Raw genomic sequence first — 144,179 nt, forward strand, 5'->3', positions numbered from 1 at the left:
AAAGCAATGCTTGCAATCTGAAATTCACTGAATCAATACAGCACTGAACAGTTAGCACAAAAAATATCATAGCCAGTGTGGCATCCCCACTCTGGGCCAGTAATCAAAGAGCCAGAATCTTCACCACTGCCACTGGAGAGGGAAGTTGACTTGGAATGCAAATGGATACACTCAGTATTTCCAGATGCAGAACTTTCTGCATCAAGCACAATTTCCCTTAAGAGCACACAAGGAACACCCACAGCCCTGGGTCTGAATTTCTCTATATCTGTCTCCCTCCAGATCCTCAGTAAGACTCCCCACTGGTACAGCTGTAGGGTTAGGTCCTCAGCCAAGTGTCCATGCCAAGTTCTCCAGCACCCTTGCTGTGAAACCAGTGCTTTGTGTTATTGATCCAAATAACTGACACACACACTCTTTGCGATTTAATTTTCACACACACACACACACACACACACACACACACACACACACACACACACACACACACACCAGGGAAAGGCTGGCATAGATTACCTGCTCTACCAAATTTGCTCAATCTATAAGGTAGATTCACTGTCACCAGTCAGTTAGTATAAGGCTCTTAAAAGGGTACCCAATTATATAGAGTGGAGTTAATATTAATACAAATGGTATTATTGACCAAACAGCAAGGCTTTCAGGAGTGGCCAGAGTTATCACCAAATAAATATATGCAAATACTCTCAAAACTTAAATATTTTCTAAAAAGGGCCAGCTGTATATTCCTGACTAATTTAAAAGAATTACTGTTCCCTAGTTATGTTACTTACTACCACAAGGCAAGATTATGTGGGCGAGGGTCTTTCTAGTCAGGTTTCCAAGAATAGACTGCCAAGTCTGACTGATAATATCTAAATATTATTTCAGAGTTGATTACATAATGATATCACATTTGGTCATCTGACTTCTGGTTCCCATGCTATCACCAACACTAGAAGCTGACAGGATTTTAACACCTATTTGTTATCATACACACAGATTGATCAGCTCTCCTGGAAATCATAAAACCATAAAACCATTTCACTCTTCCTACAGGAGCTACCACCTATTCTCTAACACAGACACTGGGTCTCTGGCTCCATTCAAAACTGTGGGATAACATCTTTATGGCTTAACCAATAAAGTAATTTAATTTCAAGAATATTTGCAAAGTCAGATAGATTAAGATTAACCTCTCCACTTTCAGTACATGCTGTTACAATGTATACATTTAAACAGTTACAATAATGCATGTACATCTCTTTTCCTTCCAGTAGGGTACACTGTTAATACATTTTAACACAAGCAAACCTCACAAATACATTTTCAGCACAAGCATCTGTACAAATCAGTTTGATATACAAATGACATATAATTATTTACAACATTCCAACTAGCTGTGCTGGCACATGTTACACATCATCTGTCCAACTTCTCCTGGCATGGCTGGCAGTACCTCCTATTGTCACAGTCAGTTAACCCCCCATTCACACACACGCACACACACACACACACACACACACACACACACACACACACACACACACACACACACACACACACACACACACACACATGGAAAACTACAAGAGTTTAAAATTTGAAGGGCAACATCTCACAATAAAGTAGTAATTACGCTTATTGTTTTGCACACTTTTGTAGCTGTAGTTCTCAAGGCAGTTCCTTTTCGCTGACGACTGCATATTTTACTGCTTAGCTGTTTTCTTTCTGCTTTACCTTGTTCATTGTATTTCCATGGCTGTGCATCACTACCTAGTGTTCTGACTGTGTGTTGCTCAGTACAGGTTACTCATGCCAGTTGTACTCTGCAGACAGTACAGTTTTTCACTAACATGTTCATTCCTTCACTCATTGTGCTTTCACTTGTAGAATATTAATCTTCTCGCATTTGCTCAGTCAGGGAAAAACCTTAAAAGCAAGCATTATTATGAGGGCTTCCCCAGCTAATTACTTTACAGTGGCTGTTCCTGCAGTAGAGATAAAATCTAACACTGTCTTTTGCTCAAATAAAATTACTGGCATGCTCGTGGGGGTAGACACCTGTTATCAGGACCCTGTTGTGAAAATCTGCATGTAAATGCTAACACCAGACAAAAAAGACCTATTTGTAACTTTATGCAAGCCTTGTATTTCAGACAGGATTAATCCAGGCCTTCTATCACCTCATCAGTATAATTACATTGCAATTGAGTTTCTTGTTACAGTTTTGACATGCTGCCTCAATTGTACAGTGGAATGATTAATTATCTGGATTATGACAGCGAATAGAAAACGTATCACTGTATCAGGACATCGCATGCACTTCTTGATTTCTCTTTGTTCGTAAGCTTCTAGGGTTAAGCAGTCAAGTTTCTTTTTCCTGTAACTAATAGAGGCATTTATATGACAGAGATAGGATTGCTCCTCTAGCATAGGTGAGGCCAAGATATTGTCCCTTGTCTTTGAGCCTTTTTTTGTCGGCTGTGTGTGGCAGTCATACATGTCATAATGGAGGCACTGTCATTAGATATTCAGTGATCAACAATAGGAGTGAACACTTCAAAAGTAAGCAAAAAAAAAGGCTTTGCGCTGTAAGAGGGACTTTCCCTTTATCTGTCCTTCTACAGCTCTGTCATTACAAACATAAATGCTCACGCGATATTCAGATCAGAAAGAAAGTTGTGGGATCTTCTGACTTCTTTCTCCAGATCAAGCTCTTAAAAACCTGCACCCTTAAAATAAATCTATTTTCAACTTCTGCTGTCAATAGCTCATTTACTGCTAGCAAGTCAAATAAGAAACAGTTGATGCTAACTCATTAGAGTAAGTACTAGTTTCTCAATACATCTTCCTCAGCTACTGCTGTCTTATACACGGTACTCTAAAATTCTATGGCAAGTATTAGTTTCTGCAAGTGTACTGCTTTTGTGCTTCCATATTGTTTTAAAAATTCAATGTCTGAGAAAAGTCTATGGAATAAAGGCATTCAATAGTAATGTTTGGTTTGAGTAGTAGATGGTTGTGTATATGAATCTAAGAGATATTTTTGCTTTCTTAGAGAATGCTTGATACAACTGTGAATTAAAGATTTTATAACGTTACTGGAAGACTTCAATGCACACATGGGGAATGAAGCAGAAAACAGGAGGCACTGATTTTTTTATCTAAATTGGATTTAAGAAGTTTTATTAAACTTCTATGCTATTCATACACTGTCCACAAAGAGTACATTGTTTGAACACAGGGACATCCATGGGTTGTATTTGATTGGGCACATGAGCCATAAGTGATTTTGTAATTGTATTGTGTTATCAGCACAAACACACACACACACACACACACACACGCGCGCGCACACACGCATGCATGCACACACACACACACACACACACACACACACACATATATATATATATATATATATATATATAGATATAGATATATATATATAGATAGATATAGATATAGATATATAGATATAGATATACACACACACACACACACACACACACACACACACACACACACACACACACACACAAGGAAAAATTCAAGAGTTTGGAATTAGAAGGGCAACAACTTACAGTGACACAAAAGTAATGAAGGTTTTTGCTTTACACACTCTTGTAGCTACTGTTCTTTAGCTATAATTTGAGTTCAAGAGAGGTGCTGTCAGCTGATCACCACTTGATGTTCAGCTGGATCACATGATGGAGTCTTCAGTTGAACTAACACAGGAAACTGAAATGTAGTGAAGGTATCCTGTGAGCACATAGAATATGCTTCAGTGCTTAATGAGGTCAACTGTTGTCTCTACATGTGCTTCTCCCACATACTGTGGGAAGCCATGGACATGGAATTTTAGTGTACCATGTATAAAACAGCAGTAGTTAAGGAAGATGTAAGGAGCTGTGGTCAAAAGATGTCTAAGTTTATTACAGTAACCCTACTGCCTACCAGTGATCCTAGCAGAGAGGAGAACTTGTATTAAAAAAAGAGGAATTCCATGCAGTGCTTGGAGTTGGAATATGGAGGTGTGGTTTTGAAGTTCTTTTGCATGGGGCATGCAGAAGGGATGGTCCATTACAAAAAGTATTGTTTTTGTTGTTTCCATTGGTGATGATTGAGATTCCAAAATTTGGCATTTTTTGGCAATAGTTCAGAAGTTAGTATTTTGACTATTGAGTTTTTGAAGGGAAGTCTTGTGGTCATAAGTAGTTTTTTTTCTAAATGTGTAGTGTATTACCTTACTTCATTGTATAGTGCATTCAGAAGGGATTGCCCACTATAAAAAGTATTGTTTTTGTTGTTTCCATTGGTGGTGATTTGGAATTTTTTGGCAACAATTCAGAACAATGAATGGGATACTCGAATTGTCTGGCAGATAACAAGACACAAGGAAGCCAGCAGCTATAGAACTTGACAAAATGAAAACCTATATATGAAAGGAATTTAGAGAAGCCATACATAAATTATTTTAATGGTATTGTAAACTGGTAATGGTATTGTGACTTTACAATACCAGGAAATCAGGAGGCGGGATCTTCAAAGAGATGTAATGACAGTTGCAGTAACCAGCGTGGTAATGGTGGATTTACATCACAGGATTTGGATTTGGGAACGTTTGATCCAAAACAAACACCAGAACTATTAAATACAGGAGAAACAGCCTCAACGAGTGGTGCTGGTGATGGACGGAGTAGAGAAGGTTCATTTGGAAATAGAGGTGACTGTGATTCTAATAATGGTTTGTTAATTAATACAGCACAAGCCACTGTGAATCTAGAGACTTGGCTTAATAAGAGCATAACATTTGATAAATCTGTGTGGTTAAAAGCGGATGTTTATGCAGACAATTATGCCAATAATTTACTCAAATTGAATGATTTGTTATATAAATTTAAAGTATTAAATGTGGACAATGCATATCTTAAAAGATTGTTTAAATAAAAAAATTGTACCAAAAGAGCTTAGAGTTTACAGGTACTCGAACAATGTAGAGGAAGGTTCGGACTTTCATAAAGAACTGCTTGATATATTTGATAATTGTGGTTTTAATATTTTACGTGCCATTATAAAACAAAATGATAAGACAATGGCAATTATGAATGAAATAATTAACAGAATAAATAATTGCTTACTGAATGACATTGTTTACTGTGGAGGCGGAAAAAAGGAAGTATTTTGATTTGAGAAACCAAATTGATGACAAAATTAACATTATTATTAATAGAAAAAAGAGAAAACTGGAGAGAGATTTATCTGAATATGAACAAAGTACAAATTACCCTAAACCAAGGAGCTACATTGAATTTTCTAATACTGAAGTTGGTTACCTAGACTGACAAGGTTGAGAAACAATGAAGAGGGAGTGAACACTGAATACTACTATTATGGGAATTAAGGAGATGAGGCACATAATGATAGAGAAGATGGCCCATGTGATGTCAATGACCCTTTAGGTTATCCCCCCCTTCGAAGATCCGAAAGATTGAGGAACAAGACAACATACCCTCACTGGAATCGGAGGGGATGGAACAACAGAGGGGGACATCAGAGGTACTGATGTTGGCTAATTTATTAGATGAGGGTCCAGATGAGGTTCTAGATGTAGGAAACAAAGAAATTGGAGATATAGATTCCACAGGTTATATGCTAAGGCATAACGGGTACACTATTTTCAACTATAGTAATTTGGATAGTAGAGGAGAATATTTCAATTTGTTTGAAAAAGGTTTTAAAGTTGTACCCAGAAGGAAGTGTGACATTAGTAAATTGCTTATAGACCTTAAAATGTTTACTAGAAAGAAAAACATGGAATTGATATTTAAGCAAAACAAAACTGTAGAAGGGAATTTAAGGAAAAAGAGTACTTAGAATCCTCCACTACACCCCCAGTTAAAAATTTTGAAAGTCTAGTTCAGAATAAACTCAGGAAAAGGATTTCTAACAATAAAACTTGGTCAAATTTACCAAAAGAAGAAAGTCTTATTTTGAATACACTTAGAGAAAATAAGTTCATTAGGGTAATGAAACCAGACAAGGGGGGAGGTACAGTCATTATGGATTCTATAATTTATGAAAGCAAAATGATGAAACTCCTTCAGGATGAAATTAATTATTCCAAAGTATCAATCAATGAGATAAACATTGCTTATAAGAAAATATTTATTGGTTTAAACGATTTGTTATTGGAAGGAGTAATACATGTGGAAACATTTTTTTGTATAATAAAGAGCCAAGAGTTCCTAGTATTTTTGGCATTCCTAAGACCCATAAAAAACATAGCAGACCCCCCCCCCCCAATGAGACAGATTGTGGCAGCTAGTCAATCAGCCACTGCACCAGTAGCCAAATATTTGGAGGTAAAATTAAAAAATGTCTCCCTAAATTCCCAAAATATACTTAAAGATTCATGGGATTTCCTTAGGAAAGTAAATAATGAGTTATTTTTCTGACAAACTTGATGTTTGTAACCATAGATGTAGTTGACTTGTTCACTTCCATTCCTCATTGTGAAGGCTTGGAATTTTTGGAAAATGACTTACGAAGTGTTGAAAATGAAATGATAAATATATATACTTGATAATTACATTAATGGAAATGGTACTCAAATACAATTTTCTTTATTTTGAAGGTGAGTTCTTCCATCAGGAAAAAGGTGTAGCAATGAGAGCAATGTGCGCACCAACTTACGTTAACTTGGTTCTCTCATGGTGGGAACAAAAATACATTTTCCACTCTATATATAAAGATTACTGAGTCCTATATATTCGGGTTTTGGATGACATATGTATCTTTTGGACAGGGTGGAGGATAAGCTCAATGAATTTGTGAATTACATATCTTCAACTACTATTTTTTTTAAATTTACTTACAATTATGGACACAAATCCATTGAATATCTTGATGTAAAGATTATAAAGGATAAAAAAAAGTTTAAATCAGATGTTTTTAGGAAAGATACATATTGTAATTCAGTTTTACACTTTCAAAGTGCACATCCCTTTGCTCAGAAGAAGAGCATTGTTAAAGGCCAACTTGTCAGGGGCAGTAGGATGACCTCAGAAGATGATGAGTTTTTAAAATAAACTCACCTACTAAAAAATATGTTTTTAGAAAGGGGTTACCCCATTTATATGATTGAAGAAGTAACTAAGGAAGTGATTTTGCACAGAAGGGACAGATTTGTTCCTATTTTAGGAACAGAAGACATTAATGCACAAAGTGAGGTGAAGAGCAGTAAAAACAATAGTTAGGAAAATGTATTTGTTCTTGATTACAGTGGTGACACAAATGTTATTATAGAATCATTGAAAGAAGAATGGGACAGATTCAGTAGTTTATCTGATTTGAATCTCCAGTTTTCCATACCATTAAGGTTTGTTTTCAGAAAAGGGAAATGTATAAAAAGTATATTGGAAAACAATAACTACACTAAAAGAAATAACAAAAAAGTTGGAACTTTTAAATGCGGATCTTGCCCACAATGCCCCTACATTCTTAACAGGCCTGAGGTATATGTCTCTAGTCATAATAGATGTATTGCCTCTAAGGTATACTCCAGTTGTGAAGGAGTAGTTTACCTTGTGACCTATGAAAAATGTGAAGGTTTTTATGTGGGGAATTCAGAGAGATGTTTAAGGAGAAGAATTTATGAACATCTATATGACATTAAAAAAAGGAATAATAAAAATGCTTTATTTAAACATACAGAGAAATGTAAGCAACTTTCAAGTTTTTTTGTACTAGATGCGGTTCAAAGAGATGCCAGAGGGAGACCATGGGAGACACAATTAGAATACCAGGAAGTATATTGGCAGTTGATTTTAGAAGCCAATTGATGGCCCGGGTTTAATGACATGGTGTATCTGGCACCAGTCTTGAAATTACGAGCTGCTAAACTGTAAGCTTTTACATGTCTTATCATACAAAATCATTAAAAGTTTTAATATAAGTATAGTGTCTTGATGTGTAGGTATCTTATATATTTTATATAACTTTTTACATATTTTTATCTATTTACCATCTTTTAGTTTTACTATAACATACATTAGCTTTATAATCCAAGAGGATGCATTTTCTACTTAGACTAGTAGCACACTACTTTATGTATACACACACATTTATTTATACATGTTTATATGTGTCTTAAATCAGAATTTAGAGTTAAGGAATTCTTAAACTATTTGTTTTAATGACTTAGATCAAATGTACATGAAATATGTGTTTTAAAATCCTTTAGCATTTTAGTTCAGTTTTAGTATGTGTATTTGCAAACCATATATATTTGTATCAAGTGGTTCTGGGGTAGCACTTTAAACTAATTGTTTTACAATTGATGTTCAACTATTGGTTGGTATTAAATAATTATTGAGGATGGGCTGTGTTATATATTGCTGAGTTTGTAAGCTTGTTATTATTCTGAGGAAGTTATGGATGAAAACGTACTGTGTATTGATGTGTCAGCGTTAATTTTGAGTGTCTGCTGTGTCTAAATAAACTCTGTTCGGGTAAAACGGCTATCCGGGTGCTTATTTTTTATTTTTTATTTTAAATGTGTAGTGTATATTACCTTACTTCATTGTATAGTGCATTCAGAAGGGATTGCCCACTACAAAAAGTATTGTTTGTGTTGTTTCCATTGGTGATGATTTGGCATTTTTTGGCAACAATTCAGAACAATGAATGGGACACTCGATTTGTCTGGCAGATACCAAGACACAAGGAAGACAGCAGCTATAGAACTTGACAAAATCAAAACCAATATATGAGAGGAATTTAGGGAAGCCATACAGAAATTAATTTTAATAGCCTCAAATAGGTTCTGACAAACCATCTGGTGGCAAGGTGTTGGGGAGGGCTACATTGCTCAAGTGGTCTGCTCTCAATTAACATCATCAGGTGCCACTGCTGAGATTTGATTGATTTCTGTTAAAGATGTCACTGTGATAATTAAAGAGTTCTTTGGTGGCAAGGTGGTATGAGTGTATGATATATGGCTGGACATGCTGAATGTGCTGAATATAGTACAAGTCTCGTAGTTAACAGTCTGTTCAGTATTGCAAGAGAAATGGGGATAGTACCTCTTGATTGGCAAACTGGGCTGGTGGTCTCAGGAAGATGTATTCCAGTTATGGTCCTCAGGTCTTCTAGGCAGACCAAGACCAGCAGGCTGGAAAGGTGACTTCATCTAGTAGCTGAGCTCTAACTCAATGCAAACCGTGCAGATTCCACTATAGGAGTTTGCCAGTATGGCTTATGCATGTTTTATTGGACTTGGCCAAGGCATGTGATCTGTGTCCCAGTATTCATGTAGGAGGTGATATCAGGTCCGCTGACATGTGTGATTTAGTAATTGTGTTTGCACAACAAGAGTTGCACCCACATTCTTACTGTTAAGCTATATCCATTAATGGTGTGTATATTACTCAATAATAGTGCATCTTATCTTTCCTTCTATTTGTGATTTTCAGAGACAGGATATTCGTGGACAAGATTTCAGGGAACTTGACATCTACTGACTGTGATCTGTGGCATGCACTGGAGCAGATCCCTGCTGAGTGGGATTTACAAGGGATGAAAGTGGGATAAAAATCATGCATGTCCAAATCAGAGGCCATAATTCCCTTCCAAAAATGAGTGGATTACAGAGAAGGGACACTATCAGTGATCCTCTCCCTGCCTAAATTCCCTGCTGTTGGTACTGTTCACAGCCTCACAGCCTGCCTTGGCAGGGTCATTTATAGATTGCCATAATGATGCCCCCTGTCACATGGCATCAGCATCTATATCACTGGGAGGTCCCCCCTGTGCTTCTACCTGTGCATGGTTTTCCCCTCACATACACAAAGAGAAGTGCCATCATTGAATTTGTTAGAAGTCACATTACTTTTTGGACTGAGTGATCAAGTCTGAAGGTCAGTACATTATATATTTCATTGGAACTTAATTTTAGAACACATTGCTTCATTTTTAATTCTCAGTACTATCAACAGGTCAAAGGAGTTGCAGTGGAGCTACTATTGCCCCTTCTCTTGCTGATTTGGTCTTAGGGTATTGGTGCTACCCATAATTTCTTTATTTAACAAAGTATTATTCTATAAAGATTTGTGAATATGTTTTCTTTTACCTTTTTGTGGAAGGGAACTGAATTAGACCATTTTTATTTATTGAACAACTGAATATAAGAGTAAATTGTTTTTGAAGTTTACTATGAGCAAAAAAGGATTGACAGTTAAGTTTTTGGATATGACTATACCATTTAGATGAACAGAAAAGAGAAGTGTTTTGATTGCACAGTTTATATGAAAAGCACTTGTAATAGTTCTCTCTATTTTAGCAATTATCATTGCCTCTATATCAAGAAAAGCATTCATACTCAGTTGCTCAATTTTCTCTTCCAGGAAAACCTTCTAACACCAACACAACATGGATTTTGGCCAAGCTATAGTACTGCAGCAGCACTCTTATTATTTGCTCATACAGTAGCTGAGGCCAGAGATAGCAACCAACTTGTATCTTGTCTTTTCCTTGACCTTTCAAAAGCCTTTGACACTGTCTCTCACCCTATTATTTTATCTAAACTTACTAACCTCAATTTCTCTGCTCCCTCCCTTAACTGGTTTTCTAGCTATCTCTCCAATAGGCAACAATCTGTCAGATGGCTCACCTCCTGCTCCCCCTCTGTTCCCATCACATCTGGAGTACCCCAGGGTTCCATCCTGGGCCCCCTCCTGTTCAATATTTTTACCAATGATCTCCACACAGCTTGCAAACAATCCTCCCTTATTCAATATGCTGATGACTCCACACTCATCACCATTTTCAACAATATCTCAGACCTCCATGCTCATACCCAAGACTCCTTTTTATCTATAGAAGTGTCTGTCTGATAATCAGCTCATCTTAAACCCCCAAAAAAACAAAGTCCTGCTTCTTCTCTCTCATTTTTTCCCTAATAATAAATCATCCTTTGCCATCACATCCTCAGACAAGACCACCATTAAACCTGAATCCCACACTAAGCTCTTGGGTACCATCATAGACGATGAACTAAAATTTAACTTGCCTATCCTTCAAAGTATTAAAAAAAAACACCAAAAACTGGGACTACTCTATGGAAGCAGAAAATTCCTTACTTTAAATGCTAGAATCTCCCTGGCACATGCTCTCCTCCTTACCTCCCTCCTCCATGCGGCCCCAATCCTAACTAACATACAGACTACAACTTATCTAAACTCCAACAAACATACCACAACATAGCTACATTTGCCACCAGCTCTCCATACAACTCCCACCACTGCCTTGCACTCATCTCTCTTCAATGGCTGGTATTCCCCCAACTGCTCCTACTATCATGATTTCAAATCACACACACTCTACTACCCCAACAATCCACCTGCCCATCCCTCTCCTCCCTTGTATCCTCTTAGACCTCCACTCGTCCTCTCAGCACATTCAACCAGCAACTCCTAGATATTTAGCAACCTAACAAAAATGTTGGTAAACTGCTATATAAATGTACTGTAGCCCAAATCTGGAATAAACTCCCTTTACATATAAGATCCATTCCCTACCCAAAACACTTCAAAAAGGAACTTAGACTTCACCCATTTAGCACCAAGTCTTACCCCTGTCAGGACCCTACCTAACCCCCGCTACACTAATGTATTATCCCTCTTACTACATACACCTCTCATGCCACCATATCTTAGTTTTGTCTCTCTTTACACACACTCTCACTAAATGAATTACACTCATTAGCTTGAGCTCTACATCACATGCATATATTATGTATATTTTTTTTGCTCTACTTTAAATTCCCTGCCCTATATTAGCATTATATCATTTTAAAACAACATCTATGTATTATAAAAAGTTATATTGCTGTATGATCTATATACAACCCACAGTTTTATTCTTGTTGTACTAAAAAAATGTTTATGCTTCACTACTCTAATGCATTGCAGGAAATGTTATGCTTCTCTTCTGTAATGTATTGTAGCTTATGTACTGTAAATGTGCTTATGTATTGTAATTGTTTCTGGACTGGAGCTTTTCTCCTTGGGTCTCCACTGAAAATGGGCTCCTGGCTCAGTTGGACCAACCCGGTTAACAAATGTCAAATAAATAAATAAATAAAAATATTCCTAGGGGATAAATTATATGTATTTTGGGTTGGTCACCAATGTTGTAGAATTTGGGGAAGAACTAGATTTTAATGTGGATTTGTTTATAGAATGAGACTACAAACGGGGCCATCTATTGTTCTTAACTCAAGGACTTAACACCTGTAAAGATATTAAATTCCCTTCTATCTTACTAAAAGATGTAATTAAAAATCATTTTCTACATCTCCATGCGACAGGTCCTTTTCTTCAGAGATGTCTGTTGACAGTTATTATAAGGAACCTTATAGAAGACAATTGGAAATTCTTCAGGGGGAATACCACTGTTAACATAATTGGTAATTGACCCAGGTTTGTTTACAAAATAAAAAAGCATTTGAAAAACGTGTTACATATGGACAATCCTATCATTATCCTCCCTTTAACTCGTAAGGAGAGTGGCATCTATAAATGTGATAGCAGTGGCATGTTTAGGTTCACTTGTGAGGGTCCTTTTAATTTTTTACTCCATCTAAACAGGACCCTTGTTGTCAAAGGATGATACACTTGCAGCCCCTAGGAGTCATGCATATTGTATTGTGTTCTGGTCATCCTGTACATTATGTAGGTATGACTACTAGGAATTTATATAAAAGAATAGAAGAACATGACTATGCTATGAAAAACAAAAATGTTAACAATGCTCTATACAAACATACTTTAGGATGCTTATCATATTGGTTGAATTTCTCCAACTCTTTGGGGTTTCTAATACCTTGATGGGATTGGACCGCATTCCTAAATCAAAGTATGATTAAAGTTCATGAAATTAGTATTGTTTCAGTCTTTGATGTTAGCCAAAAGTACTCTTTGCAGTAACCACTATGTGCCCAAAACTGACTCCTTCTGCAATTCATACAGAGTTACATGTATCAGTAGCATAGCTAAATATGACTGTTTTTTTTAAGAGGCCCACTCCTCCTACTACTATTGGAACTGTCTGGGTATCCTTCTTTCACATTGCCCTTGTTTCTGCCTACAAATCCTGGTATTTTATGACTTTGTGTGTGTGTCTCTCTCTCTCTGTACATAAGATACCACTATCACTGGGTGTAGCAATTTCAGTGATCAATGCTACTTTTGTCTTCTTTTCATGGACTACTATGTCTGTTTTTCTCACATCTATTTTTGAACTGTGGGGTAATGATTGATCCCATGTGATATAAACTTCATCATTCTCTATAATGTTTTGTGGCTTATGTTTCAAGTGCTTCTAAACTACATCACTTTTGTAATGTTTGCACAATCTCCAATGCCACAGTTTTGTCACATTATTATACCTTTCAGTATACAGGACCTCTGCCATTAGTCCATCACACCCAACACCAAGATGTGCTACTGTTTCCAGCTCTGTTTTATAGAACCTGCATTTGTCTGTTTCCCCACGTGTTCAATGGATCTTGTAACCCAACATGTGCATAGTCTACTAACCTGGGCCGCTAATATTAACCTTTTATCTTTTTCTTTAAATTTACCGATCCTTAACCATTCCTGCATCAGACCCTGATTGGCAAGAGGTTATTCCTGGAGTTTTCTGTACTTGCAACTATATTTATACCTTTTCCACATTTATTGCCTTCTCATCTGATCCTTCTCCTTATATTTTTTCTTTTTTTTTTTTTCTGGAACATTCACTTCCTGCCTGTTTTTGTCTACTTCTGGTATGATTTCCATTCCCACTTGACACTGATATGCATCTGCTAAAGTAAACAGGGAAATCATCTTATAATTTTCTCCTCATGTTTTAAAACTTTCACTCTGTTTGGATATGGTAAAGTCAGCAGATGCTGGTGAAAACTGGTGCAATATCAATACAAAATGAAGATACAATGGATGAACAATCTTATAACAACATCCCATTGTATATCATTAAATTTGATGATTGTTCCAAAGATATAGAACACATTATAAAGAGAAATTGGGATTTCTTTGTCAATGACATAATTGGGAGACAAATATTTTTTGGAATAATAAAATTTGTATATAAAAAGAGTCCTTCCTTTAAAAATATATTAGAAAACAAAAGAAATACTGGACAATATACAAGTGCAAGGAAAGGAAATTTTAGATGTGGAACATGTAGGACATGTAGTTATATTCATGAAACAGGTACTAATATTATGATTAATGAATGCAATATAAAAATACATGGACATTATAATTGTCAAACAATTAATATAGTATACATAGCCTTGTGTCAACAGTGTAAGGCATTTTACGTGGGAAAAACGAAAAGAAAATTTAGAGAACGAATTAAAGAACATTTATTGGACATTCAGCATCAGAAAAACAGTAATGCTTTAGCAAGACACATTATGGAATATAAAGATCATACTTTTAAATGTATGGTTGTAACTCAAATTAAACAAGATTTACAAGGAAGGACAACCATATATCACTTGGATATGGAAGAATTAAAATGGCAAATTTTACTTAATTCATGTATACCTCCGGGTATAAATGAATATATGACTATTATGCCAGTATTAAAATTAAATAGAATATATAATGCATGATATATCACAACTATATACAATGTATTATATTTACAACTTATACAATTAAAATGAAATAACAAGATCAAATTATTGGAATCAATTATGAACATATATATATTATGAAATTAAAAATCAACAGGTTGCATTTTTTATACATATAATAATATTTATACATTAATTGTATTAAACTAGATACAAGCACATCAAATATTCCATTGTAATATAGTTAAGTCTATTGCTTATAATTATATATACTAGTAGCATACATATACATATATATTTCTATCATAAATTTTATAATAGAATTCATGGTACATAAGTTATCCATACAGGAACATTTAACAACATTAAAGTTCCAATAAGTATATTCATATGGTATACATATAGAACAATATTATCATATATAGGATAATATATCATTCACATGAATTTTTGGTAATTTGGTAGAACAAGTATATATATATATAATTCATAAATTGATCATTTGGATATTTTGGAAAGTTAATTTTAAGTATATAATTGTATACATTAATTTGTTAAAGTGCATAAGAGATAGTAATGTATTAATATGTGTTGTATTTAAATGACAAAGTTTTAAACAATGCCATTTCCCTTTTAAGAATGTATGGCGGGAAATTAGGTTAATAATTGCATGATTATTGAATAATCAGTATTGTATAAAAAAGTGAAGTAGAATGATAGACTGTATTCTGAGGAAGTTCGTAAGGACGAAACCTAGGTCAAACAATAAAGCAGTGTTCGTGAAAAAGGTGGTTACAGAGTCTTTCCTGAGGTTTTTTGGAGTTGGTCAGTATCTGGAAGTTTGGTTTGGTATCTGTTTGATATCTGTTTCATCTCCTTATTGGCATCGGCCTCACTTTGCTTTTTACATAAAGTCAGCAGATGCATATACAGTCCTATGATTGCAGATCTATACATGTAATCAATTTAGAGGAGGCCCATACTGTCTTCAGAATGAGGAATATACACAATTTTGGTATAAGCTGATTTTTATATATCATTTGATGAACGAGAAGTATTTTTCTTGTTTTCCTGTCCAACTGATCCAGTACCTTTTGGGGTCAATCACCACAAAACTGTAAGTTACAACAGGCAAAGGACAATGGTTTATAGCTTGGACTTTGTTCCCAGATGTCAAGGCTGTTTTTAGTATTAATTTTAGTCTTCTAAAATATTCCTTAATGAGTTTTGCTTGCATTTGTTCTTGTTTTCTTGTCAGTCCTTTATCAGTTCAAAATATTTAAACACTCCCTGCTACTTACGTTCTTTTATATCACATACTTGTCCCAAACTAATATTTTCTTGGTGCTGTAGCTCTCCTGCTTTAAATGCTGCTTTAGCACATTTATCAAGACCAAATGACATTCTTATATCATCTGAGAAAGTGTTGACCAATTGCAGTTGTACTTTCAGCTCCTCATCTGATGTACTATACAGCTTTAAATCATCCACAAAAAGAAGATGAGAAGTCTTTACACCTTTTTGTTGTCTGTGAGCCAAACTGTAACTATGACCTGATCTTTTAAGTAGACATTGTTTCATGGTCACCTTAATTGACGTTGAAAACTACCTTACCAAAGCCCACCTTATCCTCAATCCAAAGAAAACTTAGCTTATGATTATAACCAGTTCTAACAAAAAAACTAACAGTCAATTCACTATCTATTCCACAAATGCTACTCCAATTGCTCCAGTGGCACAGGCTAAGCTACTGGGAATAACCATAGACTCCCACCTAAAATTTGATAGTCATCTCAACTTAACTATTAAAAACCTACATGCCAAACTGGGATCACTCTACCATATCAAACCATTTCTTAACAACAACACCAGATCAGCCATTGCTCACTCCCAACTTCTATCCTCCCTACTCTAATGCATCTTCCATTCTGACTAATCTCAACAAAACTGAACTAAGCAAAATGTAAGCCTGCTATAACAGAATTGCCCGCTTTGCTGCAAATTGCTCATATAGAACTCATCACTGTACTGCTTTGAGACAGCTCCACTGGCTTGAACTGCCCAACCTCCTAACCTACAATCAGCTCTGCCTCTGTCATTCTATTTATTACCTCCCCAATAAGTGTCCTGCCCTCAAAAACCTAGTACAACATCACTCAACCAAAAGGCCTCTTAGATCATCAAGCAAACTACTACTAGAAGTCACCAACAGCTACAATAGCTTTGGAGATGCACTATATAGTAGTTCAGTGGCTAACAAATGGAACTATGTCCCTACTAGCATTCAAAACACATCATCCAAAGCCTCCTTTAAAGACCTCATCAGGCAACATCTCAAGCAAAGTTGGCAGTGCCATGATTGCTCCCCAGGCTAGTGAAAGTGGATAACATATACATACTAAATCTAGAGCACTTGATAATAGTTTTCAATCTTACTCACAAACACTAGCTAATCTACAATGTATGTACTATACCTGTGTACTATGTATGTATTCTACTTATGTTCCAAATTTCAGCTGTACACCACAAATCTATTAATTACATTTATTTTTAAAATTAATATTTTTTTGTTTGTTCTCTCCACTGTAACTGTTTATGTGCTGCATACCACTGTAAAAACATGTCTCTTGTAATTTGTGTGCATACTGATCATGTCTAAATAACTAAATGTGTCTGTAATTTTTCTTTGAGGAGATTTTCTCCCCGGGCCTCGGCTGAAAAAGGGCCTTTTCGGCTCAGTCAGACACCTCTGGTTAACAAATGTAAAATAAATAAAATAAATAAATAAATAAATATAATTGATCAGTGCAGGGAGTATCTTACACATCTGTAAGCACTCCTTTATCCATGAATTTGGGATGCTGTCAAATGCTTTTTTGTAATCTGTCCATGCCATACTTAGCTTCTTCCCTTTTAACAATTCTCCACAGTGACTTTATCTAACAACAAATGATCCTTTGTTCCATAAGACATTCTTTCATTACCCTTTTGTTCTATTGCTATGACTGAGTTTTTTTCTAAATTACTATAAATTCTGTTGGCATCAATTCCAGTATATATTTATACATCATCAGAAGGCAAGTTATTGGTCTATAGTTTTTAGGACAGCAGCTTGCAGGTTCACTTTTAAGGAGGAGTATTGTTTTTCCCTGTTGTTAACCATGTTTATGTCTATTCATGATGTGCATATAAGTTGTTCTTACTCAGGACAAAAGGTTAATATAAATAGGATCTATATTAGATAAGCGAACGTGTGAAAGTTCGACTATCATATCGTCGACACCATATGTCTGAACTTTCAAAAGTTTGAATATCTAATAAAAAAATAAATAAACTACTCAAAACACCTACCTGAATGCTCTAAGGAGGGGGGCCAGCCCCCCTGCACCCCCCACACCCCCCTCTCTTTAAATATACCAACTCCAGGGTCACACTACAGTGCAGAAATGGGAAATCTCCCCATTCCATGTTGTACGGAGATCTCCGTTACAATGTTCGAACATTCAAAAATCCCATCATATGGTGTTGACCATATGAGACTCAGAATTTTGAATGGTCAAACATTCAATATAGACCCTTATGAATATATTAATACTTTTAGCCAAAAGTCAGGTACTGCATCTGGACCTGGGGCTTACCAATTAAGAGTTTTTCTTAATTTTGTTTCAATTTCTCTGACTGTTACCTCATCCCATTTCATATCCTGTATAGTTGAACTTCTTGCTGTTTTTCTTTAATTTCTTATATCCATTCAGTATTTTTATTGTCCCACTGGGTCTTCGTAGATACGTTTCCAAAATGTGTCTAATTCTTTTTTTTTTTTTGGTGGTGTTTCTATTCCTTTTGCTTTATTTCCCAGTTCTCTATAAAACTTTTTTGGATCATCAATGAACTGGTTATTTTGACTTTTCCTTTATATTTATCTGCTTATCTTCTAAGTTTTTCTGCATGTGCTGGTGTCTTCAGTTTATTATTTGCAATATTATACAGCAGATACTTGTCTGTTCTGATACAGTGCATTGCTTTTATCAGCTCTGTCTTTCTAAGTATTTTTTATCTATCCCCTCTTCTATACTGTTCTAACAGTGACACTTCTTGTCTTAACTGCTTCATCGTTTTGTCTATTTAATGTTTCCATGATAACTTTTGATTTCTTCCATTCCTTTCCCTTATTGTTCTGTATTTTTGCGATAACACTTTGCCTGTTGTTAATTTAGCAGCACAGTAATATATTAATTCTATTATATTGTATGAATTTTAGTTAACAGTCCTGATTACTGTGTTCATCTGTTTTAACACACTTCTAACATTTCTGGTTTTATAGACTTTCTGTCATCTATTTCTTTCATCAGTTTTAAGAGGTCTATCCAAGTAGCTGGCCTTAGGCACCAGCAAACTCTGCGGTCGCTGGGGTCCCCCTGTTCTTGAGGGGGCCCCCAACCACAGTAAAATATCGTATTTTGATATTTTGTAACATGTTTGTCAAACTAACAAAAAGTAGTACAGCAATGTTGTATACTTAATACATCAGGTTGTTAATAACTCTTATTTATATCGCCTTTAAAATTCAAAGATATCTCTGGTTATAGTAACAATGTTTTATCAATTAATAGGTTTCACAATCCCATTAAATATTTGAGCACTGACATAGTGCCTCTGGCTTAGTTAAATCCTGCTTGGTGGACATCCTCTCCACTAAAACCAATAATATAGCCAACCTTAGATACGTACAATACCTGTGGCTGCAAAGGGGGCCCCTTAATCATCCTTGACTGTGTGGGGGCCCACAAAAGCAGCTTATGGATAGGAAAAATTAGGAAAAATGTATTGATTTCCTGATTAAGCTCTTTAACCTGAACATGGTTATGGTATGACCATGCTAGGATAAAGCTGATAATGAACATAAGCAAAGTAAGCAGTAGAGAGGTCAGCAGGCTGGAATGACTGATTTGAGTGCAAACCTTGTATTTTAAGAAGAGTTGATGCTTCTGATCTTCAAGGATTTTTTTTTATTTATTTTATTTCAGGGAGTTTTATAAACACTGGTACAACACCAGATACTACAATACTCAACTTCTTTGCAGAAGAATTCAGCACAATTCCAAAAGTAATAGCAGAATAAAGGCTCAAAATCAAGAACACATTTTAAATATTACTCTAATTTACTTTAAAAAGTTAGTAGAATAACACCTTTTGCATCAACATGCATTTGTTTTGGACAATAAGATGTATAAACCTCTGATGCCTGGAATTATTGACTGTCTGTATTCCTGAACGATTCATTAGGAAATCAAACATTTTATGAAGGACTTAGTAAAATTATGAGCAAAATCAGGGATGGTTTGTGACATCAGAGACAGTGACAGGTATGCATTACTCTTCACTGAGGTAAATTAAAGTGACTTACAGCTGCTGCTGTTTGACGACTGCTAAACAGCACTCACTGATATGGTGTGGCAGTACCAGTGTGGTGTACAACATATTGCTGTTTGCTGAAATAAATGCAAAACTAGTATTGCTATGTTGTGTGTGTATTTCTAAAAATATCACTGATTTTTATCTGGGCATACACCTAATAATGCCAGGACACATACATTATTCTTCTGGGTATCAGTGAAAACTGTAGCTAACAAGTAATTATATTTCAAAAGTAATGCATAAAATATATGACAGAACATTCAGACATGTCCATCTTCAAGGAGTCTGGTGGCCCTCACTCCCCAGACTGTATAAATTGATACAGGGGGCTCCCTTAATCATCCTTGACTGTGTGAGGGCCCCACAAAAGATGTTGCTGGTTGAGGAAAAACTGAGAAAAAAATAATAATTTTCTGATTACAGTCTTTAATCTGAACAGGGCTGACTCTGTTAGGATAAAGCTGATAATTGCCTCTGCTATCACCTGCACCCATTCCAAAACCAACCCTGCTCAGATGTGTGTGTACAGAAAGCTGCAGTAGGTTATGGGGGAGGTCACTTCTTTAATTTTCTTTACAGTCTAACCATAGAGGTGTACCTATGAAGTCATTACAGGTTTTTGTTTGGGCTGAGGACAGTGTGGTCATTGTTTCTCTCCAGATCCCCAATAAGACTCCCCACTGGCACAGCTATAGACTGGGGTCCTTAGCCAGAGTCCCATGCCAAGTCCTTCTAGCACTCTCTCTGTCCAATGAGTGCTTCATGTCCCTGTCCAATAGCTGACACACACAAACACACACACACACACACACACACACACACACACACACACACACACACACACTTTGAGATATGATTTATATACAACCACACAGACACTCCTGGGGAAGGCTGGCACAGGTCCACTAGCTATGCCTCTTCTGTCCAGGCTATAAGGTAGTAATCACTGCCACCAGGACCCTTACTTATCAGCTACTAAAAAGGCCCTTATCAAAGGGTGTCCAATTATTACTGTGAAATATTATTATCCAATTAGTAAGTGTGGCCAGAACATTTTAAGGCTTATTGGAGTGGCTTGGCCAGTATCACTATATACATGCAATGTACTCTAGAACTTAACTTATCTCTACACAAAATAGCCACAGTTGAAAGGTTTAAATATATTTAATAATAAATAATAAAGAACACAACACAATACTTCTTATTACACAGTGCTAGTCAAGAGTTCAGAGATCACAGGAAAATGCTTAAAATAATACAGTAGAATAGTTCTGACATCAATACAGAAAACAACTAGACTAATCTTCCTATATCCTAGCTATTTCTAAGAGAGACACTAAAGTCTAAGATCCTACTTACACACAGAGCACAGGCAGAGTGCTGGTGAGTTGGATTTTCTCAAGACAAATGCAAAATGCTCTCTCTGCCTGTCTATGAGAAAGTCCTTGAAATTGATAATACATCTTTCTGACTTCTTTTAGATTACATCATTCTTAGCAAGTCTCTGGTTTCTCAGGCTAACAGAAACTCTACATTTACATTTCTTAGTAAGCTTGCACCTGGTCAGGAAACACTGCAATAAACAACATTCTGCATGTAAATTCTAGCAATTAACTCTGGTCTAAAAACAATAGGAAGAATTCCTTCATCCAAACATCTCGGCTCTGAGTTTTGAGATCAAACAATTATACAATGCTTGACTTATCTGCTTTCCTCCAGCAGAGTGCAATATGATTACATTTGTGAAGTCCAACATCCAATACAATTTTCTTATTTAAGAGAACAAGCCTGTGGATTATATTAATATTTACAAATGACAGAATTATCAACAAAATTCTAGGCTGGCAGCCTTCACATATCTTCATAGGCACAGGTTATGTCTTGCTTGAAAGAAAAGTACTGAAAATCTTTTCTTATTCATGTTTTTGTTTAGGACACCACTGGATTAAAAGGTTGGGAAAATGTTTTAAAATGCATCCCAGAACACCTATAACCCTATGGCTTCTTGGGATCTGGTTTATCTGAGTTGTTTCCTAAATGGTTATTACTGTGTTGTCTTGGTCAGGAAAGGTGTGCTGAAAGGATGCAAAGAAAACTTAAGCTGAACAGCAACACTGAATTTCTTTCCTTAATCATAATTTTTGTTCAGGCCATCATTGGATGAAAAGATTATGTAAAACAGAAAACAAAAAAATAAAATACACTTTAGAGCCTATAGACAGCATTTCACCTAAGTCCAGACCTATAAATAGATTTGCTATTATGTTTCATTGTTGTAGTTAAAATACGACTAACTGTGACTGTCCTTCTGTGGGATGGGTGAGCAAAGTGTGGCACATAGGCTTGTTGTACTGTAAGAGCATTGTAGCTACAGGTCAGTCTGTACATATGACTCCTAAACATTTGCGGCATAAACAAAAAGGCTGCTTTTTTGTGGGGGGGGGGGCAGTGGCAGGGTGATATTTTGACAGAAGTGCCTATGGGGGCCCCCAAACTTGACATTTGCTGGCGGTCTCCAAAATGCTAACACCGGCCCTGTCTACCCATCTCTATTAGATCAAACAACTGTTTCTTTAGATCTTATAACCTAAGGCTACATTCTTTTTCCTCTCTCTCTTTCCTGGGGGCATGCTACAGAAAGTTTCAGAACATCTTCCTGTGACATATTCTCTTCAGCTGTATCCTGTGTTGTCCATTGCTCTTTCACATGGGAACTCACTGGCCTATCACTCCACAACAGTGACTGCTTCAGAGTTGATACTGTTTCCTGCTCCTTCCCTAAATGTGCAACTCGTAGTGAACTTTTGTACTGGTTTTCTGCTGAAGGCTGCAGAGCATCTTCATGTGACAAGTGATAAGATATTTCCTGTTCCACCTGTTTCTCCTTACTTTGGGGACTCATTGTTCCATCATGTTGTGACATAACCTGTGTTAGACTTTCTACACTAAATCCTTCACTTTGCTGGTATTCCATAACTTCAGCTTCTATTTGTTTAATGACTACTTTACTAATCTTCTGTTCTGTCTTCTCCCTTTGTGGTCTTCCTTTTTGTACTGTGAAATTGTTCACATCTGGGTGCCTTTGCCTGTATTTCTATTCAAATATCTTTGAAGGTGCTCTTTTTATTTTGATTACTTTGGCTTTCTCCTTTGCATAAATATTACACCATATCTGGTCTCTTTTTCTTTCCCATGTCTATGTCTATTTTTTATACTTTTCAAAAATTTTAGGTTTTGTTCTTTATATTTTTGGACTTCTTCAATCACTTCTTTTTCCAAATGGCTCAAAGTTTCCTGGTCTATTCAATGTTTTTCATGGATCTGTCGTATTAATGACCACAAATTTGCATTTGAAGCTTTTGATGGGTTTTTTTTGCAAGTATTTTTTTTTCTTTTCATCAATCTCTGTCTTAATCTTTTTGAATATCTTCTATCTGGAAATTCTGGGCTTCTTGCATAATAGCAACAATATATAATTACTTCCTTAACCTCAACAGTTTACTCTGTCATCTTTATTTTCTTTTTGGCCTGTCACTTTCCTGTAAAAGGTGGGGCATTTCCCCAAAAGCCAGGCCTAACAACACTGTGGAAATATTTCTGTGTCTTGAGGATTCTACACTGTCATTTTTTCCCAATGCTAGCACCAGTGTGCATATCAGGATCAGGTACTTTTTTATTCTGGGACTTGTGCACCCAGCTGTCTTTTTTATTTTGGAATCTACTTCTACCCATGATATATGGTATATAAAAATACAACCTATATATATTATTGTCATCTTGGTGAGATTTTGTAAAAACAGGGTCCACCTCATGAAGGTAATCACCAAGACTTGAGGACTAACTCATTTCCAGCAATACTACTCTCCTTTACTTGTTTACAGTATGAAAAGTCCCATTTTTATGCATTGGACCAAGAACCAGTGGATTTCAGTGGAGGGGGAGGATGATTTGAAAAATAAACCCTGAAATAAGAGAAACATTGGCCAATTTAAATGCAGATTACCATCCTAGACTAAATACATTCATAGATATTAAATGTTTTGTTAAAGCCAGGAGGTTAAAAAGGAAACAATTGCAGACAGATACGTATTTATTTAATGTAAATTGATTATTTTTATATGTCATGCGATTATTGATGATGTGTTTTAATTTGTAATTTAAATTCTTTTACATAAAGTAGTAGTAGAAGCATGTTTTAATAAAAAAGATAAAAGCACTAAAATGTATGTATGTCGTGTTTGCTGTCATTTATTGCAGCTAGTGTTTTTTTGCTGGTTGTTTTTTACTCCTGGTCTTCATTTGGTTGATATTTCACAAAACTCTTTTTGACACTAAGAGGGTTGTGTTGCTTTTGGGAATCTGGAATTTCTTTTTAATGTATTTATTTATTTAATTAATTAACATTTGTTTACTGGGAAAGTCTGACTGGGACAGTACCCATTTTCAGTGGAGGCCCTGGGAGAAGCACTCCAGACTTTTACATTCAGATACAAATCTTCTGGCTTAACACTTATGTTTTGAAAGCAGACTTTTACAAACAACATAGTTTTGTATGCTCCTTGCAACTTATTTTAGCATCTTCCATTTTTCATTATTATATTTGATTCATATTGTGACAGCATTCCACTGGACCAGTAATCATGGAGCCTCAATCCTCCCCACTGACAACAGCGGGGAAATGTTCACTGGGAGGGTAACAAATACACATAGAGTATTTCCAGATGCAGCTCTCTGCATCAAGTGCAATTTCCCTTAAGAGCACACAGAGACCACAGTCAGTCCAGGGCTGGTTTATCCCTCTTCCTCCAGATCCCCACTGGCACAGCTATAATGTTGAGATCTCAGCTGAGTGACCGAGCCAAGACCTCCAGCACCCTCTCTGTCCAACCAGTGCTTCGTGTCCCTGCCCAAGTAGCTGACACACACATTCTTTGAGGTTTGATTTACACACACACACACACACACACACACACACACACACATACACACACCTGGGAAAGGCTGGCACAGGTTTACTAGCTATGTCCCCTTCTGCCCAGACTATAAGGTAGTTTTCACTGCCAATAGCCACTCCTTATCAGCTACTTTAGGGCCCTTAACAAATGGTGTCCAATCCTACTGTGTAATATTAATATTAATATTAATACAAATGGTATTTTAACCAACATCAAGGCTATTAGGAGTGGTCCACACAGTTTGATCAAATAAATATGTAAGTACTCCCAAAACCTAAACATCTCTACACACAATGAAAGGTATAAATATATTTAATAGTAAATCATGAACAAGACAATGCTAAATATATAGGCACAGTGACATCAGAGTCCAAAATCATAGGTTCATAGGTAGGTACTAGTCTATCGACCATGGGGCCTATACAAGCCCAGTCAAAAAGGTACCCTGGCTTTTGCCACCCAAGAAAATTATTTTCCTGTGCCACTGTCAAGCAGAGCCAAAGAGGTGATCCCGGGGTGAATTTCCTATTTCCCATGCAGTCATCAAGATTTTTCTTGAAGAGTGTTAATGAGGAGCTTTGTTTGATGTAAATAGGTAGTTTATTCCAGAGTGTGGGAAGTCTCTGGGACAGGAATCTATCCCTCCGGCATGTTCTGTTTATTGTGGTGACAAGGTTTAGGTCCCTAGAGCATGTAGCTCGGAGGGATTGGGATTTCTTTAAGTGGAGCATGTCCAACAACTCTGGGTTTGACATAGCTTTGTATGTTAGGCAGAGATCACCTCTGAGTAGGCGATATGCGACGGAGTAAAGCTGGAGTTTTTTTAGACGGTCTGTGTAGGGCATCTGTTTGAGGCCGGTAATCCTCTTTGTGAGGTATTTCTGTGGCCTTTCCAGTTGTTGTAGATGTTTTGTGAGGTACATACCAAAAGGGGCATTGTACTCTATAATGGGTCTAATGAGTGATGAGTAGAGGGGAACAATGACCTCTTTTGTTCTGGATGAGAAACCTTTTGTGATGAGGTGTGCCACGTAGAAGGATTTCCTGACTACTGTGGTGATGTGATTATCAAAGGAGAGACTACTTTCCACCTGTGTCGCAAGGTCTCTTATCACACTTTTGGTGTTAGGTATACTACCGCCTATGTTGTAGTTCATGGGTACAGAGTTTTTACCAAAGGGAATGACAATGCACTTTTTGGCATTGAGCTTGAGGCCATGGCTTTGACACCAGGCATCTGTCTCAGTGAGGCCCGTTTGTAGGATGTCCACATTGTTAGGAGTTTCGATTATGGCTCCTAGTTTGCAGTCCTCTGCGAGCTTTGTTAGCCAAAGTCCTTCTGTGTTAGCCTGTACTTCAGAGAAGTAGATACCAAACAGGAGAGGACCCAGGACTGAACCCTGTGGTACTCCACTTGTCACTGGTCTGAAGTCGGATTTGGAGTCTGCTACTTTCACAGTGTGGGTTCTGTCAGTGAGCCAGTTGGCAACCCATCTTGTGACATAGGGATTTATACCAAGTTTAGTGAGTTTATCTGTAATTCCAGAGTGGGGGATGGTGTCAAAAGCCTTTGCAAGATCTAGATAGGCTGTGTGAACCACCTTACCCTTGTCTACGGCTTTGGTGACTGCTTCAAAGAAGTCTATCAGGTTTAGGAGACATGATTTGCCTTTTACAAACCTGAACTGGGTGGGATCCAGAGTTTGGAGATTACCAATGTCTTTGTTTATAAGTTCCATGATGATACGTTCCATGGCCTTGCAGACCAGGCTCATCAGGCTAATGGGGCGGAAGTCCCCAGGGTCCGTGGTGGCTCCCCCCTTGTGGAGTGGGATAACCGTTGCTGTGTGCCATTCAGCAGGCAGAAAGCCTAAGGTGAGGCTATGACTGAACATTGTACTCAGGCGGGGTGCCAGTTCATTCTGTAGTTCGTGTAGAACGCAGCCTGGGATGTTGTCTGGTCCCATGGATGCTGTGTCCTTGGCTTTGGAGAATGTGGTTTTTACCTGTGCAGCCGTGATTACAGGAACTTTGCATTCTTCCGGTATAGAGATGGGGTCTTTAGGGGGTAAGAGCAGGGTAAAGTTAGCACTGAACCTATCTGCCAGGATTTTGGCAATATCAGTTGGATCTGTATATTTAGTGTCATTGTGCTGTAACTCAAAGCAGATCTGAGTGTTGCCACTGAGATTCTTGACATAGCTATAGAGTGCTTTGTGGTTGTCTTTAGAATCAGTGGCGATTTTGTTTTTGTAACTAGCTTTGGAGGATTTTATCAGGGATCGCAGCTTCTCACTGAGGCTCCTCCACTTGTGGGATTTTACTCTCTTTTGCAAGAGTTTCTTCCTTCTGTTGTACAGTTTGTTTATGGCAGGGGACCACCAGATTGGCTTCCTTTTTTTGGAGGATAGTGTCTTGGTTCTGTTTGGGATAGCACGATCCATGCACTCATGTAAGTGCTTATAAAGTGCAATTGTGTAGGATTCAGTAGTCGTAATTGTATTGTCCATCTGCATGGGTGTCATGAAGTTCACCACTTCTGTCTTAAGAAGCATGAAGTTGGCTTTAGAGAAATGTTTTACCATGGTTTCCTTAATGGGGGATGGAGGCAGGATGTGGATATCTAGGGTAATTAGCTTGTGGTCGGATCGGACCAATGAAGCGTTAACTTCAGGTATGGAACACCAGTCACTCATATTGGTAATGACTAGATCTAGGATACTGTTGCCCCTAGTGGGGGTGTGGATAAGTTGAACCAGGGCATTGGAGTTTATGAATTCTAGAAAGCGTTGAGCAAAGGAGTTGGTACATGAGTAGTTTTCCCAGTTAATGGTGGGGTAGTTGAAATCGCCATTATTAGGGTGTTTGGTTGAACCCTAATATTTTCCAGTACATCAAGAAAAGAGGAGTAGGAATCCTGGGGCATGGTGGGTGATCTGTAGCAAGCTACAATTTGGATTGCAGTTTTGCCCAGAGTTAGTTGCACTTGGATAACCTTGGCTGCATTATGCTGACCAACTAGCCTGGAGGTGTGGATATCCTTAATGAATATGGACACACCTCCGCCTTTGGTGTTCCGGTCCAGGTTACATGGCTGAAAAGTGTGGTATGAGTTATAGCCTGGTAGTGCAGGGGTGCTCTCTGGAGCCTTGAACCAGGTCTCAGTCACTGCACAGATATCAATGTTCTCCATTTTAAGGAGTGCCTCGAGTGAGTGCATTTTGAGATTTAGACTTCTAGCATTGAGTAGCATCACCCTCAGTTTTTGCTTGCCTGTTCCTGTTATGGTGGTGAATTTGTCATTTGAACCTTGCCTAAAAAAGGCACTATACGGGCGAAAAGAACCTTAGCCAATATCCGGAATCCCAGGGGTGACATGTGCAGGCCATCTCTGGCAAAGCATCGTGGTCTGTCGACCACGTCATCCCAGGCAGACAGATACTGGATCCTTTTAGAATGGCACCAGAAGCTTAGCCAATTGTTGAAGTCAATCATTTTGTCCTTGTACTTCAGCATCATTCTGGGTGATGGCAGAATGCTACTCAGGGCTAGGGTCATACCTGCCTGGGCTACTAGATCGGAGAGCTCTTCCATGTCTCTTTTCATGTAGTCCAGGGAGGTATGTCTCAGGTCGTTCACACCAACATGGACAATGACAAAATCACATTTGTACTTGTTGTGGAGTGACCTGAGTGCGTGGGTTATGTGGCGGATCCTGGCACCCGACAGATGGCTGACAGTAACCTTCTTCTTGTTTAGCCTGGTGAGTGGGACATCAGTGTGCCTGACTATAGAGTCACCTATGACTAGTGTGTTGGGTACGTTGTTTTGCCTTATTGGCTGTGGTTGAGTGGCACACTGAGTCTGCGGGCTATGTGTCATTTGGGGTGTGTTGAGGGGGTGGAGATTACTTACATTTCTGCTGTTGCTTGAGCAGATTATTATTGAGAGCCTCCATGAATGTTTTTGTGTTTCTATGTGTGGATTTTGGTGGTGTAGATTTAGTGAGACTATGTGATGAGTGTGGTGTGGTGCAAGTGTTTACCTTCTCCTCTTGACTGTCAAGTTCAGTCTTGATTGGAGAGAGCTTTACCTCCAGTTTGGCTAGATAAGTGCATCTCTCACAGGTTGTAGTGTTGGGTGGTAGAAGGAGAGGGTTGTCTGTGTACATGAGGCAATTTCTACATTGCCCCAAGATGCCCAGATTCATCAGATAGACAGGAGAGAACACTGGGAGCTGACCCTTGGACATGCCTGAATAAACCACAGGATATATTTAAAATAACATTGCAGTACAGGCTCACACAAATAAAGAAAAACATCTAAACTATACTTTGCTATATTCCTGACTATATCTAAGAGAATTATACTATTCCCTAGAAACCTACTTCATTAGAGCAAGGCAGATGATGTGGTAAATGGGTCTTCTTGTTGCTGTCAGGTCCAAGACATAATGCAGAATGCTTTGTTTCACTAAGAGACTTCTCAAATTAATATCTAAAATATTACTGCTGGGATAGATTGCAGAATTACATCATTTCTGGTCATCTGACTTCTAATTCCCTGGCCAAAACACCCATTGCTAGACGCTGGTAGCATTTACCATCTACATGTAAAAATATACAGACAAGAGCTTTTACTCAGATATTTGGCAGATGCTAGAAGTCATAAAACAATTGCATTCCTTCATGCTTCAAAAGTAGCAATTAGTTCACTCCAAGGACAAAACAGAAAGCTTTCCTGTACAGACCTTATGTCTCTAGCTGCTTTGAAAACTTGATAGATAGCCTCTTTATTGCTTAGACTATAAAGTAATTTAATTTCAGATATTTTTGTAAAGTTTGCTGAACTGAGGTTAACACTCCAGTTTTCTCTGTTAAGCATACATATTTGAATAGTTACAATAGTGCAGGTATATTTTGTTCTCTTCCAGTAGGGCACACTGTGGTTACATTTTAAACACAGCACTCTACAAATAGCTTTTCAACACACACGTCTGTATAAGCAGTTTGATATACATATGACATACAGTTCTAATACATTTGTAACACAAGCATTGTGTATTAATCATTTCGATATTCACCAACAACATATAATTATTTAGAAAATTCCACCTAGCTGTGTTGGCAGTATTTCCTTTCATCACACTTATCTCCCTACCTTTTTACATAGTTTGCCTTTAGTTCACGTTTTAATTTCTGTGATGCATAATTGTATAAGCTGTTAGCAATATTATGTATGCTTTTGCATTATTTATTTATGATTTACACACATTGTTCAGTAAATTAAAATCTTGGTTGCCTTAATTCATTAGGTTTTATCATCTGACAAATCTCTAGGCTTTACAATTTTTGTAGTGCACTTAATTGTTCATTCTGAAGAATTTCTACATAAGGAATTGAAGTTGTAAAAATAGCATCCATTGTTTGCTGATAACATTTTAAGAAGAAAGTTACCTGTGTATCCTATATCTTCTGAAAAAAAAAGAGCCACGGATTTGGATGAAATATTGCCCTTTTAGATATTTTCCACACATAATATAACTGATACAGGTTTTAGAGGGATGTATCAATACAGTAGTAATATATGTGTTTTAAGTTTAAGATGTAAAGAAGTATCAGTTAATAATAAGATTTTTTAAAGATCAAACAGCTTTTTACATGATAAGGCAAGATGGTAGTATATCGAGTTTAGTGTAATTGTGTTGTGGTATATTAAACAGACCAAACAGATGGTTAAATGTCAGATGCAGGAACACATATGAGAAATAAGAAAAGAATTCCAAGTCCATAAGCAGAACATGTCAAGGCATGTCATAAAGGAAAATGGATGGCTTTAGATTTGTTAAGTTAAGTAGTACAAATTTACCAAGAGGTTGAAATAAGGTAGTATCTTTGAATACTTTAGAAGCATGTTTGATTTTGAAATACAATACATTATGCCTAGGGGTTTGAATGTTGAAATACCTTGGCATGCTCTTTTGTAATAATGAGAATATAATTAAAGACACTTGAGTGAACTTTGGTGCTGTTGTGTCTTTATATTTCTGGATGGTTGATTGAATTAATTGGATTTTTGGATTAATAAAAGGATATTTTAAATACAGTTGCCTACCTTTTGTAGCTAGTTTGTTCCCCTCTAAAGACTATCAGCCAAAGTTATGGGAGGAATAATATTTTTCTGTACGGTAATTTACTGTTTTTATAAACTTTGTGTACAAAGTCATATTTCATTTGACACGTGAGAGTTATTCTATCTGTATACCTCTTGCCTTAGTAAATACTAATCTGGAGAAGTCATACTTCCTCTATGATATGGTTATTCGGTATTTGCAGGTTACTTTGTGTTTTATATGATAGGCAATTGCTGCTAAGACAGACTATTTCAAGTTACTGTTTTTATAGAAAAAACAATAGATAATTTCATCATTCAGCCTTCTCAATAAAAAGCAAAGCAAATGTATGCAGCTGATTTGCTTCTTCAAATCTATAAAACCATAGTGCTAATGTATAATGGCTATATACTATACCAAGTTTCTGTAAAAGGTATAGAAATGACCACAGTTCCACTAAATATTACTAATTTCAGAACAGTTTAAAGTCTTACTAAACACATTCAAACTACAGAATAGTCACAGTGTAAATAAATACTTGTAAGAGTGAGTTATCTGTGACGTGTACTACCTCCATGGTCTCTAAGGTACAGCCATTACCACCTATCTGGTAAGAGTGAGTTATCTGTGACGTGTACTAAATCTACGGTCTCTGAGGTACAGCCCTTACTACCTGTCTGGTAAGAGTAAGTTATCTGTGATGTATACTACCTCCATGGTCTCTAAGGTACAGCCATTACCACCTATCTGGTAAGAGTGCGTTATCTGTGACATGTACTAAATCTACGGTCTCTGATGTGCAGCTGTTACCACCTGTGTGGTAAGAGTGAGTTATCTGTAATGTGTACTACCTCCACAGTCTGTGAGGTACAGCCATTACCACCTGTCTGGAATGAGTGAGTTATCTGTGATGTGTACTACCTCCATGGTCTCTGAGGTACAGCCCTTACTACCTGTATGGTAAGACTGAGTTATCTGTGACATGTACTACCTCCATGGTCTCTGTGGTACAGCCATTACCACCTGTCTGGTAAGAGTGAGTTATGTGTGACATGTATTACCTCCATGGTCTCTGAGGTACAGCCATTACCACCTGTCTGGTAAGAATGAGTTATCTGTGATGTGAACTACCTTCATGGTCTCTGAGGTACAGCCCTTACTACCTGTCTGTTAAGAGTAAGTTATCTGTGATGTATACTACCTCCATGGTCCTTGAGGTACAGGCATTACCACCTGTCTGGTAAGATTGAGTTATCTGTGATGTGAACTACCTTCATGGTCTCTGAGTTACAGCCCTTACTACCTGTATGGTAAGACTGAGTTATCTGCGACATGTACTACCTCCATGGTCTCCGCGGTACAGCCATTACCACCTGTCTGGTAAGAGTGAGTTATGTGTGACATGTATTACCTCCACGGTCTCTGAGGTACAGCCATTACCACCTGTCTGGTAAGAATGAGTTATCTGTGATGTGAACTACCTTCATGGTCTCTGAGTTACAGCCCTTACTACCTGTCAGGTAAGAGTGAGTTATCTCTGATGTGTACTACTGCCATGATCTCTGAGGTACAGCTCTTACCACCTGTCTGGTATGAGTGAGTTAGCTGTGATGTGTACTCCTTCCATGATCTTTGAGGTACAGCCCTTACCACCTCTCTGCTATATGGGTTTGCATTTAGCAGCAGAGCCCACAGATCTTCTGAAAGTAACTTAGATGAGCATGGATACTCTTCATACAGCCTCTGGGATTCTGGGATGCAGTCAATCTATCAACAGCTGTTTCTTCAACTGCCAACAGATAGGTTGCATTGTGCTGAAACACCTTTCAGCAACAGTGTTGTTTTCCCTTTCTCAACTATTGTGTTATCTCAGCACAGGCATATATATATTTGTTTGGGGGGGCAAAAATGTGTTTGTGAATTGCAGAAAGTTGTTTCAGCATAATTTTTCAATCTATCAGCGAACAAAGAAACAGCTGTGACTATATCAACATGAATTCTGAAATTCCACCCAGAAACCACCCTGGTCAGAACTCATACTTCTGACAGTGAGACCAATAGGTGAACCCTATTTCTCTCACAGGGAGGTTTGAGTTATACTTTATCCAGAAGTTCCTTCTCCTTGTGGCTACCGCATTAGACCTGTACTTTTTCTGACTGATCCAGCTGGAAGTTATGCTTCAGGAATCTTATAGTTCTCTCTTCTTAAAATCCTTTGTTTGGGAATCATGAAATGTCCCACACTGTGCTCAGACACTGTGTCTCACAGGGCAGGCCAGGACCAGACATTCTGACAGATGCTATTTTGTTAGCATCATTTTATTATTTTTTTTCTGGCATGTAGGCCTCTAAGTCTAAGGGAATGGATATTTTCCAGGGTGCCTTAGAGGTGCTCTGCTGTGTGTGTGTGTGTGTGTGTGTGTGTGTGTGTGTGTGTGTGTGTGTGTGTGTGTGTGTGTGTCTTTGTGTGTGTATTTGTAGGTAGCATGCTTTTTTACAGTCAGTCAATCAGTGTGAGTGGTAAGAGAATACTGTTACGACAATTCTGTGAATGACTATGGTTTGTTCACTGCCAAAAGAAAAGTTATTCCACTGTGCCTTGTTCATTACTCATCACTCAAAGGGCTACTTTACAGTAAACAGCTGGTGATGGTAGAGGCATATCAGGGCTGCTGTCTCTGGCCAGTTGAAGACTAGTGCACAGTAGCCTTACCATTGCCTGTGGAGATGGACTGGATGCCACTGTTTCCCCATACATTGTTAGTTTTTGGTAACATTCAGATTGATGCCCTCCATTTAAATTTGTCACATACTAACATATATTGTGCAAATTGTTTGAATTAAACTGGTGGGCAATTTGTGGAATATGAGCTTCTGTTTGCTGTGTATTTGTTGCTGCTGTAGGCCTATGGCTTTTGCATATCAATGCCTTGTACTGGGATTTACAGTCAGAAAAAGAGAGTAGTAAAGTGGATTGGTTCAAATAAACCATGAACATTTGTTTGTTCAGGTGTACATGCTTGTAGTCCAAACAGAGGTAAATAAGTGTAGGTTTACTCTATTTGTTTATGTCTTTATTTGTCTGTTTGTTCATTTATTTCTTCATTTTACTTAGCCCCAGTTAGTCATAGGCCATCAGGATGAGAACTGTGTTTTTTTTGTTAAAAGATTTTATTGATTTTACCATTATAATAATAATAAACAAATACATAAATCCATATTGATGAACCAATAACAATAAACTATTTACAATATTTACATTTGGCCTGAATAAATTAGAAAATAGAAATAAAAAATCAATCTGTGGGAATGTTTGAAAATGAATAAGAAATATATTTCTTTCTTTCCATAACAACTAAGACTCATCTGAGCTCATTTTATAGTGTCTATCAAAGATAGAATATTCTTCCAGGAATTGTTACTCCATACTTTTGGTGCAGTTCTCAGTTCCTTGACCTTGATTTCCATCAAAGCAGTTTCTTTCAGTAGAGACAAGAATTCATCAAATGTTGGTTCAAAGGAAGATTTCCATTTTCTTGTAATACATTTCCTTGACACAGCTAATAAAGTTCTGTTCTGTCATTAACATTTAATAGAATTAACAATTTTAATACAAATGAATCTGAAAATAAAGCTTGAAGGAACTTGCTTATTTCTTCCCAATATTTTTTGAGTTTAGTGCAATCATAAAACATATGAATCCAATTTGCCTCACATTTATGTAAACATCTCCAACATATAACTTCTTTGCCAGAATTAAATGAGTCTAATTTATCTGGATTAAGAAACGATCTATGCAGAAACTTCCACATGTAAATCTTCTAAAATTGTGAAATGGAGGTTAATTTTATGGAGTACAATAATTTATTTTTACTTTCCAATGATATATTTACTGCGGTGGTGGTGCTGCTGCGGTAGCATTGTCGCCTCACAGCAAGACATTGTCCCGTTCGATTCTCAGCTAAAGCATCTTCTGTGTGGAGACATGCGTGAATGGGCGTACCTTCGTTGAAGGTTGTACGTCAGGGCTGGCAACTCGGTACGTAAAAATCTGCTGCCAATCATTAGTGGACCGGAGTTCCACTGTGGAATTCTTCAAATTTCATATAAATTGTATTCCATTTCACTATATAAGATTTTAAAGACTTTATGATCTTTTCATAATTTATAGCTAATGTTTTTTCTAAGCTTTCAGATAGAGTAATTCCCAAGTAATTTATGGTGGAGAATTGAGTACCTTTTATATGATCAGCATTTGACAATAGAAGATTGTTTTTATTCAAAATCACATGATTAGATTTAGATTTATTAAAGTGAAGACCTGAAAATGAATAGAATTTCAATTAATCTACTTAATTCTTTTAAAGAGTCAATTGAAGCAGATAGGGTAAGAAGAACATCATCTGCGAATAACATAATCTTGGAATTAAATTGACCATAAATATCTATGCCTGTTATTTTTGAATTGGTACGGACTGAGGAAGCAAATAATTCCATAGCTGTTGCAAATAAAATAGAGGACATTGGACAACCCTGTTTAGTTCCCTTGGTTATTGCTATAGCTTCTGAGGTGAATGGTCCAAGTTTAACATATGCAAGATTATCTTTATATATTTTTTTTATCAATGCAATAAAGGTAATGGGAAATTCACAGAGTTCCAATGTTTTAAATAGATAGTCCCAGTTCAGTGTATCAAAGGCTTTTTCAATATCCAGCAAAACCATGAGAGCTTCTTGCTTATCTCTGTTTAGAAAGTCTATAAGAGTTAGGATTCTTTGGATATTATCAAAAGTACATCTATTATTTATAAAACCTGTTTGATCTGCATTTATGACATAAGATAGGGATTTTTTAATTCTATCGACAAAAATGGACATAAAAATTTTATAATCATTATTAAGAATTGAGATAGGCCTATAAGAATTGCATTGTTCGGGATTTTCATTTTCTTTTATTATTAGAGTGATTAGTGAATATTTCCATGAAGGAGGAATTGTATTCTGAGTTTGTATTTCAACTAGATTTTATGGAAAATTGATGTTACTGAAGTTGGAAAATTTTTATATAGTTCATTTATTATACCATCGATTCCTGGGGATTTATTACATTTGCTTTCCTTAATTTTGTCTATAACTTCCTTGTAAGAGATTTGTTTTTGAATGTCAATTTTTAGCTTTTCTGATATTTTCATCATATTAGGAACATTTTTTCCAAAATTAGAAAAGTTTATATGTATGTTTTCTATTGTGTAATGTTTAGTATAGTGAAGTTTAAAAGCATCTAAAATATCACTTTTATCTGATACTTTTTCATTCTTTCTTCCCTCATGGGAAATAGTTATGATATTATTCTCTCTAGTTTGCCTTTTAACTCTCATTGCTAGATTATGCATATGTTTGGATGAAGAAGCATATGAATTTAGTTTTTTTTTTTTTCTAATGCTAGGTTAGTCCTATGATTTAGAATTTCATTGTACTTTTTGTTTAAATCTTCAATTTCCTTTTTGTTATTAGATATACTTGTTGACTCCTTATTGTTGATTTTTGATATTTGTTCTTGTATGCTGTGCAATTCAGATTCCCATTCTTTTGATTTGTTTTTGAACCAGGTCAGAATTTTACCATATATATAAGCTTTTATTGAGTCCCAAGTTATAGTAATATTCATTTCATCTGAGTAGTTAGTGTCTAGGAAAAATTGCAATTCAGAGTCCATCCAAGGTTTAAAGTCTTTTAATTTTGTAATATAGGCCGGAATCCTTGTCATGTATGTTAAAATCTTGTAATCTGTTTGTAACTTAAGAATAAGTGAATTATGATCTGATAAGGGAAAAGGGTTATAGAGAAGTTGATTATTTTCATATACAATTCTTGAGATATAAAGATTTTATCTGTTCTAGTTTGGGTTTTAAATCTATGATCGTGATGAAAAAATAATAGAGAGTTAGAGTCTTTGTATTTATATGCATCAATTAGATTTAGATTGCCTACCCAATTTTTAAGTAATTTTGCTATAGAAGTCAGATGAAGAATTCTTTGATTTGTAGTCTCAGAATTGTCTAAAATACAATTAAAGTCTCCACTTAATATTAAATATCCCTTATATACTCTATTAGTGAGATCTATATTTTTTAACTGTTGCTGCTGTTATTCCAGGAAACCAGTAAAAAATTACTAGAGTCCAAATTCTGTTATTATATTTTATTATTATTATAGTTATAAGTCCTTCTTTGTCCTAATAGTTATAAATGATTTGGGATAAAGTAATATTTTTCTTCCAGAGTATTAAAACTCCTCTGTTTTTTCTTTTGTATGAAGAATGAGATAAAATTGTATATTAATTTGGGTTCCATACAAAAAAATCATTTGTTTTAAAATGAGACTCTTGCAAAAAAAAATAGCTGTGCTTTGTTAAATATCTCAGTAGATTTGTTCTTTTCCTATGATTATTTAAACCATTGATATTTAGATAAAGTATTGTCAATTCCATATTGTTAGAATGTGTTCGAAGTTTACTAGTAGTTGAAACATAATCAGTTTTCTCTTACAAACCTGAAACTGAAAAATTTTGAAATCTAAACTATGTATTCACGTTTATATCACATTATCGAAAGATGAAAATAGCGAACGCTATTTCATCGGCCCCAAAACATCTAAACATGAAAATATCAAACATTTAGAAAACACATACACACAACACAAGCACATCAAACAAACAGCAACCACACGCATACACTTAAATTCCTACATCTAACGCTACACTAAACTAAATATACACTACTATCTACCCACTTACCTTAACCCAAACCCTAACCCTAAGGTCTGTCAGTATAGCACACTCACCTAACCTGCGCCCTAACCCTAACTCACTTAACCCGCCCCTTACCCTAACCTACAAACAATCGCACACTTACCTGAACCCAACCTGTAACTTTCCACCACAGTGCTAAGAATAGCGAAGCCACAGAAACGGCCAAAAAATTTATTTCCCGAGGAAATAATTAGCTGTTCTACAGCTTCGCTATTCTTAGCATTCACTGAATAGTGTTCGATATCAGAGCATTCGAAGTTTTAATACTTCGATGTTCTGATATAGACCCATGTATTCTAGTCAAATTGATTTTTTTTAATGAAGAATAAACATTAAATCCATATTCAGGCCAAGTAAAGAAATGAAAGAAAAATACGAAGTCAGAATTACATAACCAAGTAATCAAATATTTCAAAACATCCCATAAAAAATATGGAGTGATATACACTCCTAATCTGATAGACAAGATTTGTTTTATCAGATTATATCCCATACCTAACCACAAAATGAAACAAAGAAAGTACGCTTCTTTTGGGCTCCAAGTATTGTGACTGGCGATATAGATTTAAGCAATAGTATTAGTGTAAATGACTGTCAAAATAGTTATTAAATGTAATTAGGATTAACTGCAAACACAATATAAGTGTTTGTTATAAGTCATAATCAATAACGTTTATTTGAAGAAGTAAAATTAGACCAAGACTGTAAGAAACTAGAAAGTTAGTGTCATATAATAGTAGAAATTTACTACCAGAAAAAAACATCCTAGAAACGCATATTACAATTAAAGAAGGTCAAGAATACATCACTGTTATGTCAGACAATAGAATATTAGGAGTATCAGTTAGTATACCGAGTCAACTGATGAAATGATAAAGTATTGTCTATAAATTCATTGCCTTGTAACAATGTGACAGCATACAAATATTGAATACAAAGTTTATGAAATATAAGGATTTTATGAACAAATGTTAATGAACATTTCAAAGTAACAAATAAGCATTTAAATACCACTGAAACAATAGTCTTTAGAAAACAGTTTACAACCAAGAAAAATACTTTGAATAATAAAAAACAGTAGTGTAAAATAGTCATAAGCAAAACATGTATCTACAGTAATTAGCAATAGAAGTAATAAAGCCCTTAGGCCAGTCAATTTACAAGTTGTTGCACCCCAAAACTAATTCGCTTCTGTCCACCAATTAATAAAATGTGTTTTGAGATATAAATCATTCGGAGGAATTAACTGCTATTATTTTATAGACAAATATAATGCAGGGAAAATACAATTAAAGTAAACTGATTAGGAAATCTTAATAAATGTCATGGTTAATGTCTGGAATATGAAACCTTTAATATTGTAGCTGTTCATAATGAGATTTCCCAATAAAAGTTTCCAACCTGAGCTCTCCTTAGAAAAATAGGAAGAGTAATTCAAAACCAATTAAAATAGGTGATGGAGTAGACTTTTACATAGAATCAGTTTATGCTGAGTCAAATATAGAAAATATGATCTAAAACACGCTGTGAATAAAGTAAATAATTAAAGCATCATTTCCCTTTGATATACAGTTTTAATACACTGCATTTAAATAACAAACTTTCAAAAGGAGAATACCATAACATGTTGCAAACTGCCATAAATGTTATGTTAGTAAATCAAAACAATATTTTCCCAAGCAATAAGAGCAAAGAATCTAATGAGAGAGGGATACCCGAGTGTATCAATAGCATATTATATTAAAAACACAAAAAGATATTCTTTGAGTAAATTCCCTCAGAGAAAGAAATTTTTTTCTAAAATACAAAAAGTAGTTGTAAATACCAAATAAAATATTTGCCTGATCCCCCCATTTGTGCTATAAATAAATGAGACATTCCATTGCAGCTGTTAATGGCTATACTCAGTAAATAACCCAGTTAACTAAATCAACAGATTACAAATAAAAAGTCAGCATTTGTTCTTGTATGCGTATTAGCAACAATCCTGGTATCAGATAAACTTTAAGATTTAGTGTAATGGAAGGTATATACCTAGAACTACAGTACCCTATAGCAAACAAGATTAAATAGATATATGATGGACTTACATGCAAGTAAAATGCTTAGCTCTTCATTCTGGTTTATAGAAGAACTGAAAGTGGTATCCCGGTTACTGTAAAGATTTAGACAACAACACAGGATATGTTGGTCAGGTATTAGCTTAAAAGAGAGTGAATGAGCTGTCTATTCAACTGTAAATGCAAAAATAACTATTACTATGACTCAGCCCTTTAATATTATCGAAAACGTTTAAATGTTGTTTTGCTAAAGTTTACTGAATCCCGCGGTGGTACAGCGGTAGCATTGTTACCTCACAGCAAGAGGTTCTCCTGTTCAATTCTCGGCTTGGCTTGGGAGTGCCTTCTGTGTGGAGTCTGCATATCCTCCCCGCAGTTGGGTAGCGTTCAAAAGACATGCATGCGTAAATGGGCGTGCCTTCGTTGAAGGTTGGGCGTCGAGCTGGCACTTCAGCATTTCGTAAAAATCTACTGCCAATCATTAGCAGTCCAGAGTTCCGCTGTGGCGACCCCTTACTGGAAAAAAGCCGAAATACAAACAACAACAACTGAATCCAAAGAAAGAGTAACAAAAGTGAATATACCTTTAAGATGACATAATGGGATGTGGAAATGTTAAAATGTTTCAAAACATTACTTCTGCAGGCACGTTATGCAGCAGAACAGTGCAAACTAATTAATGAGCTTTACAAAGGAGAGTGTTTATTCAGAAAGATGTGAACCCCAAGGAAACTTCCCAGAAATATAAGGAACCAAGAAAAGAGCTATTACAGGTCAGTGTATAAATTAGCAAAGATACATAGATTTTGCTTCCGTGCACGACTAGAAACTAAAAACGTGATTGAAGTGTGCGAGCTGAAATTAGTGCCGTAAGCATATTCATCAGGGCAGAGTTAAAAGCTGGTAATAAGTAAGGGAATGAGCCACAGAAAGAGCCCAACAGTATCATCCTAATGTGAGTCATCACACTGAAATGTCCCAGAATGCAAAACAAAAAGAGCTCCCTCCATATCCCACTCCACTGAACATGCAAACCTGCACCACCAAGCAAAAACACCACATCCTGGACCAAAGACCCATATGACACAGAGAACCATGGACACGATACCACAGCATGCCTGGCAACTCAACAGAAAGTACAGTTGTGTACACTTACCATAAATGTAGATGTTCGAGTGTATTCACTGTTGCAGCCATCACATTTGGGTTATCTGCTTGCAATAGCCCTCAGTCAGCCTGATTATCAAAGTCTTGGGTCCTGCGTCGGTTGCTGTCTTATCTTCCTTGACATCAGGTAGTCAGGGGTATAAAGCATGCAGCTGATGCCATTACATCAGTTTTTCTTGCCCCAGATGTCAGGTGCCCCCCCTAATGGGTAGTAATTAAAAAAAAAAATATATATATATATATATATATATATATATATATATATATATATATATATGTATATGTGTGTGTGTGTGTGTGTGTGTGTGTGTGTGTGTGTGTGTGTGTATACAAGATTACACCTCCAATAAAAAAGCAAATACACCAAAAAGCTTTTAAGCATAGTAAAGGTATAGCCAAAAGAAGTCAGGGGCCTGGAGGGAGGGTAACCAGGACTGCAACAGTGAATACACTCGAACATCTACATTAATGGTAAGTGTGCACAACTATGCTATGTTCTTAGTGTTTCACTGTTGCAGTCATCACATTTGGGTAGATTCCCAAAGCTAAGGATGGGATGAGGCATTTAGATAGCATTAGGACCAGCTATAAGGCCCTGCAAGACTGCAGTGGCAAAGCCCACTCTGGAGTTAGAGAAAATTGATAAATGGTAATACTTAGTGAAAGTATGTACAGAACTCCAGGTAGCAGCTTCTAGGATGTCCCTGGTAGGTACACCTCTGAGAAAGGCTGTAGAGGTAGATGCAGCCCTGGTTGAATGGAGTATAATCCCCTGTGGGATAGGTTTTTCATGGTGCTTATAGCAGAAATGAATGCAATGGCCTATCCATTTAGAGATGGTTTGCTTTGAAATAGCCTTCCCCTCTGCCCCTGCAGCAAATGCCACCAGCAGTTGTTCAGATTTCCTTTGAGGTTTAGTCCTGTCCAAGTAAAAGCTAAGTTGTCTGTGCACATCTAAGGAGTGCTTGATCCTTTCCTCTTTGTTCTGTGGATTAGAAAAGAAGGTTGGCAAATGAATGGACTGGTTAAGAGCCACACTGGATACCACCTTGGGCATGAAGGAGGGATTGGTCCTGAGGGATACCCTGTCCGCATGAAAGATGATGAAAGGCTCCACTGCCATAAGGGCCTGTAGTTCAGATACCCTTCTTGCTGAAGTAATTGCTAAAAGGAAGGCTGTTTTCCAAGAAAGAAAATTTAACTCCACACTTGCAGCTGGCTCAAAAGGAGGAACAGTGAGTTTTTCCAATACAAAGTTAAGGTCCCAGGCTAGAGATGGGGCTCTTCTGGGTGGTCTTAAGTTCCTGACCCCTCAGAGGAACTGCTTGAGCAGTGGATGAGAGAAGAGGGGTGGTTTTGTATTGTAATGAGCTGAAATGACTGAAGCGTGAATTTTGATGGAGGAAAAAGAAAGGCCCTTATGAAGCATCTCAGTTAAATATTGAAGAATCTGAGGTAAATTGCTGTGCCCATCCCTTGAGCTTGGTTCCAGGCACAGAATCTTTTCCATTTCTCAGCATAAGATTTTCTAGTACTAGGCCTCCTTGCCTCCAAAATGACATCCAACACTTGTTTACTGAGGGATGGCAATAGAGAGATTAGGAAATTAGCCAGACTGCCAGGGTCAGGGTTTGAAGCTGAGGGTGCAGAATCGGGCTCTCCTGCTGAGACAGCAGGGTAGGGGTCTGAGGCAGATACCATGGAGCCAGCAGTTACAAACTGAGCAAGAGGGGGTGCCAGTGTTGGCGCGGCCAGTCTGGTGCAATCAGTATCGTTCTTGGTTTGCCCTGTTTGACCTTTAGTAGTACTTTGGAGAGGAGAAGCAGAGGAGGAAAGGCATAAACTGATAGATTTTTCCAGCTTTAGGACAGAGCATCCACTTTCCAAGCTTGTTTGTGGGGAGTCCTTGTACAGAATTTGTCCAATTGGTAGTTCTGGGAGGAGGCAAACAGGTCTATATCTGGGCTCCCCCATTTGTTTATCAACATGTTGAAAATATTTGGTTCCAGTTTCCACTCATTTGGGTCCATGAGAGTTCTGCTTAGTCTGTCTGCCAGTGTATTTAGTTTTCCTGGCAGGAATTGAGTCTGTAGATGCACTTGGTCGCATCCCAATCAGGGAATCTTGCAGAAGATACCTATGCTTCAAAGCAGGCTACATGCACTATCCACAGAGCCATGGCTAGTCTGCAGAGGGGGTAAGAATGGGTACCCCCCCCCTGCTCATTTATGTACCACATAACAGTGGTGTTGTCTGTCCTTACCATTAATTGTCCTGGAAGAATGTGGTCCTTGAAGGCTGTCAGAGCATTCTGTACAGCTAACATTTCTTTTTATTGATATGCAGATGCATTTGACTTGGGTTCCATCTGCCCTGAATGCACTTCCCTGCTAGGTGAGCCCCCCATGGATAGTCTGATGTGTCTGTTGTTAGGGTTTGGGTGGCAGGGGGTAGACTGAATGGTAGTCCCTTGTTTAGGTGGCAGACCTCTGCCCACCAAAGGAACTCTAACTGTAGGCAAGGTATTGCTTCTAGATCCTGGGAATTCTGACACCATAGGCTTTTTAAATACCATTGTAGTTTCATCATATGCAGTCTTGCATATGAAATTAGTAGAATGAAGGAGGCCATGAGCCCCAAGGCTTGCAGAATTTGCCTTGCAGACAGCAGGGTTTTTGTGGCCATTAGTTTGAAGTAAGTTGTCAAATGGATTTGTTTCTCTGGTGTGAGGAAAGCCATCTGTGTTCAAGCTTGCTCCCAGGGATATAACTTGTTGACAGGGTACCAGATGTGATTTTTTTTTTCATTTATGGTGAACCCCAGACAAGTTAGCACCTTTTGTACAAATGCCAGATGATTCAAAAGTATGTCCTGGCTTTCTGCCTGAATTAGACAATCATCCAGGTATGGGTATATTTGAATATTTCTTTGCCTGCAAAATGCAAGGACTGGAGCTAGGCACTTTGTGAATACCCTGGGCACAGTAGATATACCAAAGGGCAGTGCAGAGAACTGATAGTGCATGTAGCCTGCCTTGAAGCATAGGTATCTTCTGCAAGATTCCCTGATTGGGATGTGCAGGTATGCTTCTTTTAAATCCAGTGTTGCCAACGAGGCATCTTTGCTTAGCATAGGAAGTAAATGGTGAAGAGTTAGCATCTTGAATTTTGGAATCACCAAAAAGGTGTTTAATATGGACAGGTCCAGGATAGGATGCCAAGAGTTGTCTTTTCTGGATACCAGGAAAAGCCTTGAGTAGAAACCTTGTCCCTTTTCCTCTTCTGGTACAGTTTGAATAGCCTTTATGCTTAAGAGAGAGAGTACTTGCTTTTGAGCCTCTGCCCACTGTTTGAGGGTAGATCTGGCCAGCCGTTTGGGGCTGGTAATGTGTGGGTGTGAAATCTGTATCCTTGGGAAACAATATTTAAAACCCATTTGTCCTGGGTAATGAGCTCCCAGTTATTTGCTTGCAGAGCAATCTTTCCCCCTAAAGTAGCAGTCAGCTGAGAAGTGCTTGGAAGTTTTAAAGTTAAGTCATTGAGACAGTTTACCATAAGGGAGAGTCTTACTACTCCCTGATTTGGAAGTGGGAGCCCCCCCAGTGCTTAGTCCTGTGCGTACCCTGGGACTGAAGCCTGGGTGCTCTGCTGGTTCTGGGTTTGGACTGAGAAGGCCTGGAAGAGGCAGGAAAAGACCAATTCTTAGAGGGCCAATGCCTATTAAATTTTAGAGGTTGTACTTGTAGGAAATCTTTAACAGTTTGCATAGATTTAGCTTTTTCCGACATCTTTTTAAGAACTTCTGCTTTGTTGCCAAACAGGCGGTCCTGATTTAAGGGAGCATCCAGCAATTTAGCTTTAACATGATCTGGCAAAGATTGCTCCTTAAGCCAAGCATGCCTTCTAAGTACAGACCCAGTGACAGCAGCCTTGCAAGATGCCTCTAATGAATCAAAACCACATTGCAAAGTATGCTTTCCAATCTGTCCAGCAGAATGCATTAAATCCTGTAAATCCTTATTTTCAGCACAATCAGGAATCAACATCATTTTCTGTTTAAGCAATCCAGTGATATGCTGTTGATAACTTTAACACATGAAACTGGCAGTTTAGGACCCTAATGGCCAAGGTTGCAGAAGTGTATACTTTCTTACCCCATCTATCCAGCACCCTGGAGTCTCTATCAGAGTGGGTAGGATTTTTGGCAGTAGTAGCCTTGATGCCCTTGGGTCCTTGTGAAATGGTCTCTGGATCCGCAGTAGGATTTTTAAAAAGGAAATTGTGACAGTCAGGAACCCTGTAATATCTATCAGGTTTTCTGGGAGCAGGAGGTAAAAAGTCAGGGGCCAAGCTATATTCAGAAAAGACATCATCAACAATGTCTAGTACATGAGAGATAGATAAAGGCCTGTGCTGGGGCAGGAGTAAGAAATCCCTAAGCCTCTTTTTAGAATCAGAGTAATCCTGGCTTTCCCAGCGAAAGTGCTCCCTAAGAGTATGCAGGGTTTCACCAAAAGAGAAACCCTCTGGGGGGGTGGGAGCAGAGGGAATAGAGTCCTCTGCATCAGAATCCTCATAGGTGGATAAGGGTAAATCCTGGTCATCAGAGGAAACAGAAATTTCAGAATCCTGGTCAAAAGTATCATAAGCAAATTCAGTCCTAGGTCTTTTAGAGGGGGAAGGTTGGCTTCCCCTGATTAAAGTAATAAGGTCTTCAGCCATTCTTATCATCTGTTTTTTAGGCATAGAGGCCTGACCATACGGTCTGGGCATTGGTTTTCTAGGCATAGTTCAAGTTTGAGGCCTTAAAGAAGAAGATGGTGTCGGTTTAATATGCAAGTCAGTAGGCCTGAATACACCCTCAGAAGCCAGTGCCTGCACAGCGGCTCCGGACCCATCCATGGTAGAGACATCCGCAGGATCCACAGTTGAAGCATTTCACAGCATACCGGACTCCGAATGGGTCTCAATAGAGGCCTGCGAATCTGAAGTAGTGGGTATCAGGGGTTGTGAAAGCACCTCACTGAGTACTGGTGAACTGGTGACTGGCTTAGGAGAAGCGTCGTCGGCAGCTTTGGACCTAGGCAGCCTGTCTCTGTCTTTATCTTTGCGTTTTTTCAGAATATCGGTAGTCGGATGGCTTACCGAAGACATATCTGGATAATTGAACTGAGTACCAAAATATTTAGAAGCGTAACTATACCAACAATGAATAGTTTGTTGATTAAATAAGGCACAAAATGGACAGCGAGGTACGTCGTGGTCAGGGCCTAGGCAAAGAATACAGTATGAATGAAAATCTTTGTGAGGCATTTGCTTTCCACAAGAAATACAATTATTTACTTTTACTGACATCGGTTTAGAGCAAGAAAAAGTTTCCCCAATGGAGTACTTAGCTTTAGTTGAAGACTTTGGTTCTGCAACTCGAAAATGAAAATTTCAGGAGTCGGCCGACTGGCACTTGCGAACTGCTTCTGCTTCGGGCACTGCACGGCAAGAAAGACTGATGTAATGGCGTCGGCTGCATGCTTTATACACCTGACTACTTGACGTCATGGAAGATGAGTCAGCAACTGGCGCAGGACCCAAGACTTTGATAATCAGGCCAAATGAGAGCTACTGCAAGCAGATAACCCAAATGTGATGACTGCAACAGTGAAACACGAAGAAAATCAAGGAACACATAAGTGAAGCCACACCAAATCTCTGTAGTTAACAAAGCATCTGCCACTAGGTACTGGAGCTGATCAATCAAACAACCCAGCAACATGAGAATCTGTTGTAGCCCCCAGACCTGAATAAACACCCAACATCAACATGATACAACCACTCCAATCTGGGAAATGCAATTAAAAAGGAAAGAGCTAAAGTCAATAATGCATCTTACTACTACGAGACCAAGTAGTGTGGAGAGAAGAGACTTTATCTCTGCTAACATTAACATACACTAAAAGGAGCTTGCGCCTACTCCGTTAAACTAAAATTGTCAATATGAAGCTTCTAAAAATAAAAATAAAGAAAAAAGGCACCATTTCCTTAATACATACGCTAGTGAGATAAAACCCAAAGAAGGTGTGATAAATCAATGGCAGAGAGCAGTTTTTAAGAAAACACATAACTAATATTACCTAAGCAATCTATTATGTTATTATGTTTTCAAAAGCTCCACTGTCTTAAGCTGATGATAAAAAGGGCAATGCTCTAGTAAAATGTCACAAGTCTACTAAATATAAGATGCTAGACTGATGCTACTGTTGATTTGAAAATAAAATGCTAGCAGTACGTTTGTTTTTAACCAAACAAAGAAGAAACACTAAATAAAGTAATGCAGTTAAAAACAGAGAAGTAAAATGTACATATTGTTGTTTGTTTGATGTCTAAGTTATAATCTTGTAGATTCTTTGAGAGTGTTAATGGAAATTAAGTTTTTAAGATCAGTTTTTTGTTTCTTCTTCTTCACATCAGTCCAAACATTCTTTTCAGAAGATCTTTTCAAGGATGTGGATGCAGACCATTCCATTTCATCTGGTATTTTAATTATGTTGTACTCTTAATAAAAGAAGATGCTTCCTCAAAGTTATTGAAAGTTCTCATGTCATTTGCATAAAAGATCCTGATCTTGACAGGGTAGACGAGTTGTGTTTTTATTTTATTTTAAGGAATTTTGCAAGTGGCCGAGTTTTCTTCCTCATTTCAAGGACTCTGGAGGAGCTGTCATTGTCAAATCTTATCTGAGACTGTTTGTAAGTTAAGGGACTTTTCCTCCAAGCTGATTTAAGTATAAGTTCTTTGTCCAGAAAAAATAGAAATTGAATTACTATAGATCTTGGAGGAGCAGTTGGTGAGGAAGGAAGAGGTTTGCCTATAGCTCCGTGTACCCTTTCTATTCTACTGGATAAACTCTCTTTTAGATCTAAAATTTCAGGTAGTCAGGAGTTTAAAAACTTGATGATCCACCAACAAACTGTAAACAGTTCCAAACTCAAAAAAAAAGAAAAGCGAATGCAGTACTAGATCGCACAACTATTTTTATTGTTAAAAACAAATAAACGCTTTCGTCCCAAGCTTAGTGTATAGTTCCTATACACTAAGCTCGGGACAAAAGCGCTTATTTGTTTTTAACAATAAAAATAGTTGTGCGACCTGGTACTGCATTCGAAAAACTTGATGATGTCCTCACCTTCAGATTTCTCTGGAAGTCCAAAGATCCTCATACTTGTTCTCCTTTCTCTGTTCTCCAGATTGTTTTCTTCCTCTTTAAGTATCCCATCAATGTCACATAAATAAGTTTCAATGTCAGTTATTTTAGATTGTTGTTGATGTAATATTTCCTTCAGAACATTGGTTTGTTTTTGGCATTTATCTTTAAGGTTATCTAAATTGTCTTTAAAATTATCCATCTTCAAAGAAAGCTCCTGTAGAGTGGATGACATCAGTTGAATTTCCTTTTTCAATGAAGTTTCAGAATGGGAGTTCTTTGAGCTGCTCATATCCACACTGTTGTTGTGATCTCCAGGTAATTTTGACAGGAAAATATTAATGGAATTTCCTCAAATTTTAAGTTACAGATAGAATAATACTTTCTTAATAAAGTTTTGTTGTTTTAGCTTAATAAAATTAAATATTTTCCTGTATTTTAATATTGTTTTGTCGAACTCCAAAAAGATGCTGCTATCAGTTAGCCATCTAGGCTCCACCCAAGAACTGTAGTTTTTGATGTACATATGTTGTCTACTATCCAGTGAATACAAGACAAGAGAACTTTAACATGCAGGCTTGAGCAGGAAGGAGTTCAAAATCCATGTGGCAAATGAAATTGGTTCCAGAAGAATCTGGTCAGAGTCATAACTGCTACAGTTGTGGAAACAGACCAAATAAAGCACCATTTGGATGATTTCATGCTACACCTACAGCTAAGGACAAAGAAGCTGAAGGAAACAAAGAAATGTATTAAGACCGTAAGTGTGAATAAATTGCTGAGACAGGGATGATGGGAAGAAATGCCCAGAGAAAGAGGCTTCAAAGGAGAATCCACAGTAAACTGAATTGTCAAAGTGAGAGGAAAAAGTGGGTGCACAGAATTATTTATTTAGTATATGAAGGATATTATTTTGAATGCCTTCAACTTTTTTGAAGTATTTTAACAGATATATAACCAACACCATGTATAACAAAGAGAATGAACTGAGTTACAAATTCATTTACAGGAAAAACACTGAATACTATTAATAATGTAAGTGGTGAGACTTGTTGAATTATATAGAAGATAAAATGTTATCCAAATGATTAATTTGTAAAACATTCATAAAGTTTCAAGAAGTCACTAAAAACCAGGTGGTAAAGTCTTGCAGGGCTTCACAATCTCCCTTAGTCAGTCTATATTTTGTGACTAAAAATGGATCACTCATGGAAAATCTATGAGGATTGGAGTGTTAAAATGTCATCCACTGAATGATAGCAGAAGAGTTGGAGAATAATGTTGAAAATGTCTGAAAGAATAAATGATTACTGCAGTACAGTAAGATGTGCAGAATCAATCAGAGAAACGTGCTACCAAAAGGTTAATCTGAGTAAATATTGACAAAGTGATGAGTGTTAGAAGAAATTATTTTTAGCTTGTGACATTTAACAGAAATGGTGACTGCAGAGTCAGACCCCCCCCCCCCAGACATTTTGGTGTCACATTATTTGTCTCTCTCCCAATTACTGTTCAAAACTGTCAACGTGCACACATTTTTCTTATTTACTTTTTAAATGAAGACTGCTGCATGGATTTAATTTAAACTTTTAATTTATTTATCCTCTGTTGACAAGGTAAGCCTCACTAGGCTAGTAACCTCTTTTCAGGGGAGACCCTTCATGGTATTTATACCAATAGGGGAAATTTGGCTAGAGCACTGCCAAACTTCCTCCTCCTTTTATTGCTAGCTCAAGTGGCTGTAAAAGAAAAACCTACCCTCGATACTGGCAGATGGTGTCTCAGTTTAACATTTCATCTGATGAACAACACACTCAGGAGTGCACCACCCAATGTATACTTCATTGCAGTGTAAGGAATCCATCTACATGGTCTGGGAGTAGAACCCACAACTTCTGCACCAAAGACATTACTAAGATTGTTTTTGAATTTTATAGCACAAACACTAATGGCCATTTGCTAAACAAAACAGTTGCATGTTGAAAACAGACTCAGCATGAGCAGCAGTAAACTCTTCCCTTGAAACTCATATTAATTGAAAATGCACCCTGCTGCCAGTGGTAGATTAAGTGTATCTTGGTCCCTGGGATGTTTTCAAACCATGGCCCCAACATACATTTTTAGGACCATATCTTCCTAATTTAATGTATTTCTTTTTAACTACAGCACTGAATTTTAGAGTACACTTTAAATTTGCAGTTTTGAATACTTATTTTCCATGTATATTTCATGTTCAATGTATAAACCAACAAATGACAAAAATACCCATTTCAGAAAATTTAAATCAACTCTAATGACTACCTGTAACAAAGAGGTCTGATAGCTAGTACAGAGGATTAAGCTCATGTCTGCGAAGTCAAGGTATAGATTTTGAACCTAAGCACATTAATTTAAATAAACTACCATCCCTGCCAGGGCATTACACACACACACACACACACACACACACACACACACACACACACACACACACACACACAGACACTCACACACAGACACACAGACACACACACATGCGCAGACGTGCACACACATACACTCACACAGAGAGACACACACACACACACACACACACACACACACACATACACTCACATAGACACACACACAAACACAAAGACACACAGACACATACACACATGCACGCACGCACACACATACACACATGCACACACACACGCACACAGACACACACACACACACACACACACACACACACACACACACACACACACACACACACACACACACACATGCAGTTTCCTTGGTTTGAGTTATTCATGCTGCTGTACAACACAAGTCCTGACATGCACATACACTTCACTTAGGTCGAGTTATTCATGTTGCTGAGTAACCCACGTTCTGATATTCAATAAGGTTCTTAGTGGACAAGACAGTTGTTGTTGTGTCTTTCGGCTTTTCCCGGTTAGGGGTCGCCACAGCGGAACTCCGGTCCGCTAATGATTGGTAGTTGATTTTTACGTGCCGAGTTACCAGCCCTGACGCACAACCTTCAACGAAGGTATGCCCATTCACACATGTCTCCACGCAGAAGACGCTCTATCTGAGAATCGAACTGGACAGCGTCTTTCTGTGAGGTGACAATGCTACCGCAGCACCACCACCACGGGTAGTGGACAAGACAGTACATTTTGGATAATTAAATCTCATGCATTGCTCTGTGTATGTGCACTTTGTTGTCATTGGCAGGAAATGCTTAGACATACACAACACTTTGAGAATAAGATGCACAGAGAAAGACAGTAATGTGCATAGAGAAAAAAAAAAGAGTAAAGCATGCATGCTGAATTTTTTTTTCTCATTTGAATTAATGTTGTGGCCTGTCTGCCTTCTCCAGCCAGCGGGCCCTAGTCAGCTGCCTATGTTGCCTAGTGCTGGATCTGGCTCTGAATTACTGCATATATAGTATATGTACATACAGATGAATTTGAAGATATTGAATCTTTGAATGCTCAGGAAATTGCCATAACACCACGTAAGGAGTAGGCTGGTGAAGTTTTGGACAAGGTGATAGACACTGCTGAGGAGATGGAACTTGTGGAACAGCAGTTGGTTTTCTTTAATGATAAAACCCATCAGAAAAATCTGAGAGTGATACCAGTGTTGGAAGAAAAGAAATTGATGGCCTTGAAGGAGTTTAGTTAAATAAGAGAAAGTGCATTGGGTAAGTTTTATGAAGATTTTACTAAGTATTAAGAAGGTCATTCATTTAAAATTGACCTAAAATTAAAGGAAATATGGGCAATCCAGAGTTACTTTGGTTCAGACTGTGACATGGTATGAAAAAGAACAAGTTTTATAGCATGTATGGCAACTGGGAAAACAATTACTATTTTAAATTTCTATTGATCTGCGTTTGTAGAACATGACTGTTCAAAGGCTTCATTTCAGCAACAAATGCAGTTTGTTGAGCTTATCCAGAAGTGCAAAAGGTGAAAAGTGAAATATACACTGACATTTTCTGCTGAGCTGGAGGTCTTTTTCAGTGATGGAATGTTAGCATTTATGAATAGTGGGAGGTAATGATCAGGCTAAGAGACTTACTTTGGTATTTGACCGACAAATCTGAAGAGATGATTACATAAGTATTTTTAATCAAGGAGATTTTGTGAGCAGTCCAAATACAAAGTCAAAGAAAACAGATTACTGTGGTTCACCTACATGTGCAGAAAATCAGAAGACAATCTGGTGAAAAACTGGGACAGACAGGAAGAAGGCCCAAGGGGCATAGTCAGCTGTAAATTCACACAGACTGCGAGAGAACACTCCAGAGCATATCTAAACAATCCCATCTTGGCTTGTAATTTATTGATCTTTACTGTTAAAAATAAGTGTGACTGCAAAGGATAGTGAGCAGAAGTTTCAAGCATAATGTAAAAGAATTACAGCTTTTGTCTAATTTTCAAAAATCATATGGTGAGAAAAACAACTTTAATGTACTTTAGTATTTAGCTGTATAATGCTTGCGTGATTTTTCTCATAGAAGTTGGTTTAAATTCCTTTTGAATTCCGTGGTTATTGATATTAATAATTCTTTTCTTTTATAATGTTTTATTCATTTGAAGCTGAATATGGATTCCTTAAATGAGTATGCTAGTCATGATTTGCTAAAGCAGAAACACCTGATAACACTGGTGATCTGTGTTCCTCATGCCAAATGTTGAGGATTTGCTTACCATTATTAGAAGTAAATCTTATCAATGATAATGATTGCACTTGTCCAATTGGCACAGCTTGGAGAACTGTTGTTTCATATATTAATAACTGGACTTGTGAGATAGCTAATGTTAGGCAAAAAAGCAAATAGAACACATTCAGGAAATGATGTGCCTATTGCCTATAAAGATCATTCAACCCCTATAAAAAAAGATGGTGCCCCTGACAACTTCAGTATTCTGGGTGGAAGTAATCACCAATCTAAGGATTCAGGGTGTTTAGAAGGAAACAAAAAAATAAAAGAAAGGAAGAAGTTCACAACAAATAACAAGGAAGATAAAGAAACTGATAAAATGTCAGTAAAGGGAATACGTACTAAAAAGGAAACCGCTTTGTTAAGTAACACACAGATTACAGGAAATAATAATATTTTTCTTTCAGAAAACCTTCATTCTACAGAAAAAGGCATAATTTTTCCAAAAGAAATAGTAAAAAAAATGGGCAAGAGGCAGGTGAAAAGGAAGAAATGAAAACTGAACATGGAAGGATTGAAGAACATTACTGTAAGAAAAAAGAAAGACAAATGTTGACAACATGGCTCAAGCTGTGGATGTACAAAGCCAGCTGGATGATAATTGTATGTCTGCAAATGTAATACACAATGAAAACAGTGGGATTAATAAGACTAATGGTGATGATCATTCCTTTTTTAACAAATGATAGAGCAGATATTATTGTATTAGAAGTTGAAGATTCTTCAGATCTGGTCAGAAAATATATTCTTGTAATTAGAGATTTACTTATTAGAGGAACTGATACTTACATTTGCATAGAAAATAAAGAACATTGAATAGTGTTATGCTTGCCAGGAGCAAAACTAGAAGATGTGAGACAAGCCTTGGAGTGTCTTAATGTAAGGAAATACAGATCTGTTTTCATTCATGTTGGTACAAATTATGTCATCTGCAAGGACTCTCTGACTGTAGTAGGGAACCTACAGCCTTCTTACATAACATAGCTTGAACAGGTGTTAGGACATATTTTTCATAAATCACATATAGAAAGGACAGTCAAGTCAACGTGAATGAAAAGATTTTTTGGGGGTAAATACCTACATGGAAAAAATGTCCGATTTAAAAAAATGCAAATGTGTAGAGCATCCAAGCCTAGTTTTGGGCACACATGTATTCAAACAGGCTGGCATGCATTTTTGCAGTAGATATTCTACATTATTTGACAAACACTAGGCAGAATTTTTGTCAGGTCGAAAATTTAACAGTTCACAGATAGCAACATATGATGCATCTCTGATGGTTGTTAATGTTAAGAGCATTAATAATATATTTTTTTTATTGGAAAATTTGCTACATTCCTACAAGATTGATGTTGTTATTGTTTGTGAAAATGGTTAAAGAACAGTGACTGCAAAACCAGTTCTGTCACAGTATAAATGTTTTTACTGTAACAGACATTCCAGCAAAAAATCAGGTGGAGGTGTTATGACAGGGATTAAAGATTGTTATGAGACCTGTGATTATTACATGTTCAGTAACTGTGACAATAAAGACAACTCTGCAACATATAACAAATGCTGGAGTATATAGATCACCAAGTCAAGTGCAGATGACCTAGAAGAGTGTATACATTTCTTGCATAAAACACAGGAGGGAAGAATAATATTAGTTGGGGACTTAAATTTACCAGAAACAGACTGGAATAATATCAATTCAACAATATTAGTAAGGAAATTATTCATAACATATATTCAGGAACAATAATTGCTTCAGATTGCAAAAAAACCTACCAAGGGATAGAACATACTAGATATTGTTTGTGTTCCTAAATAAATTACTGCTACTTCAAGTCAAGTTTTACCACCATTGATGTGCAGTGATCATGGGGTTGTAAATGTTATTTTTTTGCTAGATAGTTATGCCAAACTGAAATCTAAACCAATGCACAGAGGATTAATTACATATTATATGGAAGCAAAACAGTCACTATGTAAAGCTAACTGGAATGATGTGTTCAGCAGAAAAACTGCAGATGGAATATAGAAAGTTTTGAAAGATATTTTTTTTTAGTGCAAAAAATAAAAAAAAAGTTTAACATCAGGATCTAGGCACACAACATCAGGCAGATATATTTCCATAAGAACAAGATACCTGATTAAGATGAGACAAGAACTATAAGAAATGGAAGAAAGGTCAAACTACAACTTTGAAAACTGAAATAAACAAGCTGGACAAATAAATTAAGCACAGTGTGGGACAAGATAAAAAAAATTTGAAGAAAATTTATATAAAGATATTGGGCATAATAGGAAATCTTTTTATAGATACATAAGATCTGGAAGGAGTAAAGCCTTATACATTGATAAACTGTGTATAGATTTAAAATGTATTCCCAGACACAACAGATTATATATATAGTTACAAAATATTATGCAAAACAGCTTGGCTCCACAAAGGGGGTGATAAGTTGGCCTAGTGACATCCAGGTAACCCCAGATACTGGAATCAAACTAGATTATATTGAAAAAGAACTATGCTAACTGGATCCAAATAAAGCACAGGGAGGGGATGGAATTAGTAATAATGACTTGAGAACATTTCAATAAGAACTGACAGTATCATTATATCAATTATCTACTAGGTCATGTAAATATAGGAAGATTCCTCAAGACTGGAGATGTGCACTTATTAAACTTGTCTTAGGGTTTGGGTGGCAGGGGGTAGAGTGAATGGTAGTCCCTTGTTTAGGTGGCAGGCCTCTGCCCATCAAAGGAACTCTAACTGTAGGCAAGGTATGATAGGAATCATTGCTTCTAGATCCTGGGAATTCTGACACCATAGGCTTTTTAAATACCATTGTAGTTTCATCATATGCAGTCTTGCATATGAAATTAGTAGAATGAAGGAGGCCATGAACCTCAAGGCTTGCAGAATTTGCCTTGCAGACAGCAGGGTTTTTGTGGCCATTAGTTTGAAGTAAGTTGTCAAATGGATTTGTTTCTCTGGTGTGAGGAAAGCCATCTGTGTTCAAGCTTGCTCCCAGGGATATAATTTGTTGACAGGGTACCAGATGTGATTTTTTTTTCATTTATGGTGAACCCCAGACAAGTTAGCACCTTTTGTTCAAATGCCAGATGATTCAAAAGTATGTCCTGGCTTTCTGCCTGAATTAGACAATCATCCAGGTATGAGTATATTTGAATATTTCTTTGCCTGCAAAATGCAATGACTGGAGTTAGGCACTTTGTGAATACCCTGGGCGCAGTAGATATACCAAAGGGCAGTGCAGAGAACTGATAGTGCATGTAGCCTGCCGTGAAGCATAGGTATCTTCTGCAAGATTCCCTGATTGGGATGTGCAGGTATGCTTCTTTTAAATCCAGTGTTGCCAACGAGGCATCTTTGCTTAGCATAGGAAGTAAATGGTGAAGAGTTAGCATCTTGAATTTTGGAATCACCAAAAAGGTGTTTAATATGGACAGGTCCAGGATAGGACGCCAAGAGTTGTCTTTTCTGGATACCAGAAAAAGCCTTGAGTAGAAACCTTGTCCCTTTTCCTCTTCTGGTACAGTTTGAATAGCCTTTATGCTTAAGAAAGAGAGTACTTGCTTTTGAGCCTCTGCCCACTGTTTGAGGGTAGATATGGCCAGCCGTTTGGGGTTGGTAATGTATGGGTGTGAAATCTGTAACCTTGGGAAACAATATTTAAAACCCATTTGTCCTGGGTAATGAGCTCCCAGTTTTTTGCTTGCAGAGCAATCTTTCCCCCTAAAGGAGCAGTCAGCTGAGAAGTGCTTGGAAGTTTTAAAGTTAAGTCATTGAGACAGTTTACCATAGGGGAGAGTCTTACTACTCCCTGATTTGGAAGTGGGAGCCCCCCATTGCTTAGTCCTGTGCGTACCCTGGGACTGAAGCCTGGGTGCTCTGCTGGTTCTGGGTTTGGACTGAGAAGGCCTGGAAGAGGCAGAAAAAGACCAATTCTTAGAGGGCCAATGCCTATTAACTTTTAGAGGTTGTACTTGTAGGAAATCTTTAACAGTTTGCATAGATTTAGCTTTTTCCGAAATCTTTTTAAGAACTTCTTCTGCTTTGTTGCCAAACAGGTGGTCCTGATTTAAGGGAGCATCCAGCAATTTAGCTTTAACATGATCTGGCAAAGATTGCTCCTTAAGCCAAGCATGCCTTCTAAGTACAGACCCAGTGACAGCAGCCCTGCAAGATGCCTCTAATGAATCAAAACCACATTGCAAAGTCTGCTTTCCAATCTGTCCAGCAGAATGCATTAAATCCTGTAAATCCTTATTTTCAGCACAATCAGGAATCAACATCATTTTCTGTTTAAGCAATCCAGTGATATGCTGCTGATAACTTTAACACATGAAACTGGCAGTTTAGTACCCTAATGGCCAAGGTTGCAGAAGTGTATACTTTCTTACCCCATCTATCCAGCACCCTGGAGTCTCTATCAGAGTGGGTAGGATTTTTGGCAGTAGTAGCCTTGATGCGCTTGGGTCCTTGTGAAATGGTCTCTGGATCCGCAGTAGGATTTTTAAAAAGGAAATTGCGACAGTCAGGAACCCTGTAATATCTATCAGGTTTTCTGGGAGCAGGAGGTAAAAAGTCAGGGGCCAAGCTATATTCAGAAAAGACATCATCAACAATGTCCAGTACATGAGAGATAGATAAAGGCCTGTGCTGGGGCAGGAGTAAGAAATCCCTAAGCCTCTTTTTAGAATCAGAGTAATCCTGGCTTTCCCAGCGAAAGTGAGTATGCAGGGTTTCACCAAAAGAGAAGCAGAAGAAGCTCTGGGGGGGTGGGAGCAGAGGGAATAGAGTCCTCTGCATCAGAATCCTCATAGGTGGATAAGGGTAAATCCTGGTCATCAGAGGAAACAGAAATTTCAGAATCCTGGTCAAAAGTATCATAAGCAAATTCAGTCCTAGGTCTTTTAGAGGGGGAAGGTTGGCTTCCCCTGATTAAAGTAATAAGGTCTTCAGCCATTCTTATCATCTGTTTTTTAGGCATAGAGGCCTGACCATACGGTCTGGGCATTGGTTTTCTAGGCATAGTTCAAGTTTGAGGCCTTAAAGAAGAAGATGGTGTCAGTTTAATATGCAAGTCAGTAGGCCTGAATACACCCTCAGAAGCCAGTGCCTGCACAGCGGCTCCGGACCCATCCAAGGTAGAGACATCCGCAAGATCCACAGTTGAAGCATTTCACAGCATACCGGACTCCGAATGGGTCTCAATAGAGGCCTGCGAATCTGAAGTAGTGGGTATCAGGGGTTGTGAAAGCACCTCACTGAGTACTGGTGAACTGGCAACTGGCTTAGGAGAAGCATCGTCGGCAGCTTTGGACCTAGGCAGCCTGTCTCTGTCTTTATCTTTGCGTTTTTTCAGAATATTGGTAGTCGGATGGCTTACCGAAGACATATCTGGATAATTGAACTGAGTACCAAAATATTTAGAAGCGTAACTATACCAACAATGAATAGTTTGTTGATTAAATAAGGCACAAAACGGACAGCGAGGTACGTCGTGGTCAGGGCCTAGGCAAAGAATACAGTACGAATGAAAATCTTTGTGAGGCATTTGCTTTCCACAAGAAATACAATTATTTACTTTTACTGACATCGGTTTAGAGCAAGAAAAAGTTTCCCCAATGGGGTACTTAGCTTTAGTTGAAGACTTTGGTTCTGCAACTCGAAAATGAAAATTTCAGGAGTCGTCCGACTGGCACTTGCGAACTGCTTCTGCTTCGGGCACCGCACGGCAAGAAAGACTGATGTAAAGGCGTCGGCTGCATGCTTTATACCCCTGACTACCTGATGTCATGGAAGATGAGTCAGCAACTGGCGCAGGACCCAAGACTTTAATAATCAGGTTGAATGAGAGCTACTGCAAGCAGATAACCCAAATGTGATGACTGCAACAGTGAAACACGAAGAACATCAAGGAACACATAAGCGAAGCCACACCAAATCTCTGTAGTTAACAAAGCATCTGCCACTAGGTACTGGAGCTGATCAATCAAACAACCCAGCCACATGAGAATCTGTTGTAGCCCCCAGACCTAAATAAACACCCAACATCTACATGATACAACCACTCCAATCTGGGAAATGCAATTAAAAAGGAAAGAGCTAAAGTCAATAATGCATCTTACTACTACGAGACCAAGTAGTGTGGAGAGAAGAGACTTTATCTCTGCGAACATTAACATACAGAAAATTAAGAGAGGGTGTCCGAGCTAGTAGAAACACTAAAAGGAGCTTGCGCCTACTCCGTTAAACTAAAATTGTCAATATGAAGCTTCTAAAAATAAAATAAAGAAAAAAGGCACCATTTCCTTAATACATACGCTAGTGAGATAAAACCCAAAGAAGGTGTGATAAATCAATAGCAGAGAGCAGTTTTTAAGAAAACACATAACTAATATTACCTAAGCAATCTATTATGTTATTATGTTTTCAAAATCTCCACTGTCTTAAACTGATGATAAAAAGGGCAATGCTCTAGTAAAATGTCACAAGTCTACTAAATATAAGATGCTAGACTGATGCTACTGTTGATTTGAAAATAAAAGGCTAGCAGTACGTTTGTTTTTAACCAAACAAAGAAGAAACACTAAATAAAGTAATGCAGTTAAAAACAGAGAAGTAAAATGTACATATTGTTGTTTGTTTGATGTATAAGTTATAATCTTGTAGATTCTTTGAGAGTGTTAATGGAAATTAAGTTTTTAAGATCAGTTTTTTGTTTCTTCTTCTTCACATCAGTCCAAACATTCTTTTCAGAAGATCTTTTCAAGGATGTGGATGCAGACCATTCCATAATTGTATGTCTGCAAATGTAATACACAATGAAAACAGTGGGATTAATAAGACTAATGGTGATGATCATTCCTTTTTTAACAAATGATAGAGCAGATATTATTGTATTAGAAGTTGAAGATTCTTCAGATCTGGTCAGAAAATATATTCTTGTAATTAGAGATTTACTTATTAGAGGAACTGATACTTACATTTGCATAGAAAATAAAGAACATTGAATAGTGTTATGCTTGCCAGGAGCAAAACTAGAAGATGTGAGACAAGCCTTGGAGTGTCTTAATGTAAGGAAATACAGATCTGTTTTCATTCATGTTGGTACAAATTATGTCATCTGCAAGGACTCTCTGACTGTAGTAGGGAACCTACAGCCTTCTTACATAACATAGCTTGTACAGGTGTTAGGACATATTTTTCATAAATCACATATAGAAAGGACAGTCAAGTCAACGTGAATGAAAAGATTTTTTGGGGGTAAATACCTACATGGAAAAAATGTCCGATTTAAAAAAAATGCAAATGTGTAGAGCATCCAAGCCTAGTTTTGGGCACACATGTATTCAAACAGGCTGGCATGCATTTTTGCAGTAGATATTCTACATTATTTGACAAACACTAGGCAGAATTTTTGTCAGGTCGAAAATTTAACAGTTCACAGATAGCAACATATGATGCATCTCTGATGGTTGTTAATGTTAAGAGCATTAATAATATATTTTTTTTATTGGAAAATTTGCTACATTCCTACAAGATTGATGTTGTTATTGTTTGTGAAAATGGTTAAAGAACAGTGACTGCAAAACCAGTTCTGTCACAGTATAAATGTTTTTACTGTAACAGACATTCCAGCAAAAAATCAGGTGGAGGTGTTATGACAGGGATTAAAGATTGTTATGAGACCTGTGATTATTACATGTTCAGTAACAAGTGCAGATGACCTAGAAGAGTGTATACATTTCTTGCATAAAACACAGGAGGGAAGAATAATATTAGTTGGGGACTTAAATTTACCAGAAACAGACTGGAATAATATCAATTCAACAATATTAGTAAGGAAATTATTCATAACATATATTCAGGAACAATAATTGCTTCAGATTGCAAAAAAACCTACCAAGGGATAGAACATACTAGATATTGTTTGTGTTCCTAAATAAATTACTGCTACTTCAAGTCAAGTTTTACCACCATTGATGTGCAGTGATCATGGGGTTGTAAATGTTATTTTTTGCTAGATAGTTATGCCAAACTGAAATCTAAACCAATGCACAGAGGATTAATTACATATTATATGGAAGCAAAACAGTCACTATGTAAAGCTAACTGGAATGATGTGTTCAGCAGAAAAACTGCAGATGGAATATAGAAAGTTTTGAAAGATATTTTTTTTTAGTGCAAAAAATAAAAAAAAAGTTTAACATCAGGATCTAGGCACACAACATCAGGCAGATATATTTCCATAAGAACAAGATACCTGATTAAGATGAGACAAGAACTATAAGAAATGGAAGAAAGGTCAAACTACAACTTTGAAAACTGAAATAAACAAGCTGGACAAATAAATTAAGCACAGTGTGGGACAAGATAAAAAAAAATTGAAGAAAATTTATATAAAGATATTGGGCATAATAGGAAATCTTTTTATAGATACATAAGATCTGGAAGGAGTAAAGCCTTATACATTGATAAACTGTGTATAGATTTAAAATGTATTCCCAGACACAACAGATTATATATATAGTTACAAAATATTATGCAAAACAGCTTGGCTCCACAAAGGGGGTGATAAGTTGGCCTAGTGACATCCAGGTAACCCCAGATACTGGAATCAAACTAGATTATATTGAAAAAGAACTATGCTAACTGGATCCAAATAAAGCACAGGGAGGGGATGGAATTAGTAATAATGACTTGAGAACATTTCAATAAGAACTGACAGTATCATTATATCAATTATCTACTAGGTCATGTAAATATAGGAAGATTCCTCAAGACTGGAGATGTGCACTTATTAAACTTGTATTTAAGGGAAAGGGTAGTGGGACAAACCCAGAGTCATACAGACCATTAAGTCTACTTTCATGCTGTGGAAAAATAATGGAGAAGGTAATATTTGGTAAGTTATTGTCAGAACTGAATAGGCTGGCACTTGAAACCATATATCAGTGTGCATATGTTGAAAATAGATATGTTACCACTTGTAACATGATGTTCTATAACAATATAATAACAGCTATGAATGAAAAATTGTGCTGTGATTTAATTTATATAGATTTAACTTCAGCATTTGACAGGGTCATACACAAAACACTGATCAATGAACCATAAAACTAGGTATCAATATACTCTTGATGAGATGGATAGCCGCATGGCTTACAAATAGGACATGGCAAGTATCATACAGCAGTTGGACAGGTAAAATTCTTGCTTACAGTCAGGGTGTCCCACGGGGCTCTGTCCTAGGCCCTTACTTGTTCAGATTGTATCTTTCAGACCTACCATTTTCATCAGAGGTGTTCTACAATCTATATGCAGATGAACTGAAATTGGGTAAACTGATTACATGCATTACAGATAAGGCATGTCTGCAAAAGAACTTGACTAAATTGACCATTTGGGCGCAGGAGAATAATATGCTGATAAATACTTCAAAAACTAAGCATATGAGATTTAGAAGACATAAATTGAAAGGTGAATATTTAATACAGCACACAGTGATTGAAACTGTGCATTCATTTAAGGACCCGGGTACATGGGTAGATCCAACACTGAGTTTTTCTAATCACATCAACCAGTTGGTTAATGATAGCTATAGAACTACAGGTTACATAAAAAGATTTACAAAGTCTAGGAAATAAGAAATGATGAAGTCATTGTTTGTTATTTACATTAAGCCCAAACCTGAGTATAGAATAACAATAGGGGAACCATATAAGAAAACAAGCATGATTAAACTGGAAAGGAATATACCAGGTGCATCCATGGATGTGAAAATATAAGTTATTATGAAATACTGAAATATCTGAACTTGTACAGTGTCTCTTATAGATATGTAAGAGGAGATCTTATTCAGGTTTGTAGGGCATTTAGAGACAACTACCTTTGGGAATGCTTGGGGTTATTAAAAAGTAGTAGAGAATCATCACCTGGCCTATGCTGAAGATTTTATAGGAATGAGAAGTGCACTAATTGGTTCTCTGAGAGAGTAGTTGATACATGGAACAGACTATTAAATTACACTAAAGCAAGTGCTAGTTTAGATGTTTTAAGAACAGCCTAGACATTTATTATTGTGAACAAGTGTTTTGGTATATTGGTAGGCTAGAAGAGCACTAATGCCAATGTTTGAAATATTTATATGTATTTATTAATTTATGTACACACATATATATATATATATATATATATATATATATATATATATATATATATATATATGTAAGGCAAGAAGATACAATGTGTCCAGCAAAAGATGTATGGATCGTGTAAGAGAAGACCTTTGCAGTCAGGCATGACTGTCAAAGAAGGTAGGAAATTGGCAGTGATTCACGAAAGAGAGTGAGAAGGCAATATTTGACATGCACCCTGATCCCATGTAGAAGGGGGGCTGATGATGATGATTTTGTGATTTCATCAGAAGGACAAAATTAGTGGATGGAACTACATGACTTGAACAGGAAGGGGAGATTACTTATGTGTGCTACTGCAGCAGTGAAATAATTACATGAGTAATTATGGACTGATTAAGAGATGGACAAGTTTAAATGCTATGGACCACCAAAACACAAATTAACTGTAACCAAACCAATGAACACCACCAGCTGACTAAACTGAAGCTTTTAATACAAATATAAATAACTGAGCACATTCATTTTAAAAAAACTACTTCAGAGTAACAAACTGAAGAAGTCACCCATATTAAAACACATTTTATAGAAGTGATAAACCAATCATGAAGTAAAGTGAATTAACATGGTTTAAAGAAACATGGCTATCTAATAAAAGAGTGCTAAGCAATTCTGCTGTAGTAATATAAAATACGCATGAATACATATTAAATTAACTGCCACTTACCAATGTGAACGGACCAATAACTAGGTTAAGCAACCCAAATATACAGAGAAAATACAAAAATAAATGCAGAAATAGATAATGCAATGAATGTATATTAAAAATCACATAATAATAATATGCATAATAATAAAAGGCACACGAGTGAACAATTGTGTTAAATCAAATAATACCAGCTCTAATTTGCAAAGTACTAGAGATAGAAATTGACTCATTAATGCCAGGGGCACATGAAACATAAAGTCTTAGCTGTCAACATGGCTCTTTATAGTCAAATTGGATTCTAAACTCCCCACAAAAAGGAGTCACAGGTACCCAGTGAATTGCAAAAAAGTTAATTTACTAAATTCTGGGCAAAGTGTGGAATGTCTGTATAAAGAATTAATGGTCTTCCACGTTTTTAATATCATAAATGTGTTCTCTTATCCTGTATTTTATTCTTCTATTACTTTTACCAACATAAGATGCATTGCAGGAGTTGCACAAAGGCAAATAGACTAAAATGGTTGTATTACAACTTACTTTACCAGGATATTTAATGGTCCTATTGTAATTATGGACAACTGAGTAAGGCCCCTTGTGAATAAACCTGCATCATTTACATGACCCGCATTTATGCATACAGCTGTGGCCCCAAATAACTTTCCTGGACTCTTTTTGAATATTTCCTTCAAGTTCATCCCTCTAGAATAAGTAATCACAGGTGTACCACCAAGACATTTCTTCAAATCTTCAAGGAAAAAAGTGTCCCAACAGGACCTGACAGTGTTAACGAAAAAATGAGTAGTGTGTGTTACTAAAGGGAGTTATAAACATAGGCTTACTCCTCATATCATGTGGAATACTATTGGTGGTGCCAACAGTGGAGATGTCAGTGCAAGAGGTACAGAGGGTACTACAAATTCTATCGGGGGAAACAAGCAAAGGATGGGGCAAAATGATCCTGCCTATGGCCTACCGCTTTGGCCTTAATTTTATTAAAAATTTTAATAGGTACCCTCTGTCCAGAAATAAACAGATCAAGTGATGCAATTCAAAATCAAAGTCAGAATCATTAAAAACGAGGCCAGAGAGCTTAACCATCTGTCCCTTAACTACCAACTTCTTCTGGGACAGGGGGTGATGACTTTCAAAATGGAGATATGTGTTAGTGAAAGTCTCTTTTCTCTAGATGGTAGAGGTGTAGCAACCCTTAACAGAATGTTTGCCAAGTGTGATATCTAAGTAATGAATACAATCAGCATCGATGGTGTAGGTAAATGCAATAAACATAGTCGAAGTCTGCCATGTACCAAACCAGTGTTGCCATTCCTTCACACTGTCATTCCATAAAATTAGAACAGCATCCAAGTATCTAAAATACCCATGTGTCAGTGCAAAAAAACTCAGAATAAATATGCTGTCTTTTTTCCACATGGCAAGAGCATTATTTGCATAAACAGGGGTGCATGAAGTGCCCAAGGCATCTCCTGATATCTGGTGGTAAAATTCCCCCTCTAAACAGAGAAAATTGTTATTGAAGGTTAATTCCAGAAGGGAAGAGACCACACACACATCATTGGATGGCATCTTCGAATGAACTGCTAAATAAGAGGAAAATCACTATGAATAGATGCACTGCATCAGTGATAAACAGAACATTGTCACAATAATCCAAAATCTTTAGCATTTCTAACAAATGCCAAGAGTCTCAAAAATATGCTATTCAGAATTCAGCGGGGACTTATATTTGTAATCGATACATTTTGCCAATGGCTCAGTATCTAAGCATTTGACTGAGACTATTGGCCTTAAAGGTGGATCGTGAGGATTTTCATGGATTTTTGGAATACCGAACATAGATGCCATTTTAGGTTTTTCAACAGTCAGGTATTCCCAAACCTCATCAATTTCTATTAGATACACCTATACTGTCATGCAAATATCAAATAAACACATGTATATGTCAGCCACACTGCTTATTATAGAGCAGAGGGCACCTCTGTAAGTATCATCGCAGCACATTTGAAGTACATTACTGAGTGCTCTCTTGTCAAAGCTACATATCTGTGTCAGTATGAATATCTGACTATGTGCACACAGCCATATATATAATGTGTGGCAGTCATACATGGATGTGTATGACCAATGGTACATTTGTGTTCCAGGGTAATAAATTAGGATTACTGTACTTGTTGGATAAATATACAGATATCCAATTAGTCCATCAGCAGTGCAGGTGTTAGCCAAGCCACATCACAGATGAGCAAATGCCGGTCAAATAATGGTACATATCTCCAGAGAACATAAACAAACCTATGACCATGCATGTGAAAGGCAAACACAGTGCAGAAGATCAACCAAGGCTGCTACATACACAAGTAGATGTACACAACCAAATGGGTATATATTACACACGTATGCCATATCAAAGGCAACACACAGGTGTACATGTGTGTATATATGTGTGTGTCAGTGGCATAAATGGAATGTACATGAAGTCAAGGTCAATACACATACATACGCCAATGATGTAATAATATGTTACAACATCTGACAGTGCAGAATATTGCATATAGCAGGTTGTGCACATGGATGTAAAAAAATACAGTGGGTAACACACAAGTGGAATGGGACCAAGGATGTATTGCAAGCATTAGCCAGCAGCCTGTGTACACATGTCCCGCATTGTAAAATGCCCATACCTTTGGCACATGTTCACCATCTCAAATTAATAACTGGAAATGGGCAGTAGTATGGTAAAACAGGACACAGTAAAGTGGCAAAATGCAAATGCACATGTAAAGCACACAGGGTGCTGTAGACATACAGGCATCCTTTTAAACAAATGGAAAATGTATGTCAAATGGACAGATGGACTGCTTGTCCACAAAACTGGACCTGTACAAAACACACATACACAGTAATGTCCAATCATGTACCATCAACATGCATAAGTAATGTAAGTAAGTTAAAAACTTCAATCACATACACCTGAACTGTCATGCAAATGTCAAATAAAGAAATGCATGTGTATGTCAAGCACATTGTTCATTATAGTGCACAGGACACCTCTATAAGCATCATTACAGCACATTGTTCATTATAGTGCACAGGACACCTCTATAAGCATCATTACAGCACATTGTTCATTATAGTGCACAGGACACCTCTATAAGCATCATTACAGCACATTGTTCATTATAGTGCACAGGACACCTCTATAAGCATCATTACAGCACATTGTTCATTATAGTGCACAGGACACCTCTATAAGCATCATTACAGCACATTGTTCATTATAGTGCACAGGACACCTCTATAAGCATCATTACAGCACATTGTTCATTATAGTGCACAGGACACCTCTATAAGCATCATTACAGCACATTGTTCATTATAGTGCACAGGACACCTCTATAAGCATCATTACAGCACATTGTTCATTATAGTGCACAGGACACCTCTATAAGCATCATTACAGCACATTGTTCATTATAGTGCACAGGACACCTCTATAAGCATCATTACAGCACATTGTTCATTATAGTGCACAGGACACCTCTATAAGCATCATTACAGCACATTGTTCATTATAGTGCACAGGACACCTCTATAAGCATCATTACAGCACATTGTTCATTATAGTGCACAGGACACCTCTATAAGCATCATTACAGCACATTGTTCATTATAGTGCACAGGACACCTCTATAAGCATCATTACAGCACATTGTTCATTATAGTGCACAGGACACCTCTATAAGCATCATTACAGCACATTGTTCATTATAGTGCACAGGACACCTCTATAAGCATCATTACAGCACATTGTTCATTATAGTGCACAGGACACCTCTATAAGCATCATTACAGCACATTGTTCATTATAGTGCACAGGACACCTCTATAAGCATCATTACAGCACATTTGCAGTACATCACTGAGTGCTCTCTTGTCAAAGCTACATAGCTGAGTTTTTTAAATTTTTCCAAGTATTTTGGGTTTCTAACACCATGATGGGAGTGGACCCCATTCTTAAGACAAAGTATTATTAAAGTTCATGAAATTAGTATTGTTTCAGTCATTGATGTTAGCCAGAAGTGATCTTCGCAGCACCTGCATTCAGCCCAGTAATGACTCCTTCTGCAATTTGTATGGAGTTACATGTACCGGTAACATACCTAAATACAATTGCAGATTCCTTTTTATAAGACCCGTTACTTCAACTACTATTTGAACTGTCTGTGTATCCTTCTTCCACACTGCCCTTACTTCTGCCTGTAAATCCTGGTATTTTATGACTTTGTGTCTCTCTGTACATAAAACACTGTAGTCACTGGGTGTAGAAATTTCAATGATCAATGCTTCTTTTGTCTTCTTTTCATGGACTACTATATCTGGTTTTCATGTATCTGTTTTTTGTACTGCTGGTAATGGATAATCCCATGTGATATAAACTTCATAATTTTCTGTGATGTTTTGTGGCTCATGTTTCCAGTGTTTACAGCTACTTCAGTATTATAATGTTTGCACAATCCCCAATGCAGCAGTCTTGCCACATTATTATGCCTTTCAGTGTACAGTCCTTCTGCCATTAGTATGTCACAACCAGCAACAAAATGTAAAACTGTTTCCAATTTTGTTTTACAAAACCTTACATTTGTCTGTTTCTCCCACATGTTCAATGGACTTTGTAAACCAACGTGTATGTAGGCCACTATCTTTGCCACCAATATTAACTTTTTGTCTTTTGGTTTAAATTTACCTCTCCTTAATCATTCCGGCATTCAATCCTGATCAACATGAGGTTGTTTTAACAGTTTTCTATATTTGCGACTATATTTACGCATTTTCCACATTTCTTGCCTTCTCATCTGATCCTTCATCTTATATTCTTTCATTTTTTTTTAGCACATTTAGTTGCTGCCTGGTTTGATTTCCATTCCCGCTTGACTTATGCTTCTGCTAAACTAAGCAGAGAAATTATCTTAGACTTATGCTCCTCATGTTTTAAAACTTTCACACATTTGGGTCTTGTGTGGTCAGCAGATATGTATGTAATCCTACAACTGCTGCTCTACACATGTAATCAGTTTGGAGGAGACCCATACCTCTTTCAGAATGGGGAATATATAATCTTGGTATTCACTGATTTTTATAAATCATTTGATGAGCATGAAGCATCCTCCTTGTTTTCCTCTCCAACCTGTCCAACACCTTTTGGGGCCAGTCAGTCACTCCAAAACTGTACGGTAGGACAGGAAGAAATTGTTTTATAGCTTGAACTTTGTTCCTAGATGTCAATGCTGTTTTCAGTATTAATTTAAGTCTTCTAAAATATTCCTTACTAAGTTTTTTTACATTTGTTGATGTTTTATTGCTGATCCTTCATCAATTCTCAAATATTTATACACTCCCTCATGCTCAAGTTCTTTTATAGTACATTCTTCTCCCAAACTGTTTTCTTGGTGCTGCAGCTCTCCTGCTTTAAATGTTGCTTTAGCACATTTATCAAGACCAAATGACACTCTTATACTATATGAAAAAGTTTTGACCACTTGCATTTGTACTTTCAGTTCCTCATCTGATGTACTATACAGTTTTAAATCATCCACGAAAAGAAGATGAGAAGTCTTTACACTTTGTTGTTTTCTAGGAGCCAAATTCTAGCCATGACTTAATCTGATAAGTAGAGAGCTTAATGGGTTAAGGGCAAGACAAAAGAGCAGTGGTGACAAAGAGTCACCCTGGAATATCCCCCTTTGGATTTTTATCTCTGGAATAATAACTTTATCATGACTTAACTGCAAAGTGGTTTGCCACTTGTTTCATGGTCGCTGTAATGTAGTCAATCAGAGTAGGATGCATCTTATACAGTTTTAAGATGCTTTTTTTGTAGTCTCACCATGCTATACTTAGATTCTTTCCCTTTTTACAGTTCTCCATTATGCTTTATTTATCATGTAATGTAATGACCAAATGATCCTTTGTTCCATGTGACTTTCTTTTATTACCCTTTTGTTCTATTTCCATGATTGAGTTTTCTTCTAAATGACTATAAACGGCATCAGTTCCAGTGTGTAGTTTATAGGTCGTTGGGAGGCAAGTTATTGTGTAGTTTTTAGAAGAGTTTGCAGGATCTTAAGTAAGAGAATTGCTTTTCCTGTTGTTAGCCAGATTGATGTCTGTTCAGAGTGTGCAAACAAATAGTTTTAATCATGGCTAAATATTCATGCAAAGACATTAATACTTTTAGCCAGAAGTTAGGTACTGCATCTGAGCCTGGGGTTTTCCAGTTAGGGGGTTTTATTAATTTTGTTTCAATTTCACTGGCTGTTACTTCATCCCATTTCATATCCTGTACATTTAAATGTCTTATTCTTTCTTTTACTTCTTTTATTCATTTAGCATCTTTGTTATATTCCACAGAATCTTCATAGATATTTCTCCAAATGTGTCTAGTTCTTCTATTTTTGGTGGTGTTTCAATTCCTTTTGCCTTGTTTCTCAATTATGTATAAAACATTTTTGGGTAATCAATAAATTGCTTATTTTGTACTTTTCCTTTATATTTGTTTGCACATCTTCTAAGTTTTTTCCTGCCTGTACTGATATTTTTAGTTTATTATTTGGAATGGTGCACAACAGATCTTGATCTGTTCTGATACTGTCTATTGCTTTTATCATGTCTATCTTTTGAAGTATTTTTGTTGATCGGTTCTCTCTTCTATACTCTTCTAACAGTGACACCTGTTGTCTTAATTGATTAATAGTTTTCTCTATTCAGTACTTCCATGACGGCATTTGATTTCTCCCCTTCCTTTCCCTTACTGTCCTCTGTTTTTGTGGTAAGACTTTATCTGTTATTAATTTAGCTGCACAGTAATATATCCTATTTACTTCTGTTATATTGCATGGATCTCTATGCACAGTCCTAATTACTGTGTTCATTTGTTTTACCAAACTTCTAACTTTTTGGGGTTTATTTACTTTCTGTAGACTGTTTCTTTCATTGATCTTAATATGTCTGTCCATCTCTATTAAATCAAGCAACTCTTCTCTTAGATAATTTTCTTCTAAACTGAAGGCGCATTCTTTGTTCTCTATTTCCTGGGGGCATTCTACAGAAAGTTTCAGAGCATCTTCCTGTGCCACATTCTCTTCACTTTCATTCTGTGTCATCCATTGTTCTCATTCTACAACGTCAGAGTTGCCACAGTTTCCTATTCCTTCTCTTGCTGTGCAACTCCAACTGAACGTTTGTACCGGTTTCCTTTGGAAGGCTCCAAAGTATCTTCATATGGCAACTGATCAGATGTTTCCTGCTCCACTGGTTTCTCCTTAATGTAGGGATCCATTGCTCTGTCCTGCTGTGATATTACCAAAATTAGATTTTCTAGACTAAATCCTTTACTTTGCAGGTAATCCATAACTTCAGTTTCTCTTTCTATAACTTCTACATTACTAATCCTCTTTTCTACTGTCCTCTTTGTTTTCTTAGTTTTTTGTATTGTAAAATTTTCTATATCTGAAAGCCTTTGCCTGTATTTTTCAAATATATTTGGTGCTTGTATTGATTAGTTTTGCTTTCTCCAGGGCATAAACATTGCACTATACTAAATCTCTTTCTCTGTCCCATGTTCATATTTCTTCCTCAGATGTCTTCTGCTCCTCCTGTTTTTCCTTATTTCTGGATCTCGTTGTTCCATCATGTTGTGATATAACCTGTGTTAGGCTTTCTACACAAAACCCTTCACTTCACATGTATTACATAACTTCAGCTTCTATTTTTTAACTTCTACTTTAGTAATCTTCCTTGCTGCATTCCCTCTTAGTGATCTTATTGTTTCTATTGTGAAAGTTTCCATATCTGGATGTCTTTGCCTGTCTTTCTCATTAAATATCTTTGGAGCTGATTTTTTTGTATGGATTAATTTGGAATTTTCCTTTGCATAAATGTTATACCATATCAGATCTCTATTTTTTTTCCCACATCCATATTTCTTTTTATACATTTCAGAAATATCTAGATTTTGTTCTTTATATTTTTTCACGTCCTCAGTCACTTCCTTTTCCAAATGGCCCAAGGTGTCTTGGCCTATATAATGTTTTTCATTAATCCATTGCATTAATGAAAACAAATTTTTATTTGATGCTTCTGACAGTTTTTCTTATGTAAGTATTTTTCTTTCCTCTAATTTCTCTCTTAATCTTTTTGCGTATCTTGTGTCTGGAATTTCTGAGCTTCTTGCATAATAGTAACAATATACAATCTCTTTGTTATCCTCAGTAGTCCACTCTGTTGTCTTTATGGCTGTTTTCTGGCATGTCTATTTTTGTGATTTTTGTAGACTACTACTTCCTTCTACAACTGAGGAGGGAACATCCACCCTCTCGGCCTGGCCTAGCTCCAGTGTAGGAATATTTCCATATCTTGAGGATCCTACACTGTTATTTTTTCCATTCCTGGCACCAGTGCACCTACCAGGATTGGGCACTTTTTTATCCTGGGTCTTGTGTACCCAGCTTTTTTATTTTTTAACCTGCTGCTGTCCATAATATATGGTATATAAAATACAGTCTATATATCAGTGTCATCTTGGTGAGATTTTGTGAAAAACAAGGTCTACCTTATGAAGGTACTCACCAAGACCTGAGGATGAATTCAATTCCAGCAATACTACTCCCCTTTGCTAGCTGATTTTTCATTTATCCATTCAGACCTCTATGCCAATATGTGTCTTACTATGTGCACACATATGTACAATCATTATGCATACAAATATTTATGGAAGGTGTACACCAATGACACTACATCATGGGTATGGAAATGCTACATACAACAAACATATTGTAATGTACTGTGAAAGACTATGTAATCTGTACCACTGTGTACAGATTAATGCAACCTTGGTCTTTGATACAGTCAGATAAGGAGGACTGCACATAGACAGGATATATCTGTATACGATCCCACATGGCATCAGTATTGTCAAACAATGACACGACAACACATTGTGAGAGTGGGACATCATGACAACTGTCATCCAAAACCATGTGGAATGATGAGTCTGTATCTTGCACATACCTGATATGGCAAAACAGACATCTAATTCATGTAACACTGTTAATGTTGGTCTATGGACAATATATGTTGTCTGTCACTCATCCCATTAAGACAAATGTTTACAGACTGCTTGTTGCAGCACTATTAATAGGTTAACTGCTGCAACACATGGACAGCTGAATGTGTGTGGATAGTGTAGTGTGTTAAAGGTGTCATGTAGTAAATGTCACAGGATATTAACAATAAGCATGACAGATACATGGTACATATGCACAAGTGTGCATATACAGTCCAATCAATTAAACATCAAACAGCATGTTGGCAGCAGAACACAATAACTACCAACTGGAGGGAGCAGGCTGATGTGGATTTGACTCCCAAATGATCTCATGAGCTATAATCCTGAACAAACCCCGCATAGCCCATGCCATCTCATTGAAGAATGCCCCCATCATGTCCCTCATATGTGTTTGGAACACATTGGTAATGTCCTCCCTGATCTTCTCCCAAAATCATCTTTATCATGGCCGTGATGATGTCTCCTCTGGGGTGCAGGCGGGATGACTCAAGTAGGGGTAAGTCCAGGCTCCTCATTGTCATCGTCACCACCTTCTTCAGATGATTCAGGCAGTGAACTTGCACATGCACGTTGACATCTTCGGATTGGTGAATGCCCTTGGGTACCATCCTCTGTAAAGATTATTTGCAAAACACCACAGAAAAGAAAACAATGTCTATCATGCAGAACTATCTCATGAAAATCAGAGGAGAACACAATATTGTTATGATGACAATTTACACAGGGACTGCGACACAGCCATTATGGACAGAGTTACCCATGGCCTGATAGGTCATACTCCTAAAAAGGATAACAATGCTCTTTCCTGGTCAAATATTTATGCTTAGACACACACACACACACACATGTTATTAGCATTCTAAAAATGCATGAATGGTCAACAAATATATTTTACTATGGACATTCAATGATGAATATGAGTGGACATAACATGTCATTGTATAAATAAAGATAAAGATACTGGAGACTATTAGTGTTAGGGTATTCTTAGTGAATTCACTATAGTACATTAAGGAAGAATAACAGGCCTGAAAATATAGAGTCAGACTTGTGTTTACATGTACTGCATGCATTCAGTTTCAAAGAAATACAGAATGTTCCTTTCTCAAGGGAAAGATACAATCTTGCCAGCTAATACAGAATGTTCCTTTCTCAAGGGAAAGATGTTTATAACAATGGAATGCTAGATAAAGAGGCACATGCAAGACAAGGCTTGGAAACCAAGGCAACCAAGGCTAAAGAGGTGTGTAAAGCATTACAGGATTTTAGTATTACTTAAATATATTTCAGATACAGTTAGGTAAGTCAGTTAGTTAGTTCAGACTGATACAGAAAAGATTAAATATCCAGCATTTTAGAAGGGAAGTTAACTTTTGGACTTATATGTAAAAGGGTCTCTACTTCTGTGCAGAGTCTGCATGTCCTCCCTGTGGTCGGGTGGATTTCCTCCAGGTGCTCAGGTTTCATCCCACATCCCAAAAGACATGCAGTAGGTGGAGTGGACACTCTAAATTGGCCCTAGGTGTGAGTGTGTGCATGTGTGTGCCTTCTGTGGAAGGTTGGGTGCTGGGCTGGCAACTCGACACCGTAAAACTCCACTGCCAATCATGAGCGGACAGGTGATCCACTGTGGTGACCCCTAACCGGGAAAAATCAGAATATACATGCAGAACCTTTGGATATATTTAGCAGCACTGTTATTACTAATCAGCATCCCAGCATTTCTACAGACTGTTACTGTTTATCAGCACAGTTAATAAAGACAGTACTCGGATATTGTGAACATCTAATAAAGCCTTATTAAATGAACTACAGTGTTTGGAAAATTCATTCTGAAAGTACACAAGACTTAGCCCATAAAGGAGAGACTGGAACCTGTTCAGCACAAGCTTAGGCATTTAACAAAGACTTTCATTCCAGTCTTATTTCAGTTGTTTCCAGTTAATTCCAGTATACTACAGTGTTATCAATTCTTTCAGAGAGTATTGTGGGCAATAGTTATAACATATAGAAAAATTCCAGGACAAGCAGCATGATATTTGGCTGAACACGCATCACTATGATGAGTGCAACACTAAAATCAACGTGATATGTTAAATCAAAACAACTGCACACATATCAGAATGTACTATGTATGTTAATAGTAGTATTCTATGTGTACAACTGTATGCATTCTCTTCAGAAACAATCAGCAATCAGAAGGCTTACAAATCAAATATTTTGGAACATGACTGCTGCTTATGACCTGCTGCTATCAAATGTATAATGTGTACCTGCTCAAGTGTCAGTCAACCTAGGCTATAGCAGTGGGTTTTTTTTGTTATGTGTTTGGAGACAGAGACAATATCGATGTTGACCTGCAGGGTGTGCTCATTATGAACTGCTGCTATCAAATACGTACCTGCTCAAGTGTCAGTCATCCTAGGTTATTGCAATGTTATGATGGTGCATTTGGCAGGTGCAATACCAAAGCTGAACTGAAGGAGGTCTGCAAAAACCTGTGCTACCACTATTACCACAGCCTGATTTTCACTCTGTGATGAGACATGCTATACACAACATGAAACATCAGAAAACAGGCAGCTGGACAGAAAGTGTGCCAAACCATGCATCATTAAAAATAGACACAACACTTACACTTTTACGTAAACCATTCACCTTATAACCTGTGTGTCAGATACACACAACAAATTGTTCTTTATGTAGTCAATTTATTTCTAAAAAAATTCTGCTGACAAACAGGATAAAAAACATAAGTTTTGTATACACAGTTGTAATGACAGCTACTGTTTCCAGATTTCACTTACCTTACTGATGCATGATGGGTATTCCTGCATTCTAATCAATAAACATGTATTTTTTTTTAATTACAGGTCAGAAAACAGTGGAACATGCATCACAGTTCATAATCGTCTTCTTCTTCCAGCTGCTCCCATTAGGGGTCGCCACAGCAGATCAACTGTTTCCATTTCTTCCTGTCTTCTGCATCTTGCTCTGTCACACCATCCACCTGCATGTCCTCTCTCAACACATCCATAAACCTTATCTTAGGCCTTCCTCTTTTCCTGTTACCTGGCAGCTTCATCCTTAGCATCTTTTTCCCAATATACTCTGCATCCCTCCTCAGCAAATGTCCAAACCAACGTAATCTTGCCTCTCTGGCTTTGTCCCCAAACCTTCCAACCTGGGCTGACCCTCTAATATACTTATTCCTAATCCTGTCCATCCTCGTTACACCTAATGCAAATCTTAACATCTTCACCTCTGTCACATCAAACTCTGACTCCTGCCTTTTTCTCAATGCCACAGTCTCCAACCCATTTAACATAGCTGGTCTCAATACCCTCTTGTAGACCTTCCCTTTTACTCTTACTGGTACTCATCTGTCACAAATCACTCCTGACACTCTTCTCCACCCACTCCATCCTGCCTGTACTTTCTTCTTCACCTCTCTTCCACACTCACCATTACTCTGAACTGTTGATCCCAAGTATTTAAACTCATCCACCTTCGCCACCTCTACTTCCTGCATCTTCACCATTCCTCTATCCTCCCTCTCATTCACACACATATATTCTGTCTTAGTCCTGCTGACCTTCATTCCTCTTCTCTCTAGAGCATATCTCCACCTCTCCAGGGTCTCCTCCACCTGTTCCTACTCTCACTACAGATCACAATGTCATCTGCAGACATCATAGTCTACGGGGACTCCTGTATGATCTTGTCTGTCAACCTGTCCATCATCATTGCAAATAAGAAAGGGCTCAGAGCTGATCCTTGATGTAATCCCACCTCCACCTTAAATGCATCCTTCACTCCCACCGCAGACCCCACCGCTGTCACACTACCCACATACATATCCTGTACCACTCTTACATACTTCTCTGACACTCATGACTTCCTCATACAATACCACAACTCCTCTCTAGGCACCCTGTCATATGCTTTCTCTAAATCCACAAAGACACAATGCAACTCCTTCTGACCTTCTCTGTACTTCTCCATCAACACTCTCAGAGCAAACATCGCATCTGTAGTGCTCTTTCCTGGTATGAAACCATACTGCTGATCACTAATCATCATCTCCCTTCTTAACCTAGCTTCCACTACTCTTTCTCGTAACTTCATGCTGTGACTGATCAATTTAATCCCTCTGTAGTTACTACAGCTCTGCACATGAAACTTATTCTTAAAAATTGGTACCAAAAAACTTTTTCTCCATCCCTCAGGCATCCTCTCACTTTCCAAGATTTCATTAAACAATCTAGTTAAAAAATCCACTGCCATTTCACCTAAACACCTCCATGCTTCCACAGGTATGTCATCTGGACCAACAGCCTTTCCGTTCTTCATCATCTTCATAGCTATCCTTACTTCCTCCTTGCTAATCCACTGCACTTCATGATTCACTATCCGCACATCATCCAACCTTCTCTCCCTCTCATTCTCTTCATTCATCAGCCCCTCAAAGTACTGTTTCCATCTGCTCAACACACTCTCCTCGCTTGTGAGTACGTTTCCCTCATTATCCTTTATCACCCTTACCTGCTGCACATCTTTACTAGCTCGGTCCCTCTGTCTAGCCAATTGGTACATGTCCTTTTCTCCCTCCTTAGTGTCCAACCTTTTATACATTTCTTCATACGCCTTATCCTTAGCCTTCTCCACCTCTGTCTTTGCCATGCACCTCATCTCCTTATACTCTTGTCTACTTTCTTCATCTCTCTGACAATCCCACTTCTTCTTCGCCAACCTCTTTCTCTGTATACTCTCCTGTACTTCTTCATTCCACCATCAGGTCTCCTTGTCCTCAGTTCATAATATACATGAAATATTTAAAATACCTCTCCATCCGCTGCTCTTCAAGCCTGTGCATCTGCTCAATGCACATCACTCTGTTCCTAGTGCAGTCTTCATAATCTGAAATAAAGAAAATATTTAAAAATTATTAATTAAACATTTCACAACTCGCTTTATTGACTGTTAATCTGAATGACCTTAGTTTAGCACAATACTCAACATTATAACATTCAGGTGTTAACACCTTTGAGCACAGATTGGAGGACATGAAATTCAAAGCTGCAGATACAACCTACCTCCAAAGTCTACGCCGAAAACCTATCTGCCTATCTAATACATCTTAATTGTAAAATGATGTTTTCCAGGCTGTGAAAAGATTTAATGTGATGACATCATCCTGTTGGGAGATGGGACACTAAGAATGATGTTGGCTTAGGATTGCAAAGTATGAACATGTGCTGTTCTTGTAGCTGTTTTCAAACCACATTCATGTCAGCACTGTGTTCAGAGAAATTAACAGTAATTGGGTTAATCCATTCCTCATACAGTGTGACAGTGTCTTGTAACATCCAGCTTGTGTGAACAGAACCATAGATGTTGCTGTACATTATGGACACAGAAAGGTATGGGTGAGGACCATTATTCCTTAAAATTGCACATCACTCGTTTAATACATACATCTTCCCAGCCTTCATTGCAACTATTAGTGGGCCCATCAAATTTGCAGTTCAAGCCTGTTGTACAACTGACATTCCACAGCATTTTGAACAGAATACAATATTAACTTACTGAATTCCTCAGACAGATTTATGAAGATGTACTGGCATCCCTGTTAAATAACTGATGTTAACAGACTGTTGTTATATCAGTAGTAACTAAGTTATTCACAGCAACTCTGAAATTAGAAATTATTATTAATAAGTGTAAAATGCTTTGCTAAAGAATGCTATGGGTGCATGACATCAGATTAACAGTCTTATATGTGTCCCCTTTCAAGACTTGATGATGCAGCTCACAAAATGTAGACATGCTGTGCTGTATCCTTGCAAGCTGAGCTAACATTTAGAACATGTGATTTATAAACAAACAGGTACTGCTCTTTAAACACCATCATTTAACAACTGATGTTAGGCTGTTACGGATTACGGTGTTATTCCTAGAAAAACTTGATAGTGAGTCATTACCACTTACAACAAAAAATGTAATATAAACTATTCGATATGAAAATTATGGATGAAGTTAACCAAGGTAAGATGTTTCCTTATGTGGTTTTGAATCCATAACATGCCAAAATGCAGACATAATGGGTAGTTGTTTTACCGGCCGAGCTAAACTGTATTAGGGTTTCACTATAGATGACAACTACTGCAGCTGTTTATTAGAAATCCTGCGATGAACAACAGAATATGGAAAATGCATACAATATTTACACTTCTCATAGGGATGGCATAACAGCTGATCAAACATGCTTAACTAATGTTATGGACATTAATATGTACATTAGGCAGATCCTGCCTCTTAAACCTGGTTGATTTCTTTGAAACAGTCACCAAGGCCATTGACGAGGGGAAGGTGATCCACACAGCCTACCTGGACCTTGCAAAAGCCTTCGATACAATACCCCACTCGGGCATTATAGATGCTCACCAGCTTAAATATAAACCCCTATGTCACTAGATGGATTGCAAACTGACTCAAGGACAGAACCCACATGGTTAGAATTGCTGGAGCCATGTCAGACTCCAAACCATTTACAAGTGGTGTCCCACAAGGCTCAGTCCTGGGACCTCTCTTGTTCGGTATATATTTCTCGGAGGTACAGGCCAACACGGAAGGACTGTGGCTGACCAAGTTCGCAGATGACTGCAAACTGGGTGCCATAATCAACTCTCCAGCCGACACAAGCATCCTCCAAAAGGGCCTCATAGAAACAGACAACTGGTGCCAGAGCCATGGCCTCAAGCTCAATGCCAAAAAGTATATAGTCATCCCCTTTGGCAAAAACAAAGTGCCCACAAATTACCACATAGGTGGTAATCCATTAAGTACAGAAAAAGTAATTAGGGACCTGGGGACCCAAGTTGATAGCAATCTCTCATTTGACAACCACGTGGCCAAAGTGGTTAGAAAAACATTTTATATAGCCCACCTAATCATGAAGGGATTCACATCTAGATCAGGGGAGGTCATCGTGCCTCTTTACTCATCCCTCATCAGGCCCATAATTGAGTACAATGCCCCTTTTGGGATGTACACCTGCAGCAACTGGAAAGACCCCAAAAGTACCTCACCAAGAGGATCAAAGGGCTCAAACAGATGCCATATGCTGCCCGGTTAAAGAAACTCCAGCTCTACTCAGTGGCATACCGCCTGTTCAGAGGTGATCTGTGCCTGACGTATAAAGCCATGTCCAACCCGGAATTAATGGACATGCTGCACCTCAGAAAATCCAAATCCCATCGAGCTACGCGCTCGAGAGACTTGAACCTCAGCACTGAAATAAATAGGACATGCTGGAGGGACAGATTCATAACCCAGAGGCTCCCTTCACTCTGGAATAAAATCCCAGTCCAGGTTAGGCAGAGTCCCTCATTGACTCTCTTCAAGAGGAATCTTGATGAGTGGATGGGAGATCGTAGGTTTACCCTGCGTATCACTTCTGTGTCACTGTTAGACAGAGGCACAGTATACTAACCTCAAAAAGGGCATAGCAAAATAAATTTAAAATGGGTGGCGAAAGCCAAACACATTCTGGCTAGGCTTATAAATGCCCTAGGGCAGATAGCCTAGTATGAACCTACGAACCTATTAATTAAACATGTCTCTGTACTTGTGTCGGAAGAATGATGTAAATTAGTTTTATACATGTATGCCTTCCACCTCATTAATGGTCCAATAAGTGATATCATGAGACTATAATGGAAAACTATGAAACGTGCAGTAATCCGCGGCCTAGGTATTATAGGCATCAGTGATGCAGGAGGAGAATGGCTATGTGAAATAGTGTAGCTAGATATAGTAAAACATTACATCTTCAAAGGACATAGTTATGGTTATTATTTAATTATTGAATAAAACAACAACATGGGAATCGAACCCACAGTCAAGAGGGTAGTTATTATAATGTCCACTGCATTATCCATACAAGCTAATTCCCACAGCTGCTGTTGTTATAAAGACATCAATATAATGTATATATTCATTGAATAGTGGGACTATAATAGAAAAGAACGAAATGTGGAGTCATCTGTGTCCTAGGTTTTATGGGTGTCAGTCATGCATGAAGGTTCATAGGTTAATGGAATTATATATTTAAATGTTGTGAAACATATGAACAACTTCAAAGGACATAGTTATGGTTATTAATTATTTTATTTCTTTTTCTTTATTTTACATTTCTTGACTGGGCTAGTCCAACTGGATATATGTCCATTTTCAGTGGAAGCCCGGGGAGAAAAGCTCCACAGACAGAGTAATATTTACAAAAACACAGGTACAATACAAAGTTTTTTCAATCATTACATATCATTGCACATGATATCTTAATCAGGTAAAAAAAATAAAATAATGATCATAGTACATCATTATTACTTAGTACATAATAGTACATAATAATTACTTATTATAAAAATTAACAACATGGGTATTGAACCTATAGTCAAGAGGCCAGTGCATACACAGTCTGCTGAATCTTCCACAAAAGCTAATTCACACATCAGCTAAAATGTGTTTAAAACAAAATGTATTCAATATATATGTCTGAAATAAAAATGTGTAAGTATACTAAGGAATACATTGAATGTATGTACTTACTTTAGGGATCCATGGGATGCCTCTGCACTTTGTCAACCCTCTTTTAAGTTTGGCTGTATCCCTCCAATGCAGGTCATCATAGCAGAGATGAACTTGCACTCCAGTGAGGAAGATTCCCGTCCTCCGTCTATTCCCTTGCAATCCAGTTACTCATGTCAATCATAGCAAAGTTCCTGGGCCAAGTTCTCATCCTCTGCTCCAATCCAGTATAGACCATTAACATCTGTGTCATCTCCTGCTCAGTCCAGGTGGACACATGGACACATCACAGTCTCCTCGAGGTCACCATCATGATTTGCAATTCTTTCAAATCTGAAAAACACAAACACAGAGAAATGCTCAGTAAGGTACCATGCAGTTCACAATTAGCAATGGTCTGATCAGTAAATTATCACAATCAATATTTGAAAGTGGCGCTGATGCCATGTTGTAATATTATTGGAAGATAATGGGCACATGCTACACATGGCACTGTTTAGCAATACCTATTGGGTGTATATGCAGGACACCTGTTTTTTGTCACAAAACAGTATTTTATGTGGATGTGCATGAATGGGATTCCAAAAACCTGAATTTTGATTAATACCACCAAAGGATGAGCAAGCCTGGAACACAGTGTCACAAGAACTCCACCGGGATAATCAAAAGCCTTTTATTGAGCGCTTTCGTCGGGTTGTAACCAAAGACTTCATCAGAATACAACAAAACTTAATACACTCTTGTTAAGTATACTAAAACCTGTGAGAACACATGACATAGTAAGCCAATGCAACTTCTCATAACATTACTTATGAACAGACTTTGTCTATCTAACGCATCACATTTGAATTCATTGACAAATTTTAAAGTAAAACAGCAAAAAACACTGTTACCTAAAATGTGACAGAAATGTTATAATAACATTTCAACAAACAGAAGCCATAATATACAACTCAAACATATACAAACTAATAAAAACTATATAACATAAGAACGCAGCTTTAATAGGCTATTTATACTGATCTTGTCATTAAGACCTGGGGGGCACAGGTGTTCAACTTAATTTGCCAACATAATTCCCTGAATTCTAAATAATCTTTCCAGGGATCCCCTCTAGGTTCTATTTTGACCCCTTCAACCACAGCAAATAAAAAAACATGTGTTGAGTATTTTTCTATATGCTTATACAAGACATTATTTTTGTTACTGTTTTTTATGTCCCTATAATGCTCATAAATACTGTCCCTTAACTTTCTTTAGTTTTCCCAATATAGAACATATTACAGTACTGACACAGGGCAGCATAAACAACCCCATTGGAGTTGCAAGAAAATTTGCCATTAGGTTTTATGGTTGTGTGGTTCAACTTAATCTGGTCACAGTTCATGACCAAGTAACATTGAGAACAACAGCCTCAATTTTTAGTCCCAATAATAGTGCTGCTACTTTCAAAAACATTTACCCTCTCAAGTAACTGCTTGATGCTTGAACCTTTCCTAAACACTATTTGTGGCATATCTCCCACCTGGTCTAAAATACCAGGATGATCCAGAACAGCTGCCAGTTTTTCTTTAAAATAGTAGTAATACTTCGATGATCAGTGGAAAACTTGGTAACAAAGGGACAGAGATATTTAGAGGGATCAGCCGTATTAGTAATCCTGAGAGTACCTGTAGCATTACCCACCACTTTAACCCCCACAATAGGCAGAATATTGTGATTATTTATTCTGCACACAATTTCTTTCTTTACTGTGTAGAGCAGTCGAGTGGGCGTTCGAAAGACGTGTTGAATGGGCGTGCCTTCGTTGAAGGTTGGGCGTCAGGCTGGCAACTCGACACCATAAAAACCAACTGCCAATCATTAGCGGACTGGAGCTCCGCTGTGGCGACCCCTAACCAGGAAAAGCCAAAAGACAAACAACAACTGTGGAGTTCAAACTAGTGGGGTACCCTCTGGCCAAAAACAACTTAGTCAGTATTTCACACTGCAAAAGAAAACCCTAGTCAGTACTGATAATTCGGGCAATTCTCACAAATTGTCCCTTTACTATACCACGCTTTAGAAATTCAGGATGATTACTCTCAAAATGTAATAAACTATTACAATAAGTAGGTTTCCTATACAGGTTTCTTACAAAGCATTTCCTGTCACAATCTTTCCTGATGTCTACATCTAAGTAGTTGATGCCATTTTTTTTGTATGTAAGTGAAATTTAAAAACTCAGTGTTGTTGTTTAAATAATCAGTGAAGGTAGTAATATCTTCCCCTGTATCGTTCCACAAGAAAAACAAATCATCAATGTAACATAAATAAACTATCCATTTGTTGGCAAACTCTGAACTAAGCAAGTATTTCCTTTCCCACATAAGCATAATGATCTTTGCAAACACTGGGGCACAAATGGCCCCCATGGCAATGCCTATCTTCTGTAGGAAATACTGCCCTTCAAAGTAGACAAAGATGTTTTTCAATAACTCCATAAGGGTCACTAAAGTTACCAATTCACTATTAGGGAACATTTTACTGTCAAACAAAAACTCCTCAAACCACTCCAGATTGGTGGTGTGTGGAATAACATTGTACAAATTAATAACATCCACTGTCAAAAAACTCACATTATCATGAAATACTACACCATTCAGTTTATCCAGAAAATGCCAGGAGTCTATGCAGATATGCTTTTTTCCTTTTAATATATTTTTGAGAGCAAAATCAATGTATTTTCCCAGAGTGTGGGTTTTTGAGCCAGCTGCACTCACAACTGGTCTCATAGGAGGGTTGTAATAACTCGTATGTATCTTCGGAATTCCAAAGATACTAGGGACTTTTGGATGTTTGTTAACAAAAAATTCCAGTTGACCAGGGTCCAGTTGCCCTTGGTCACAAATATCTTGTAAAACCACATCTATCCTATAATAGGACAAGTTAACAAAATGCCATGAAACCTCTTCATAGGTGGTTTCATCAAACAGTAATAAATGTATTCTTTCTACATAGTCTTGCTTACACATAACAACTACCCCCCCCCCCTTTATCAGGTTTTATGACTCTAACTGTCCTGTCCTTACAAATGTCTGAAAGCAGTTTCCTTTCAGCTTCAGTTAAATTGTCACAATCATTTTCACTTTGGTGACTCAACAGAGCTCTGACGTCAAATTCACAAATTTTCTCAAAAATGTAAGACAGAAATGTACAGGGGGGTTTGTATATGCTTTTCCTATGTAAACTAGAAGACTGTTCAGAAACATTAACATTGTTGAAAAGTAATTTAAAATTCAAGTTTCTAATAAACAGCTTAAGGTCCAATACCAAATCAACAATATTTGAGCATTTTGCTGGCACAAAACTAAGTCCTTTGCTGAATAAATCTGCAGCTGTTTCATCAAACACACGACCAGAAAAGTTATACAGTGTAGAATCAGCCTATTAAAGCCGCATTCTTATGTTATATAGTTTTTATATATTTGAGTTGTATATTATGGCTTCTGTTTGTTGAAATGTTATTATAACATTTCTGCCACTTTTTAGGTAACAGTGTTTTTTCAACGATGTTAATATTTTGTTCTAGTTTACATAGGAAAAGCATATACAAACCCCCCTGTACATTTCTGTCTTACATTGTTTGAGAAAATTTGTGAATTTGACTTCAGAGCTCTGTTGAGTCACCAAAGTGAAAATAATTGTGACAATTTAACTGAAGCTGAAAGGAAACTGCTTTCACACATTTGTAAGGACAGGACAGTTAGAATCATGAAACCTGATAAAGAAGGGGGTAGTTGTTACATGTAAGGAAGACTATGTAGAAAGAATAAATTTGTTACTGTTTGATGAAACCACAACTGGAATTTTTTGTTAACAAACATCCAAAAGTCCCTAGTATCTTTGGAATTCCGAAGATACATAAGAGTTATTACAACCCTCCTATGAGACCAGTTGTGAGTGCAGCTGGCTCAAAAACCCACACTCTGGGAAAATACATAGATTTTGCTCTCAAAAATATATTAAAAGGAGAAAAGCATATCTGGCATTTTCTGGATAAACTGAATGGTGTATTTCATGATAATGTAAGTTTTTTGACAGTGGATGTTATTAATTTGTACAATGTTATTCCTCACACCTGTCTGGAGTGGTTTGCGGAGTTTTTGTTTGACAGTAAAATGTTCATTAATAGTGAAGTGGCAACATTAGTGACTCTTATGGAGTTATTATTGAAAAACAACTTTGTCTACTTTGAAGGGCAGTATTTCCTACAGAAGACAGGCATTGCCATGGAGGCCATTTGTACCCCATTGTTTGCAAACATCATTATGCTTATGTGGGAAAGTAAATACTTGCTTTGTTCAGAGTTTGCCAACAAATGTATAGTTTATTTATGTTACATTGATGATTTTTTTTTTTTTTTTTTTGTGGAACGATACAGGGGAAGATATTATTACCTTCACTGATTGTTTAAACAACAGCACTGAGTTTTTAAATTTCACTTATATACACAAAAAAGATGGCATCAACTACTTAGATGTAGACATCAGGAAAGATTATGACAGGAAATGCTTTGTAAGCAACCTGTATAAGAAACCTACTTATTGTAATAGTTTATTACATTTTGAGAGTAATCATCCTGAATTTCTAAAGCATGGTATAGTAAAGGAACAATTTGTGACTGACCAGGATTTTCTTTTGCAGTGTGAAATACTAAGTTGTTTTTGGCCAGAGGGTACCCCAGTAGTTTGATCTCCACAGTAAGGAAATAAATTGTGTGTAGAAGAAATAATCTCAATATTCTACCTATTTTGGGGGTTAAGTGGTGGGTAATGTTACATGTACTCTCAGGACTACTAATACTGCTGATCCCTCTAAATATCTCTGTCCCTTTGTTACCAAGTTTTACACTGACCATGAAAGCATTACTACTATTTTAAAGAAAAACTGGCAGCTATTCTGGATCATCCTGGTATTTTTGGCCAGGTGGGAGATATGCCACAAATAGTATTTAGGAATGGTTCAAGCATCAAGCAGTTACTTGAGAGGTTAAATGTTTTTGACAGTAGTAGCATGTCCATGAATTGTCCATGAATTCAAATGTGATGTGTTAGAAACAGAAAGTCTGTTCATAATTAATGTTATGAGAAGTTTCATTGGCTTACTATGTCATGTGTTCTCACAGGTTTTAGTATACTTAATAAGAATGTATTAAGTTTTGTTGTATTCTGATGAAGTCTGGTTACAACCTGACGAAAGCGCTCAATAAAAGGTTTTTGATTCTCCTGGTGGAGTTCTTGTGACACTGTGTTCCAGGCTTGCTCATCATTTGGTGGTATTAGTCTTTTTCGGTCTGGTTCCTGAATTTTGATTAACCTGATTAATTATGTATGGTGAAACATGTACTTAAAGCTGTGTGCACACAATGCGCACTTTGATTCCTCCAGGTGCTCCAGTTTCCTCCCACATCCCAAAGACATGATGTAGGTGGAATGGACACTCTAAATTGGCCCTAGGTGTGACTGTATGCATGTGTGTGCCTTCTGTGAACGGTTGGGCATCGAGCTGGCACCTTGACACCATAAAACTCCACTGTCAATCAAGAGCGGACAGGTGATCCACTGTGGCAACCCCTAACCAAGAAAAGCCTAAAGAAGAAGGGTGTGTTATATACATGTGTATAAATGAAGTTGTTTTAATTTGTTTTTTTACTCTGATGATGCCCAAAGAAGTAATTGGGTGAAAGCGCTTAGTGGATGTATATATGTGAAGCTGTTTTATACTCAATAAACAGTTAACTGTCATGGAACTGGTCATTTTTTTTTTGTTTTATAAATAAATGCAGTCTGAGGGTCATGCTACTCAATGCTAGAATTCTAAATCTCAAGAGGCACTTGCTCGAAGCACTCCTCAAAATGGAGAACATCGACATTTATGCTGTAATGGAGACCTGGTTTAAAGCAGCAGAAACCACCCCTTTGCTACCAGGCTAGAACTCATTCCACACCTTTTGGACCCAGAACATGGACCAAAGCTCCAAAGGTGGTGGTGTCTCCATATTAGTAAAGAATATGCACACATCCAGACTAGTAGCATAGCAAATGCCTCTGAGATACTTCAGGTACAACTAACATTGGGTAAGATGGCAATTCAGGTTGTAGCCTGCTATAGGTCCCGACCATTTCCCTAGACTCTTACTCCATGTTCCTAAGCACCCTGGAAACTATTAGGGTCCAACCCAACACTCTCATACTAGGTGACTTCAACTACCCCTCCATCAACTGGGAAAACTACTCATGCACCAATACACTAGCCCAACGCTTCCTGGAATTCATCAGTTCCAATGTCCAGGACAAGCTCATTCTTACCCCCACTAGAGGAAGCAACATCCTTAACCTGGTTATTACTAACATGGGAACCATTGAACTACACCAATAGTCAATTCCTCCCTAGTTAGATCTGACCACAAACTAATCACCATGGAAATCCACATCTCACCCATACCCCCTGAAAGGTAACCACCATGAAAAACTTCTCCAAAGCTGACTTTGGGCTCCTATAAACAGAGGTTGCTAAATTCACAGTACCCATGTCAATGGAAAATAGATGCATGACTGCCAAATCATACACCAATGCACTGTATGAACATGTAGATAAATGAATGGAACTAGCCATACCCAACAGAACCAAGATGGTCTCCTCCAAAAAAGGAAGCCAGTTTGGTGGTCCCCTGCCATTAATAAACTGTACAACAGAAGGAAGAAATTGTTGCAGACAATGGTGAAGTCTGAAGACTGGAAAAACTCCCTTATTAGCCTCAACAAAAAGTTGAGATCCCTCATCAAAACCTCTAAAGCCAGCTATGAAGGCAGAGTTGTCACAGACACTAAAAACAATCACAAAGCCTTCTATCGTTATATCAAGAATCTCCACAGCAATACTCAGATTTGCTCTGAATTATTGCACAATGGTACCTCCTATGTTGAGCCAACAGATATTGCCAGCATACTAGCTGACAGATGCCTCTCGCCCCTAAAGGACCAACCACAATACCTGAGGAATGCCAGGCACCCAACATTACTGCAGCACAGGTTAAAGCTGCATTGTCCAAGACCAAGAATACAGCTTCCATGGGACCCGGCAATATCACTGGATGTGTTCTACATGAACTACAAAGTGAAATGGCACCACATCTGTGTGCTGTGTTCAATCACAGCCTTACCTCAGGCTTTGTCCCTACCAAATGGTGTGCTGCTACAATCATCCCACTCCATAAAGGGGGGAGGACAACAGACCCTTGGAATTATTGCCCCATTAGCCTGACAAGTCTGATATGTAAGGCTATGGAGCACATCATCATGGACCTAATTAACAAGGATATAGGGAATCTCCAAACTCTAGATCCCACGCAATTTGGTTTTGTGAAAGGTAGATCATGCCTGCTCAACCTGGTTGAGCTGTGGATGTGGGCAAGGCAGTTCATACAGCCTACCTTGATCTGACCATGGCTTTTGATACCATTCCCCACTCAGGAATTATTGATAAACTCACCAAACTAGGCATCAATCCCTATATCACTAGGTGGGTTGCAAATTGGCTCACAGATAGAACCCATAGTGTGAAAGTAGCAGACTCCAAGTCAAACTGCCAACCAGTCACGAATGGAGTCCCACAGGGGTTGGTCCTGGGTCCTCTCCTGTTTGGCATCTACTTCTCAGAAGTCTAGGCCAACACAGAGGGAGCCTATCTGACCAAGTTCACAGATGACTGCAAGCTGTGAGCCTTTATTAACTCCCCAAGTGATGTAGACATCCTACAGAAAGTACTCACTGAGACCAGTGACTGGTGTTAAAACCATGGCCTTAAGCTTAATGCCAAAAAATGCATCGTCATCCCCTTTGGGAAAAATGCAGTTCCCACTAATCACCACATTGATGGCAGCCCAGTGAACCCTGAAGGCATTATAAGAGATCTGGGGATGCAGGTTAACAGCAACCTCTCCTTTGACCATCACATTGTCACTGTGGTCAGAAAGTCCTTCTATGTGGCACATCTCATTACCAGGTTTTGCATCCAGGAAGAAAGAGGTCATCATCTCTCTCTACTCTTCCCTCATTAAGCCAATCATTGAGTATAATGCCCCATTTGGCATGTACCTCACTAGACACATTTAACAGTTGGAAAGGCCACAAAAGTACCTCACAAAGAGGATCCTAGGCCTTAAACACATGCCCTACATGGACAGACTCAAAAACCTCCAGCTATTATCTGTCTCATATTGCCTACTAAGAGGGGATCTCTGCTTGACTTACAAAGCCATGTGTGACCCAGCTCTGTTAGAACTGCTACATCTAATGAAATCCCAATCTCTGCGCACCACACACTCCAGAGACCTTTCCCTCATTACCACAATCAATAGAACATACTGGAGGGACAGGTTCATAACCCAGAGCCTGCCCATGCTCTGGAATAGACGTCCCATACATGTCAAGCAGAGTACCTCATTGGTCCTCTTCAAGAGAAATCTTGATGAGTGGATGGGAAATAGAAAGTTCACCCCGGGGATCACTCCAGTGGCTTTACTTGATAGAGGCCCTGGGAACTAACATTGGGCAGCATGATGCCAGGGCACTTCTATGGGCTAGGCTTGTAAAGGCTCCAGGGCAATTAGCCTAGTACATGCCTATGAACCTATGAACATAAGAGGGGACTGATGACTCCTTGGTGGTGACTGAAGTAGGGTTCTTGGACAGGCATGCATGTATCCATGCTCAGTACAGGGATGAGTATTTTGACACTCACTGCATATTGCTTAAGCATGCAATTTCATGTATTCCTGTGTTTGATTTACAGCAGCAGAGTTGAGCTGTGAATAAACTTGCACACAAAGTGAGGATGATGAACAAAAGTATAAATGCATGTATTGGTAGATCTGAGTTACAAATTGCAGTTGTAATCTTTATTGCATTAATATTCACAGGTCCATCTACTTCGAGCCTACAGAATAGAGCAGCAGGTGAATATCTCTCTACTGTTGTTGTGCACACTACCTTGTTGGTACCCCCACGTCATGTAATGGAAATGCTGTTTACTGTTACATTGTTGTTTCCATAACCTTGAACACTACAGGTACATCCAGTGGAGGGCCAAGTCATGCATTATCAAATGAAGAAAGAGCAGGTATGTTACAATGACATTGTCAGAGCTTTCAACAATGTTTAGCACACATGATGACTGAAATCTTTGTCAATATTTGTCACTACAGGCCCTTCTGGTTTACAGTTGCAAAGTACATCAAGTAAGTATTTGCAGCCCATATAACCGTGTTGTATATGAGGTTGTCAGTATTAGCTTTGACAACTAAGTGACTGTACTGCCTTTCTGTATACTTTCCCAATGCAGGATCCACAGCACAAACCATGAGCTGTACACAGCAGGAGTTCTCAAATACACATATGTGTAGTACGCGTATGTCACACATTCGGTCTTTTTTAATTGTGTTCTCCTGGTACATGCTGTGAATGATGTGATCTGTAATGTATTTTTTCCCTACACTAGATGAAGTTCAGCACAGTGGATCAGCAACATCCCATGAGTGTTTGCCAGGTGTGCTGCTATGTTTTTATGTATCACATATGTTGTGTATGTTAGCCATGTTAATAGATTACGCAGTTATGGTATGTACATTCTGTGAAACATGCATACATTAGACTGCAAGTGAAGTCAGTATTATTTATAACACTGCAGTGAAATACATGCCAGTTGGGTTTTATATTCATCATGTGCTGCAGGTACATTGCCCTGATCTGTATCTTTGTATCTTGTAGCACATCAACTGTCTTTATCATCCAGCACCCCATCCAGCAACCATGATGTTGTTCATGATGTGTCTCAGCATGGTAGTAAGGCTCCATCACAGAGGATGTTGATTTTTGTGGATAGTCCATCTGTGAATTTGACATGGATGTTGCATCAGATGTATTCTCAAATGTGGCAGCGCAATTGGTGACAAATTCAGAGGATGATGACACAGTGGATGTTGAACATGGTGACCCACTGATCATCACACCACAGCTGGGAGCACTGCTGTGTTGGATCCACACAACAACCAGACACAAGTCATCACTGTAGACATAGACAAGCAGATGTTGGACATGGCCAAGTGTCAGAGGGTGTGCACTTCCTGCTGCAGGGAAATGAATGGGCATAGCTATACCATCATTCAGACATCCATGCACTTGCTCATGCCACAGATCATTTGGCACACCATCTGCGTGCCATGCATAAAGATCAACAGCACAGACATGGAGAGATTATGGCTGTATTGGCTGCTCAGAATGAGTCTGCTAGCTGTGGCATGGTCAATGGAAAACATGCCCTCTATGGTACTGTAGCAGTGTCATACTAATAACAGGATTCTGCATTCCATGACTACGCATAGAAGGCTGCAACCTGTGAGAGCCAGACCACCTGTCCGCAGAACCACCATTGTCCATCGGGAATCCCTGTCCATGGTCCAACCTGCACAGATGTCAACAACTGGCACATCTGCTGAGGTCCCACCAGTCAAAAGGTCTTCAAATCAAAGTCACACTCTTTCATTTGAATATGGTGTCATATCCCCATGCATATCTTCTGTGACGCAAACAGGGTTGGATGTGTCTTTATGTGGTTGTAGTGGGGTGAACCATGGTGTGTGATATCAGTGAGGTCAACCAAGGCTGTGGTAGAGTGTGCCCAACAGTGTAGTGTATATAGTTGACTCTTATTATTTCAATACCACTGTGCTGTGATATGTGTTTCTGAAATAAAAATGTCGACATGACATAGTGTGTGATTTTTGTTTTTTTGTTTTATGATATTGTACAGATATATAAGTATAGCACTTATGTGCATCCCTTATTGATTAACATACAATGTAAAAACAGAATAATTGTGTATGCATACCTGGTTGGTTGTGCCCTGAGTTGATGTTTTTATTTTTGACACATTTACATATGTTCATGTTGGAATAGGTTAGGCTGATGTTATGTGTGATGCTCAGTGTGTACATCTAGTTGGTATTTGCCATTGCATACCATCTGTGTTGCTGTTGTGAGGCAGCACCTGAACATCAATGTTTAATCTGTGTACTCATTCATGTACATGTGTCTTGTTATGACTCAAATGTCTGGGTCAGATACCACTGTGTAGCCTGTGCCTACACTTGTGGTCGCACACTATGTTACCTACACCTGTGACTTCTGCCCCCTATGTCCTCCTGCTCCACCTCCAATAACTGAGGAATGTCCTGTTTAGACATTTGTGTTTTTTGTGGTAGTTCAACTGCACCTACAGCTGGAATCCTGGCATGTGTTTGGGTTAGCATGTTGTGCAGCATGGCACACACCATTGTCACCTGTGCTGCCTTCTCTGGTTTGTATTGCAGTGCATCCCCAGATGTGTCCGGTCATCTGAACCTAGGTTTCAATACACCAAACACATGCTCGATAACATTTCTGGTTGTTGCATGTGCTGTATTGTAGGCCTCCTGTGCAGGGTTGGATGCATCACGGTATGGAGTCATTAGCCATGGCTCAAGAAGATAACCACAGTCAGCTGTTGGGGGAGTAAAACCACTTTTGTTCAGACTGGATATTGTTGACAGGGGATCCTTCAGTTACATCCTAGTTGTGTCCTGTACTTACCCAGAAGCAATTCAGCCAGAATTTTACTATGCTGAAATGCAGTCCTGAGTCCACTTTCTCTCCAAATGGCAGCATCATGGACACTTCCAGAGTGTGTTGCCCTGATGTTTGTTATGCTGCCATCTGCTGCACACACAACTCGAAAGTTGATGGATGGCCATCCCTTTTGATTTTTCTATCAGTGTGTTTCTGGATGTACTGCTGTCTTGATATAGGTATGTGTGTGCAATCTATTGCACCAAGTACATGGGGGAAGTTTGCAATGTTGCAGAATTGGTGCATTACAGCTCTTCACTCCATAGGTTTGTAAGGGAAGTGTAGGTAGTCATCCACCTTGCTACACATTGCTGCCAGGAATTTGGCTAGGCTATAACAGGCAGCTGTCTGTGATACTCCCACAGCATCCTCCATATGTTTTTGGAATTCCCCAGATGTGAGTACACCCAGACTGAGACACTCTTTAGTTTCAAGGAGGCTGGAGTTTCCTCAGAGGGTCTGCACAGACATGTGTGGGGCACAATGTCACAGATAACCTGCACTGCTTGTCTGTCTATATAGTATCTGTTGATTATTTACTGGTCTGACAAGTGGTTTAGTTGCAGCTATGCACTGACTCTAGCAGGCTGCTTTCTAGGATCCACAGCCACATCTTAATTTATGGCTTGCATACTGCTACTTGTTTCAGTATATTAACCACAGGTTTCATTGTTATATATATTTTTTTCAGTTTTTCTACATATTTTGATGTAATTTGAAGTATTCTCATGAAATCCTTGTGGTCTGTAAGATATGCACATAGAATATCTGAAGTGGAGTCAGCTTAGCTGTTGGTCGCATTTTAGATGTGATGTGTGGCATGATGTGTTTTGGAATCAAAATGGCATGTGTGGAATCCCTAATTATCCTATGCTGAATACTTAAGTAGTCAGTCTACTTCAGCATGCTGAGCTGTCCACAAATAGCTTCTGTGAACTTTACAGAATCTAGCTCATTGTGTGCTATATTTAAATAATATAGAAAGAGTCTCAACCTATGCATTTTACAGCATGTAAAAGTAAAAATCATCATTGTTCTCAATAGTATTCACATGAAGGTGCTTCTTATATATTAGCATTTAAAACTAAGAGACCTTCACACAGTGTTTGTGATTAAAATGAAAGCTGATTCTTATGTTTGACTAATGGTTTGCTATCATAACCTAGAAACACACTTAATCTAGTAACATCGAAAGTACACTTTCAAAGAGGCTGAAAATCTAAATTTACCATACCGAACATTGAATATAAATGTCTGGATGGCACATGCAGTTCAATGAATATCAAACACTTGATGTTAACATGGTTTGAGATGGGGGCTGAAAAACATTTTCATTTTCACTGTTTAAGTTCAAAGACATGATGACTTGACCGAGTGCGTTTCCAGATTATGATAGTAAACCTTGATTAATGGGTGTAAGAGTTTACATGGGACTGCAATCCAGAAATTACAGCTGGGATTCTGCCTACTAAAAATTATGAGAACACTAAAGCAAGAGGAACAGGAGCTTTATTTTTACTTAAAAGGGCAAAAGTATGATCTTTTTACTAGTTAAAGTGTTTTATTTATTCGACTCTTTAGAATTTCATGAGTATGGATATGAGCTGCTATATATAAGATTTACGTTTGTGAATATTGCAATGTAGCTGGAATAGGGCAATTCTCCTCTTCCCCCTTTTTTTCTTTAAGATGATATGGGTCGGGACCGATCCTAATAAATAGTACACTTTTCCTTGACTTTTTATATATTTTAAGAGTTTAAAGTATGGAAGTTTCTGTATTAACACAATGATGAGAGATATTTTTAAATTCAATAGAGCGGCCTGCAAATTATTGATAACTTTTGAATATATGGAAATATTTACAAGATTATTTCGCTGATTTGGTGCTGCGGTAGCATTGTCGCCTCACAGTTAGACGTTGCCCATTCGATTCTCGGTTAGAGCGTCTTCTGTGTGATGACATGCATGAATGGGCGTTCCTTCGTTGAAGGTTGTGCATTAGGCCCGGCAAGCCAGCATGTAAAAATCTAGTGCCAATCATTAGTGGACCGGAGTTCCGCTGTGGCGACCCCTAACTGGGAAAAGCCGAAAGACACAAACAAACAATTTAGCTGATTTAATTTGTAAGTAGCAGAGCCATGCTTATATTTTACTCTTGTTGAGCTGAAGCAGATAATGACTATGTAAACATTTCTATTTACAATCATTAGTCAGTACTATCAATAGATGGTACTTTTGCAGATCTGTATACCTTAATGATAAACTGTTTGTACTGTTTTAAAGGTGAATTGTAATTGTATAGCATGCATGATACTTATGTTTTGTTATGTTTTGATATAGTTAATGTAATAAAGAAAACTGACATTAGAATGGTAGATTAAAATATGAATTACAAGCAACATGAAATATTTGATAATAAAGTTACACTTAAACAAGAAATAAAATCCCCAAATATCCAGATAAAGGTATTAACAATTTATCAACAGATAAATAGGACATGGTGTTATGATAGATTCATATACTAATTTATCTCCCACCACTGGAACAAACAGCCACTACAAATCAACCAAGGAGAACCCTTGCCACCTTCAAGGTAAACCAAGATAATTAGAAGGGCAACCTCAGATTGTTTAACTGCTTAGAACATACAATGATTAGAAACATTAAATTACATGTTTTATTTACATTTAAAATTTTATTATAGTCAGTTGAGCTATCTACAGTTATCTATCTGGAATATGAGTTAGATGAGTGTGAAGTCATTTATATCAGTTGCTCTATATTTACTTCAAAAGTCAAAATTAAGAAGTGAGACACTGAAAACCTTATTATGATTCAATGTTGCTGGTATTCTAGGAAATATATTACTTTATAATAATATTTTGACTGTCATACCACCTGTTGGTTTTGTTTATGAGTATGATTGTGTAATTGTTGAATGGAAGCAGAAACATATTATGGACTGGCAAGGTAATATTAAGGAAACAGATTAATGGATTTATGTACTTTGTTATTTTTTTATATGAATGCTGAATTTGGATGCATTCCCCTTGGCCAGAATGAGATAGAAATAAATGATAACCTACAGACAAATCTGATGGATAGATGACTTTAATGGTATAAAGGAAACCATAAATAAACAACATTATATAATAAGAACCCACACTATACAGAGCTAAAGTAACTATCCAGAGGCATTTGGAAATGATGCCTACAGAAGGGAGTGGTGAGGAAGAAGTGGTATTTTCTGATGTTATATACATTAATTTAGGTCAATAAATCGCACATGGTTGTTTGTATGAAAGTGGGAAGAAAACATTTATTTATTTGTTTGTTTATTTATGTATTTATTTGACATTTGTTGACCAGGTTGGTCTGACTGAGCATGTGCCCATTTTCAGCACAGACCCTAGGAAAAAAGCTTCAGAAAGTAGACAACATAAGTAAATCATATTTTTGAATTACAATACAGTTAAATAGAAATTTCATAAAGTTACAATGCATACATACATACATGGAGAAATTGACAGAAAATAATACATAGTGTAAAATACTAGCCACATATACATGTCATGCTATACAAGGTTCAGTTTTATATATATATATATATATATATATATATATATATATATATATATATATATATATATATATATATATGCTACACAAGGTTCGGTTTATATATATATATATATATTACTGATTCAAAATGGAAGTGCAAATATACCCAGATCAAGATTGTTAGAATGTAACAGGAAAGGAATTTAAATACTTAATTGAAATTATATAGTAAATGATCAAGCTGGGACGAAATATTGAATGCTGATACATGGAGCAAGGGAGATATAGTATTTTCTCTTAATAAGATGCACCCAGTTAACATTAGCAAGGACTATCCTTGGTAATAGAAAATATAAAGATGTGGACATTTTTCTGAACTGTTTCAAAAATACTGTAAGAAAATACATGCAGAAAATAGTAGTGTACAAGATGGAAAAGTTACTGATGTGATGCCTTTTTAAGTAAAAAAATACAAAATGTTTTCAGAGCAAATAAGGAAAACACTATTTCAATAATAGAAATAGAGGATCAAATTAAAAGGTTGAAGGAAAATAAAGTTTATGCAATTATAGCATAATTTCTGAACTATATAAAATATTATAGAGATAGATTATATAGATTCAAGTTTCAGGTACTACACCCTGTGGAAGATGTTTAGGTTGCAGACATATTGTACAGACTTTTTCTAGTATTAATAATATTAAATTTGAAGCTGCTACAACATATAATTGTTTAACAGAAAGTGTAGTTTATGCTATAAAATGCAGGTGCAATACATTTTATATAGAGCAAACAAAGAGAATGTTCAAGGTAAGGTTACTGAAACATTTAAGGGACATTAGATCAAATAAAGAGGAAAGTCCCTTAGCTCAGCATTTTAAATTATATTGTGACAGTGTTCCGAAAGATTTAACAGCTACAATGTTGCAACAAATACAGGTAGAAAATGAGGATTATAAGAGAAATATGTTATTGTATAAGGAGACTGAGTTTATTTTAAAGTTTGGGACTTTGATCCCACATGGTTTGAATGTAGATTGTTGCTGGAAATTTGTTGTATAGCTTTAAAAGCATGTTTTTAAGTTAAATATGTATTTAAATAATTAATTGCTTAATTAGATAATTGATGAATTGTTTTATTTGATACCATGGGTATAAAAAGTGAATTAATATTATTTGGAATTTACTCCTTGAAGGCTAAACATTAACCAAGGTGCTAGAGTGTTTTGTAATAAAACAAGGGGATTTATTTGACTACAATTTGTTGGTTATTATATAAAATATTACCCTGCAATGTTTTCTCTTTTGCAGAAAATATTCATAAATATTAAAACTGCATTCATCATACCACCATAATTGAAATATACAACAATTTCTCCATTATTAAAGAAGGATAAACACCCATCTCTATGCTCTTCTTAGAGGCCTATTTCAGTACTAAATGCTGATTATAAAATTGTTATGACAGTCCTTTCTAATTGATTCAAAAAGTTGAAACTATCTACGTTATTAATAGAGGAAGACAAAATCAGTTTTACATCACATATACAAACACAGGATGACATGAAAAAAAATTATTACTTTGATTATGCAATTAGCAAGAATAGTAAACAAGAACTATCAATAAGCCTTGCCCTAGATTAAGCCTTTGATCCAGTACTCTCATCTTATTTAACTAAACTATTACAAATATATAGATTTCCAATTAGTTTTATGTCTCTTATTAGTCAAATTAATCAAAATTAATTTTCATATATAAATCTAGGATATTTTATTTCTTAATCATTAAAATAATCAATGGTACAAAACAATGTTGTCTCTTATTATTTGCTTTCACTAGCTGGTCTCTAGCCAATTACATAAAACTTCACAATATAACAGGATTTAAACTAAATTATTGATATAGTTTCAAAATTCAGTTGTATGCTGATGATATACTGCTAACTGGTTAACACTGAAACATCATTAATGAATAAAAATGTATTAAATATTTTGAATTTGTGTTAGGTAAAGACTGGTTAATATAACTAGCATTTTATTAATTAACAAAGAAGTAAATTATTTGATGGAAACTGACATGAAATTTAAATAGGGTAGTAAAGAGATTGTATGTTTAGGGGCTACTCATATGCAATTGTAAAAAAAATAGCAACAGCAAATTAAAAACATTAAACACTAGTAAAAAATAATAAATAAATAGAAGGAAGGTATGTTAGTTTTAATTTGAATTTTATGGGAGCATTACGTGGTGCTGCGGTAGCATTGTCGCCTTACAGTAAGACGTTGTCCTGTTCGATTCTCAGCTAAATCATCTTCTGTGTGGAGACATGCATGAATGGGCGTACCTTCATTGAAGGTTGTACGTCAGGACTGGCAACTCGGTACGTAAAAATCTGCTGCCAGTCATTAGTGGACTGGAGTTCCGCTGTGGCAACCCCCTAACCGGGAAAAGCCGAAAGATACAACAACATGGGAGCATTACAGACGCTTGAGTCGTAAGAGCTCAAAAATCACTGTCTCAAAGGCAGAGACTCAAGTGCCTTATAGCTCAGGTAGGCTACTGCTCAAGCTAGAACTTGAATATGCTATGGGTAGTGAGGAAGGGGAATTTTTGGTAGTTTTGGGAACAGGAAGGTACTTTAATGCTTAGGGAGTGATCAAGGAATTTAGGGAGATAGAGATGGTTGGAATTTTAAGTTTATAAAATGATCAGAAACTTTAGAGCTGGGTGAGAATTTTAGGGTTAGAGTTTATGTTATGGTAAAGCTGTACACTTGTATGTGGTTAGGTGTGGAGAGGATTCTGTACAAATGAGAGATCAGGCTACTGGTAGTTCCAGTATTGTTTTTTTAAGCCTGTGGCAGCAAGCAAGTGTTTTGCAAGCTATTAGCACATGTGCACTTCTAGTAGACCCTCATTTTATCTAAAACACTAAGCTCCCTATTAAAATACCGGCACTTGAAATGCTGAGTGCTGACAGGATGAAAAAAATCCGAAGACACAGGAGAAGAGTGAATCCTGAAAATCGTTCTTCTCCTCTAAACTTCTTTTTGGGGGGGAGCCCCTACCCTGAACTTATATATACCAACTCCAAGATGGCCAGACCTCTGAGAAAAAGGAATATTCTGAGAAATGGCATCTCGGACTTAGTATATGTAAGTCCATTCTTCTGTCAATTCAGTCTCCATATTTTGGGACTCACTCGAGTGGGTACCAGCATTTCAAATGGTTGCCAAAATACTATACCTTATACAGACATTTTTTTTTTAATTTTGAACTTCTTGCAATACACCAACAAACCTATAATAGCTTTGAGAGATCATGTAAGAGATGGTAGAATAGCATTTCCTAACCTTTAAATGCATGCTGAAGTTTCAGTTATTAAAACAATAGCTTTATCACTAAATGTTGATTATTCACGCAATTAGGAAAAAAGCTGCATGAAACCATTTGGTTAAATAAAGAAAAAAAACTTAATCACTATATGGCATATACAAATCTTGAAAAACAGTATGAAGTGGCTATTAAAAAAATATTTATTTAAAACTAATGATATTCCAGCAGATTCTGTATACATAAATGTTATATATAAATACCTAGATAAAAACATGTTTTTTCACATCATTCCATATATCATTTATACCAGAAACTATATATACTCTGAACTTTCAAGAAAAGGTAAGCAAAAAAAAAATATTCATGGATGCCTACACTAAGTGTGCACCATTCTGTGTGAATAAACAACGCAAGTATAACTCATACCTTCTTCCTCCTAATTTTAGTTTTCGTACAGATTTTCTGAAGCCTTAAATATCATGGGGATTTCATAAAGTTTACCACTAAGTGTAGACTATGTGTTCACCAAATATAATCATTTTGAGTTAATAGATAGCACAAAAATGTGGAAGGGATGTTCTTGTGTACAAATAAGGCACACATGACATAGTGGTATGTTGCTCTGACTGTAGTGCACAGGGTCCTGGGTTCAAGACTTGGCAGTGAAATGCATGGTGGTAACACAACTTACTATACACTTAGGTGCAGATTCAATAAACCCTACAAGATCTGCTAAAACCATGTGTGCACTGTGGTGCAATGCGCACAAGGTAGTGTTTTGTTTTGTATTCAGAAAGTGGCTCTACATGGTGTATAGAGCTGCACAATCATAGTAAATGTGATGGTATGCTAATTACATCATAAGCAGCCGAATTGTATGCTAATCAACCAAGCCAAGATGGAGGAGCTATTCAACAACCTATAAAGCAACCATTATAGACTCAGAGCTGGTTTTCCCTGTGAGTTCCAAAACCTATTGGAATACAGCCAGAAAATGGGGTCTACACAGAAAGAATGTTAGGGGCTGCTGTTGCTTTAATTCTTATGTATGTGCTACAGGCTGAAGTTTATGCTGCTGCTAGTAGACCATGGCCAAGAAGGAGAAGAGTTTTCAGACCCCTTTTAATTTATCACAATCTACATGAGGTAGAAACTGTAGTGCACTACAGGGTGGATAGAGACATATTACAGGAATTCTGCAGCCTCAATTATCCTCAACTCAGACCAAGGGCAAACAAAAGGGAAACAATAAAAGTAGAGACAAATGTATGTGTAACACTTAGAATGTAGCTAGAGGAACCTTTCAGAGACCAACAGGGGATTTGCTGGGTGTGTCACAGACATCAGCATCCAGAATCTTCCATCAGTTCCTGAATGGTATGCTCCAACAAGCCAATGGCCACAGATATTTTCCCTGTACACCTTAGGGGAGGTACTGGGTGCCATAGATTGTAAACATATAGAAATCAAAGCATCATCTGAGAAACATAGAAGGGTCTGCATAAATAGAAAGTTCTTGCATTCCATTAACTGCCAAGTCATGCATAAAGCTAAGGGAATCATCTTGAATGTGTGTGCTGGCAACCCAGGCAGTTACCATGATTCACATAACTGGCACAACTCCCAAATGTATCAGATATTCATGATAGTGAGGTACATGCAAAATGGAGCATTGTACTCTATTGATATTCTGATGAGGTTTGAGTACTGTGGTTTTATAACTTCCTCACACCTGGATATGATGGCCTGACTTATGAGGTGCACAACATAGAAGACTTTCTTTACAACTGTGGAAACTTAATATGTAGAACAAATTGTGGAAACTTGGTAATCAAAGTTCAGATTGCTATCTGCCTGTGTTTGCAGGTCTTGCACCACTGAGTTTGACCTTGGGGTGGGAGGGGGGTGTTGGCAATGCTGTAAATAGCAGGGAATTCCACTTTGCAGAAGGCAAATATAATGGCATATTTTTTTGCATTTCTTTGTAGACTGTGTGGCTTTGGCACCAATCATTTATCTGTGTTAGCCCCTCCAGTAATATATAAAAATCACTGGTGTACTCAATGATTGCACCCAATATGCAATCATCAGCAAATTTTGTAACCCAAAGGCCATATACTTTAGCTAGGACTTCCAAGAAACAGATTCCAAACAGTAAAGGGCCCAGTATAGATGTATGTAGTACTCCACTGGTGATGTCTCTACTGGTAGAGGTTGATTCACCAACTTTCACAGTATGTTCCTATATGTGATTCTGATCAACATGAGGTTGTTCCAGGAGTTTTCTATGCTTACAGCTATATTTATGCATTTTCCACATTTCTTATCTTCTCATCTGATCCTTCACCTTATATTCTTTCTTTTGTTTTTTGGCACATTTATTTGCTGCCTGAGTTTTATCTGTTTCTGGTTTGATTTCCATTCCCACTTGATGTTGATATGCTTTTGCTAGACTAAGCAGCGAAGTCATCATAGATTTATTCCCCTCATGTTTTAAAACGTTCACTATGTTTGGGTCTTATGAGGTCAGCAGATATGTATGCAGTCCCATGACTGCAGATCTATACATGTAATCAGTTTCGACGAGGCCCATACCTCCTTCGGAATGGGGAATATATAATCTTGGTATGCACTGATTTTTATAAATCATTTAATGAGCATGAATCATCCTTCTTGTTTTCCTGTCTAATCTGTCCAACACCATTTGGGGTCAGTTAATCACTCCAAAACTGCAAGTTAGGACAGGAAAAGCAGATTGGTTTATAGCTTGAACTTTGTTCCTAGATGTCAAAGCTGTTATCAGGATTAATTTAAGTCTTCTAAAATATTCCTTACTGAGTTTTATTCGCATTTGTTCATGTTTTATTGTTGATCCTTCATCAATTCCCAAATATTTATAAACTCCCTCTTGCTCAAGTTATTGTATATCATATTCTTGAACCAAACTGATATTTTCTTGATGCTGCAGCTTTCCTGCTTTAAAGGGTGCTTCTGCACATTTATCAAAACCAGAGGATATTGTTATATCATCTGAAAAATTTTTGACTACTTGCAGTTGTGCTTTCAGTTCCTCATCTGATGAGCTATACAGTTTTAAATCATCGACAAAGAGAAGATGAGAAGTCTTTACACGTTGTTGCTTTCTGGGAGCCAAATTATAGCCATGAACTAATCTTTTAAGGAGACAGCTTAATGGGTTAAGGGCAAGGCAAAAGAACAGTGGTGACAGAGAGTCACCCTGGAATATCCCCCTTTGGATTTTTATTCCTGGAATAATAATTTGTCCTTTATCATGGCTTAACTGCAAATTGGTTTGCCACTGTTTTATGGTCACTATGATGTAGTTTATCAGTGTAGGGTGTATCTTATATATTTTAAGCACTCTTTTATCCATGACTATAGAATACTGTCAATTTTTTTTTTGTAGTATCTCCATACCATACTTAGATTCTTCCCCTTTTTACATTTCTCCACTATGACTTTATTTAACAGCAAATGATCTTTGTTCCATATGACTTTCTTTTACTAGCCTTTTGTTTTATTGCCATAATTGAGTTTTCTTCTAAATGACTGTAAACTCTGTCAGCATCAATTCCAGTGTTAATTTATACGTTGCCGGAAGGCAAGTCATTGGTCTATAGTTTTTAGGACAGCTTGCAGGTTCACTCTTAAGTAGGACCATTTCTTTTCCTGTTGTTATCTAGACTGGTGTCTGTTCTAGGTGTGCATATAAATAGTTCTTACTCTTGGCTAAATCTTCATGCAAGGCATTAATATTTTTAGCAAGAAGTTGGGTACTGCATCTGGGCCTGGGGTTTTCCAGTTACAGGCTTTTCTTAACTTTCTTTCAATCTCTCTGGCTGTTACTTCATCCCATTTCATATCCTGTACATTTGAACATCTTATTCTTTCTTTTACTTCTTCTATCCATTTAGCATCTTTGTTATGTTCTAGAGGATCTTCATAAATATTTCTCCAAAATGTATCTATTTCTTCTTTTTTGGTGGTCTTTAAATTCCTTTTACCTTGTTTCCCAATTCTCTATAAAACTTTTTTGGATAATTAATAAATTGCTTATTTTGTATTTTAACTTTGTATTTATCTGTATATCTTCTACGTTTTTCTACCTGTGCTGATATTTTTAGTTTATTATTTGCGATAGTGCATGATAAATCCTGATTTGTTGTAATACTGTGCATTGCTTTTATCACGTCTATGTTTCTTAGTATTTTTGTTGATCTGTTGTTCCCTCTTCTATACTCTTCTAACAGTGACGCTTCTTGTTTTAATTGCTTTATAGTTTTCTCTATTTGATACTTCCATGATAGCATTCAATTTCTTCCTGTCGTTTCTCTTACTACCCTGTGTTTTTGTAGTAGGACGATATCTGTTATTAATTTGGCTGCACACTAATGTATCCCATTTACTTCTCTATGGACAGTCCTAATTACTGCTTTCATTTATCAAACTTCTGACTTTTTGGGTTTTATTGACCTTCTGCAGTCTATTTCTTTTATTGATCTTAATATGTCTATCCATCTCTACCAAATCAAGCAACTATTCTCTTTAATCATTTTCTTCTAAACTGAGGGCACATTATTTGTTTGCCATTTCCTGAGGGTATTCTATAGAAAGTTCCAGAACTTCTTCCTGTGCCACATTCTCTTCAGTTTCACCCTTTGTCATCCGTTGCTCTTTCATATGGGAACTCACTGGCCTATCTCTCCATGGCATTGTCTGTCAGAGTTGCTACAGTTGCCTTTTCTTTCCCTTGCTGTATAGCTCCAACTGAACCTTTGTATTGGTTTCCTGTGGGAGGCTCCAGAGAATCTTCATATGTCAACTGATTAGATGCTTCCTGCTCCACTGGTTTCTAATTAATTTGGGTGTCCATTGCTCTAACATGTTGTGTTGTTACTTGAGTTAAATTTTCTTCACTAAATCCTTCACTTTGCAGGTATTCCATAACCTCAGTTTCTATTTCTTTAACTTCTCCATTATTAATCCTCTAATCTATTTTTCCTCTTTGTTTTCTTATTATAGTATTGTAAAATGTTCCATATCTGGATGTCTTTGCCTGTATTCCCCTTCGAATATCTTTGATGCTGCCCTTTTTGCATTGATTCGTTTTGCTTTCTTCTTTGTATAAATATTGCACCATATTAAATCTCTTTTTCTTTCCCATGTCCATACTTCTTCTTCAGATTTCTCCTGCTCCTCTTGTTTTTCCTTACTTTGGGGAATACTTGTTCCATCATGCTGTCATATGATGTGTTAGACTTTCTACACTGAATCCTTCACTTTGCAAATATTCCATGACTTCAGCTTATATTTTTTAATTTTTATTTGACTGCTCTTCTGTTCTACACTCCCTCTTTGTGATCTTATTTTTTTATTGTGAACTTTTTCATATCTGGATGCCTTTGTCTATATTTCTATCTGAATATCTTTGGGGTTTCTTTTTTGTGTTCATTAATTTGTCTTTCTCCTTTGCATAAATAGTGCACCATATTAGATCTCTCTTTCTTTCTCATGTCAATATTTTTTATACCCTTCAAACATCTATAAATTTTGATCTTTACATTTTCACACTTCCTCTGTCACTTCTTTTTCCAAACAGTACAAGGTTTCTTGGTCTATATAGTGTTTTTCATGGATCTGTTGTATTAATGAACACACATTTTTATTTGAAGCTTCTGATGTTTTTTCTTGTGTAAGTATTTTTCTTTCCTCTAATTTGTCTCGTAATCTTTTTGGATATTTTTTTTCCTGGAAATTCTGGGCTTCCTGCATAATAGTAATAATTCATAATTTCTTTATTATCCTCAGTAGTCTATGCCATCATCTGTATGGCTCAGTTTTTGTGATTTTTGTGGACTACTACTTCCTTCTACAACAAGGAGACCATCCTCCCCCAGGCCCTGGCCTAGCCCCATTGTAGGAATATTTCTGTGTCTTGAGGATTCTACACTGTCATTTTTTTCCAGTCTTGGTACCAGTGCACCTACCAGGATTGGACCACTTTTTTATGCTGGGACTTGTGCATCCAACTATCTTCTTTATTTATTAACCTACTTCTGTCCATTATATATGCCATATAAAAAAACAGTCTATATATCTGTGTCATCTTGGTGAGACTTTGTGAAAAACAGGGTCCACCTCATGAAGGTACTCACCAAGACTTGAGGATGAATTCAATTCCAGTTATACTTCTCTCTTTTTGCTGATTTTATCATCTGTCCATTTGGACCTCACTGGGAAAGTTTATCAATGATACCTGAGTGAAGGGTTGTGTCAAAACCCTTGGCCAGATCAACATAGATGGTATGCACTATCTTACCTTCATCCAGCCCTTTGTCGATTTTGTTGAAGAAGTCTACAATGCTTAATAAGTATGACTTACTCTTAAAAAAGCTAAATTGGGTTGGGTCTAGAGTTTGAAGGTCAACTATGTTCTTGTTGATAAGGTCTATGATGATTCTTTCCATTGCCTTGCAGATGAAATTGGTTAGACTTATAGATCCATATTTCCCAGGGTTGGTTGATGGCCCACCTTTGCGCAAGTGTTAGTGCAGAAACATCTATGCTCACTTGCAATCACATACGTTATGTCAGAGACATGGGATTACTGGTGGTATTATTTTGATATTGTCCATGATTGTGCGCACTTCAATTTACTGTTGTCCATGAGCCTGTAACTATGTGTCCCACTTGGTGGAGACCTCTGCTGACATTACAGTCATATTCAGACATCTCATTTTGCACAGCTTCACTATATGTAGCTAACCCCTACTGTAGATAACCCTCTTACAGATGTCCTCTCCATTGTACATGTCACGATGCTCATATCTCAGACATCTTCTCCATTGTTGTCACCTTGTGTGACAGTAACATATACAATTACACTGTGCAATCCATGCTGTACCACGTCGATATATGATTACCGTTTCTGCTACAACTGTCTTCCATTTACATGCCCTCCTCTGCTGTACCTTATGATGTTTTACCAGTCCTCTTTCGCTGTATTAATTACTACAATTCATCTGTGTGTTCCAATTCAATACACACACTTCCCCTGACTGTTTATTTTACATGGCAGTCCATGTACCATTATGGATCATTTACACAACTTTTGTACAGAATGCCTGAAATGGGACTCCACAATACTCTGCACTGCATACACTGTCCTGTAATGCATTTAGACCATATACATTGCTATATTATCAACCCTGGTAATCACTGTGGCATTACGCGCAATCCTGCAGACCTAGTTTGCCCGTAGGTAAACAGGTCTACATGTCTGCTGCTATCCGTTTTGCTTTACACAGTTTCCTGGCCAGCAACACTGTTGCTATCAATGAAACTGCACTTGTTTATATTCAGAATCAGTGCATGGCATGAATATGTAATTAGCAGTGCTGAACATATACTCCATGTAGGCTTCGTGTGAAGCCACACAGAGTTTATTGAATCCCCAGGTATGTCTTAATTTGTAGAATTTATAAATAATGTCACTATTATTTGTCATAAAGAAATGTCTAGTATTAAGATGAAAAACCAAATAACTAAATAGTAAAATTATTGGATTAAATTGAACTCATTAGTATAGGAATATTAATTTGTGTTCTATGATCAGTTTTTGGCTGTTTAATGAATTTTTATAATGTATACAGCATGAATTGATATAGAGACTTGTGTAAATTAAAAAAAGATGTGTCCAATTCATGGATATTTTAGTAATAAAGTAATTAGTAATTAAGAACTACTGTAAATTATCCCAGTTTATGATTAAAAATAGCAGAATGCCTTGAGATGTATTTTTGAAGGTTTTATAAATTATAAAAACACCATAATAGGGCAGGTTATATTTTTATTGAGACTTAATCTGAGGAATACAATCATTTAAACAAAATGATGTTATTAGGTTTATAATTGTAGAAGCAGGTTGAATGCTACCATGATAATTTGGGGTCTATATTATAAGATCGACGGTTGAAAACATCGAGCACCATATGGTCGATGTCTTCAAACAACGAACTTATAAAAACAACAAAAAGAAAAAGAAAAAAGTGCCCTAATGGGTTTAAGCAGGGGGGCAAGCCCGCCTGCACCCACACACCCCCCGCTACTTAAATATACCAACTCTGAGACCACACTACATTGCAGTAAATGGAAATCTCCCCTTACAGAGATTTCTGTTTACACATTCGATGTTGTGCGCTTTCGCTATTCTCGTGTCGACAATGTCAGCTTTGATATTGTTGGCTTTCGAGAATATAATATAGACCCAACAATTTGTATATGTATTTGTTTTTATAGTTTAAGTTTAAAAAACATAAGAAGCTATCTAACACTTATACTTGTCTCTGTGTTGGAACTTAAGTTTTTTCCTGCAAAGCTTGGTTGAAATGCAATCGCAAAAGCAAATTAAGTCACATACAGTTTCTTTGCAAGGGAACAGTTCATTCAAATGCTCCCAAAAGGTATTAGCTTTGATTAAAAATTTGTCAAAATGAAAGTGATACAGCCATGGTAGCCAGTGCTAACTGATATGTGGCCAGTGGCACACAGTTATACAAGGACAATAGACCTGGAGCCACAGATAGGTATAAGCGTTTCCTTTGTACTTCAGTCCAAAAGGTAGCAACTGGTTTCACTCATGTAAGTGGAAACTGCTGAGCCTAGGGACAATCCACAGTCTTTGCTAAGAATGTGTCATCTCTCTAATGAGTTGACATTTGACATTTCATTACCTACTGAAGCTTATTAAGGAGCATAAAGCTAATCGGGGTAGTTACGAAGGAAGTGCTGCTCTGTTGGTACTTGGGAGGGAGATGATCTAGCTACTTACAAGTGCCTTTATGTTATTCTGGTTAAAGAGCTGTAAATGACTGCTAGAAGAGGCAGTGCTTGTCATGTATCTGCAATGAAGGCTCGGTTATTAGATCAGTACATCTGTTGATGCAGGAAACCAATATAGCTAGGAGACCATAACTTGCCCATTTGTGGGTAGCAATGGTCAGACTCTTCTTCTCCTGAGAAAGTTCTGCGAAAACAAAAACTTAGGAGAGTTTGATGATACTCATGTGTGTTAATAACATTAACCACATTGAGTGCTGTGCATGTATGATTATGAGTAAACAATAATAGAGTAGATGCATAGGAGGCCATGAAACTGATCCACAAAGGAGCCCCCTCACCCGGATCAGTGGCTACAAAATGCAGTTGTGTTGAGAGAGGGGTATGGTAACATCATGAGTAAGTCCTAAACATGAATAAGAAAATGTATTACACTTCCTATGGAGGTTTGCACAGCACCAGAAAGGCCGGAACCAAATAGAGGAGCTTGACACTCCCAAGCCAGTGACAGTATCCATCATAAGTATGTAAGTGGAAGCAAATGCATGTACAGGGAGGAATAAAGATGCATGTCCGATGGTAATGCCAGTGTCCATCCACTAAGGGGGCAGTTAGGGCCCATCTAAAAGAATCAGGGAGGACAAAAGATGCATGTCCGATGGTAATGTCAGTGTCCATCCATTAAGGGGGCAGTTAGGGCCCATCTAAAAGAATCAGGGAGGACAAAAGATGCATGTCCGATGGTAATGCCAGTGTCCATCCACTAAGGGGGCAGTTAGGGCCCATCTAAAAGAATCAGGGAGGACAAAAGATGCATGTCCAGTGGTAATGCCAGTGTCCATCCACTAAGGGGGCAGCTAGGGCCCAACTAAAAGTATCAGGGAGGACAAAAGATGCATGTCCGATGGTAATGTCAGTGTCCATCCACTAAGGTGGCAGTTAGGGCCCAACTAAAAGAATCAGGGAGGACAAAAGATGCATGTCCGATGGTAATGTCAGCGTCCATCCACTAAGGGGGCAGTTAGGGCCCAACTAAAAGAATCAGGGAGAACAAAAGATGCATGTCCGATGGTAATGTCAGTGTCCATCCACTAAGGGGGCAGTTAGGGCCCAACTAAAAGAATCAGGGAGAACAAAAGATGCATGTCCGATGGTAATGTCAGTGTCCATCCACTAAGGGGGCAGTTAGGGCCTAACTAAAGAATCAGGGAGGACAAAAGATGCATGTCCGATGGTAATGTCAGTGTCCATCCACTAAGGGGGCAGTTAGGGCCCAACTAAAAGAATCAGGGAGAACAAAAGATGCATGTCCGATGGTAATGTCAGTGTCCATCCACTAAGGGGGCAGTTAGGGCCCAACTAAAAGAATCAGGGAGAACAAAAGATGCATGTCCGATGGTAATGTCAGTGTCCATCCACTAAGGGGGCAGTTAGGGCCTAACTAAAGAATCAGGGAGGACAAAAGATGCATGTCCGATGGTAATGTCAGTGTCCATCCACTAAGGGGGCAGTTAGGGCCTAACTAAAAGAATGCCCTCACTGTCGAGATGCCAGCAAGGACACAAACCACCTCTGTGGCTGCCTAGATGAGGAAGTCCTCTAGTTCCCTCACGCCTGCATGCTGGGCATACCCAACATGGGGGAGAAAATTAGACCACACCCAACAGAAGTATGCAGCAGACATAGCACCAAAAAGCCTGCTCTATATATATATATATAGATATATATATATATATATATATATATATATATATTTCAGACATTATAAAATATAGTCCCTTTGTGCCTGCACAAAGGTTCTGTGACATCAAGCATACAGTGAAGTTAAAACTTTTGCTGCACATATAATATACACTTTTATATTTTGATACACAATGGAAACTATACCTCTATACCCCTAGTTTGTGCACATCGCATGTTTTTATATTTTAAACTCATAGGTTTTAAACAAGAACATATGTTACACATTTTTTTATTTCCCCTGCACAGACTGTCACATATGCTGTTTACATACGAAGCTTGCGTTGTCTAACTACCGAAAGTATATAACATTTAAATAAGACTTAAATACGACTTAAACACAGAATTTTGTGTCAGTTTATCTTCACATTTCCATATTTTTATAATTATTTTACAAGTTTTTGCTCTTAGTATTGAATCTAAATATTGTTAATACAAATGAGTTAGATAGATTTTTAGCAGTTTGAACTGTTTCTTACTTCTGATTGACAATTACATTTAGACAGACAGTAAAACACTAGAATTTCTAGTGTGCACAGACCTGATGAAGAACTGAAAGCAATTTTAGTTAAAAGATCTGAGTAAATCAATATGTTGAAAACATCATTTTATTTTATTATTATGATTTTTGTTTTATGAGGATGGAATAAATAGAATTTTTTTAGGAATGTTGAATAGCATGATATTGTATGTTAGCTGGAATCCTTTTTATTACTTTATTTTAAGGGAATGAATGGGTGCTGGTTTTTACTGCAGCTGGACTGATTTGTATTTACAATGGAAACTTTACCAGCCCCACTTCAACTACCATTTAACTAATCATACTTAAATGTATTAACCATTAAGTCTTATAGATCTCTCGTCTGTGTTTACTAATAAAGAAACTGCGAATTCAACATACCCTGGATTGGATTTTTTACTTGATTTACTAATTTTAAGACCAAGTCATACCTTCTCACCTGGCAGGCTAGTCAATAGTTGGGTGTCTCAGGGCCCCTTTACTGGGACCCCTTCTCCTAATAATCTATTGATCTGATGTGGAGACAAATATACAAAGACTGTGGATGATTGCAAACTAATTGCTGTGATTGACCTCATTATCAGCCTTATATTCTTCAAGAGGGGCTGAAAAGTGTCACTACTTGACGTTCTGAACAAAGCCTTAGTTTTTACACAAAAAATGTAATGTAGTTGCAGCAAGTATATGCCACTGATTAACATTTAACTGAAAACCCACATACTGTTGATACTGTCATTAAAGAGCTATGCACATTCATCAATGATTGTCTTTCAAGCATCAGTTATCAAAGGTATGTCCTTTAGATATAGAGACATTATGGTCCTCTTGTATTCTGCCATTATTATTATGTCAGTCATTAAACATAATGCACAATTCTTATATATCTCAACAAAACATGTAACCCAGCTCAAAAGCCTTCAACATTTTTTAACAGTAAATCAAAGGCTTGATTCTGTTACTTACCTAGATAGACTAAAAATCGTCTCACGTTTCTCTCTCATAGAGAATCCTGGTTGAAGAGCCCTGTCTTACCTTCAAGACTATGAAGGAATCTGTGTTTCTAGTCCTTCTCCACTTCAGAAACAGTGATAATATTAAGAACACTCAAGTCACTACTTGTGGAACAAATTTTCTTTGCATCCTAAATATTTTAGCACTTTGGCATTGTTTAAGTTAAATTTTGACAAATGGATGTGCTCGCATATTCCAGGGATTAACAGTACAGCCATTATTAAGAATGGAGGTAAATCTACCAGCTATGATATGCTTCCTGGCATGCATGAATAAGTTTTCTATGGTATTTCAGTCCTAATACCTAGTAGCAGCCTATGAATCTGTTTCATTTAGGGTCCTATCCAGGAGTTTCCAATGTGCTTTCTTTGTTTTTTTGCAACCAAGGTACTTTATTGTACTTTTTTATTTTTTTAACTATGTTTGTGGTCTGTCTAAATGCACCTTTTTGTGCTGCAGCTGGGCACAAAGCAAGGTAAAAAAGAGAATTTTTTCTCAGGTAGACAGCAAGTGTTGGAGGTGTGATGGGGAAGAAAGACGTAATTAAGAACATATTGTCTGGGAGTGTAATGAGATGGCCGACTTTAAAGATTCATAAACACACACACACACACACACACACACACACACACACACACACACACACACACACACACACACACACACACACACACACACACACACACACACAAATAGCAACAAGCAATCCTTGGAAAGTGAAACAAATAAAACCAATAAGCCCAGGAACTGCTGCCCAGGAGTAAGAGAGTAAATGTAAGTGGAGGATGATCAAAAATGCAATAAAAACCTCTCAAAAAAGAAATTCTTATTAGTCTATGTAATCCATATAATAAAATTACACTTTTTGTATTGTAGATCAAAGTGTATCACGTCTGTGCTATGTCTTTAAGGAAGCGTGCAGTGCTGTGCGTCCACGTATAAATTCCAGACACATGCAATCCATAGTGCCATTTTGAAGAAGCAGCCAGTGTGTAAGCATGTTAGTTTGTATATAAATGACTTAGTCATAGTCAAATAAGCTTTACAGTAATCTGTTCGTATAGAATAAAGCTGCTTAAACAGAACCAATAAAGACTCATTTATTCATGTACCAACATGAAAGCAACATGGTGTCAGAACCAGGATGGAAAAGAACAAAACATTTGGAGCCACGAGATGTGAAGGCGAAAGCGAAGGTAAAACCAAGAGAAAACAGTGCGAACACATGACCAGAAGGCATCAAAGGTAATGAAAAGCAACATGACTTATTTACCCGATACAAAGCGGCACGAAAAAGCATTACAAGGGCATAAACCACATTATCAGGCAAGTGGAAAGCTCAAAAACGGTTAACTAAAGAAAATGTTTAAGTTAAAAGTGCTTGAAGAAATGGATGTGTTAAAGTGCAAAATGAACATGTTAAAGTATAAAACGAGAATGTTTATGGCAGAAAGAGTGTGTTTAAGGTATAACTGGGGATGTTTAGAGTAGAATGAGCACAAATAATAAGAAGAAGAAAAGAAAAGGGGCACAGTAGCTAAAAATAAAGCAAGGCGACTGCTATGTTGGGCAAAGTGCTGTGTTTGTGCATAACTGCAACCTCGTTTGGTATCAAAAAAGTAACTAAAGTCATTCGCAGTATCTCAGAGGGTGTAAAAGTGCTGTGCATAACTACAACCTCGTTTGGTATCAAAAAAGTAACTAAAGTCATTCGCAGTATCTGAGAGTGTGTAAAAGTGCTTGCAGTGTGTGCTTATTACTGAGCATGTATTTTAAAGAGTTCATTGTGTGTGAAGTGCAACTATCTCGTGTAATTCAATCGAAGTATGGTTGTTTGATGAAAAGTTCTTGTGCTGGGTGTGGCTGTTTGCAAAGTGCCGCCATTACAGAGTGCTTCTTGTACTGTAACGAGTTGCCTGGCAAGATGCCGCCATTTTGGGAACATTTCAGTGTATTGCATCTAGTCATTTACAAAGTGCTCAATCATCGAGAAAGCTAAAAAGTAATTTCTCAAAGTACAACAAAGCATCGAGAAACTTAAAAAAGCTATTTTATAAAGCACAGTGAAGCTTTAAGAGATTTAAAAAGGTATTTTGCAAAGTACAATAAAGCATCGAGAAACTTAAAAAGCTATTTCATAAAGCACAATGAAGCATTAAGAAATTTAGAAAGATATTTTGCAAAGTGCAATAAAGCATCGAGAAGCCCGAGAGGTTTACTTCACAAAGTCTAGTTAATTGAAAGCACTACATCGCTATTCATTCAAACAATGCCAATAAGCACAAAGGAAAAAAAGTGCAGATATAATGCAGAAGAGCATTAGCCAAGTTGAGTGTTTATGCCAATTACTTATGCACATATGTTTGTGTGTATATTTGTTCATATTTGCAAGACCCTTCTCTAATATGTGTTAATATGGTGGACAGAGTTTGAAAACCACAACCACTTGTGTTTGACCAAAATATTGCAGAGAACTGGAGATTATTTGTACAAGAGTAGGATATTTTTATACAAGCAGCTTATGCAGATAGAGATGCATACACAAGGGCATGTATTTTGCTAAATCTAGCAGGATCTGAGGCTATAGAAAGAGAGCGATTATTTGTATATGCTCCAGCAGTGTATGAAGGTGAAGGTGCAGACTGCCATATTGTTGTGCAAGCAGAATCCAGAGAAGACCCAGAGAGTTTAAAGCTAAGTTCAGAGAAATGTGCAACCCCCAGATGAACATTGCATAGAGAGGCATTTGTTCTACACAAGAAATCAGAAGCCAGGGCAAACATTTGCAGCTTATATAAATGATGTGAGGAACAAGGCCAAAACGTGTCAATTTGGTGACTTGAAAGATGAGCTGATAAAGGATAGACTTGTATGTGGTATTAATAGTGCTGCAGTGAGGAAGATTTTACTTTGTGACAGTGATTTTACATTAAACAAAACTATAGAGATTTGTCAGATCCATGAAGTGACAGAAAGACATACAAACATGTTTACAAGTGACAAAAACATGGTTTCAGTAAGCTCCAGAGCAAACATTGACAGCATGCAATATATGGCAAGCAGAAACAGGCCTAAGCCAAGAGCAACCATAGGAATTCCAAAGAAGGTGCCAAATTTTCCAGAAAGTTCTAGGAGAATTCCAAGCTCTACTGCCATACAAGCGTGAGTCAGCAAAATCCAAGTCTAGTTTTATTGTCAACTGTCAAAATTGTGGCACAAACTATGAATCTAAAAGAAAAGAATGTTTAGCTTATGGTCAGCAGTGCCATTAAGTCTAAGAAATGAAACCACTTTCAAAAGTTTTGGAAATCAAGTAAGCCTCACACAGTTGTAAAGAAAGGTCATACAAGAAAACAAGTTGATCAAGTAGAGCCAAAACAATCAGCTTTCTATGTAGATTGTGTATCAGTGCTGGGAGAAAGAGTTAACGCAAAAAACCTATTGACAAGGACTGAAGCGTTTTGCACAGTTCAGATCAATGGGAAATCCACAAAGCTCAAAGTAGACACTGGATCAAAGTGCAATGTTATATCAGCAGATACATTTGCAAAAGTAAGAATCAATGAACAACTTAATGTAACCAGCAGTGCGAGACGTGTTGCATATGGAGATGAAGAAATTCAAACTGAAGGGTCGGTAATACTTCCCTGTTATTTGGATGTGAACTGTTACAACTTACTATTCTATGTAGTCAGACAACCAGTGCAATCTTTACTAGGTCTCAAAGATAGCTTGAGAATGAATCTGATTTCTTTTTCTAAAGAAGTTCATCATGTGAGTGCAGTTCCAAGTTCGAGTTTGGCAGAAGCCATTTTCTCAGACTATGCTGATGTTTTCAATGACAAGCTGGGCAAGCTTCCAGTTGTGTATTCTATGAAATTAGACCTCAAAGTCACTCTAGTGGTCAGACCAGCAAGAAAAGTTCCAATAGCCATGCAAGATAAAGTTAAAGCTCAGTTGGATAAGATGGTGCAGCAAGGTGTGAATTGTCCAGTCACAGAACCAAATGAATGGGTGTCGTCCATGGTGGCTGCTCATAAGAAAGGCTCAGATGAAATCAGAATATGAATTGACCCTAGAGATTTGAACAAAGTATTGAAGAGGCCATATCATCCAATGTGCACAGTTGAGGAAGTTGCAGCTATAATGCCAAATGCCACTGTATTTTCCGTTTTGGATGCAAAGAGTTCATTTTGGCAAGTGATGCTTGATCACAAATCCTCATTTCTAACTACTTTTAGTACCCCATTTGTCAGACAGATTTCTAAGGATGCCATTTGGAATTTGTCAGTGTGCAATGGAGCAAAATTTTTCAGGTTATCTTTTTGCTATAATAGTAAATGATCTGCTAGTTGGAGGCAATGGTGAAGCAGAGAATGACAGAAACATCATGAAAGTTCTAGACAGAGAACATGAAGTAAATGTGAAGCTCAGTCCTCTGAAGTGCAAATTCAGACTTCCTGAAGTAACCTATGTAGAACATTTGTTTAAAAGTACAGGCTTAAGACCTGACCTGACCAAACAAACAGCTATTTTAGAGATACCAGCACCAGATAATGTGCAGAGTTTACAACATTTTTTTGGGCATGGTCAACTATTTGGGTAAGTTTATACCAGATTTCAGTGAGTTGACAGCACTGTTAAGAGAGCTAACATGAAAAAATGTTGTATAGTCAAGGTTACAACATCATCAGAAGGCATTTGATGACCTTAAGCAGAAAATTGCAGCCCCCCCCCACATTAAGGTACTATGATGTGAATAAACCAGTTGTCCTATCCTGTGATGCTTCTAATTTTGGTTTTGGTGCAATTATTCTACAAGAGGGCAGGCAAGTAGCTTATGCATCTAGGAAACTTACTCAAACAGAGATGCATTATGCTCAAATTGAGAAAGAGCTTCTAGCAACAGTTTTTGCATGTTCCAAGTTTCACGATTATATTTATGGCTGAGCTATTCAAACTGAAACTGAGTTTCAGCATCTAGTTACTGTTCTAAAGAAACCTATGCATTCTGCTCCAGCGAGATTACAAAGAATGATGCTCAGATTGCAAAAGTACAATTTCAAGATGGTCTACACCAAAGGTAAATTGCTTTATCTGGCTGATACTTTATCCAGATCACCCAGAGGTACAACAGAACTGCTTGATGCTGAAAATTTTGACTTTGATGTTATGTCAGCGCATAATTTTTCCACCACTAGACTTGATGAGTTGAGAGATCACACTATAACTGATCCAATTTCACAAAAGCTCAATCACTACATCAATGTCGGATGGCCGTCAAAACAATCTAGTGTATCACCTGAGGTACAAACATATTTACCTTACAGAGATGAATTGTTGATGAAAGATGGTATTATTTTCAAAGGTCCTAAAATTGTTGTTTCTGCTTCATTGCAGCATGAATATGTTCAGATTTTGCATTGTGGCCACCCAGGTTTATTATCCACTACGAGAAAGGCAAGATAACTAGTATTTTGGTCTTCATTATCAAAAGACATTGATAGTTTTCTTTCTTCTTGTTTGATATGTAATAGTACCAGAGCACATTTGCAAAAAGAACCACTTCAGCTCAATCCAATACCTGAACTACCTCGGTCTACTGTTGCAACTGATATCTTTGAATAGAATAATCAACACTATTTGGTTTTGCTAGACCCTTACTCAAACTGATTTGAGATTGATCTGCTACCAAACTTAACCTCAACAGCTGTTATCACTAAGCTTAAATGTCATTTTTCAGTTCATGGTAGTCCTCACAAATTTTATTCTGACAATGGTACTCAATTTACTAGCCAGTTGTTTCAGAAATTTGCGAGAGAATGGGACTTTGTACATGTCACTAGCAGTCCTGAATATCCTCAGTCCAAAATGGGACTTTGTACATGTCACTAGTAGTCCTGAATATCCTCAGTCCAAAATGGGACTTTGTACATGTCACTAGTAGTCCTGAATATCCTCAGTCCAAATGGTCTAGCTGAACGTGCAGTACAGAGTGCAAAGCAATTACTTGAAAAGTCAAAGAATGACAATACAGATGTAGTCTTGAATTTACTTAATCTCAAAAACATACCTTGTGATGATATTATTGGCTCACCTGCTCAAAGACTACTTTACAGACAAACTAGAACTACGGTACCTATTTCATCAAGTTTGTTGCAGTTTAACTCCAAGAACAATAAAACCATCAGGGCTCAGTTGTTGAAGAAGCATGTTGTTGTTGTTGTTGCTGTGTCATTCGGCTTTTCCCAGTTAGGGGTCGCCACAGCGGAACTTCGGTCCGCTAATGATTGGCAGTAGATTTTTACGTGCTGGCTTGCCGGGCCTAATGCACAACCTTCAATGAAGGAACGCCCATTCACGCATGTTGCCACACAAAAGACGCTCTAACTGAGAATCGAACGGGCAACGTGTAACTGTGAGTCAACAATGCTACCGCAGCACCACCACCGCAGTACAGTTGTTGAAGAAGCATAATATCCAGAAATCTAGTTATGACAGATTGAGCAGATTACTTTGTTCATTGAGGGAAGGAAAGATGGTACGAATTCAGACAATGAAAGGTTTTGATCGAATAGGACAGGCATCTGTGACGAGCTGCGATCTTATTGGGTAAGTTTCAAGGGTGTAGAGTATAGGCAGAATTGCAGAGATCTTCCTCCTGTACCAGAATCAATCACAACATTGTATCTGTGATGCAGATTCTAAATGAAAGACCGAGTCAGACATTGTTTACAGACCAGTATATGTTCAAAGGTCTGATTCTGTTCCAGAGTAATTCGAACATTCCACAGGTCAACCATTTTGCAGAGACTGTTCCAGTTGCTAAAACTGATTTTCAATTTTATGTCACATGATATGGACAAGTTTCTAAGCCTAGTGTGAAATACACAGCAACATGGACTTGATTGTATATGCATGTGTACTTAGTATCATATAATGCATGTCTCTAGATTATTTGTGATTTCTGCATGTTAAATATGTCATGACAAATTGCATGATCTATTTCTCAAAGAGGGAGGATGTAGATCAGAGTGCAGCATGTGTGCGCTAGGCTTTAAGGAAGCATGCAAGGCTGTGGGTACACATATGTATTCCAGACACATGCAATCCCTATGGCCATTTTGAAAAGCAGCCAGTGTGTAAACATGTATGATCACAGCAGTTAGTTTGTGTATAGGTTACTTAGTCATAGTCAAATAATGTTTGTATAGAATAAAGCTGCTTAAACAGAACCCACAAAGACTCGTTTATTCGTGTACCAACACAAAAGTGACAGTATGGATTACATGGACTAATAAATAAGTTTCTTTTTCGATTGTTTTTTATTACATTTTTTTATCAACCTCCACTTACTTGGACTATCATACTCCTGGGCAACAGTCCCTGGGTTTGTAGACTTTAACGATTCCCTGCAGACTACTCTGTCAGGGATACTGGGTGAGCAAATCAGAGTAACTAAGGAAATGAGTTTTCTGAGTCATGATAAAGAATTGGAATTGCCAAAATCAGGATCTTTAAAAAAGGGTCAGAGAAAATTTACATATAAAAAATGGGAATTGTGGGAACAATACATACAGAGAAGGTATGAGATTTAAAAGAAGGCAGGACTTAAATGAGCTACTATGTAACATTTGACTGACAATGATTGGATAGATTATAAGTGATGTATAATGTTTGCAACTGGGATTACGTCAATATGGTTTGTTTTCATTTATATACATGTATGATTGCCTATGTCATAAGTCATAGTTTAATAAAGATGTTATTTGTTAAAAAAATACGCCATATTTTGCAGTTTCACGAATATCATAAATCAACAGAAATGATGGTATTCTGGTAGTGTCACTATTCTTAGATTTATTAGAAGCATTTTGACACCATATCCCATCAATATCTTCTTAATGAACTTTATTCCCTCGGCCTTACTCAGCTCTCTTTCATAGTTCTGACTGACAATTAATAAGCAGTGAAATGGAAGCAAAATCTCTCCTCCTTTCTATCAGTCTTTGTCAGTGCCCCACAAGGTGAATATTAGGCCCCCTCTAAAAACAGTTTTACAAACATACTACACACTGCCACAACCTTGTTAGTATAGTTCAATATACTGACAACTCAACCTGTGCAGCCCCATCTGAAGCAACATTTCAGGACATCACCAAAAATTCTTTCACTGCTATCAAAATTTGGGTAAAAGATGCAAATCTGCTTTTAAATCCCTCTCCCCACAAAAAATGTGCTCTTCACTCCTAAACAATATCAAAATGAAATGCAGTCTTTGTAAATAACCTCATCCAACAACACAAAAATTGAAACCATAACACAAACAGAACTGCTAGGCATCCTAACTGATAATATCTGTAAAGTTGGCCAGCACATATTGTAAGCCATTAAAAAGCACACCAGAAACTCAGCTCACTCTAGAACCGGAGACAAACAGAAGCACCTACCTACCTTGTTCTATCCCTACTATATGACTCACCTATTCTTACAAATCTAGCTACCACACTTAAAACTAAACTATCCACCTGTTACAACAAAGTAGACAAATTTGCTGCAAACTTTAATTGGCTTGAGCTGCCTAACTATTTAACATACTCACAACCTATTACTGCACACAACCTTGGAAATGCACCAGAAGAATGTCCAGCACTAAAAGAATCCCTGCAGCATTACTTTCTATGCAGAAAAAGCTGCCATAATGGTTAAGGTGTTTACCTTGCTGTCATAAGATACAGGGTTTGATTTTCACCTTTTTAACTATGAACCTATACAATTATTGACCATGTGATGGGTAAGGCTAATCTAACACCAAATGCGATATATTAAATTAAGCACCAAAAGGCAGATTGGCTAGGCTTAGAATGGTCTGCAAAGAAGTTAGCCTAGTACTCAACTATGAGTCTATGAGACCTTTGCTCAACCAATAAGCTCTTCTTCATCACAACAAAGTCTAATAACTCATCAAGAGGCTCACTATACCCCCATTACATATCTAACCTCTAGAACACCATCCTTGCATACCTAAAACAGACTAGGAAATGTTCTGCCTTCAACCCTTACTAAAACAGCACATAAACCATACATGGCTGTCCACACGCTCCATACCTGGGTAACACTATTTTCTTTTATCAGCTCATACCCCCTATCCCTATATAACCTCTGTCCCCACCTACACAACAAACCTTTCAATACCATTCCTCTTCAATTGCATTCCTATCTTAAGCCCCACTTTGCATTTCAATTACTTTCTGACCATCTCATTTTACCCATCTCCTTCAAATACTCTTCACCACTCTCTTATAACCAGGTTCTATGTCATTTTGTACCCTAGTATTCTTACCCCCACTACCCTTGGTTTATCAGATGTTCAATGTATCTCTCCCTCTTCCAGCTTTAACTATTATCTACCTACCAGCTGTTTCACACTCCTTACCTCAATTTTATTTATTCCTATCATGTATACTGTAACCGTCCTGATTGCTTGTCACTTTTATTGCACATAAACTGTTTGCATATAAATGTTTTCTACATAGAATTTAATATCATGCATAATGTCACCATAGGAAAAAACATACCTGTTATCTTTGTGGAGTATTACTGGAGAGCAATTATCTGTTTGCATCTAGATGTCTTAATAACTATCTATGCAATAAACCTTTGTAAAAAAAAATTGTCAGGAGTATTTTAAATCATTTGGAAGTTTTTGCCCTCGGGCTTCAGCTGAAAATGGTCTTTGTCCAGTCAGACTTTCTTATTCAAAGACAAATAAATAAATAAATAAAAATGATGCAACTGAGCTGAGATAAAGCAGTAATACTATTAGAGATTAAATTCAGGTTAAAGTGACATCTAGGGAAAACAGGGGTAGTGTAGCATTAAAATTTTGGTCAGGTGATAAGAATTACATTGTTGTATTACATCTCCATTGTTCAAATAGAAATTGTTTCATTTGGCATCTGAATTTAGAGAAGTTTGATATTTCCTTTAAATTTGATAGAAGGAATTGCTACCGTTTAGATGTAACCTCAGACAAACTGTGAACAGTATAATGGACTCTAGTTTTAAGGGGTTGACATATTATGCCTGAGTTGGATTGGCTTCTGAGGTTATAAGTGTATGCAGCTATGAGGAGTCCTATAAAGACTGGAGATGGGATATCCAGATGGAGTATTTTAAAAAGCTATGAATTTTGAAGGAGGATTGCTTTGCCTAACACTAGAAGTAATTTGGCTTTAGAGACCATATGGCAATGATGCTTATGGCATGGGAAGTCGGTTATGAAGCAACATATTTTATTATGGATAACTAGACTAAGCATTTCATTACAGAATCAATTAATGTATATATGTAATTGGAGAACAAAATTATGCATTTTAATTTTGGATGTGTTCTTAAATTTTTAATACTATTTTTTTTTTCAAACTTGTCATACAGGGTAGATAGTTGTCACTTTTACAATCGGTTTAATTTTTCAAAGACTTCTGGATTTCTAATAGCATGATGGGAATGAACCCCATTCCTAAGTCAGGTTATAATTAAAGTTCATAAAATGAGTACTTTTTCAATCTATGAGGTTAGCCAAAAGTGTTCTTCACAGCACCCACAATGTGCCTAGAAATTACCCCTTCTGTAATTCGTATGGAGTTACTTGTATTGGTAACATATCTAAGTACAACTGTAATTTTTTTTAGACCCATTGCCCTTAATACTATTGGAACTGTCTAGGACTTTGTGTAATGTTTTCATGGATCTGTTGTATTAATGAATGCAAAGTTGAATGTGAAGCTTTTGACAGTTTTTCAACACGATTAATTCCCTGGTGCAGAGTACCTCGGTCTCAGTTATGACAAGGACAGACTTTCGTAGATGAATTATTTTAAGTAATTCTGTAATTCTGATATAAAAAATCTGCAATTATTCCTTCTATAACCTAATACAAAATAATGGCATGTGTTTGTTTTACATCTGTTGCAGTACTACAACGTCACAGGTAGTAAGAATCATGAGCTCATATCAAATGTGTTCTGCATCTCCCATAACGAATTGTATAAATACACTTCGTATGTTGTTTTTTGTGCTGCTTTTATGTCCATCACATGACCAGTACAGTTTGGTCTTGTGAATATCCATTATGAAATCAATCAATAATGCACAATCAATAAACAAGACAAAAAGGAATGAACAATATGCTTTTTCTATCATAGCATGACTCGAATAGCAGAATATGAAGCCACTGTTCTATCTAGGCTTATTTTATAGAGTTCAGCTGGAAATTAAGTTTACTGTTTCCCCAGGTGGCAGAAGGGAAGACCAGACTGGTTTCTATGCTAGTGATAGCTATACAGGAGAAGAAAATTGTGTTGATGTTGGCTAATGTGTTCTGTTGAACTTTATTTCTTGTATTTTTTGCATGCTACAAATAAGACATTTTAGCTCTGGTAACCACTGATTTGCTACAAGCTGTGCAGTGTGTTACAAACTGCTTTTGATTAATGTTTTTTCCTTTATTGTTTGCTATTTACTCTGCTGTGCAGCACATCATTGCTGCCTTATCAGTAAGACTGAGCTGCTTTACATGTTTTATGCAGTGGTGGTGCTGTGGTAGCATTGTCGCCTCACAGTAAGATGTTGTCCTGTTCGATTCTCAGCTAGCGTCTTCTGTGTGGAGACATGCGTGAATGGGTGTACTTTCATTGAAGGTTGTGCGTCAGGGCTGGCAACTCGGCACGTAAAAATCTACTGCCGATCATTAGCGGACCGGAGTTCTGCTGTGGCGACCCCTAACCGGGAAAAGCCGAAAGACACAACATTCATTTCTTATTATTATTTTTTTTACTTTAGCTCACTGTTTTTACATTGCCTAGAAACAGCCTGTTCAAAAGAGTAATTGTTATTCTAGTCAGTAAATTAATTGTACTGTTTTTTATTAGTTTGAATTTATAGCTGATTTTGATTGGTGTTCTTTGTTTTATTACACTGTGTTTACTGCACTGAACTACATAGAGTACACCGCTACTCTAGTTGTAGCTGAATAGTGAATTATGTGCACAATTTGAAATTTTCCTTTAGTCAGTACTGCAAAATATCGTCCTTCATTTCACTGTTAGTAGTACTGCAGTGTTCTGGACTGAATTAAGTTGTCCTGATCTGCAGTAATCTGCTACTAGCTGCACTAGTCCGAGTTTGGTATTCTAAATAGTTTCTTAGACCCAGCACCCTCCCTTCTATAACTCTCCCATATTCCCTTCTTATTCCCAAATGAGGTCTTATGGCACAATGTCATGGAGAGACAGCAAATTAGCATTTCTCCTACTGCCAGCATTCTAGCAGTTAGTATCCTAAGGCAGTATAAGAAGTCCTTCATGCTCACTGAAAATGAACACCTGTCTATACGATTCTAACTGTGAGGGATTTAATTACCTTGCAAACTTGGAGGCATCCCTCTCCCAGTGCACTGCATGCTGTGAGCATGACACAGTCATATCCTCACTGCTACATCTTCATGCTGGCAACACAAAACTGTCATACTCTGATTACAGCCTAAGAGTGTTTATTGGCAAGGTACATACAGCCTCCGGTCAAATAGCCTTGTATTTCCCATGATTCTATATGTTCCAATGATTCCTGAGATCATTAAAAAATCTCTATCCAAGCCTCCTAGAACTTCTAATATTAGGCATTAGCAAAGACCTCTTAACACATCTATACACACATCCTCATCAGCATGTCATCAACAGCATAGTACTCCTAGCTCTAGCATATATAAACCAGCTTCTGGAAATATCCTAGCAATCGGTGACTCTAGTAGGAGACACACTGGCCCCACACTCATTAGACTAGAATAGGATAAGGTTGGATTGCAGTCTGCTGCCTGGATTGTTGCAAATATATCAAGACCCACTTCATCAGTAAGTATGACTATGCATGACAGTAATCCATGAGGGAGTAAATTACCTAACAGAAAAAAAAAAACATCAAGGATATGCAGAACAATATGGCAGAACTTGACACTCAAACTTCAGTCAAGGGTAAGACTCTAGTTCTGAGTGGTATCCTACCTTCACCAGGAATGATGCCTAGATTCAGGGAAAAGACTCTTGTGTTCAAAAATAGCTAAAGTAGCTGATGTCATTCCAGAGGGATCCAGTCTGTATTACCCTGGATCAGGATGATCAACAGCCCATCTTGTTTTGCAAGGGATGTCCTACCTCCTTCATTCAAAGGTTTTCACATACTGGCTAAAACCTTTGCTGCCACCGTTGTGCAGTTTCTTCAGTCAGAGTTCACCTAATGAACATCCCAACTTAACAAACATATCAATTCCCAAAGAAACTGGACAACATCAAGGTGGTTCTTCTCAATGTCAGGAGATTAAACTGCCTAATTTGGAGGCATTTCTGCATCTGAAATGCGTCCATGTATATGTGATCACAGAGACATGGTTCAAATGTAAAAAAAAATACTCCCTCCGTGGCTAAGATTTGTGCCTATCACACCTTTAAACTATTTGGGAACTGTAGAGGAATCTTGGTGTGCATCAGAGACAATATCTCTTCAAAAGTAAAAACCCAGAGTGAGACAGACACCTCCCCTAGGAGCTCACAGAACTCTGTCTCATGTTAGAGAAATCAAACCTCCAGCTTACAGCTTATTGATCCCCTTCCATGGCCCCAGATGTTTGTGCAAAATTCCTGGCATTCCTATAATGTATCCCAATAAGCAATGTCATACTAATCATTGGCAACTTTAACTAGTCCTCCATATATTGGGGTACTTACACTTCCAACACAGAGTGCGCACAACAATTCTTACATTGGGTAAACAAAAACTCCCCGGATTAAGTTGCTCTCAAACCTGCCAAGGGCAGAAACATTCTTAATCCGGTTATTACAAACTTGGCTCCAGTCTGTTCCCTTCCCCTGGTAAGTCCCTCATTAGTTAAGTGAGACCAGCAACTGCTTATCCTCACGCTCAGAACTTCTACTGCCTTCATAATCAGCACCAAGCTCTTTAGATACTTCAAAAAAACTAAACTGAAATCTATAAATGTACCCACTAAAACTACACAGTTGACATGGGACATGCAGATAGCTACACAAAGATTCTTGTGGCCACTTGAACAAATGCATTGGCCAATCAATCCCTAATATAACCAAATTTAACAGTAAATTCAAAAACAAACCACTCTGGTGATCAATCAGTTTTAATAATCTGTAAAAGCCATGGAAGAAATTCCTTAAATTACCAAGGGGGGGGCCAAGACCCCCCAGCATGACTGTAGTAGAAAAAAACACTCTAAGAAACTGAAGGCAACTATAAAGACCAGCAAAGCATCCCATGAACTAAGGCTAACAATTGAAGCAAAAGATAACTATGAGTCCTTCTTCAGGTATATTAGAAAACTAAGAAATCATTCATAACAATGATCTGATTCTTTCCACAATGGAACATAGCACTCAAACCCAGAAGACAGAGCAACCATGCTGCCAAACAAGATTGATGCCAACTTTTTCCTTGAAATTACCATCCTGACTCTATTCATCACATATTCATTCTCCCCCACCATCACCAAGGAAAATGTCCTTAAAATACACTCCATACCTCTCAACCTCTTAGAGCAAGAAATCTGGACAAAGGCACAAATAATGGGGGGACAAAGGTCCCAAAATTGGGACACTTTTTAAATATTGCTCTTACAAACTTATAAAGTTGATAGAATAATAGGTTTTGCGTTAGCATGAATTTTATGAAGGAATTGAAGTCTGAAACTCAAATTTGTGTCTTTATTTTCTGACTTCAGTCTTCAATGATTTGCCCTTGATTTGCAGGAAACCCCAAATTTTATGAGAAAGAAACTAGCAATATGAGGCAAAAAATCTGGACATTTTGGAGAATCTGGACAATTGAGAGGTATGATACACTCAAAGAGCAAAAAGATTTCTTCCATCTGTCTGACAGTATACCAGCTTGTCTAATACACAGTGTCAAATATGCACTCACTGATGCTTTCCTTAAACTGTTTAACCTAAGCCATGCTTCAGGCTATGTTCCCATGTCCTGGCACACTGCCCCTTCATGAGGGTGGACCCACCACAGACCATGGAAATTACAGATCCATCAGCATTATGAGTCTTATTTGCAAAGTCATGGAGCACATCATCTCCAACTCCATACATTAATCATGTCATCAAAATCTGATTAAGCCCAACTTTCTGCAATTTGGCTTGAAAAGGGTAGGTTATGTCTGCAAAATCATCTCAGCCTTTTTGAGAAGATCACTCAGGTGATGGGCAGTGGTCACACTATCCATGCTACATATCAGGATCTGGCCAAGGCATCTGACACCAAACCACATGATGGAAATGTAAATATATTAATGGCCTTAAACATTGATTTAGAATACAGGGTATAAGTAACATCTCCTGTGTAGACCAACTGAAGGGCCTATCCTTGTATTCTGTCTCCTACAGGCTGTTGGGGGGAGAGCTATGCTTGCCATATAAGGCATTGCCAGACCCCATGATGATGGACCACCTGCATATCCACAAAGCAAACAACACCAGAATTGACAATTCTAAAGACTTAAACCTTGACATTGATATAAATAGGACCTGCTGGAGAGACAGGTATGTATCCCAGAGACTACCCCTTCTCTGGAACAGGCTTCCCATCAATGTGAAGCAGAGTTTCTCCTTAACCCAATTCAAGTGTATCTTGGACAGTTGGATGGGGAACAGGAGGTTTATCCCTGATTTGGCACCTATGTCTCTAATTGAGACAGGCAGCCTGTAAATGGTTCATCTCCCAGGCCCCTGATTGTAAATGTTTTATCTCCCAAGCCCCTGCTTACACTATTCAGAGGTATCTGAACTTGTGAGTGATTTGGAATGCATAGCTAGGCTTAAAAATTCCCTTGTGGTCGTTAGTCTAGTAAACACTATGAACCTACAAACCTATTCCTATCTGGTAAGATGGATACCCAAATGGCTCAATGAGACAGTTCGATTTGTCAGAGTAACTGATGCCTCCTCCATCTGAAAGAAAGTGACTAGTGGTATCCTCTGGGGACTTGGGTAGGGTTTCTACTGTTTGGCATTTATTTTCTGACCAGGAATCTGATAACAATAATCATTGGTTAACTAAATCTGCTGACAATTGCAAGCTGGGTGTTGTTGTCAAGTCTCCCTAAGATACATACACCCTTCAAATGAATTAACATGACTCAACTTCTGGTACACAGAAAATGTCTGAAACTAAATGCCAAGAAAAGCAGCATTTGTTCCCTTTGGGAAAGAACAATACGATCTAGTCTATTACAATGGCAACACGTCATTATCAATGAGACATTGATTAGAAATCTGGGCACCTGAGCTGAACGCTCCCTTTCCTCTAATCACCAGGTGGTTACTGTAGTTATGAAGTCCTTCTGTTTCACAACTAACCACCAAAGGCATCTGTTCTAAAGCCAAGTGACTCATTGTTCCCTTATATTCTGCTCTATTCAAACCCTTTATAGAATATACTACATCCTTCTGTGTGTATCTAGCAAGTCATATTAAAAAAAACTTGAAAAAATGCAGAAGTTCCTAACAAAAAGAATCTCTGGTCTCAAAATTCATAGGTATTAGGAGTGAATGGCATCCTTTTACCTGTACTCTGTGTTATACAGGCTATTGAAGGGAGAGCTGTGCCTCACCTACTGTGACCTTAGACAGCCTGTTGTTCTTGTCCCCCTTTTTCTAAGTAAATGAAATAGAGCAAACAATACTAGAACCTCAGATCTCAACCTATATCAGGAAAGAAGGAAATAAAACAACCCTTAGGAATAGCTTTATCACCATGCACCTGCCCCTGCTATGGATCTGACTCCTCTTACAGGTCAAGCTATGTGATTCCTTGTCATCTTTCAAACATAGCTTGGACATCCTGGGCATCTGGATGGTTAACCTTAAATTTACCACAGGATTTTACAAACCTTACCCTCCTTGTAAGGGTTGGTAGACCCTGGAGGTGATTATTGACGAAGCACACATGTGCCTATTTGTATTGTATATCCTATGATTCTATGATCCTAAGATCCTTTTTATCTAATTTGTAAGTCAGAATTATTATTAGCAAATAAATAATAAATTCTACCTATAACTACCACTTGGAGCATATGTTTTCATTTTTGTCACTTTGGGACATCCACCAGGCCATGGCTTGCTTTCTGGGTAGACACAAGACTGCATGTATCCTAACTGATAGAAATTCAGAAAGGACTTTGCAGACATTCCTCACTTAGAGTTCATCAGAATAACCAGTACAATGTGGGTGGGTGGGATATGGATAGTGTATACAGATTTTATTTAGATGGTGGCTGAAGCAGACTTTCAATGATAAGCAGGAAGCCATTTTGGCAAGAAAGAGCAAGACGTGCAGAGATTTTTAACTGCAGGACTTCACATTGTGATTGGCACATAGAAATATGCTTGTGAAACAAAGGTGAAATATGAGATTAGAGATAAAAGTTTGAGTTTAGTGATAAAATATGAGGGGCAAGAGACTTAAACATGTTTTTTAAAGCATCAAAGAGCAATGGGCTATGAGGATTACTGGAAGATATAATAAATGTTCAAACCCCATTCATCAACAGGGAAAGGATCTGTAATGAAGCCATCAAAATACTCAGTTATCAAAGATAAGCAACTGCAACAAAGCACTCATCAACATATAAAAAAAATCATTATGCATGGGCCAGGGTCCATGCCTTCCACAACCCCGATACTTTTTTGTATTAACCCTAAGTTTAAACATCTCTGAAGAAAACAGAGAAATAGTATTGAAAAACGAAAACTTCTCATTTTCTATTTATTTATTTGCCTTTGTTGATCAAGACAGTCTGACTGGGCAAAGCCCATTTTCAGCAGTGGCCCAAGGAGAAAACCTCCATCTAATTACAGTTTTTATGTGACCTCACTCCTCACACACACACAGATACATGCGCACACACACACACACACACACACACACACACACACACACACACACACACACACACACACACACACACACACATGTTTGCATACACACACACATACACATGTTTACACATGGGTCTACTTTACATGATCGGCATTTCAAAAAGCCAAAGACCATATGGCCGAGACCATATGATCGACTTTTGAAATGTCGAGCATGTAAAAAAAAGAAAAAAAAACACAGCAATCACGAACCTTAACAGTGCTAGCAGGGGGACAAGCACCCCTGCACCCCCATGGGGGGATCCACTCCCCACACCCCCCCGGAACTTAAGTATACCAACTCCAAGATCGCACTACAGCGTGGAAGGTGGAAATCTTTCCATTTCGCGCTGTACGGAGATGCACATTCTGCATGGTCGACATTTCAAATGTCGATCATATGGTCTCGGCCATATGGTCTTTGGCTTTTTGAAATGTTGATCATGTAAAGTAGACTCTTTGCACGCACACACACACACACACACACACACACACACACACACACACACACACACACACACACACACACACACACACACAATATCTGCATCAACAGAATGAGGAGCAATCCATTCTGTGAAAGAAACCATACAATAAAATTATTTCCCTGACAGACAGACATTTGGTGAGTACACACTTTATGAAAATGCACTCCATGAATGGGTCTACAATAAGTACTGTTACCCAAAGATCCACAGTTAAGTAATATTACAGAAAATATTACAGCCTAAGCAAAGTATAAATGAAGAGGAAATGTTTTATATAGCATATGGGATAAGGTGGTAATGGTGTCATTCTGGAATATTTGGAAGCATTGATGTGGAGCTCTGTTGTCAAAGTCTGGAAGCTAAAGAATTATTTACAGAGGTGAAAAGAGATGCAATGCAGAGAACATAGAAGTGAGATAGATTACAGTGAAATAATTTTTCCCAGTTATTTTGCTTTCATTTTCTTTTGTTTTGATGCAGAAACTGTTAATAGTAAGTGAATTAGATTTTGTAAATGTATAACAAGATGTATAATCTAATTTTTTTTAAATCGATAGCCTTCATAAGATAGCTGCCATGAAAGTTTATAGTCCCATAAGCTACAAAGTACAGTTGTGAAAGCAAACTTACCACAACAATAAATGTTTAAATGATCACTGCTGCAGTAGCCTTAGCTATATTGGTTATATTCTGCTAAGGATATAACAAGCGGTCAGCTTCTAAAGCTTCAAGATACATTCCACGCGTCCAAACTACCAGTCAGCTTGAGCTGAGCTGAATAAAAAGACAGGATTGGATCCCAAACCCTTCAGAGTTTTCATACAAACAGACGGAGGAAGAGGGAGGCTGAGCCCTGAAAGGACAATGCTAGGAACAACAAGAAAATATGAATTCATACCCTGGCATAAAAAATGCACCAAAATACAAGGGGGCTGGAGGGAGGAAGCAACTACTGCAGCAGTAATCATTTGAATATCTACTGTTATGATAAGTTTATTTACACAGCTATACTATGTTCTTCATACTGATCACTGCTGCAGTAACCTTAGCTATATGGACAGATTACACTTACTATATTTGGGGTGTGGAAGGGTCCAGGAGCCCCTAGAGAATGGTACTATCAAAGCCTGATCTAGACCTGGAGAAGGAATCAAGCTTGTAATGCCTTGCAAATTTTTGTATAGAGGACTAAGTTGCTGCTTCTAGAATGCAGCCCTTTCCAAAAAGCCATAGATGAAGCCAAGGCCCAGATAGAGAGGGCCTTGACCCTGCCTGGATTATTTTTGTTGTAGTGGGTATAACAAAAGGTAATAGCCTGAGACAATTATTTGGAAAGAATTTGATTTGACACAGGTTGTCCCTTGATCTTACCTTCACAAAAAATGAACAACTGATCTAAAGATCTGAAAGATTTAGTTTGTCAAGATAGCAGCTGAGTTGTCTACGAACATCCAAGGTTTGAAGTTTCCTTTCTTAGTCATTGTTAGGCTCAGGAAAGAAAATGGGAAGATAAATAGTTTGGCTTAACGTAAACCCAGGTAACACTTTGGACATAAACGCAGCATTGGTTCTCAAAGAAGCTAGTCTCTATGGAAAATGAGATAGGGTAGACTCACCATAAGAACTTGCAACTCAGATACTCTTCTTGCAATGGTCAGAGTAATCAGTAAAACCGTTTCCCATTTTAAGAACCTCAAGTTAGTCAGATGAGCTTGTTCAAATGGATCAAGTGTTAGCTTCCCTAACACAAAATTAGAAAACCAAGGTGGAGCCACCAGACAGAAAAAAAACCTTTCAAAAATATTTTGACATGAGACTACACTGAAACAGGAGGATCTATGGGCAGAAATGCTGAAATGACTGATAAATGAAAGATAATAGTGGAATAGGAAAGACCATAGGATAGTAATTCACACAATTACTGTAAAACCAGAGAACAAGTAGCATTGAATAGGTGCAGGTTATGTTGTTGGCACCAATTAGAAAGCCTTTCCATTTGCTATTATATGATTTCTAGTAGCAGGCTCTTTTGTCTCCATTAGTACCTGCTGCATGTCCTCAGTAAACAGGGGCCTAAAGGGAATTAAGACCTTGTCATTATGCCAGTTAGTTGAAGTTGATTGGCAGGGGGGGGGGTGTTAAACATCCCCGATCTTATATGAGTTGATTCATTCTGTGAAGAAGCTTCTGGTAATCGCCCCTAGCTATTTCCAAAAGAAGGGAGAACCACTGTTTCTTGGGCTAGAAGGGAGGCACCACAATGATATTGGGGGATTCCTTCTGAATCTTCAGAAGTAATCAGGAAATCGGTAAAAAGTGTAAATAAGCATACAAGAACATTCTGGTCCAAGGAAAGAAAAAGGCATCTGTCTTCCAGGTTTTCTTGCATTGTATCCTGGAGCAGATTCTTGATAGCAGATTGTTCAAACAGGAGACAAATAGGTCTACTTGAGGAACTCCCCACAGGTGGATCAAATCTTGGAAGACCCCCAATCTCGTTACATTCATGATGGTCTGCCCTTGTCCTGCTCGGCTCGTCTGCCACACAGTTTTGCTCTGATGGGAGATAGGATGCCTGCAGAGTGAGATTGTACTGTGAAGCTATATTCCAAGCTAACATGGATTTTCAACAAAGAGGTAAAACCTGTCTCCCCCTCGTTTGTTGATGTACCACATGACTGTGGTATTGTCTGTAACAACCTGAAGAGTTCCAGGGTACAAAAGATGATTCAGATAAAGTGAGAGCCTTGATCTGGGAAAGCATTTCTTTTATATTTATATGCTTGCATCTGTCCTTGGTTTGCCACAAGCTTTGCATCTTTATCCCTGCTCCCCAAGGCTAAGTCCAAGGTGGCTGTGGTGAATGACTGCTTTGAGACAGGGAGGGAGGAGGGGAGACCTGGATTTAGAGGAAATTTGCTGTCTCCACCAAGTGATTTTTCTTCTGACAAATCACAGCACTGGTATTTGAAAAGAAAAGGGATGCTGGTGCTGGGACCAAAGAGACTTCAGATGCCATTGCATCCTTGTCATGTGAAGTCTTGCCAGGGCTATCATGTGAATCATAGATGCCATGAGACCCAAAATCCTGAGGTAGTCTCTCGCAGTGACCAAATTCTGAGTGGAAAACCTTAGAAATAGATCTAGAGATCTGTTTTTCTGTGAAATAAAAGATCTTTGAACTGAGGTGACTAGCTGACACATCAGGAATAAAATCCTGTGTGAAGAATTCAAAAAATACTTTTGAATGTCCTCTTGGAATCCCGGCTTGTGTAAGAGATCTCGCACCCATGTGAGAGATTCCTAACCTTTTGAGAAAGACTCTGCAAAGATAAACAAATCATCTAATTATGCAAAATGTGGATACCCTGTAGCCTAAAATGAGCTGTATCTAGAACTAGACACTTTGTGAATACTCCTGTTGCAGAGGTTAGTCCAAAGAGTAAGACAGAAAACTGGTAATGTGAACCAGACACACAAAACCTTAAGAAACACCTTAAGTCTGGAACAATAGGAATGTAATGATAAGCTCATAGCTTCATAATAGGCTAACTGCTTTCATGGGCCATTTTAAGCCTTTCCAATTACCCCATGCAAGAATCAAATGCTGCACCTTGCGTCTGTAAGGTAAACACCTTAAATATTACACCAACTACCCAGAAGCCTCTTTTAAATCTAATTTTACAGGTAAACTTGAATAAGGAAGAAGAGGTAACACGTTGTGAAGTGACATCGTTTTGAATTTGGGCACTATCACAAACAGATTTAGGAAAGAAAGTTCAAAGGAGAATTTAAAATCTCATGTTTCACTTCATCTGGGGGTTCTGAGAATGCAACCAAGCAAACCTCCTCAAAACATTACCTGTAACTATGAACCTGGAAAAAATTATCAACTGAGTCAAATATACAACACAAACAATGAGTTCTGACTTTTACAATGGAAAAACTAAGTTATTTAAAGCAGATTTTTCCTCACAGGAAAAAAACTACAGATGAAACATTCCTCATACTTTCACAATTAATCAGGATAAACTTTAATATATAAGCCTAACAATTCAAAATTCTAAAAAATCAAAGTTGCAAAAGTACACACTTTTTCACATACTTATCAATAATGTTCCAGTCCATAACAGGAATTAATCAAATGTTTAGTAGCAGTAGGATTAACAAATGTTATGGCTGCTGGGGTCAGGATTGGGAAGAGTGTATTAAAAACTTAAAAGACTGAGGAACTTTAAACATTCTATATGCTTTTTTAGGGACAGCAGGTTGACTATCAGGAAAATTGCAGGTAGTGACACACACATCCTCCAGAGCTGACAGAACTGGGGGAATGGGTGAAGGTTCTGGAACTTCTTTCTGTAACAGATCATAGTATTTTCTGAAGGAATGAGAAACTTCAGTGTTCTCCCATAGAAAACACTGGCAAATTCTGGAAACAGTCTCAGAGAAAGAGTTTCCCCCCCTTAGGGAGAATAAGAAACTGAGTTCTTCTCGGAGTATGAATCAGAAAACTGTGGAGAAAACTTTGTATCTGTCCTTCATCTTCTTGTCCAGATTTAGAATCATGAAACTTTTCAGGAAAAGAGGTAGCCCTGTTTTTTTTTTTTTTTTTTTTTTTTAACTAAAAAACACCTTACAAGAAGGAACAATAACCTGAAATAAACCTTGAGCCAGGCCCAGCAAATTTCTCCTGTCTAAGGAAATATGAGGAGTAAATACATGTTTAGTTTTCTGTTTATTTTTGACAGGAAAAATGGAGCCAACAGTGTTATGGAATGGCTTCCCCAGGGATGAGCACAACATTCTGTCCACTGGAAAAAAATGGTTTTCAATTATTTTAAACAGCTTTTGAAATGACAGGAAAAAGCATGCTCCCATTCAAACTTATAGCTATATCCCATGGCAGTACATTAAAACATAAACTTCTAATTAAAAATAACGTTCCTAAGCAGGACAGTACAATAAAACAGCATTTTTTAACTTGGAAGTTTTTTCACAAAAAGGAACTTATCTACCCAGCAAAGGAAAATCACATGCCAACTATCGATCCTAGAAAGCCCACAAAGGAGTGATCTCTTTAATGGCAGGAAAGCTCTTAAGGGCTTGATGTCTAAATATGTCATTTTAGTCAGCTCAAGCTGGCTGGCAGTTTGGGTGCAAGGAAGCTGACCTTAAGTTTTGGAAGCTGCCAACTGTTATATACTTGGCAGGATATAACCCATATAGTTAAGGCTGCTACAGCAGTTTTAATATGATGAACATCCAGGATAACACCCCATCAGTTCAGCATTCTCTCTAAAGCTGCACTACAGTACCGTTACAAGAAGATAAATTCAAGTACTGGATGCATAGTTAAAACCCACTGTCTCCTGATCTTCCCAGTGTAATAACTAAATCTGCTGTCTGTTAGAATCACCGAAAATAGTATGTGCATAAAGTAGGATTTAAGTTTCACAATGGGTTCTTCAAGTTTCAGAATCTAAAAATGATACTTACCAACAAATGTATTTATTTACAATTTATGGGATAAGATTAGTATCCTCTTTTTAGGAGACACACAAGTTGGTAGTTATACTGACAAGGGAAATTTGCTCAGGGCACTTTGGGAAATTGCCATACTCTTTCTGATATGTGCCATTGGGATCTTTTTTATCCATTTCAGCTGCTACCAATTCATGCAGATGGAGTCTCTCTTATCCGAGGGGTGGCACATTCAGAAGTACAGCTGCTAATGTTGCAATGCTGTGTCACTAATGCAGAATGAATCCAATTGCCTGGGCTGGGAAAAGAACTCACAGCTTTCTGATTGTATAACACCAGCAGTGAGTGCATTACCTATTGAACCACTAACATTGACAAATGCTGTTTCAGTCAATTATTGGTTCTCTTCTGAATAACTGCCACCCACTGAAAAAACAGGGATTCAAAAGAAAATGATAGTAAACTGCAAATATAATAAAATAAATATATTTGGAGTTATGCTTTTTTTCAGTTAAGTGAGCACCTAAGTGTCTTATCTCAGATCACGCTACATGGTATGTAACCTGAGATATAAATTCTGCTAGCCAAACTTTTGAACAACTTTACCACAATTTTTTCACCAACCCTAGACAGCACAGAGCTTCATGAAATTCATTGACAGGCTGGTGCTTAAATATAAATTGATACCAGGCCCTAAACAATCTAATACCTTTCCTCTTGAAATATAAGCACTTTGTAATTCCCCTGATTGCCAGAAACAATTCAGAGCACATATTTGCTGCAATGTAAATATTTTGCTTGAAATAATTGAGTCAGTTAACTCATCCTGTTTGTTAGTCTGGAATAATCTCTACTTGTTTACATCTTCTACAGTTTTTATACCAAACATTAGAATGTGAAGTAGCAAGCAGCACCCTCTGTGCATATTTTCGTTTTAAGTTAAATGATTCCAGATTTTGTTTTGTTTGTCAACAGACTAAAGCTGGTTAGTACTGAATTGCCTTAATATCACTGTGTGTCCTCTTAAGACTTACTATTAGTCTTTGAAAATCTACCACTACCTGTGTTAACACCATCATTCCACCTCACTGTATAAATATATGTTGTGTATAAAGTATCGATATGTTTATATGCTGTTCAGTCTCTGCAAACATTCTGCTCCTTGCATGTATCTCAATAACTCATGGCCCATGTTCTGGCTGAAAACATTATACTAGGATCAAGCCATCTATCATGCTAACAAATAAATAAATACATTTGTTACACAACAACTCTTAAAGCGTGTCAACATCCAAAGTTATACACTTTCAACAAGTGTCCCAGTGCCTTTGCAGTGAATTTTACAATTACCTTACACTACCAGTTCAGCATGCTTTTTCCTCTTGCTGCATAGTTTCCTTACCAGCTTTAACAATGCAAAACAGTAACATGGTACCCTGTTAGAATTCTGATACTCTACAATGCCAGTCCCAAACCTCTGACAAATGAGTGATTCTAGAGACATCATAGCAAAATGTGAAACATTAAAAGTGTTTTGGAAGGGGGCAAGTTCCCCTGCACATCCTGATATGGGACACTGCAACCCCACACCCTCATAACTTAAATATATTAATTTCAAAATATCTGTATCTTGGGGGAGGAAGAATTCCTTGACACATAGCAGCTTTTTACTTAATATATGTTTTCCACAAAGCACATATAATTTCTCACTGTTTCAGGACTCCCACTATCGGATCCTGAACACACAGTGGAAACCCAGTCAAAACATAGATTTCAAAACTTTCTGTTATACATTGTAAAAGAAGCTGTTGATCCATTAAACTTGCTGCACTTCTGATCAATGATATGAAAGGGAGGGAATTAAGGAGGAGCAATTATATCAAAATAGGACGACTTTTCATGTTAAAGAAACTAACTCTAAATGAAGCACATCCAGGTAGATTACTGCAACACTGCAGTTTGTGCTATAGAGTATATTTTTTATTATACAATGACCCCCCCCCCATTAATATTCTAAAATGTGCACACTCATTGGCCAGCATGCCCATTGTAAATCCCACAATATACCAATGGAAAAAGGTCCGGTCGCCCATAGTTTTTTCCGTTGGTATAAAGTCCTCAAAACATCTTTTTTAAACAAATTAAAAAAAAGAAAAAAACGGAGCAACGGAGGCTGTCTGTTCTCCGTTGCTTCCGTTTCAAAGCATTGATGTACTGGGTATGCGTGGGAAGCAAGTCCCATATGCATGCTCAGTACATCAAAACAAGGAAGCAGTCTACCACAACCAGCAGAAGAACACTAATGTGCCATTATACAAAGTCATTATTTAAGAAAAGTAAGTATTTTTTTCTTAAATAATGTCATTGTATAATAGCAATAACTGACTCTGTGGTTGTGGTATATTGAACTTTCCCCATGGTTGGTTTTGTTTAATCACTCGGGATTCGCCCTTGTGATTAAACCACACCAACCATGGGTAAATCTTCAATATACCACACCACGTCATTGGTTATTGCTTTAATGTATTATACTTGGACACTAACAAAATTAATAACAATCAAGTATGCTTGACACTTCGCAGCTATAACAAGAAATCAATCAGCAGGTTAAGCGGTTCTGTTGAAATTCCATGGACTGCAGCTGTGATGGCTGGACCAACTAGACTAAAAACTGTGAACAGAGAGATAATGTACTAAGTCAAAGGCTGCAGCAACTTTGAGAACTCCCCTTAGTCCTGGATATAGAGATCTTAGAGTATGTATATTTAATGTATATTTAAATAATATGGGTATGAGAAGGGCAACATTCCCACATCAGATGGTTTGCCCCACTGCAAAACGGTTTCCAGACTTAAATGAAATTACAGTGAGTCTGAACACTCACAGTATTCCTTTGCCAGATGCACTTTATTTTAAACAACTACATGTCTCATGCTACTGATAAGAAACCAGTCTGACTGTTGTAATTTATCTTAATTTACAGGGACTTCATGTTTATATATTTTTATTGGCACAACACAAAGATTTCAACAAAATGCAACCAAGATGGAAAAGACATAAAATGGAATGATTGCAGTAAAACACAGAGTTCAGTCCATTAGCTACATTAACACATAGTACAGGTGCATAGACACAAAATCTCTTTGTCATGGCTGGCGATTTTTGAATCTGAGCTCCCCAGTGAATCCAATTAAAAACACAATGTTTGTTTAACAATCCGGTCTCTGTTTAGAATACATAAGCCAAAAACAGCACAAAGTCCAAAGGTTGCTCACACAGAACAAATCTAGAGTGTTTCTCTGGTAAAACAATCAAACAAAACAATTACCAGACTCTTTTTTTCTGTTTTTGGTAAGGCAACCTCTAGATTTCCATTACCAGGATTTACACTTGCAATTACTGAACTCTTTCTGGATTCATGTATCAGAACTTGACTGCTCCAAATGTTCCAGGGTCATCTGGATTCTCCCAAATGCCTTCCACCATAGTAGCATTAAGTACACAAAGTAAACAAACTCCAAACAGCGTAGATAAACAACTAATATGAAGTAGAAAAGCTGTACCAGTGTCACAAGCAGAACTTTAATAACCAAATGTTGAGTGTTTTCATTCCATAATAAAAAGGAACTTCATCAAAAATAAAACTACTGCGCTATGTCACTTCCTTATAGTGCAAAAAAAAGTGCCAAAAGGAAACTCAAACCATGTTAAAGGAATATTAACCCAAAGTAATTAAGTATAATATAAGAAAATCAATATTGATGTGAAAAGCATATTGCTGACATATTGAATGTTCCTTTTATAAATATATATATATATATATATATATATATATATATATATATATATATATAAAACAATAAAGTCAATGAACATAAGTTTGAAAAATCACTGTAATAGTCCACTTAAAATAATAAAACATAGAAAAATAATGGGCCGGATTCACGAAGGCTAACACGGAGTCTAAGAGTAGTGTAAGACTCCATGTAGCCTTCGCGATCCAGGAACAGCCCAAAGTCCGTGTAAGAGTCAGTCTAACAAGGCTCTTACACGGAGTGGGCGTGGCTAAGCTAATCAGCCCACTTGCAGCCGAATAGCATGCAAATGAGGCTGATTAGTGATCCAGGAAGCCAAGAACAGCCCGTGTAAGAGCCGTGTTAGCTGCAGAAATGTACTCAGTGGACAACTGAGTACGTTTCTGCAAACACGGCAATGGAGCCATGTTAGCTCCAAATAAAGGGTGCATATGTTATAGGCAGCATGCCAATGGCCAAATATGTGGCCATTGGCAATGCAACCCCATGCAAAAATATGAAATATATAATTATTTTTTTTCGGCAATTGCCGATGTGTAAACGCAGCGCAGCCCCACACAAGCGGGCTGCTCTGCTTGAAACACGTAAACGAAGGTTTTAAACCTGCAAATGTAGGTTTTATGCAATACATGGAATGGCAATGGAGGGACCAGCATAGGAAAACCAACATGGCCACCGTGTAGTGGTTGCCAAGGGGGGAAGCCAAGTCTAAGAGATGTAACTAAGCATTAGTAGGCAATCTGATGCAAATTAGGGTAAGGATACTGAATTCCACTGACACATAGCAAATGAGCACAGTCTGAGTAGTGTAAGAGTTACAGAAGGGGGAGGAACAGAGTAGGAGATAGGTGACATCACAGGGGGGAATGGCAGAAAGGGATGGAAGTCATTGGAAGGTAGAGTGAAATGACAGATGTCAGAGGTATCAAGGAAGGAGGTGTGCCTCCAAGTAAACATGAGAAAGCCAAGAAATGGAAGGTGTACACTGTTGCCTACACCAAAGTTTCTTGCTGGACGTGTATCTTGCGTGTCGCGCCATGAAGCGAGTAAGGCGGTGTCTTGGCGTGTAAGGCAGTGTGCGCGTGTGTAAGGCAGACGAAGCATGTGGGAGCGTGTTGGGAGATGTTTAACACTGTATGCACGGGCGTGCAGGCGTTTAAACCGAATAAGCAGATTCTGAACTGTGTAAGTATGTGTGCGTGTAAGCCACTGTGAGCGTGTTTCTGCTGGTTTGAACACGGCTCCACCCTGAGGAAACAGAGAGGAAAAAGGAAGCAACAGATGTACTAGGAAGTTAGCAGGGAATACTGCTGGAGCTAGCAGGTGAAAACAATTAGATGCAGGCAATTACACAGGCAGAATACTAGGCCAGCCAAGCACTTAAAACTCTGCAAACAGCAGTGCAGAATGTTTCTCTCAAGAGACACTGCAAGACAGGAGTTAAGTTATCAGAAGTGAAAACTGAAAAAGCTGAACTCAGAGCAGAAATGTTAGGGGCTGCCATAGCTGTCATAATGAGACATAGGCGACTTGCTGAGGGTGGTGACAATGCAGATGGTGCCAGACAACCCACAGTGAGGAGACAGAGAAGAGTGTACAGGCCCAGGGTCACCTACCACGGGTTACATGAGCTGGAGATAGTAGAGCTATAGAGTGGACAGAGACCTCCAGCAGCAAATAGTGGAGCTGTGCAGGCCACGCCTCACACACAGAACCAACAGAGGGGAACCCATCCCAGTGGAAACCAAGGTATGTGTTGGCCTAAGAATACTAGCAACAGGTACCTTCCAGAGACCAACTGGCGATATGATGGGGATATCACAGGCATCAGCTTCCAGGGTACTGCACCAGTTCCTGGATGCCATGTCAGCACATGTCTGTGATCATGTATACTTCCCCAATGCCCGTGAGGTATTGGCCAGCAACATGCGTCTCTTCCAGCAAATAGCGGAATACCCTGAGGTACTGGGTGCCATAGACTGCATGCACATACGCATCAAAGCACCAGCAGGAGAGCGGGGTAGGGCCTACATAAACCGCAAGGGCTTCCCCTCCATCAACTGCCAGGTCGTGTGTGATGCCCAGGGCATAATAATGAATGTGTGTGTCGGCTGTCCTGGGAGCTACCACGATTCCCACATCTGGCATTTGACGCAGCTGTACCAGACATTTGCCAATGGGGACATCCCACATGGACACCTAGTGGGGGATGCAGGATATGCACTGGAGCCGTGGCTGATGACACCCATCAGAAACGCACACACACCTGAACAGGAACGCCATAATGAGGCACACGCACAAACACGTAATGTAATAGAGCGTGTGTTTGGGCTGCTCAAGTCACGGTTCCGGTGTCTGGACACATCTGGTGGAGCCTTGCAGTACACACCAACTACATGTACCCAAATTGTCATGGTATGTGCTATGATACATAATATGATCATGCGAAAACAGCTGCAGCAGGACCAGCATAGGGCTGGGCCAAACAGCCCCCCACCATCGCCAAGGCCACCACAGGCACAGCGTGACTCGGAGGAGGAACAACCTGAGCCTGCCCCAGTAGGCAGAAGGAGGCGTGCCCAGTATGCCCTGGCCTTGGCAAAGAGGCAATGCATAGCACATACATTGGCTCAGTAGGAACCTTGGGAATGATACCCCTCTCCGACTCACCATATAGTAACAGGGATGCCTAATGTGACACAACCTGCTCACAAACATGTACAGGGAAGTGTAATATGTGCATCCAACAGAGGCAGCCCTGCAGCACCACCTGAGGCATGAATGCTATGTGTCAAGTAATGTAACACCAAGTACCATATGCACACCTGAGGACCCCGTCTAACATCCTACCCTCAACAAGCAGCATGCCACAACAGGACAACAAGATGATGACGTGCAACAATTTCCGAAGTAATGCAGTTAGGCAAAGGGGACCCACTGTGTGCCAGTCTGGGATGACATGCTGAGCATGACATGATGCACCACCTGCCAGGACTGGCGTGCACCTATCAGTGCAGGCCGTATGGATACTGGCAAAGGCTGTTGTCATGCACAGTGTGCCCTGAATAGGAAGGCGCAAAACACAAACCCATCTCCATAGGTACCAGAAGGGATAAGAATCAGATAAGGGATAAGGTCAAACAGCAAGATGCATGCAGACTAAGCCCACCCAGTATGGAGAATGTTGATAACTGTGCTGTAACAGAATACTGAGGCAAGGCTCACTACAGCACCCTAACACTACCAGGTTACACCTCATACTGTGCTGTACATCCTCAACACTTGGAACAAGCTACAAAAGGAGGGTGACCAGCAAGAATTGTCAAGGATAACCACACCCCATGTTGGTACCACCACAAAAGCAGCATGGACTAGCCATGCTCAAGTAACAGTGGCTAAAACTGCCCCAGTGTATAGCCTGCTACAGAGTACTGGCCCAACACCAGGAACTGCATCGGGCCCATGCTGGAATACATGAATATATCAAGTCCTCCAAACCACATTATATTGGGCGACTGCAAATACCCAGACACATAGACTGGGAGCATTATACCAGCTGCAACAGTGTAGGACAAAAGGTCATTGAATCCACAAACCAAAAGGCCCAGGAACAACGTAGCACACCCACAAGAGCGCTAAGCATACTGGTTGTGATGATCAGCAACATGGAGTGCGGGATGTCAAGATGAGAAGTGTATTGCTCACTGGTAACACCAGACCATATAGTAATCACACTGGATATACAAATCCTGACCACAGTCCCTGTCCGGAAATCACAGTGGAAAACATGTGCTAAGCATTATTTGCACACCTCCAAACTGATGTGGAATCCATGAAAGGTCCCGTGCAGGTGCAAAATATGGGCCACGCCTCAGAACCTGTAAGACAGCCATTCCATGAACACTGCCAGGAATGCTTGGATTATGCAGTCCCAAATTAAAACAAGACACAGTGCCTAAATCTGGCATGGT

Source organism: Protopterus annectens, chromosome 13.part0, assembly GCF_019279795.1.
Source record: "Protopterus annectens isolate FY-2018-M chromosome 13.part0, PAN1.0, whole genome shotgun sequence".
NCBI classification, from domain to species: Eukaryota; Metazoa; Chordata; order Ceratodontiformes; family Protopteridae; genus Protopterus; species Protopterus annectens.